This window comes from Schistocerca piceifrons, chromosome 8 (genome assembly GCF_021461385.2).
Source record: "Schistocerca piceifrons isolate TAMUIC-IGC-003096 chromosome 8, iqSchPice1.1, whole genome shotgun sequence".
Lineage (NCBI taxonomy): Eukaryota > Metazoa > Arthropoda > Insecta > Orthoptera > Acrididae > Schistocerca > Schistocerca piceifrons.
The window spans coordinates 252,180,625-252,324,556 of NC_060145.1; the positions used below are offsets into that span (position 1 = coordinate 252,180,625).

General features: G+C 40.6%; 1 protein-coding gene across 1 annotated transcript; it reads left to right on the forward strand.

Annotated features, from left to right (window-relative positions):
- The first annotated feature begins 1,716 nt into the window (after positions 1–1,716).
- LOC124712248 lies at positions 1,717–110,612 on the forward strand. Its single transcript, XM_047242543.1, has 9 exons — positions 1,717–1,797; positions 17,247–17,546; positions 44,745–44,955; positions 58,800–58,971; positions 59,440–59,842; positions 74,356–74,481; positions 81,376–81,503; positions 87,503–87,661; positions 108,343–110,612. Exons 1-9 carry the CDS (start codon positions 1,717–1,719, stop codon positions 109,265–109,267), a joined length of 2,505 nt encoding a protein of 834 aa, XP_047098499.1. The 3' UTR covers positions 109,268–110,612.
- The last annotated feature ends 33,320 nt before the right edge of the window (positions 110,613–143,932 follow it).

Genomic DNA, 143,932 nt, shown 5'->3' on the forward strand with positions numbered 1-143,932 from the left:
CTCCGAGAGTTCCGGTACCTGTACAGAAAATTGGAATATAGATCAAGATAATCATTTCCGCTCTTTTTATTGCTTATGAAAACCATATATTGCATGTTGCACGACCATACAGCGAAACCTTCAGAGGTGGTATCCCAGATTGCTGTACACACTGGTATCTCTAACACCGAGTAGCACGTCCTCTTGCACTGATGCATGCCTGTATTCGTCGTGGCATACTATCCACAAGTTCATCAAGCCACTGTTAGTCCACATTGTCCCGCTCCTCAACGGCGGTACGGCGTAGGTCCCTCAGAGTGGTTGGTGGGTCACTTAGTCTATAAAAAGCCCTTTCCAATCTATCCCAGGCATGTTCGATAGGGTTCATGTTTTTAGAACATACTGACCACTCTAGTCAAGCGACGTCGTTATGCTGAAGGAAGTCATTCACAAGATGTGCGCGAATTGTCGTCCATGAAAACGAATGTCTCGCCAATATGCTGCCGATAAAGTTGCACTGTCGGTCGGAGGATGGCATCCACGTATCGTACAGCCGCTACGGCGCCCTCCATCACCATCGGCGGCGTGCGTCGGCACCACATAATGCCACCCCAAAACAGCAGAGAACCTCCACCTTGCTCCACTCGCTGGACAGTGTGTCTCAGGCGTTCAGTCTGACCGGGTTGCCTCCAAACACGTCTCCGACGATTGCCTGGTTGAAGGCATATGCGACACTCATCGGTGAAGAGAACGTGATGGCAATATTGAGCGGTCCATTCGGCACGTTGTTGGGCCCATCTGTACCGCACGGCATGGTGTCGTGGTTGCAAAGATGGACGTCGTCATGGACGACGGGAGTGAAGTTGCGCATCATGGAGCCTATTGCGCGCAGTTTGAGTGGTAACACGACGTCCTGTGGCTGCACGAAAAGCAATTATTCAACATGGTGGCGTTGCTGTCAGGGTTCCTCCGAGCCATAATCTTTAGGGAGCGGTCATCCACTGCAGTAGTAGTACTTGAGCGGCCTGAGCGAGGCATGTAATCGACAGTTCATGTCTCTCTGTATCTCCCCCATGTCCGTACAACATCGCTTTCGTCCAGTCCGAGACGCCTGGACACTTCCCTTATTGAGAGCCCTTCCTGGCACAGAGTAACAAAGCAGACGCGATTGAACCGCGGTACTGACCGTCTAGGCATGATTGAACTACAGACAACACGAGCCGTGTACCTCCTTTCTGGTAGAATGACTGGAACTGATCGGCTGTCGGACCCCCTCCGTCTAATAGGCGCTGCTCATGAATGGTTGTTTACATCTTTGGGCGGGTTTAGAGACGTCTGCGAACAGTCAACGTCTATTTTCAGGAGTTCTGGGAATCGGGGCGATGCAAAACTTTTTTTGATGTCGCTAATACGAAAAAATGTAGGGTAGCATCTACAACGAATAGTAAAAGGTGAATCATATTACCGATTAGCATTAGCAGTATAGTGCTGTGTAAAAATTCGTGCAGAGAAGAAAAGCTCGCGCTGTCTGCTTCCTTTCTCTTGTGCATTTATTTACAGTAAAGAACGTTTCACTTTTACACGTGAAGAAATTACGCAGCTTATTTAGTCGTCAGACAAATCGTGGACAGTGTAATCAACCTATTGCTGGCAGGATTTAAGTATAAGTGCTGCATAGCCTGGAACTGAACTATGGGGTTTATTTGTGGCGAATGGAGGCACTGTTTTCCTGCGGAGATGTTGTTCTTGGTGGAGAATGCGCAGGCGCGGCGTCAGCCGTTGCGTGTTGAGAAAACAAGGGTGTCGGATGACTGGAGGGTGAGTAGGCGGGGCATGCCTCTTATAACAGCTCCGACGTCTTCCACCCGTTTCGATACAGCTGCCAGAAGGGGAGCGAAGGGCGAGAAAATGAAGCCCTTGTCTGGTCCGCTAACAGCTCCGACCTTTCTCATAGCATTCCTGCCCTCATTCTTTTTGCTGCTCGCGTGAATTCCTCGTCGAGTCTCACATCAGAACTTCCAACCTATGAAATTCCGTCGTTCTCATTTGGTACATACGGTGGCTGACATCCGAATGCCCCAGAAATCCAGAGTTCCACTATCCTGAAAAAGACAGTTTTTAGCGTTGTGACATGGCAGGGTTGAAACTGACTAGAAGGGTTGTTCTCAACCTGCGGATGTTCAAAAGTTGCCGGCCGGAGTGGCCGAGCGGTTCTAGGCGCTACAGTCTGGAACCGCGCGACCGCTACGGTCGTAGGTTCGAATCCTGCCACGGGTATGGATGTGTGTGATGTCCTTAGGTTACTTAGGTTTAAGTAGTTCTAGGTTCTGATGACCTCAGAAGTTAAGTCCCATAGTATTCAGAGCCATCTGAACCATTTTTGTTCAAAAGTTCTAAAAACAAGACTGCTTTGCTTCATGTTATTACCGGGTTTTCAGTGAGCATAGAAGATTGAAGGTACATGTTCATAGCGCACAGGTGCAGTGTCTGTATTTGACGATCTCTGTAAAGTTCGATGTAATGTTCCTTCGGACATCCATGCATGCACAGTTTATTGCAGACAAATGAAACTTTGTGACAGGCCGGGACACGAACCCGGATTTCCCGCTTTACGCGAGCTGTCCTCTTACTCGCTTCGGCTATCCGAACAACGCTTCATATATCCCACTGTGTGTTACCCATAATAGTTCACTTGCTTATTTTCCTTTCTGGTATAAAACGAAAGGCGTGGGATTGGCGAATTAGTAACTGAAAACATTTTTAATGCAGTTGAGCAGCACTCCACAAAAACAGGAATGTTGGAGATACGATCAGACAAACAAACACATAAAAGAAACCTATGAGGATGGGTGATCGCGCCCATATGCCGGAATAGTGTACCAATTAGTAAAACACTTTTAAAAAAGTGTCAATTTTAGTTGCTGGTAAGATACTACGTAGACGTAATAGGTAACAAAAAACTTCGCTGAACGTTTATAGTTTTTCATTTTGTAATCTCACCTTGGCTGCATTTAAATCGTTGACAAGAGGCGACCATAACCTCCAATCCATTTTAAGAATTAGCTGCTTTCGAGTTGCAGTTCTAAGTGGCATCTATCTCGAACAGATGACATCAACACTGCCTCTAAACGCTTTAGATGCAAGTCACCACGAATAGTGTGTCTTGTCCTTTCTTATTCTGTAACGTACTAGCATGGGGGACATGCTATGTCCGAGCAGTAGGTGTGGCGCGTATGACCATACGATGGCTTTGGAATCGGTAAACAGCCGAATTCCTGGAGGGTTGTGACGAGAAGATAAAACGCACTGAAATCCGATCTGCTGCATGAAGAATGTAGCTTTCTTGTACGTACACAACTGAGGTAGCGCACGAAGGATTGTTTCTGGGATAGTGCGAGTCAGTGCTGCAGTTTTCAAATATTGCATACGTCACCTAGTTCAGTAGTCACTGTTTGGTTTATTGATCAAAAATACTTACATTTTTCAACTCAGTGGTATTTTAGATCTGTGCACTCTGTCTTTTTTTTCGGTTAGTTCATTCCATTCCTCAAGTGTGTTATGAAAATTTTGCAAAATATGCGGCTGCGAAAACTTCGTAAATGTCAATGTTAATGAAAACCAGTACAGCTGTATTTCAAGTACACACACCATTTGCGTTCTAAATCTGCGGCTCCCAACGTTTCCTACGCCATTACCCATGAGTGCAATCAGACACTATCTACAACCCCCTCCCCTTATCACCAGCATTAGCGCCTAACTTTAAAACCAAAAGGAAGATTCTGACTTTTTGAATAAAGTAAGATAAATGATACGTAGTTTTTGTGGGTGTTTTATTAAACCAGGCACTGGTTAGTGAGTGAGCGTGTTCGTACTACTTATTTCTAACAACTTTTTCTTTCTAGAATGCTGAAGCAATTATAAGTGCATCGCGAATGTATGTGCAGCTCCTTGCCAGAAAAGAAATCCAACTATACACTATTTACGGTAGGGGCTTGTTACAAAATATGCTTCCTCTGCCACACTGCTCTCCCTTTTAACACTTGCTTCTCTGACACACTAAATCTCCATTTGAAATCAACCAAGCTAAAATGTGTGCACTATATTTACTGTTTGTAAGTCATATGATTGCTGAAATCGTCACTTCTGGAATGGTGAAAATTGAAAGATTTCGGGCTGCCAATGCTTTGTAGTGATCAGTGCCACTATTAATAATAGTGGTGGTGGTGGTGGTGGTGGTGGTGGTGGTGGTGGTAGTGATGTGGAGGCTCTACAGTAGCATACTAGCCATTACACAGGTACCGTTATATTATGCTTTCGGCTAGTTTCGTTGTCGCCGAGCGGTTCTAGGCGCTTCAGTCCGGAACCGCGCTGCTGCTACAGTCGCAAGTTCGAATCCTGCCTCGGGCATGGATGTGTGTGATGTCCTGAGGTTAGTTAGGTTTAAGTAGTTCTGAGTCTAGGGGACTGATAACATCAGATGTTAAGTCCCATAGTGCTCAGAGCCATTTGAACCATTTTTTTGTATTTTACTTTTAGCTGGATCTAGTATCTATATTCATTACTTAGGTTTCACTCTTGTGTTTAGATCATTACCTTTGTCTGACTCGATTGTTATATTCTAAAATCGATGTACCACACGCGGTAGATGGCCGAGTAGGATGGCTACACTTTTACTTCTTTCGTAACATTCCAGTGTAGCGCAGCCGTCACGTTCCCTGCATGTAATCAGTTTCAGAATGTGCTTTTTACCGTTGGTATGGCGATGTGACACATTTGAGTCATGACATCGACACATTCATGCCACTTTGTGAGAATTAGTTACGAAGAGTACTACTTTCGATGTGAGTTACATATACATAAGATGTGTAATCGCGTTATTTGAATATTTTAGTGACTTGTAGCGTAATCTTTATCTCCTTGAACTGCAGGTCACCTGAAGATGTTCATTTAGACCGAAACCAGCCCTGGTTTAAAATACAGAGGCGGTGGTTTTTATTAATTTATTTATTCAGCTGCGGAGCTCAATACGAATAAGCTTAATTCTTCACTCGCCTCCCAAGTGCTTTACAGCCACAAAATCTTTTAGCTGTGCGAATAGATGAAAGTGAGAGGGTATCAACGGTAGAAACAGTAATACTCTTTATTTAAAACTATCCGAACATCGGTTTTACGTTTGCTTTTCTATTGGTCAGCATTGAGCAAGTAGGACATCCAAAGCATTCTCACTGTCATCACCTCGAGTGAAGTCCAGGAATGATTAACTTCACAGAGGAAGGAGAAATAGAACGGGAGAAAATACTAAGACAGACAAAGTCTAGAATATGCGTAACAGATTGTAGATGATATTGAGCACGTCGAGATGGGAAGGTTAGAGTAAGATAGTAAACGACTGAAAACTAGATCGAAACCAGTCAAAAACTTATAGTATGAAAACAAAACAGAAAATGCAGTGCAATGTTCCTTTCGATAACACTGAGTCTGAGCTACCTGGAGGGAACTTAGAACATTAGTGAAAGGTACCTGAAAGCTTTTATCATAAAAGTTACACAAGATTGTATGTGCGATCATGAAAAAGATACACCCTTGTGAATTCGGATGCTTCTTCTGAAAAGAAAAACATCGAAGTGCTATGCGTAAGTTAAAATTCATCCCAACTTTCTATCTTCATTTCTGTATGGTTGAAGTCGTCTGAAATCGGATGAATCTTTCTGAATCACGCAGAATTTTGGCTACTGGTTACATCGCTTCGGGATTCCATTATTAAAGGGTCCGTGAGGATAGGCAAGCCGGCAAACTGTATTTACCGGGGCAGCGGCTGTGAGTAATTGGATAATGCATGGAATCCCATTATTTCCGCAGTCCGCTCTCGGCGAAGATGAGAGAATACGCTGAGGGCAACGGCGAACGGTAACCCACGGGATAACTGAAGTTCGCACTTGCAACATCGTGGGGTGCGCGAAATGCAACGTGGCACTCCAATCTCACTCTTCAACGGCTCGCAGGAAGATTTCTGGCAGGTGCCCGATGAAATATCGTGCTTGATAGTAGAGACGGCCAACTGCAATTCCTAAACACCATCGCGATAGATGTCGAAGCAATTGATTTTGAAACGGTTTGCGTTTGCCGCAGTACATCGAAAATTTACAAGCACCGTCAGTTGTAAATACTTCAGAACGTCCTGTACTACCTTGAAATGATCGTACGTAGTTGCTATGTAGAGACTTACTTCCAATGAATCATCTTCGAAAGACGTACATCGTGATTGGATGCAACCATCCATTTCTCAGTTGTCCAACATGAAGAAGCACTTCGAGACTTTTCTTGTCTAGTAACATTGTGCAAGGCCCACAATATTTCATCGAGAGAACGGTTGGACATCTTCAGGTGGTGATCGTTGGTGTGTTCGTCGCAGATGGGTAAAGTAGCGAACATCAGTATTCAGTAGTCGCGTTAGGAAGTTACTATGAAAGCAAAGAGAGCTTCATAACAAGGTGAGCGGGAATTCAAAGCGTAGATGCCAAACAAAAGCTGAACTTAGCGAAAATGAGCGCCAGGAGAGCGATGCGAGAAGCGTTCAGTGAATTTGGAAGTAAAATATGCCGACGACCTATCTTCAAGCCTTAAGAAATTTTGGTCTAATGTAAAGTCAGATAACGGTTGGAAATAATCTATTCGGTCGCTCGGTGACCGTACTGGCGCCGAAACGGGGGATGGCAGAGAGGAGGCCGTTGTACTGAACTCGGTCTTTCGAAACTGTTTCACCGCGGAAGATCGTAATTCGTCCCCTCTCTTCAATCATTGCACAAACGCCGGAATGACACTATTGAAATAAGTATTCTCAGAACAGAAAAGCAACTAAATCGGTTAGTAGTCCACTACTGTACGATTACACTACTGTCGACAAATCACTGGAAACAATAACAACCGTAAAATATCAAGAAGTAACGATCTAGAGCGACCTAAAGTGAAATGACCGTGTAAAACAAACTCTAGGAACAGCAAATGCTAGGCTGAGGTTTATTTTGGAAGAATCTTCCGGGAACGTAATTCTCCAAAAAAAGAAATGCCTTGCAAAAAAACTTTTTGGGCCGGTTCCTGAGTATTGTTCATCACTCTAGGATACGGATGGCGGATATCGCTGAAACAACCGGTTTTTGGTTACACCATTTTTTCTCATCTCTAGATTAAACTGACTGTTAAAACGGTTCAAAATAACTGCTTTTTTCAATAACCATTTTTGTTTTTTAATTGTTATTATTGCCGGTTATAAATGTAGGCGCCGAAGAAAGGCCGAAAAATTCTGACACTCCCTCAGACTTTTGCGGTATACGTTTCAAGATAAGTGGAATCAAGCTATCAAGTAAAATAGTCAAGTAAAATAAAATTTAGTCCGTCCACCGTTCGCTGCCCTTTTCGAAGAGTAATGCGGGACTGAATACTACAAAAAATCAGCGGTATTCTCCTAAGGATTTTAATTTTTTGAAACTCTGCTCCTAACTCATGTTGTAATCCAGGATAATATCACTATATTGGACATTACGAAAAGTTGGTGCTGAAGGGTGAAAGCTGAGATTGGAGAACTCACGTTCTCGTGTTCAGTTGTCCGTTTCCACGGGCTACAAACAGATAAAGGCACATTGTGTAGACATAGGTAGCAGAACAGCTACTTTCTGTCATTATTATAAACTATGAATGAATTTTTAAGTTTTTAATTAATATTTTTACCATAATTTCCTTTCTCTTTTATTATTTCTTAGAAATGACAAACAATTATAAGCTTTTGTGTAAAATTTGTAGCGTTCTTTTTCTTCAGTTATTTCCGGTGAAAATCTCGTTTTGTAGTCAAATTTACTTTTCAACTGAAATTTAAATACAGTTAATTTTTTGCTAAAAAACTAAGTGTTCTCTTTCAAAAAATTCAAATGAACAATTTAGATAACGTGCAAAATTCTTCACCAAGAACAATTACATAACAATAATTAAAATTTCGATAATTAATTAATCCATTGACCACTATTTATTGTTCAGTCTGTTCATAAATACTCGATTATAATGTGTTGTTCTGTAACTCGACTCCTTTCGTCGGAAACAGTATCATTCAAATGGAACCGTTGTTTCAGAGGCCACAGAACTTCGTACCAAAGATAAAAATTTTTGCGCTACAAATGAAGGAAGCCTGGCATACACCGTTTACTCTGATCCTAAAGAGCGAAAGATCACTACTGTTTCTGGACAGTAAAAATGCTGAAACTGAAGCTCTGTTTCCTGCCGAGGCGAACTTTCACGATGTTTTGTAGACACCTTTCCAGTCCTCCCAGGAAAGGAAAAGGGCCCTGGCTGTACCGGGAATCGAACACAGGTTCTCCGTATGGCAGTGAGACGCGCTGACCACCTCAGCTACGGAGGCGGACCAGTACCCGACTAATGTAGCTTGAAAAGCTTAGTTAGTTACTTTCATGTTTCACGGATCATTCTTCATGATAAATCGTAAAGATGTGCAACGAGTCATTCTACATTCATGTCACACATCAATTTGTAAGTACAGGGTACCGTTTCCATGCTACAGCCGTTTGAAAACATGTCTGCAAGGTAGGTATGCAACTGGGTAGTCACTGTGTGTGTGTGTGTGTGGGGGGGGGGGGGGTGATTACATCGCATCGGCTAATGTCACTGGACGTCTGTCCAACCCGTCTCACCCGGTTCGAGCCTCATTCAAGTGTCTGTCAGTGTCAGAGCAACATGGTTAAGCACGCGTTAGCAGAATACACAGATATGATTTTCCTGTATGGCGAAGTTCACGGTTATAGAAGAGCCGCTCGTCACCTTTATCAAGATCGTTCTCCACAACGTCAGACTCCACCGCACACCCTTTTCGCCACAATTACTCAACAGCTTCGAGAAAGAGTACCTTCACGTCAGAAGCCGTGGCTCTGGTATGCCAAAAAGATATCGCGCACACCAATTGGAAGGTGCCGTACTGCATCACGCTGAAGACAACCAGTCAACGAGTACACCAGCAATTTCTGTGGCTAATGAGTGGAATCATAAAACAAGTTCAAATGTTCAAATGTATGTGAAATCGTATGGGGCTTAACTGCTAAGGTCATCAGCCCCTAAGCTTACACACTACTTAACCTAAACTATCCTAAGGACACACACACACACACACACACACACACACACACACACACACACACACACACACGCCCGAGGGAGGACACGAACCTCCGTCGGGACCAGCCGTACACATAAAACAGGTGATGTACTGCATCACGCCTAATTAATTACTTGAAGTAGTCGCGTTTCCAACATGTTTTAAAATTGTTGTGGCACGGAAGCGGCACGTTACCAGACATGCGTTCCAATTCAAAATATCTACTCACCCCCCCCCCCCCCCCCCCCCTACAGGCCCTAGGAGTTCGTAACGGGAATTGTCGAATACCCTGTATAGCTACACGCTTAACATTTATAAGGTTTATATATACAGGGTGGTCCATTGATAGCGACAGGGCCAAATATCTAACGAAATAAGCGTCAAACGAAAAAACTAAAAAGAACGAAGCTTGTCTAACTTGATGGGAGAAACCAGATGGCACTGTGGTTGGCCAGCTAGATGGCGCTTCCATAGGTCAAACGGATATCAACTGCGTTTTTTTAAAAAAAGGAACCCCATTATTTATTATATATTCGTGTAGTACGTAAAGAAATATGAATGTTTTAGTTGGACCACTTTTTTCGCTTTGTGATAGATGGCGCTGTAATAGTCACAAACGTATAAGTACGTGGTATCACGTAACATTCCGCCAGTGCAGACGGTATTTACTTCGTGATACATTACCCTTGTTAAAAAAATGGCTCTGAGCACTATGGGACTCAACTGCTGAGGTCATTAGTCCCCTAGAACTTAGAACTAGTTAAACCTAACTAACCTAAGGACATCACAAACATCCATGCCCGAGGCAGGATTCGAATCTGCGACCGTAGCGGTCTTGCGGTTCCAGACTGCAGCGCCTTTAACCGCACGGCCACTTCGGCCAGCACCCTTGTTAAAGTGGACCGTTTACCAATTGCGGAAAAGGTCAATATCGTGTTGATGTATGATTATTGTGATCAAAATGCCCAACGGGTGTGTGCTATGTATGCTGCTCGGTATCCTGGACGACATCATCCAAGTGTCCGGACCGTTCGCCGGATAGTTAAGTTATGTAAGAATCACGAAGTGTTCAGCCACATGTGAATCGTCAACCACGACCTGCAACAAATGATGATGCCAAAGTAGGTGTTTTAGCTGCTGTCGCGGCTAATCCGCACATCAGTAGCAGACAAACTGCGCGAGAATCGGGAATCTCAAAAACGCCGCTGTTGAGAATGCTACATCAACATCGATTGCACCCGTACCATATTTCTGTGCACCAGGAATTGCATGGCGACTACTTTGAACGTCGTGTACAGTTCTGTCACTGGGCACAAGAGAAATTACGGGACGATGACAGATTTTTTGCATGCGTTCTATTTAGCGACGAAGCGTTATTCACCGACAGCGGTAACGGAAACCGGCGTAATATGCACTATTGGACAACGGAAATTCCACGATGGCTGCGACAAATAGAACATCAGCGACCTTGGCGGGTTAAGGTATGGTGCGGCATTATGGAAGGAAGGATAATTGGCTCCCATTTTATCGATGGCAGTCTAAAGGATGCAATGCATGCTGATTTCCTACGTAATGTTCTACCGATGCTACTAAAAGATGTTTCACTGCATGACAGAATGGCGATGTACTTCCAACATGATGGGTGTCCGGCACATAGCTCACGTGCGGTTGAAGCGGTATTGAATAGCATATTTCATGACAGGTGGATTGGTCGTGGAAGCACCATACCATGGCCCGCACGTTCACCGGATCTGACGTCCCCAGATTTCTTTCTGTGGGGAAAGTTGAAGGGTAATTGCTATAGTGATTCACCGAGAACGCCTGACAACATGCGTCAGCGCATTGTCAATGCATGTGCGAACATTACGGAAGGCGAACTACTCGCTGTTGAGAGGAATGTCGTTACACGTATTGCCAAATGCATTGAGGTTGACGGACATCATTTTGAGCATTTATGGCATTGTTGTGGTATTTACAGGTAGTCACGCTGTGTCCGCAGCTCGTGGTCGTGCGGTAGCGTTCTCGCTTTCCGCGCCCGGGTTCCCGGGTTCGATTCCCGGCGGGGTCAGGGATTTTCTCTGCCTCGTGATGACTGGGTGTTGTGTCATGTCCTTAGGTTAGTTAGGTTTAAGTAGTTCTAAGTTCTAGGGGACTAATGACCATAGATGTTAAGTCCCATAGTGCTCAGAGCCATTTAATCACACTGTAACAGCATGAGTTCTCAGAAATGATAAGTTCACGAAGGTACATGTATCACATTGGAACAACCGAAATAAAATGTTCAAACGTACCTACGTTCTGTATTTTAATTTAAAAACCTGTTACCAACTGTTCGTCTAAAATTGTGAGCCGTATGTATGTGACTATTACAGCGCCATCTGTCACAAAGCGAAAAAAGTGGTCCAACTAAAATATTCATATTTATTTACGTACTACACGAATATGTAACAGAAAATGGGGGTTCCTATTTGAAAAAAAAACCGCAGTTGATATCCGTTTGACCTATGGCAGCGCCATCTAGCGGGCCAACCATAGCGGCATCTGGTTTCCCCCTTCAAGCTAGACAAGCTTCGTTCTTTGTAGTTTTTTCGTTTGACGCTTATTTCGTGGGATATTTGGCCCGGTCACGATTAATGGACGACCCTGTATATATAAGTGTGTGTGTGTGTGTGTGTGTGTGTGTGTGTGTGTGTGTGTATGTGAGAGAGAGAGAGAGAGAGAGAGAGAGAGAGAGAGAGAGAGAGTTAGTAATTCCTACCCAACATCTTTTACAATAAAAGAATTTTTCCTATGGAATAGAAGGAATTGTCAGCCAGAAACTATTTCAGTTTGTTTTCAAATTACTTATCTCTGTCTTAGACTTTTATATCGCCGGGCAAGTGCTCAAAAATTTTAGTTCCGGCATTGTGCACCTCTTTTTGTGCTGAGGAAAACCTTAATGTGGAGTAATGAATGTCATTTTTCCTTCTGGTATTGTAATTATGTTCATCACTGTACCTTTTAAAATTACAGAGAATTATTTACAACAAACTTCCGTGAGGAATAAATAAACTGTGAAGCAGTAGTCGGAATGCTCGAATCCTTAAACATATGCCTACAAGATGACAGTGGGTGCGCACCACATATTATTCTTAAAGCGTGCTTTTGAGCAATGAGGACTTTCTTTCTTAAAGATGGGTTATCCCAGAACATCATTCAATATGACATTATTGGATGAAAAAATGCAAAGTACGTCAACTTACTGAGTTGTATCTCCCCAAGATCTGCAATGATTCTAACTTCAAATGTCGCTGAACGAAGTTGTTTTAGCAATTCAAAAATGTGCTTTTTCCACTTTTAATTCTCATCAAAATGGACAATTACGAATTTTGAAGTTTCTACCCTATTTTTTATTTGCAGTATATTCATTGTGGATAACGAACTGCGTCTGTGATTTAAATTGGCGATTTATCTGTAATAAATATGCAACCAGTCGCTTTTTTTACGATTTATTCAACCATCAACTTGATTTTGAGCCCGTGCAGGCTCATCGTCAGATGGAGGTGCAAGAACATTATGTTGCAGACCAAGTGTAGCTAGATGCAGTGCTGGTGAGTGCGCTGCCTTGTGGAATCCATATCAGATCTCTTCCTATAACGCGCATTATTAAGCTATGTGCACAAATATACACAGAATTTAGCTGCACTTGATTTTACACAGTGTAAATTGGAATTGAGGAAATGAATTGATAGTATCTTTTTCGAAGCAATGACTCATACATTTGCATTACACCATTTAGGCAAATCATGGAGAACCTACCTTTGGATGGTCGCTTGGCTGTTTGAACCCCATTTCCCTAACACCGACATTTGTGTCATAGCCTTTGTGCTATCTCGCTCGCTTACAGTAAAAAGCATTAGCTGCCGTAAAATAAAAAGGTAACTGATATCCTGCAAAGACGTAGAATTTTGTCACGTTTTAGACGAGACACTGGAGCAGAAGAGAGTTTTTCTTCCGTGGAAAAATAAATAAAGAAATGTTCTATCCAATTAATGCATAATGTACAGTACGATAAGTTTCCGTGATACAACGCTGATTTTCACACTGTTTAGATATGATGGCAAATTTTTGCGGTCTAGAATAGAATGCGGGACTCTCAACAAACACATGTTACTGCTTTATTATACGTCGTACAGAAGTATATCGCATATATCAACTGTCTGTAATTAAGTTCAACAAATCCAGCGCGATCCATAGTGGTTTTACTCAAGAACAAGTATGTATACGCCAGTTCACAGTTTACCCAAAAAAAAACAAAAAAAAACTGATCGATTTTTGCTCTTGAGCCAGGTAAAAGCCAAGACCGATGCTATCCCTAACTCCGATGAGCAGAAGTATTTTATCGGCGCTGCGTAATGGCATGAGAAACTTTACGATTATATTTACGGCTCGCACACGTTACTGGTACTTATTCCCAGTGTCTGCCAGACCAAGTGTACGAAACTATAAATTTATGGAGACTGCCCGAAATCTAGATGAGCAGATACATTCCCCGATAGGCTTTATGCTGATGATACACCGTCCATGCGTGTGTCGGAACGCTTGGCCGTAAACGGACCCAGCGAACAGTGATGTGTGCTACAGTTTTACTGATGCCGTAAATTTCCATTGGGCGTATCGGATGCGGAATAAGGCGTACTAAGACACAGTGAATGGAATTCCTTGATAACAGCGGCGAAACTTCCAACAAATGACCACCCTGATTAATATATGGGCAGTTAAGAGGCTACTCCATAGCGATAACACACAATGAAGCGACTGTGACGTTGGTAGCACAGTTCGCCGAGGGGTCACAAGGTCGCCGTGGATGGTTGATTTGTGACGAAGCAATTCATGAAAGAGGACAATCTTTTACGTTCTGTTCACTTTCTATCACTCCGTGCTTGATCCGTCGTTTTCTGCAGAGAGTTTGATGAACTTAGCGGTGTAGAAGTAATCTTCCCGTGTTGCTACGGTTATAAAATGTCGCAGCCCAGCGCTCGTGATAATTTCATTCAAATTGAAACACATATTTGCTCATGTACAACACTTAACGATACATTGATGTACGCGATACGCTCCATAAAAAATTAAGGCAGCTTAGAGTTTAAGATGTGGTTAACTTCAGGATCATTAGTTAGGAGTGGGTAAGGATGGAATGAGGAATTTACACTTACACTCTGCATCCCACGTTACGTGTGTGGCGGAGGGTAATTCTGATACCACAGAATTTTTCCCCCTTCCCCATACCATTCCCAAATGAAACATGGGAGGTCTGTAAATCTCGACATTAGCCCCAACAGCCATGTTTTTCTCCTTGTGGTCATTTCGTGAGACCTGTGTGTTGGAGAAAGTGACATTTTCCCGACACTTGTAAGTTAGGAATTTCAACAGCAGACTTTAGGTGGTTGTTCAGTGAGAAGTAGCGACTCTAAATTCTGGAAATCCGACAACGGCTTGGAGAGCGGTGTGTTCACTCCATGCTCGTAAATACCGCTTCCAGATGACGATAATACGGCGGCCGTTTGGCATCTCGCGGTCATGTTGGCCTGATGGTGGAGTTCAGTTCAGGTCAATCAGTGGGGGCACTGATGGTGGTACAGCGTGTTTTGTATGACGTGGTGCTCCATTCTAATACGTTTGGTATGGTTTTCCGTGTGTTATTTCATGTAGTAACATGGCAGCGATGGCTCTGTGGTTAAACGCCAGTTTGCGGATCGAAATTTTCGGGATTCGATTCTCGGACAGTCCTAGGATTTTCATCCGCGACTTACCACTTCATTCTTTGACACTGTTTGTTAATGTTAAAAATGCTCAGTCAGACTATGGTTCGGCGTCCACGTTAAACTGTAGGTCCCGCTGTAACTGGCTGTCTAAGTCACTTCTACGGTCGGAGAAATGCGTTGGGATTATGACTAGTAAAGCAATTCGATGTTCAAATCAGCCATGTGATTGATGGCATCTTTACCATTTACCAAACCGCACCTTGTATGAATGTGAAATCGTACCCGCATGGTGGAACTGCCCAGACTCCGGACACACTCCTTACGACCCGATGTTAAATTTTAATTGCTTAATGGAATCGATATCTCGAAAATGACGCTAACATTGAATCATTAGATAGAGAATTGCTATAAAGTCTACTGAATGACTGTTTTTACTCAATCGACAAATTACAACAATAATAATAAATAATGAACTGAAGAAAACCACAAGTTACTTCAAATGAAATACAAATAAAAGTAAACTGATGTTTTATTACATTAAAAGGAATGAGATGGCATAAGATTCAAAACGGTTCAAATGGCTCTGAGCACTATGGGACTTAACATCTGAGGTCATTAGTCCCCTAGAACTTAGAACTACTTAAACCTAACTAACCTAAGGACATCACAAACATCCATGCCCGAGGCAGGATTCGAACCTGCGACCGTAGCGGTCTTGCGGTTCCAGACTGCAGCGCCTTTAACCGCACGGCCACTTCGGCCGGCTATGGCATAAGACTCGGAGACATTGAGATTGCAATAAAGATATGAAGAAACTGGGAGAAGCATTACCATATCCTAGCTACACATTTAGTTACTAATATGAATGCAACACACCAAATGTTTTAGTTGCTCCAGTGGTTGATTGAATAATAAATGAAAACAATACTGTCATTGGAACCAGGATTAACAGTACTGTGGCAACGATACGTCCCATTTGCAAACATCAGTGCCCACGTACCGCCAGTTCTGATTCAAATTCTCGCCAGTCTGCTGTGGCGGTAAGTCAGCCGTGCGCTGTCGCATGTGAAGAACCAGAATCTCGCTTATCAGGAATCTGACGGCGTGAAGTCCCATCCACTCGATGTCTAAAACCAGCCACCTTTCGCCTTCCGCATACAAACCAAGTGTGTCGATCTCCGGGTGTCCCTAATACCGAGTCTGCTGTTTTCACTATTCCGGCCGCAACTGCAAGTTAGAAAAAATGTTACTGTTTTCCGTCAATGGCGTGAAAACTGCCACGTTTAATAAATTCTCATCACAGAATTTGCCCTGAAGCGGGCCAATCAGAGCACCTCTTCCTCGCCAGTTTGCTCTAGAAATTCTCGTATGACGTCAGTAGGCGATGGGAAAATCATAGCGTTGTTTACACACTTCTGAATTTCCAGGATCGTAACCAACATGACGGGAACTCCGCGAGGGTGCTTTCCCCATCGCGTAGTCCAAGATTTTCCGACTTGACATTTCCCACCATAAATTGTGAGATTTCAGGCAGCACTTGAGACTACAGCCTTCTACAGACCCGGATACCGTGAACCAAGTCTTAGCTTGATTGACAGGCAAGTTCCGTGAGCCCCGTCAGGTGGCTCTTTGAGCACGCATAGGCCGGAATAAAGCCTCTGAACGTCGTGTGGTCTGAGCTGTCGCTCTCAGAGTTGAGTGCAAACTGAGCGGTTCTGTCATTTGTAGACTGGAATTGCAAGCTTTCATCGACAACCACTTCAGTTTTATAAAATACATTCCCCCGCATTCAATAACGTCAGGAGACTTCTATCGTGATGACACTGGAGTGTCCTGCCTCGCTCCAGTTGTGACAAGAGGGAGATGAATGTAGCATATAAATGGGAGGTATTTGGGACATTGTCACTCGTCGTAGTTTTTTCAAACTTGAAACTCGTCACCTATGGTGATTGATTGTTAAAGAATTTTTCGGTCGGAACGAAACGAGGATACCAACAGTTTCATCCAGCGTCGAACGGAACTGATGATGGCCGACCGGTGTGGGCGAGTGGTTCTAGGCGCTTCAGTCTGGAACCGCGCGACCACTACGGTCGCAGGTTCGAATCCTGCCTCGGGCATGGATGTGTGTGATGTCCTTAGGTTAGTTAGGTTTAAGTAGTTCTAAGTTCTAGGGGACTTATGACCTCAGATGTTGAGTCCCGTAGTGCTCAGAGCCATTTGAACCAAGAACTGATGATGAATCCGCCTGTTCTGTTGTCGGCGTTGGCAGAGATTTTGAAAGAAGCCGCGTAGAATCTTGCTGTCCACGTCGTGAATATGGCCAGACTCGTAGTAAATATGCAGGTAAGCGTGCCTGGCTACTTTTCCAGGATTCTGCGCATGCGCGCGCGGACGGTAGGCGCGCCCTTGTCAGAGCCGCCGCCGCCGCGGCCACCACCACCACCGCGAGTACGGGCACTCGTGCCGGTATCCCCCGCTGCGGCGGCCGCCGGAAGTCACGTCCCCCCAGCCTGTGTTGCACCTCACTCCACTCCACCCCCGCCCTGGACAGAGGCCAGGCGGCGCACCACCACTTTGCATACCGCGCTCATTCGTATGCCGGGCGCAGAATACCTTCCTGCTCCTTCTGGTTCTTTCCCAGCGAACGCATATCTGTTTACAACAGCGAGGTTGGCTCTCCTACAAGGTAGCGAACAATATTAACACTCGATTGTCTGAGGTTGCAGCCAGTTAATGTCATTTATTCTTTCCAGGATGTTTCGACAATTTGCCGGCCGGTGTGGCCGAGCGGTTCTAGGCGCTTCAGTCTGGAACCGCGCGACAGCTACGGTCGCGGGCTCGAATCCTGCCTCGGGCATGGATGTGTTTGATGTCCTTAGGTTAGTTAGGGGACTGATGACCTCAGATGTTAAGTCCCATAGTGTTCAGAGTCATTTGAACCATTTTGTTTTGACAATTTCCCTAGTTGTCCTCACCAGCTATCAAGTGCAGATTTCGTTGCTCACTGTTCGGATTCTAACCAAATTTTGATCGGGACTCGCTCGTCTGGGCGCCAGCTCCGTTTCGTTGTTCAAACCATGCTTAATACACGTATTGTAACATAGCTACAGTAAGACAGATGTTCGAATGAGTATAAAAATAGCCGCTGTTTCGGGCTAAACCAACATCTTTTATCCCATGTTCCTATCTCACAATCAAATTGGAACCGAGCGCCAAGACCCCACCTGTTTGGTTTAATTGTTACTTAAATAACAACGTAAAAAGCTACCCTAGGCTGCTCGCGTAATACGGAGAGGTACGCCACATCACGTATAAGGGGAGAAATTACAATGAGAGTCCCACAGGGTTCGATCATTGGCGCAGTACTATTCTTGCATTTTGTTAAGTAGCATCCATTTTATCTGAATCAACAGGCGTTACGAGTCTTGTATGCAGGTGATACAGTGATTGATGTGAAGCCGAGCAAAGAAACGTCAACAGAGAAAATAGGAAATGTAGTTTTTGTGAAAATTAACGATTGGTTTTTCCAAATTGGCCAGACTTAGCCTCATTCAGTTTTGTACTGTCAAAAATATTCCACCCCCTATTAACGTAATATAATAAACAGGGTAGAAAATTGCAAGTTCTTTGGTGTGCATATTGATGAAAGCTTGAAACCGAAACACCTTACAGTACACCTGCTAAAACTTTTAGGTTTGGTTGGTTTTGCCATAAGAATAATTGGCAGCTTTGGAGATACTGAAGTCAAGAAGTTAACATATTTTGTACATTTTCATCCGCTGGCGTCTTACGGCATAACGTTTCGGGGTAACTCCGCACTTAGTCAAAAATTGTTTATTGCACAGAATAAAGTGATTAGAATGTGTGTGCGGTTGACACCTGTAGTTGTTGAGGGCATCTCTCTAAGCGACTAGGAATGTGAAACCTCACTGTAGTGATCATCAGCTTTTTATTTTTATGCCCAGTATTACCGGTTTCTATGAGTACACCATTATCAAGAAGAAGCAAAGCGTAACCATCTTCTCACAACAACATTTGAAGCGAACAGATTCAGTGTAGACAGAAAAACATAGCTTCTGTTACAATAAATAATATCCAAAAGACCCAGATATAATAGGAGACGCACACAAGACGATCATACTTTTCACAGCTTCGCAGTACATTTGTTCGCTTCTGAAATATACTATCAACAATCCATCTGAGTTTGTTTGTAACAGATATTCAGAAGTAGGACACTGAACGGAAAAGTGATGTGCATTACCCTTTACCGAACCTAATTTGGCACAGAAAGGGGTGAAATATTCAGCTGTATAACTCTCTGACGATCTACTGGTGGAAATAAAATCTTTGACAGATAGGAGAAATGTTTTGAAATGTACATTAAAGAAGTTTCCACACGACTCCTCCTATACCATGGAGGAATTCTTCAATAAAAGTAATTAAACATTTATACAGCAAAAAGACGACTACATAATAGAGGTACTCCTTTCGTTGTTGAGCGTTTGCCTGACCCACAAGCTGGATTTGGAACGTGATTCAGATTGCTGACAGCCAGTGGATTTTGACATGGGTCTGTTTAGAGCTTCCGTGTTGGTCTTCCTGTTGCATCACAGGCCACACGGTGAAAGACGAGCATTCGCTTCATGAGAGCGCTGTCTCCATCGTGCTTGGGGTAAAGGAGAAACTGTGTTGAGTTATTCTTGCGATTAGTTTCTGCTTCATGAAGTCAGCACCGTAAATCAATTACTACGACGGCGTGCTGAAAACTTATACCTCCACATTTTGCATGTGAAAGCGCTTAAAGATTTTTAAATAAAACAAACTTTATTAACATTCTACATCTCTGTTCTTCTTATCTACATATTTGTTTCTCAACATAGTTACCCTCGAGACGAACACATTTCTCGCAACAAGAGACCAGTTTGTTAATAACGTCATCGTTGAATGTTTGAATTATTTTGACGGAGCCATAGGATCACGTCCATATCATCACTATCAAAGTGATTCTGGAAGCAGATTAAAATCGGATGGGACCAAGTCAGATGATCGATGAAAGTGAACCAAAGCCCTCGGATTGTTGCAGATGTCGTGGCGCTCGTGTGTGATGTGGAATCGTTATGCTGAAGGAGAGGGTGCTTCACGTATGCACGAACTCTTCCAACTTCATGTTTTCAGAAACTCGATTTCAGTACACTGCTTCCAACGTTCTGACATAGTTACGTTACACACCGCCATGTTACGCGCTACAGTTCGGAGCCCTCTATCGGCTGAGGGTTGCAACTTGCATCATCGAAGCAGGAAACGTGAATGAGTAATATGCATGACATGTAACACCTCAGCCGATGTTGAGAAAAGAATAAAAAATTTGGAGGCACTACTTTTCAGAAATTCCTGGTAAAAAGCAAGGCACAGAGCAGTCGAACTTGGCTGTAGTGTCTACACCGTCTCACGTATACTTCCATATATACCCGGCAATACGCTGTACGGATCATGGCCGAGGGTAGATCATACGGATAATATCATTTTTGTTTCCTATTCAGTATCGAGCGAGGGAGAAATTAGTTTATATATACAGGGTGGTCCATTGATAGTGACCGGGCCAAATATCTCAATAAATAAGCATCAAACGAAAAAAACTACAACGAACGAAACTCTTCTAGCTTGAAGGGGGAAACTAGATGGCGCTATCGTTGGCCCTCTAGATGGCGCTGCCATAGGTTAAACGGATGTCAACTGCGTTTTTCTTAAATAGGAACCCTCATTTTTTTATTACATATTCGTGTAGTACGTAAAGAAATATGAATGTTTTAATTGGACCACTTTTTTCGCTTTGTGGTAGATGGCGCTGTAATGGTCACAGACGTATAAGTACGTGGTATCACATAACATTCCGCCAGTGCGGACGGTATTTGCTTCGTGATACATTACCCGTGTTAAAATGGACCGTTTACCAATTGCGGAAAAGGTCGATATCGTGTTAATGTATGGCTATTGTGATCAAAATGCCCAACGGGCGTGTGCTATGTATGCTGCTCGGTATCCTGGACGACATCATCCAAGTGCCCGGACCGTTCGACGGATGGTTACCTTATTTAAGGAATCAGGAAGTGTTCAGCCACATGTAAAACGTCAACCACGACCTGCAACAAATGATGGTGTTTTAGCTGCTGTCGCGACTAATCCGCAGATCAGTAGCAGACAAATTGCGCGAGAATCGGGAATCTCAAAAACGTCGGTGTTGAGAATGCTACATCAACATCAATTGCACCCGTACCATATTTGTATGCACCAGGAATTGCATGGCGACTACTTTGAACGTCGTGTACAGTTCTGCCACTGGGCACACGAGAAATTACGGGACGATGACAGATTTTTTGCACGCGTTCTATTTAGCGACGAAGCGTCAGTCACCAACAGCGGAAAACGTAAACCGGCATAATTTTCACTATTGGGCAACGGAAAATCCACGATGGCTGCGACAAGTGGAACATCAGCGACCTTGGCGGTTTAATGTATGATGCGGCACTATGGGAGGAAGGATAATTGGCCCCCATTTTACCGATGGCAATCTAAATGATGCAATGTATGCTGATTTCCTACGTAATGTTCTACCGATGTTACTACAAGATGTTTCACTGGATGACAGAATGGCAATGTACTTCCAACATGATGGATGTCCGGCACATTGCTCGCGTGCGGTTGAAGCGGTATTGAATAGCATATTTCATGACAGGTGGGTTGGTCGTCGAAGCACCATACCATGGCCCGCACGTTCACCGGATCTGACGTCCCCGAATTTCTTTCTGTGGGGAAAGTTGAAGGGTAATTGCTATAGTGATTCACCGAGAACGCCTGACAACATGCGTCAGCGCATTGTCGATGTATGTGCGAACAATACGGAAGGCGAACTACTCGCTGTTGAGAGAAATGTCGTTATACGTATTGCCAAATGCATTGAGGCTGACGGACGCCATTTTGAGCATTTATTGCTTTAATGTGGTATTTATAGGTAATCACTCTGTAACAGCATGCGTTCTCAGAAATGATAAGTTCACAAAGGTACATGTATCACATTGGAACAACCGAAACAAAATGTTCAAACGTACCTATGTTCTATATTTTAATTTAAAAAACCTAACTGTTACCAATGTTCGTCTAAAATTGTGAGCCATATGTTTGTGACTATTACAGCGCCATCTATCACAAAGCGAAAAAAGTGGTCCAATTAAAACATTCATGTTTATTTACGTACTACACGATTATGTAATAAAAATGGGGGTTCCTACTTAAAAAAACGCAGTTGATATCCGTTTGACCGGTCACGATCAGTGGACCATCATATATAATCTCTTTTCACTTTTTCATTACCCCTACACGGAATATACGTTGGTGGCAGCATAACAGGCGCACAGTCATATTCGAATACAGGGTTTCTTAGTTTACCCAACAGCGTTTTGTGGCAACCACAGTTGTATCAAAAAAGAATCATCTTATTTAACAAAATTCATAACTATTTTATCATTTGAGATATGTGCGTGAACAAAACACTGTTGGAAAGAGCAAACACTCCACTTTCACATGGTTCCCACTAAGTAGCAGCAGCAGGCGCCCACGTCAGTTCTAGTGAGAATGGTGTCGGGACAACAGAAAGCATTTTGTTTTCCACGTTTTGCGCAGTGCGGGTCAGTAATAACAGTTCAGCATGACGTTCGTACTAGATGTGGTGTGGATCCTCCTATAGCACAGAGCATTAGACGATGGCCTGAACAATTCCGAGAAACAGGTTGTTTGTGTAAAGGCAAATCGCCAGGCCATCCCCAAGTATCTGACGTAGACGTCAAATGCATCCGCCGTAGATTCATAAGGAGTCCGCAGAAATCCGTTCGCCGTGCAGCACGACAGCTCAGCATACCCCCGATGTCCGTGTGGCGTGTGTTGCGTCGCCGTTTACACACGATACCATACAAAATTCAGCTGCTGCAAGCTCTTAGAGAAGGTGACAAACAACAGCGTGTGGAGCTCTGTAATTTTGTTCTTGGCAAGATGGAGGATGACAGTTTTCTTCCACACTTAGTGTTTAGTGACGAGGCAAAATTCCATTTAAATGGAAAGGTGAATCGACATAATGTGAGAATATGGGGTATGGAACAATCACATGAAATTGTACAACATGAGAGGGACTCTCCAAAATGTAATGTGTGTTGTGCCGTTGCTCGGGGAAAGTGTGTATGGTTCATTTTTCTTTGCCGAGAACACTGTTGCAGGAAGCACGTATCTCGATATGCTTGATAAGTTTCTTTTTGCACAGTTGGAGACTGATTCAAACGACTTCATTTACCAACACGATGGGGCCACGCCACACTGGCATCTGGAAGTGTAGGAATTTTTAAATCAAAGGATTGCTGAATGATGGATCGGTCGCAGTGGACCAAATTTTTCAGCCTTACATTACTGACTTCCAAGGTCACCGTACATGACTGTACGTTATTATTTCTTGTGGGGGACACTATTTATGTGGCTCCGTTACCTCAACAATGAATGAACGGAGACATCGCATAACAGCAGCTGTGGAAGCTGTAACTCGACACATGCTCGCCGCAGTGTGGGAAAAATTTTAATACCGCATTGACATATGCCGTGCATCACAAGGGAGACCTGTTGAACACCTATGAAAATGTATGAAAAATGCTTTTTGAGTTTCGCGTTCACCACAAAAACAAAATTCATTTTATATTTTTATTAGTTTCAGAAATACAGACGTGTCAAATTGGGTGAGGGTTTTTTTTTTTTTTTTTTTTTAAATACACCCTGCATATCGTCTTCCTTCCACAGCTACCCGTTAAGTTCCACGAGCATTTGTTGCATTTTCTTATGGGCTATACTGGTCTGTCACGATCTTGGCCGCACGCTTCTGAATTCGAACAGTGTCTGTTGTCATGCCTATAAGATAAGTGCTCTGGAACTGTACTCTGTAATTGCTCGCATCAGTGTCTTGTACGTAGTTTCCTTTACACATGATTGCATTTTACCAGAAACTTGTCCGTCCCCGGTAGCTGAGTAGTCAGCACGACAGAATGTCAGTCCTAAGGGCGCGGATTCGATTGCCGGCTGGGTCGGAGGTTTTCTCTGCTCAGAGACTGGATGTTGTGTTGTCCTAATCATCATTATTTCATCCCCATCGACGCGCAAGTTGTCGAAGTGGCGTCAAATCGGAAGACTTGCACCCGGCGGTCTACCCGACGGGAGGCCCTAGTCACACGACATTTATTTACCAGAAACATTCCAAAAAATTTAAGTCTTCGATTTGACTTTCTTGATGTTGATACTTCAAAAATCAAATGGCACTGAGCACTGTGGTACTTAACTTCTGAGGTCATCAGTCCCCTAGAACTTAGAACTACTTAAACCGAACTAACCTAAGGTCATCACACACATCCATGCCCGAGGCAGGAGCGGTAGCGGTCGCACGGTTCCAGACTGAAGCGCCTACAACCGCTCGGCCACTCCGGCTGATACTTCATACCGCTTCTTAAGCTACCCCTAACTACAAGGGGTAGTCAAATGAAAAGGAGACAGATGTAAAAAAGTGCTTACACTATTATTGCAAAATTAATCGGCATAACTATTAATACGTTTAGCCTCCCACTGTAGGGCAAGACGGTCAATGCCATCACGGAAAAATGTTTGCGATGCCTGAGGAACCGTGATTGTACCCAGGCGCGCACTGCTTCGTCCGAAGCAAATTGACGTTTCTTCAGGACTACAAAAATATGGAAATCGCGCGGGGAGAGATCGAGACTTCATGGAAGATATGTAAGCGCTTCCCAGTGGAATTCTGCATCGTAATCGAAATAACCATGGTATCATGTGGGAGTTGCGCTGGGAAGTCGTTACACTTCTTCTATACCGCCCCGATCTCTCCGCATGTGATTTCTACAGTTTTGGAGCTTGACGAAGAGGTTCATACCAGGTAGAATCATTTTTCCATAGGCAGACGCAAACATTTTTCCATGAAGGCATTCACCGTCTTGTCTCACAGCGGGATAAATGTATTCACTTCTTATGGCGATTACTTTTGCAACAATTAACAGTTTACTTTTTTTTTCATCCGTCTCGTTTTCGTTTGACTACCCTTTACACTTTCACGATGTGGTTCTAAGCGGTATGGGACATAACATCTGAGGTCATCAGTTCCCTAGACTTAGAACTAACTAAACCTAACTAACCTAAGGGCATCACATACATCCATACCCGAGGCAGGTTTCTAACCTGCGACCGTAGCAGCAGCGCGGTTCCGGACTGAAGCGCCTAGAACCGCTCGGCCACAGCGGCCGGCACTTTCACGATGTGACGTACTCAAGACGTGCACCACTAATCGAATACTGTTGGATTCTTTCTTTGTGTTTTAGGCATTATCTAACATATATTCACATTTAAAGACATCCACTCTTCTCTACATCAAGTGAAAGTTTTGTCAAAATCTTTGTGCAGTTCCTTACGAGCCTCCAACAACGATCCCATCCTGTACACAACTGCTTAGTCGGCTAACAGTGTCATAGTGCTGCTGATCCTGTCTGACAAATTGTTTGTTTATAATAGTGAACAGTAATACCGAGGGAGAAAGCTGAATAAAGCCATTTTCAAATTTACATAGCGTCAGTAATACCCAGTTTCCAGTGTTCATTTGTTGTGCTTGAGAATAGATGACGCCACTGTATTCCTCATGGTGCAGGCATTCACGACGGAGTACTGACGGATATAGAGGATTCGTTAGTGCCTACCTACGAAAGTACCCGGCGTACAAAAGCAGACTAGTTTCCATGAGTTTCCGGTCGGTACGCGCCTGTCGATCTTCAGAAGGCATGAGGTGGGAAGGCGTGTAAAGCATCAGGCCGTTATTATTGATCGCCACATACTTTATTAGCATAGTTTGTTCCATTCTCCCCTACTTCATCTAATCGGAATAGCAGAACTTGGCCTGCCGTCTCTGTGAAAGACGTGTAGCCCCTTATAAACGTGCCCCTGCAGGACTTTGGCAAAGCACCCGCGCTGGTCGACGTGGACCAGACGTTATGCGATAATGCGTGTAGGCTGAATCCGCTGCAGACCTGCGCGCCTTTCGAGGTCGTAATAAGCACCCTTGGAGGCCATAGTTAGCAAGAATTGCCGACTAGTGCAAAGGACCTCCAAAGACGAGGGCTTTAATTGTAGCATTCTGCCTCTGCCGTACGGTAATTACAGAGTCTTTAGGGATAACTGTCGTGTTTGTACGTCATACAGCGGTACTTAACAAAGCGGACGCACATTCAGTTACGGAAGTAGCCAAATCGTAACGTGTAACTTGATAATACTACTGCGGTTCGTTGTAAACGGATTCTGGGGACTGTATAACTTAGTCGCTGCAATTTGCTTAGGCACATGGCGCGACGGTTGCGGACCATTTTTCTTATTGATCTTTTATTAACTCTTAACCTAAATATTTCGTCCATTGGCCTGCAGTTCGAGGTAATCTTCATTAAGATGGTCTAAACTGGACGGTGCTTTGCAGGAATCGCGAGAATCAAACCTACGAGATGTCTTTATAGCTGAATACTTAATTCGGCTCATTCCATCCTTCGACGATAGTGGAGTGCTTTCATGTTGCAAGATGAAGTCACCACTGTGCATCGGCGTAAGTGGGTACGTAAGCATCACGGAGGTGGTCTTCCCTCCAGTCACACACTGCCAGAGATCAACATAAGAGCTTACGTACTTCTGTGCGGCCACCAAGACATTGTACCATCTCTCTAACAGACACTGCTTTGCTCGAAGGCATCCTCTCCGCAGATACTAGATGACTGATAATGGGTTCCGTATTTTCGTCAGATCGAAATTAAGTCTCCAGTCACTTAACAAGCCGAACTAGGACTCAGTTGTGAAGAGTGGGATCCTCTAACGCATGCATAGGCGGGTCGCCGTCTGTAGCTCCCCAAGCTTAACTGTGGAGTACTCAATTCCATACGAGGCACATAATTATTGCTGTAATCAGGCTGTAAATAAGGTCAACGGTTTGGGGTGAAATAACATGATTTGACCGGCTAGAAAAATGAGCTCAGTGAGAAAAAGAAACCACTTACACTGCGATGGTATTACAAATAAATTAGTCTAAGGTTTGAAATAGTTATGGTCTAATTTTCCATGCAGTAGGAACCAGTACTTAGGGCCAGTTTTCCTCTATATGGCCAGTTGATATATTAATTTTTGTTACCAAAGTCAGAGCACCTGGGAATTTCAAGCTATGGCGACATGAAAGAAAAACTCTGTGTGTTCCAAACACATGAGACAACAAATATATTAGCGGGAAACACGTGTTCACATTACCCTGAAACTGTGACTGTAACTATTTTTAAACCAAAATACATGTATCAGGAGCGTTCAAATGAAAAAGTACGAAACGTCGTAACAACCAAATGAGTTGAAATTAGCATATACCTCTTTCGGATAACGTAGTGAAACATCTAGGGTCGCGAATGTAGTGTCGTTACCGTTCCCTGAAAAATTCAAAGCTTTACGCTCAACAAGCAGGGTGATGCTCACTGTCTTTTTCTACGTCCGAGGTCCGACTTTCATGGAATTCCTCGATCACGGAAAAACCATTAACAGTGGCGAGTACTGTAAGACACAGCGCAGCCTACCCAAGTCCGTCAAGAACAAACGGCCTGAGATGCTCACGGAGGGGATGGTCCTGCGTCCACATGTCTCCGAGATCACTCAAAGTGTAATGGCCAAGTTCTCTAGTGGGAGCAACGTGAGCATCCGCCCTACAGCTCGGACATGTCGCCTTGCTACTTCCATGTGTTTGTTCCGCTAAAAAAAAAATAATAAAAAATAAAAACACCGGGAAGAGAACGCGTCAGCTCGGACGATGAACTGAAGGACACGGTGCGGTGGAGGACTGGTTCCTGTCACAACACAGGAATTCTGGGTACATGGAATCCTTCGGATCGTTATACAGTGGGATAGTTGTACTCAGAAATCCGGTATTACTTACGAATAAAGACTTCAAATATACCCATTTCGTACCTTTTCTTTTGAACACCCCTCATACAACTGCGGCCTGCCTGAAGAATATTTGTTTTAAATAGTAACGGAATGCGCCTCAGGTATCAAGGATTCGCTATAATGAGGCAGTATCTTTAAGTGGTAATTATATGGCTATTGCATTAAATGGCTGCTCCAACGAGCTTAATATACTTCTTTCGTTAGAAACTGCAGAAGCTACTTATGTAACTCCAAAATGATCTGTTGAGAAAGGATGCCGTGAATGTGGTCGTAGCTTTTTATTTGTCCTACGGCTGATTGCCCGGTATAATAATAACAATAATTATAATAATAGTAATAATGTCGTGTGACTAGGGCCTCCAGTCGGGTAGACCGTTCGCCGGGTGCAAGTCTTTCGATTTGACGCCACCGGCGACTTGCCCGTCGATGGGGATGAAATGATGATGATGATTAGGACAATACAACACCCAGTCCCTGAGCGGAGAAAATCTCCGACTAAGCCGGGAATCGAACCCGGGTCCTTAGGATTGACAGTCTGTCGCGCTGACCACTCACCTACCGGGGGCGGACATTGCCCGGTAACAGCCGTCACTAAGACGACTTGCGTCTCAGATCTGCCAGTTACGTAATTCCACACAGTCAGGAACTGTGGTAAGTGACTGTATGCAATAATGTTCTGTTTCTGTTGTTCACGGAGGATGTGAGAGAATGGAAAACATCTACCGCCAGCCCTGTCGATTAACACCGAGGGGACAATGGAGCTTAAAGTTCTCAATGTCACAGATCTTAACTCTGTACAACGTTCAAGCGAGGTCTAAAATTTAACCACAAAGGGTTAAGAAAGTGTACATTGCCCATCGGTTCCCCTTGCAGGTCAAAGTCTGGGGATAAAAAGATATTGCAAAATCAAAATTTCACTCGGTTACCCTCCAGATCGAACGTGTCTACGCTGGCGTGTCATAAAGACCTCGACCACAAAGGCAGACATAATTTTTTAGTCAGTCTGTAATAGTATAACAGAACAGAATATTAGTCACGTAGTTAAAAGAACACACCTGGCATTTTGGGGCGCTGTAAATATGTGACATTGGTACCAGCCAATCATGATACACTCTACCACCGACGTGAATCATGGTATCGAAGTGATGTGTATGTACCAATCGGTTGTATGCTGTCAAAACAGTAAGATGGTCAGCGATGAGACATTACGGAATGGTAGAAAGAGGCTTTGTGTTTGGGCACAAGTTGCCCGATTTGTAACTGTATTAACGCAGTCCGTCCAACGCGTCTACAAGGAACGGTGTAGCACTCGCAGCCATGCAACACCAGTAAAAGTTGGTTTCAAACCAAACAGGAACTGCTGCTGTCAATGAATACAGGTCCATCTGACTAGTTTTCAAGCGAAAGTAGGGAAGGGGACTGCATGCAATGTACATTACTAATCGGGTAACTCGCAAAAGTCCGTGGTTCACCCTGGCACCTAAGCTACACGTCATCCATGTGACAAAGAACACAGTAACTGAACAGTAGCTGACTGGAGACGTATAGTGTGATGCAAGGCGTTGCGCGCACCGACGAGCCAGTATGGTATGTAACCTGTAGTCTGTAAAGGGTGTTGTTAGGCTCAAGCTGATTCTGTGATATTTTCTTTTTTTTTTTTGGGTGGTGGGGGGGGAGGGGAGATTCGTATCACGACACTGGCGCACTCATTCAGGTTGCAGTGAACTCGAAGCAGTATGTTGAAATTAACATTCTGTGTGGGCAAGTGTTGCCCTTTCTTCTAAATCTTCATGATGATTATGCTCTGGACACTGCTGTCTTCCAAGGTGTTCACAGAGCTGCACGATTACGCTCCTGAGTGCCATCACTCCCGCACCCAATCGCACCCGATCTTAATACCATAGAAAAATGTGTGGGGCCGTTTGGAACAGCAGCTGAAACTTAGTAGTCTGCATGCCTGGAATTCGGTAACTCTCCGAGATGCAGTGATTAATGAATGTATTCAAATGGACTTGGAGTACCTGAAGAAACTTGTGGACACACTTTCTCTCCGAACTGAGTTCATTATCATGGCTAGAGACGGTGTTATATTTCATTAGTGTGCTGCAAGAACTTGTGATCTGGCAAGGACTGGTTAGCGAGAGTATTGTATGTCCTCCCATAAGCGGTAGGCACAGCCCTTACCGCAGCTATTGTTCAAGAAAACGGAAGAATGCTTGCTACGTTTTTTTTTCCTTGTATGGGATTTAATTTGTATAAGTGCAGATATTTTTATTGGTGACTGAGAACAGTGTGGAACAGTGTACTGAACAACGTTACATCAGTATTTACTTCATTTGTAGGCTAAGAATTATAGCTATTAGGAACTGTATGTTGTTAAGTTGGTTTGTACCTCCAAGCACGTGTAGTAAGAAAAAAGCACTCCGGTTTCAGGCACCATCCGACCGCCGTCTCATCCTCAAAGAGGATGCGGATAGGAGGGGCGTGGGGTCAGCACACCGCTCTCCCGGTCTTTATGATGGTATTCTTGGCCGAAGCCGCTACTATTCGGTCGAGTAGCTCCTCAATTGGCATCACGAGGCTGAGTGCACCCCGAAAAATGGCAACAGCGCATTTCGGCCTGGATGGTCACCCATCCAAGTGCCGACCACGCCCGACAGCGCTTAAGATCGGTGATCTCACGGGAACCGGTGTATCCACTGCGGAAAGGCCGTTGCCCACGTGTAGTAAGAGCAAACCATTAATGCTTATTTTCTCCAGGGTAGCAGGTCAGGTGTTCAAACATGGATGCAAAACGGTTGCCCTATATTGACAGGCGTAGTCCGCTTAGTGGTGCAGTTACCGACAACGCAGAAAACATCAGTTAGTAAATTATGTTACGTGTTTGCGGGAAGACTCTTCGACAGAAAAAAAAAAACAGACAACACACTGATGTATGTACATATTAAGATACAACATATAAAACTATTTACGATTATACCCGTTACACCCTATATAAGTAAAAAGCAAACATGTTCATGATAACTGGTTACTGGAACGACATATCTCAAACGAAGGCGTCCAGTAGGTGGGCACTTGCCACCTCCTAGTATTTGTGTGGAGAGTCGTTATTAATCATATTTCTATCGGCGACTCTGCGGCGACGGTTTCGCCACTGTTCCGCAGTTGCGATGGGAGCGGAACTTTTCAGAAATGTCGAAATAAAGTCATCAGTATTTTGTCACTTCCATAGAGCCCTTAAGGATCTGCGGAATGCACAGCGAAATCACAGCAGTAGTTTATAGTTTTCTGTGGATGAAAAAGCCCCGTGAGGACATGCTGGATAATATTCGGTTTTACGCGGCAGAGCTAGTGCAGTACTCAAGGGAGAACACGATCATACCATACCATGCTGTACTGCGCTTGGGAGTTAAATAAATCGTTCGGAAAGACAAATGTTGTTTTCTGCGGTAGAAGAGAGGACAAAAAGTTTGAAATTTCGAGGTCGAACATATGTTCTCTGCAGGTGCCAAAAGCTTAAAACTATACGGGGTACGATACAGTCCCAAAATTCCTGGAGCTGGGAACTGTGGACTCCAGTTGCCCTGACTGCACAATAATGTTGCAAAGTGAAGAGACAATGATCGCTTTGATTCAGTCCCAGGCAGTTAAGTCGGTTCTATCGGTTAATTTGAGGATGGTTTTGGGAAATTTCAGCGTTAATCCAGTCGAATGAGATATAACAACAGATATCTTTCATCCAACCAACCAAAAAAATGTAGCTTTTAAAACACATTTGATTCATTTTTAGTTATAACAGTAAACATTTTAAGAAGAAATGCAGTAAATCCATTAACGTGGCCAGATGTGAAATTTCGTTAGCAGACAAGGTGTCGTAGATACCATCAATCTTAAATAAGTGTGTGTTCAAGTTTATTTCCATTTCCTAACTTCGTTGAAAATTAAAGTGGAATTTTTCTGTTAGTTACTTTTTTTAAAATCTAACAGGATTTTCTGAGACATCCTGAAAGTTTCTTTATACCTATATTCATAACTCATTGGTTACCCTGATGACATAATTTCAGATTGTTGATTAAAATTGGTAGAATTCATATTTATATTAGTAGTATCAGAAAACTACCTGCGTTATTTAAATATGCACGTCGTTTAGGTACCAAAGTAATCTACCTTAAAAGTACGTTGCGTTCTCAAACTCTCTGAATCAGCTGCATCAAAAACGGCAATTTTAGAAATCACCCCCTCTTGGAGAAATTTACGCGGACGCCCATGATCTCTTAATTTCTTTTGTAGTCACTATGCACATCAAGGACAGGTTTCAGAAGAAAACAGTCTTCTGTTGTACGGTTCCATCCAAACACAGCGACGAGAATCCACTTTAACTGATTTGGAGCACAATTAAACAAAATATATCAGCAAGAAACATTTACAAACATGCAGCTGATAACTGTGAAGCGATTGACTTGACGCTGCACAAGTAAAGACAATTGCAGAAGACTGCGTGAATTGATGTACGCGCGTTCTAAAAATTCGCGATGCTTTGACGTAGCAGGTACTTGAAAAAGATCATAATGTATATTGCCTAGTTAAAAATAATGGGGAAGAGGGTGACGAAGGTACCAATATTGTCCCGCACTGCTCATCAGAAGGAAGTTGGACCCCTTATGGCAACAGAATCTATCCGTAATACCTGATTAGGTTGCAGGTTAAAGGTTTAAGATTTACGGCGAACGACACATCTACGTACAGTACTCGATAATAAGCATTATGTGTAACTTAGACGTACTTAATGACCTGCAAGCATGTCATATAATCCGCTAGTACTTCTCCCATCTTAATGTTCTGAAACTGAGTGTACCTGCAATAAAATCTGTCAGCCGTGGCGTGATAACTATATGAAGGAACACTTATAATCCCAGCACTTAAGTTAGGTGGGACGAATTACACTTTATGGATGCAAGCAGTGATAGGCAGTGCCATCACCATGCGCTATATGCACCGGAAAGGTGTTGCAATAGGTGATATTCTATGTGGAGTTAATGTTGAAAACAATGCTACAGTTTCAGTCGTCTGTAAATGCTGATCCAATACTAACGGCTTTTAAGTACTGCATCTAGGTACAAGTGAAGTAAGGCTTTGACTTAAGTGACATCATCTCAGAAATTATTCGAACGTTCAGCAGAATTACTAAACTTGCGTCATTTGAAATTTCATCATCTGAATAAGAATATAAGAGCATGAACGTCCACCAAAGAATATTGCAGGGAGTTTATTGTGATTGTTTGAGTGCTGTCGTAGTAAGATCAAGAAAGAGATGATGTGATTTCTAAAAGAAAAATGTCAAAAGAAAAATCTGTGTAACGATCTTTCCAGAGGACGTTGTCCCCCCCCCCCCCCCCCCCCAACCAACCTTACATTTACTGTCAGAACTTAGGGCACATTTGCATTTTTGAATTTACCGCTGATCCACCCAAGACGGTAGTCACGCATTTCATGTTTTAATCTGTGCGACTTTCTCGTGCATGAAGTTACAATTACCCCAAAAACCTCATGCCTCCAGAATACAGTTTATTAGACGTTCTGACTTTTTTTTATTGCGAGGGAAGCGGTAATGTTAACTCCCATTCAGCAGGAACCATACACTTGCTCCCCTCAGCTCTTCCTGATATAGACTTTTCCGAGTTATCGACCCACGCTAATGGTGCTGTAGAACTAGGCCAGAGCCAACCAATTATATTTCAGTTCCAATCCCGTGCAGGAACCGATCGGCAAGGGTTGCGTGCTTGGTGCCCTCAAAAATTCTCTTCAGTCTGGTTACGATCAGAATTTCGCGGATGCCATCACAGACGTAGTCATCCAGCGAATTTTTTGAGTCTGGGGTAACCAGGCCGGGGTAAGATAATTGTAGAAAGAGTGCGTTCGTTGTTCTATACTGTATAGAAGTAAATTTCCAGGTTGACTCAGAAGTACGGCTACTTTATTTGTTCCATGTGTTTAATCTCACGATAATATAATACACAACTACATTTGATCACCGCCAATAACCGTACAGTATACGACTAATGGTGGCTACCAAAACCAGTACTAATTTACCCCTTTCTACTGAATTTGCAAACGTCGCGCGGAAAGAATAACTTTCGGCATTCATTCCTACAAATTTATGTATAAATTCTGCAAACCACTGCTGCACAGTCTGTAGCGGAGGTTACTTCATACCAAAATTATCTGTTTTCTGTCCTGTCGCAGTCGCATATTTAACAAGGAAAGAACCACTCTCTTCGCGCACCAACCTCTCTTACCTAAGTCTCGTGAGTCCTATGTAAGGCATGGGGTGGTCGCAGCAGAATTGTAGACTTCTTCGAATACCAGTTCTCTAAAATGAGCCAACAGTTCTTCGCGGTCCTTTTTACAATTTAGTATTGAGTATACCAGTCTGTGTAAGTAGCACTTCCGTGATTTCGGCATTAGCCGGCCGGTGTGGCCGTGCGGTTCTAGGCGCTTCACTTTGGAACCGCGTGACCGCTACGGTCGCAGGTTCGAATCCTGCTTCGAGCCTGGATGTGTGTGATGTCCTTAGGTTAGTTAGGTTTAAGTAGTTCTAAGTTCTAGGGGACTGATGACCACAGATGTTAAGTCCCATAGTGCTCAGAGCCATTGGAACCATTTCGGCATTTCCTGCCATGCTTAGTTGATTGGAACAGTGCTCTAGAATTGTCAGAGCACCGCCGCCTACGCAATTTCCATTGCAGTTACATTACACTTTCCCATAATCCTTTCATGAAATCTATTCTACCGTCATCTTCCATACTGCAGATTTAACGTCTTCTCTCCATTTCATTTCTACAGTTAGTATTATCCCTAAATACGAGGGCTTACTGGAAACCAATGCCTCCGAATTTTTATGTGAAAACGCTTAAAGCTGATTAAAACAAACGTTATTAACATTCTGCATCTTCGTTCTTCGTGTCTACATGTTTATTTCTCAACATAGACATCCTGGTAATGAACACATTTCTCCCAATGAGAGACCAGTTTGTTGTCGGCCGCGGTGGTCTAGCGGTTCTAGGCGCTCAGTCCGGAACCGCGCGACTGCTACGGTCGCAGGTTCGAATCCTGCCTCGGGCATGGATGTGTGTGATGTCTTTAGGTTAGTTAGGTTTAAGTAGTTCTAAGTTCTAGGGGACTGATGACCACAGATGTTAAGTCCCATAGTGCTCAGAGCCATTTGAACCAGTTTGTTGATACCGTCACTGCGGAATGTTTGACTTTTTTGACGGAGCCACAGTTTCACCGCTGCTTGCACCGCTCAAAGTAAAGTTGTCGAAGATGCCCTTTAAGTTTTGAATACAGATTAAAATCGGATGGGCGAAGTCGGGAATGCATGGAGGATGATGAATGACAGTGAACCCGAGGCTTTGGATTGCTGGAGATGCCGCATCGCTGCTGTGCGGTTTGGCATTGTCATACTGAAGGAGACGTTTCCTGCCGTTAGAAATACCATTACAGCACGCTGTGTCTCACGCACCGACATGGTATTTAAGCGAGTATTGTGGCCAATGCCATCGCAATTCATGTCCTAGTACGAGACGTGTTTTTTAAGTACCCTTTTGAAATTAAAAAAATGACGTGCTAAGATATCTCAATAATTTTATTTTTACATGAAAGCCTGTCCCTTAATCTACTTTTCTACATAATTTCCGTCAATATTGAGACACTTGTCGCAACGTTGTACCGGTTTCTGAATACCCTCCTCATAGAAGTCTGCCGCCTGACTTGTTAACCACTGCATCACCACTGTTTTGACTCCGTTATCGTCTTGAAGACGCTGACCGCCCAGGTGTTTCTTCAAGATGAAACATGGGTGGCCTACGTCACACCAGAATCAAAGCAACAGTCCATGGAATGGCGGCATTCAGATTCACCCAGAAAAGTGAAGTTTAAGCAAACAATTTCTGCCCGGAAAATCATGTGCACAGTTTTTTGGGACAGAAAAGGAGTATTGCTTGTGGAATTTCTTCCTCGTAATGAGAGAATCAATGCAGCAGCTTACTGTAAGACATTGCACACTCTGCGCCGTTCACTTCAGAACAAAAGATGTGGCAAGTTGAGCAAGGGCATCGTTTTGCTGCAAGACAGTGCCCGTCCGCATGTGGCGAATCAGACCAAAGATCTCATCACATCCTTTCGATGGGAAACTCAAGATTATCCTCCGTACAGCCCCGATCTAGTGACTACCATCTGTTCCTGCACTTGAAGAAACACCTGGGCGGTCAGCGTCTTCATGACGAAGTCAAAACAGTGGTGATGGAGTGGTTAATAAAAAAAATGTTCAGATGTGTGTGAAATCTTATGGGACTTAACTGCTAAGGTCAGCAGTCCCTAAGCTTACACACTACTTAACCTAAATTATCCTAAGGACAAACACACACACCCATGCCCGAGGGAGGACTCGAACCTCCGCCGGGACCAGCCGCAAGAGTGGTTAACATGTCAGGCGGCAGACTTCTATGAGGAGGGTATTCAAAAACTGGTACAACGTTATGACAAGTGCTTCAGTATTGACGGAAATTATGTAGAAAAGTAGATTAAGGTACAGGCTTTCATGTAAAAATAAAATTATTGAGATATCTTAGCACGTCTTTTTAATTTCAAAACGGTACTTACTTAAAAAACACGCCTCGTATCTGAAAGGTACCAAGCGGATGCAGCAGATCGTTTCCAATCGGACTTCCGAATTAGGCCAAATAGAACAGAACAGAGACGTTTCTGAATAATATAACTTAATTAATACAAAACTGTCACAAAAGGATAGAACGGTGGATGACAGCTCTGTATATAAAAGGATTTAGAAGTTAGTTTTATCTGTTGTGTTACGCGCGTTTTTGGAAGTGACTAACTTGTTGAAGTCAACAATCCTGGCAATTTCTCCCAACGAGTAATATGGCCACCTTTCCTTACCAAATGCAATGTCGGCAATAGTGATCCATGGAAGAAACTATCAAACTTAAATAAATCACAAAGAACTACAACCTATTTGAGCTAAAAATGTTCAAACTTTGACATTGTTGGAAGTTATAACTCTTCACACAACTGATGTGACAAGAACAATATAAACGACTTATCTTACATCAGACAACTCAAAAGGCGTGGTAGAGTGGTCGGCGCAGTTTTAATGACCACTGTGTCAGGATGGCTTAGTGGTCAAAGCATCTGCCAAGTGAGCTGGAGACCCAGGTTCGAATCCAGGTCCGACACAAATTTTCAACAAAAAGACTTAATTGGCGATATACTGAAGGATACTTCACAAATTACAGTTATATTTTAATTGGGACTTAATCTAACACTTAGCTGTTATATAGCAGAGCCCGAAAGTCATGTGTACAATTTAAACTGTGATGTGCACTTCCTAAAGAAAGTAAAGCAAATGCGCTGTCTTATCCGACCTTGGGGTAAGAGCACGTTTCTAATGGTGTTGCGCGTAGTTATTAAAATGAGAACATACGTGGCATTCAATTCTTCTTCTTTATTTAATTTGTGGTACACATACACATAAGATACCTTGTTTCAAAAGAGTATATAATAGTTACTGTTAACACAATATTTGATTTAATGGACAATTCTGGGGTTTGTGAACAAAACACTGCGAAAATATTCCAATCAGAGGAAATGCTGTTTAACAGATATTACAAATGAAATGTCCAGAACCTTCATGACAAGAGAAGTATTCATGTCACCACTGCTCGAAAATTAGATTTGAATCCAATATTCCTTGGTTGGGTTATTGTACTTTTCAGCACAACCTGGACAGTGGAAGTTTGTGGATTTTCCGTCGATGTATTTTAAGTTTTGCTTTGTTTTCTTTTTGTTGGCTTGATCAGAATCTGTTTTCTCTTTTGTTTCTTTGTTTCTTGTTTTCTTAATTGTGGGTTCCGTTGCTTCTTGCAGAGGTCTTTGATACTATTTCTGACTTCTTCCCTTTCTCCCCTCTTCCCCTTTGGATGCTTTAAAACAGTGGTATCAGTGGATTCATCTGCCAGCAGACTAGATTTTTCGTTGCCGATATCAGCTCGCAGTACATCTTTGAAATATGGACCCAACACTTCGTTCGATGAAATTGCAGGTTTGTGGTGTATTTAGAGTCAGAAAATATATTTTTACACAATTCTCCCAGATGTTCTATAGTCATAACCGAACACTGTTCAGCAATGAAAAATGCAAGTGATGCTTCTGCTTTACTGGAAGGTCTAATATTGTCCATTCTTTGTACTGGCAATTTTTTTTCTGTACAGATTTTATGTGAAGTCTCATTTTATGCTTTTTAGTTTCAGCGTGTTCTTTTATATCGCCTCTTCAGCATGAAATTCAGTTTGGCAGTAGGAACACATACCTTTAGTATTTTCGGAACGGGTGTCAGCTGTCCATTAAATGCAATTTTATACCCTTCTTTTTTGTATTCTTGAGTGTAGCACTTTTTCTTCACCGGTAATTCCATTACACCCCACTCACCATACAAGACGCAACACAAAGAAACGAATATGTGCAAAAATACACTAGAGCCAAGCCTTGAAGAACAATGCCACCCCAAGCTACGCGAACACTTCCGAAATGACACGAGACAGTTTACGATTCCAAGCTACCCGAACAGTTTCGAAGTGGTACGAGACAAATGCCGATTTCAAAGTGCCTTGCTGTAGCTTTTTGAAGTATCAAACCGCTGTTCTTTTTGAGTTTGGTTAGCGTTTTCCGGTTGAACTAAGAGTTACGGCGTGTGTATTCTCAAGATAAGTTGCATGTGGTAGTTGAAGAAACGTAGTTTAAAAAGTCGCAAGAGAAGTTGCTAAATAAATTTAGTCGCTAAACAACTTCAAAATGTCGCTTTTGATGTCAAAATATCGATTAATCAAGTGACAAGGTAGCTAAATTGGCAACGCTGCAACCAAACTCAACAACAAAGAGTCGGCTTTAGTTCCCTGCAGAGTAGCCCCGACTGCTAGATTATTAAAACTGAGATGTAGGCGTTGCACGGTCTTACGCGCTGCAGACTTAATCCAGTCCATGAATGCCACCACTTTCTGGTCAATGGTGGCCGAGCAACTGGCTCGTCACAATACGCCAGTCACTACTCTCGATGAACTGTGGTATCGTGTTGAAGCTGCATGGGCAGCTGTACATGTACACGCCATCCAAGCTCTATTTGACTCAATGCCTAGGCGTATCAAGGCCGTTTATTGCGGCCAGAGGTGGTTGTTCTGGGTACTGATTTCTCAGAATCTATGCACCCAAATTGCTTGAAAATGTAATCACATGTCAGTTCTAGTATAATATATTTGTCCAATGAATATCCGTTTATCACCTGCATTTCTTCTTGGTATATCAATTTTAATGGTCAGTAGTGTGGTTGCCACTATTTAAGTTCCAACCCTCGGATGCTGATCGACTCTTCCCTGAAAGTGTTACCTCGAAACTTCAATAACAAACGTCTCATTTACGCACAACGCCTATTTCGTAACGTCTGCCACTGGGCCTGATTGAACGTCTCTCTGTTAACGGTCTCGCGCCAACTAAAAGATCCCGTTACGAAACGTGCCGCTCTTCGTTGGATCTCCCTCCCTCCCTCCCTCTCTCTCTCTCTCTCCCTCCCTCTCTCTCTCTCTATCTCTCTCCCTCCCTCCCTCTCTCTCTCTCTCTCTCTCTCTCTCTCTCTCTCTCTCTCTCTCTCTCCCTCTCTCTCTTTGCCTCCCCCTCCCTCAACCTCCTCCCTCCCCCCTCCATCCCCCCGTCCGTGTCAGTCCTATCTGGTAAAGCTCTCAGACTGCAGTACTCAAAAATCGCTCGAACAAGCGCCGTGTAAGCCACGTTCTTTGTGAACGAGGTTGTTTCTATGGCTTTGTCTACCATCTGTTTTTCGTACTATTCGTTTTATGTGGTCATTCAACTTAGGGTCGGTCCGAATAGTTGCTCCCAGATATTATACGGTAGATACTGTTTCCAGCAAGTCTCCATCAGTAATTCTCTTTTTTTTCTTAAGTATGCGCAATATGTTGCATTTATTCACGCCCAGAGTCAGTTGCACAGGGACAGCAGCACTCATCAGTCCTCTGCAAGTCATTCTGAAAATAGATACTGCCTTCTGGTGTTGCCACTTTGTCATCACCTGCCAACAGTCTTAAAGAGCTTCCAATGTTTTCAGCTAGATCATTTGTTACGCTTTAAAAAGTGGCAGATCTATCTACATTGTACTTAGCTGAGAAAGTATGATTCGAAACCAAGAAAATTTGGAAAGAGGATTGTAGTTCTGCCAGAGACGGTGAAGGAGCTGAAAGAGCAGTTGAAGAAAAGGGTCAGTGTCTTGAAAAGGGTTTATTAGATGAATATCAAGAAAAATAAAACAAGGGTAATGGAATGGAACGAAATTAAATCTGTGATTAGGAAAAGAATCATTAAAAGAAGTAGACGAGTTTTGCTATTTGGGCAGCAAACTGCACGTAAGTGACGATGGTTGGAGTAGAGAGGAATGCAGACTTGTAATTGTAAGAAGACCCTTATGAAAAACAGAAATATGTTAGCTCTGAATGTAAATTTGTTAGAAAATATTTTGTGAAGGTGTCTGTCTGGAAAATAGCCTTGTTGGGAGCGATAACTAAAAGAAGGAATCGGTTGATAACAGATATCGTGAGCCCAATAAGCAGGTTCGAATGCTAATATGTTGCAGGAGTTACACAGAGAGATGAAGGGGCTTGCACAGAATAGACTTGCGTTAAGAACTGCATCAAATCAGTCTGTAGACCTGAAGGAGGAGAGGAAGAATACTGCTGCTATTAAACGCGATTCTGCGTTGCATGCACTTCATAAAGTTTGGTAGGTATATATATCCAAATCTCTTTACAGACGTCACACAATTCGCGCAGATTACGGGCCGGTGGTTTTCAGGCACGTAGCCGGGGCCCGATACAGCGCCAGATGTATTCATTCGCTATCAGATGAGGCAACTTTGGTAGCCAAGATATCAACGAGAGTTCACCATTATGCTGCTCAAACCACTGTAAGACGATTCTGACCTTGTTACGCGGACGGTTATCCTGCTAGCAGCTGCCACAGCTGTCGTGGAAACTACCAAGCATGAAGTGATGCAGGTGCTCTGCAGTAATGTTCACCTAGTCCTCAGCTTTCATTGTGTCTTCGATTATTGCCTCAGGTCCCGTAGAATTCCAGGCGAATGTTCGCCATAGCATAATGGGTCTTCGTCTGGCTGACAGCGTATCTGGACACGGTAATCGACCTGGTGAAATGTGATTCCTCCTATCAGGCATCACGTTTACAGTGATTCGAGGCCCAATCTCGATGACCTCGTGCCCAGTGCAATAGTAATTGACGAAGGCATTGGGCCAGCATGAGTACACGTAGGAATCTTCTTCTGCGGAACCTCGTGTTCAACAGTGTGCTGTGAATACTTGTGCCTGCAACTGCGCTGTACTTTGTCGTCAGATCTGTTACACACCGAAGCCAATCCTGCATTATAATGCAGACAAGCCTCCAACATCCACGGTCTGTGATACTTGGACGCCCAACACATTTCCGCCGGAAGGTGCGTTTACACCTGTGCGCCTAGTCGCCGTGCGACTGTACTTGCCCCATGCGCAAGTAGAGGCACGCGTGTAGGTTGTATGCCTCTTCCTGAACATGTACGGGGGAGCGATTCCATTAACAGCGGTGTTCACAATGGACGCCTCTACTTCCGCCTGGGGCAAGCTACAGCCACTCGGCGACTAGCCGCAAGGCGCACAGTAAAAATACACCTTAATAGTGGTTTCACTGCATTCAACCGGTTGCTGTACATGCTCACGACTGTAGCACACGAACAGCTGACCAGCTTCGCCATTTCAGAGATGCTCGTTCCCAAGCGCCGGGCCGTAGCAACCTGTCCTTTGTCAAAGTCGCTTGCATTAGTGGATTTTCCAATTTGCGGGCTTCATAGCCGCCCATTCGCATCTGCTCCGTTTATATAATCCTTCTGTCCTTTCCGCGTCAGGTGTCAGCAACGCCACCAGGCGGTCTCGAAACTTGTGGTGGGGCCGGTCGTAATGTTTGGGCTCATAATTGCATGGCATTGGTTCCCAACCACTGCCTTGCAAGAATTAAAATATGGTTCGCGAATGATTTAAAATTTTAAACTTTTTTATGTTAAACTAATAATCAATCGTAGCGTCGTTTGAGTAATCGAAACTGACAGCACAATCAAAAACAGCTTCGCTCTATAGCAGAAACACTCGTGAATCATCAAGTTGTCGGAGAAGTTCCAGAGGTGAAGGAAAAAAAAAAAAAACTGTCGAACAACACGGTTGAAGTTCGAATTGAACTAATGTCAAGTGATATCGAGTTGCAACTTGTTTCAGAAATTAAAAAACTGCCATGTTTCGGTTTGCAGTGTGATGAACAATTCTAATTATTGCCAGTTCCTCGTGTTTCTCCGCTTTTCAGATGACGGCAACATAGGCAAGGCAGAATTATTGATTTCGCGTGAAATGGAAATGACATTAAAAGGAACGGACATCATGGAAATAATAACGTTTTGGAGGGATGGTGACCCAGCGGTTAGGATCAAGCTCCAGTCTAGCGACGTTAGTAAACCTGAAGAATCCTTCGGCATTATTGACGCATTGTATCGTACTTCGCCAAACGTTAGCTTCGAAGTCTGTTCTGAATGCCTTAATAATACAGTGTAAATGGACATAAATGCGGTAAATGTTATCAAAAGCAGCGCCTTAAATACATGACTATGTTAATAAGTAAATAATAAGTAAATAAATAGAATTGTGCCCTAAAATGGACTTAGAGGAGAGGTTGAGTTGTTTGTAGGCGAGGAAAAAAAAAGTGAAAGACTTAGTAGTTTTCCGTCGACACCTCAGATGCATTTGGCTTATCTTGTGGATATTTTCACGTATTCGATTAAGTTGAACTTGCAGTTGCAAGGTTCCGCTAACGTTCAGAAGGCGTCGAAAATATGTTTATGTTTGGAGATAGATTTCATGTCTTAATGTACATACTTCAATTATGGGTAGTGACATTGAAAGCACTCGTTGATAATAAAAAGCATGACACGTTAAGGATAAACATAGAAGAAAAAATGAACAATGATCTGCAAATGTTGCCTGATGAATTCAACAGTATTTCCAGAATATAACAAAACTGGAGTTAAAGCTGATTAAAAACTGATTCCCAACCAAATTTAGCATTCATGCTGGGGAAGTCGCAGAAGAAATCCAGCAAGAGCTCAGTGAATTCGAAAAGACAGAAACTACAAGGACGCATTTGAATCTGATTCTTTGGAGCAGTTTTAGGTCTAAGAAAAAAAAAGCAGTTCCATACACTAAAATTCGAGAAATCGCCTTCCGACATCTTATGCTTTTCTCGACAACTTATTTATACCAACATGAGTTTTCTGCTTTGCTGGCAATTAAAGGCAAGTGTAGGAATCGACTGAAGGTGAGTGGCGATAAGCGTGTAGCTTTGAGCAACAATATTGACCTCTTGGGGTAGCGATATATACACACACACATATATACAGATGGCGGTAGTATTGCGTACACAAGGTACAGAAAGATAGCGCATTGGTGGAGCAGTCATTTGTATTCAGGTGCTTCATGTGAAAAGGTTTCCTATGTGATTATGATCACGCAACGAGAACTAAGACTTCGAACGCGAAATGGTAGTTGGAGCTAGATGCATGGGACATTGCATTTCGGGAATCGTTAGGGAGTTCAATATTCCAAAACCCACAGTGTCAAGAGTGTCCCGAGAATACCATATTTGAGGCATTACCTCTCACCACAGCCAACACAGTGGCCGACGGCGTTCTCTTAACGACAAAGAGCAGCTTACATACAGTTGTCAGTGCTGACAGACAAGCAACACTGCGTGAAATAACGGCAGAAACCAATGTAGGACGTACGACGAACGTATGCGTTGGGACAGTGCAGCGGAATGTGCCGTAATGGGCTATGGCAGCAGAAGACCGATGCGAGTGCCTTTGTTAACAGGACGACATCGTCTACCGTGCCCCTGCTGGGGTTGTGATCATATCGGTTGATCCCTAGACGACTGGAATACCGTGGCCTGGTCAAATGAGACCCGATTTCAGTTGGTAAGAGCTGATAGTAGGGTTCGAGTGTGGCGCAGACCCCACGAAGCCATGGACCCAAGTTGTCAATAAGGCACTGTGCAAGATGGTGTTGGCTCCATTATGGTGTCGGCTGGTTTACATGGAATCGACTTATCCTCTGGTCCAACTGAACAAATCATTGACTGTAAATGGTTATGTTCGGCTATCTGTATACCATTTGAAGCCATTCATGAACTTCATGTTCCCAAACAACGGTGGAATTTTCATGGATGGCAATGCAACATGTCACCAGGCCACGATTTTTCGCGATTGGTTTGAAGAACACTACGGTTGATTCGATCGAATGATTTGGCCACCCGTATCGCCCGAGATGGGACATAATTGAGAGGTCAGTTCGTGCACGGAATCCTGCACCAGCAACTCTTCTGCAGTTGTGGACGTCTTTAGAGGAAGTATGGTTCACTATTTCTGCAGGGGACTTCCAACGACTTGTTGAGCCCATGCCACACTGAGTTGCCCCAGTATGCCGAGCAAAAGAAGGTCCGACACAATATTCGGAGGTATCCCAAGACTTTCGACACCTCAGTGTTCATTGAAGGCTATTCTGTGTATGTAAAGAGAGATGCGCTCTTTCCCAGTGTTGTGCTCGTGTTTGGTGCCTAGCGACTGCCATCCAGGGTGTGTGCGAGACGAAGTGGTGATGTTGCAGGCGGAGCTGGTGCACCTGCGCGCGGAGCTGGTGGAGGCGGTGGCGCGGCGCGGCTCGCTGGAGGAGGAGCTGCACGCGCTGCTGCTGCGGCTGCATGCCATCCAGCTCCAGAGACTGCCCGGCGCCGCGCCGCTGGACGCCGACGCAGAGCGCATCCGCCGCCGCCTCGAGGAGGAGCTGCAGAGGTCGCCCTCCCGCCAGCAGCGCTCCAGTCAGTATCACTTGTTTCCTTTTGTAACTTGCCGACTAGTGACTTACGCAGGTAGTGTTTGACACTTCAAAACACCTGACCACATTGTTAGATAAGCTCACCAGACAAAATACGTTTCCTGTCAAAAGTGGAACACTCATTAGCGGAGGAGAAAACGAAATGAAACTGTACAGTTTGAGAGGGTATGGGTTGTTGTTTCGGTGATTACAAAGTTGAGTCAGATTTACAAAGAACTTGGCAGTCTGAGCCCACTTAACACTATGAAGGAAGAACGTAGATACATGAACCATCGGTATAAAAGGTGTAAATTGTCGTAGCTGTGTTGGGAAAGTACCAGATCTTCAAGCGCTAGTAGAAAGCCCTGATACTTAAATCGTTATAGGCACTGAAAGCTGGCTAAAGCCGGAGATAAGCTCAGCCGAAATTTTTACGAAGAACCCATCGGTGTTCCGGAAGGATAGGCTAAACACGTTTGGCGGTGGCGTGTTTGTTACTGTTAGAAGTAGTTTACCGAGTGGTTCAAATGGCTCTGAGCACTGTGGGACTTAACTTCTGAGGTCATCAGTCCCCTAGAACTTAGAACTACTTAAACCTAACGAACCTAAGGACAGCACACACATCCATGCCCGAGGCATGATTCGAACCTGCGACCGTAGCGGTCGCAGGAGTCGAACCTGCGACCGTAGAGGTCGCAGGATTCGAACCTGCGACCTTAGCGGTCGCGCGGTTCCAGACTGTAGCGCCTAGAACCGCTCGGCCACCTCGGCCGACTAGTTTATCTTGTCGCGGAATTGAAGTAGATAGTTCCTGTGAGTTAGTAGGGGCAGAGATCATTGTTGACAACCGGAATAAAATAATAATTGGATCCTCTTACCGACCTCCCAATTCAGATGATACAGTTGCTGAAAGGTTCAAAGAAAACTTGAGTTTGATTCAAACACGTACTCGACTCATACGATTATAGTTGGTGGTGGCTTTAATTAACCTCGATATGTTGGCGAAAAGACATGTTTAATTCCGGAGGTATACATAAAACATCATCCGAAATTGTGCTAAACGAATTATCTGAAAATTATTTCTAGCAGTTAGTTCATGAGCCCACGCGAATAGTAAACGGTTGTGAAGACACATTTGACCTCTTAGCAACAAATAATCCTGAGCTAATAACGGGCCTCAAAACGGATACAGGGATTAGTGAACACGGGGTTGTCGTAGCCAGACTGAATATTGTAAACCCCAGATCTTCCAAAAATAAACGAAAAATATACCTATTCGAAAAAGCAGATAAAAATTCACTTGACACCTACCTGAGAGACAATCTCCACTTCATCCAAATTAATAATGTAAGTGTAGACCAGATGTGGCTTGACTTTAAAGAAACAGTATCGGCAGCAATTGAGAGATTTATACCAAATAAATTAACAAACGACGGAGCTGATCCTCCTTGGTACAAAAAACGGGTCAGAACACTCTTGCAGATACAACGAAAGAAACATGCCAAATTCAAACATACGCAAAATCCCCAAGATTGGCGATCGTTTCAGAAGATCGAAATTTACCGCGGACTTCAATGCTAGATGCTTGTAACAGTTTCTACTACGAAACTTTATCTCGAAACCTGGCAGAAAATCCATAGAGATTCTGGTCGTATGTGAAGTATTTTAGCGGCAAGAAACAATCAGTGCCTTCTCTGCGCCATAGCAATTGAGATACTATCGAAGACAGAGCTACCAAAGCAGAGTTACTAAAAACAGCCTTCCGAAATGCCTTCACAAAAGCAGACGAAGTAAATTTTTTAGAAATCGAATCAAGAACAGCTGCGAACATCAGTAACGTAGAAGTAAATATCCTCGGGGCCGTCCGATGTGTCCGTGCGGTTCTAGGCGCTTCAGTCTGGAACCGCGTGACTGCTACGGTCTTAGGTTCGAATCCTGCCTCGGGCATGGATGTGTGTGATGTCCTTAGGTTAGTTAGGTTTTTAGTAGTTCTAAGTTCTAGGGGACTGATGACATTAGAAGTTAAGTCCCATAGTGCTCAGAGCCATTTGAACCATTTTTTGAAATATCCTCGGAGCAGTGAAGGAGCTTAAATCACTTAATAAAAGCAAGTCTTCTGGTCCAGACTGTATACCAGTTAGGTTCCTTTCAGAGTATGCTGATGCATTAGCTCTATACTTAACAGTCATAACCAGCCGTTCGCTCGACGAAATATCCGTACCCAAAGACCGGAAATTTGCACAGGTCACACCAATATTCAAGAAAGGTTAGGAGTAATCCACTTAATTAGAGGCTCATATCAGTATATTGTGTTCGTACATTATGAATTACCTTGAATAAAACGGTCTACTGACAAACAGTCAACATGGGTTTACAAAACATCGTTCCTGTGAAACACAACTAGCTCTTTATTCGCATGAAGTATTGAGTGCTATGGACAAAGGCTTTCAGATCTATTCCGCATTTCTGGATTTCCGGGAGACTTTTGACACTGTACCACACAAGCGGCTTGTAGTGAAATTGCGTGCTTACGGAATATCGTCTCAGTTATGTGACTGGATTTGTGATTTCCTGTCAGAGAGGTCACAGTTCATAGTAACTGACGGAAAGTCGTGGAGTAAAACAGAAGTGATTTCTGACGTTCCCCAAGGTACTGTTATAGGCCCTTTGCTGTTCCTTATCTCCTTATAAAGGCACCAGAAGATCAGAACAAATTGCAAAACAGATTCAGAAAAGATATCTGAATTGTGCGAAAATTGGTAGTTGACCCTAAATAACGAAATGTGTGAGGTCATCCACGTGAGTGCTAAAGGAATTCGTTAAACTTCGGTTACATGATAAATCAGTCAAATCTAAAGGCTGTAAATCCAACGAAATACCTAGAAATTACAATTAAAAACAACTAAAATTGGAAGGAACACACAGAAAATGTTGTGGGGAAGACCGCTTTTTATTGGCAGGACACCTAGAAAATGTAACAGATCTACTAAGGAGACTACCCACACTACACTTGTCCGTCCTCTTTTAGAATACTGCTGCGCGGTGTGGGATCCTTACCAGATGGGACTGACGGAGTGCATCGAAAAAGTTCAAAGAAGGGCAGCACGTTTTGTATTATCGCGAAATATGCGAGAGAGTGTCACTGAGATAGTACAGGATTTGGGCTGGAAATGGGCTGGAAATCATTAACAGAAAGGCGTTTTTCGTTGCGATGGAATCTTCTCACGAAATTCCAATCACCAGCTTTCTCTTCCGAATGCGAAAATATTTTGTTGACGCCGACCTACATTGGAAGAAACGATCACCACGATAAAAAAAGGGAAATAAGAGCTCGTAAGGAAAGATATAGGTGTTCGTTCTTTCCGCGCTCTGTACGAGATTGTAATAATAGAGAATTGTGAAGGTGGTTCGATGAACCCCTCTGCCACGCACTTAAATGTGATTTGCAGAGTATCCATGTAGATGCAGATAACGCTGTTGTATCATCTTCTGAGGCATATTATCACACAAATGTTGTAACTGGTCCTTGATATCCTAGATACTTGTCCTGGGATGCAGATGACATCGGAGCTGGTCATATACATGTTCCAGTGGGGCAGATGTGGGCACCTTTCTGGCCGCAGGATTACCTCAAAATCTTGCAAACAATTCATAGAGAAATGAACCGTCAAAATCGTTCTGTTGAAAAATGTCACCACGATATTGTCGCCTAAGAGGTAACACATCAGGGTGCAGGATGTCTGTGATGTACTGTTAGACCTTCAGAGTTCCATCAGTCACTACTAGGCGTGAGTTGAAGTCATACCCGATGACTCCCCACACCATGACGCCAGGAATAACACCTCTGTGCCTCTGTAAAACATTGGAAAAATGGGACAGCTGCCAAGGTTGCCGCCATACTCACCACCAGTTGTCATAAGGAGTGGTGCAGAATCCTGATCCATCACTGAATGCAAAGTGACGCCATTCTTCAGCAGTCCATGAATCCCATTCATAGCACAACTCCAGATGCAGCCTATTTTGCTGCGGTGTTAATGCCAGCCTACACACGTGACAGAACAGTGATTCCCTGGTCTGACTGTGTGGAATGATGCGAACAGTTACAAAGAGTTCATAGCTTATTCTCGGATGGCAAGCATAGATGTGAAAGGGTTACAATGTGCTTGGTTCACAGTAGGGTCGTCGTCCATGGTAGTGGTCACATATTGTGTGCCAGAGCCTTGACGATGAGTATGTCTGCCCTCTTATTTACACACAGTCCAAAATCGCGCCACTGTCGCATCTGAAAGCCGCACAGATATCCCACGACTTGACCAGTCAGCCAAATACAGACTCTCACTGAAGCCCCTTTCAAACTCCAGAAGGTGCTGATAATGTTGTCTCACGTGAGTACACAGCATCTCCGTGTCCTTCAGTGATCACTCAACATCTGACTCTGTTCACACCACCTTGTACAGTCTAACAGACCTGGTAAAAACACTAAACATGAATGGCAATAACGCAATTTCCTGACCATTCTACCTGTTACAGAGAATTGCATCTCTTATATGTAGTTTACATACCCATCAATAGTATGCTCATGTACAAAGTTACATTTAGAGCTAATCGTTTCTTGGTGCTTCATGTTTTTAGTCAGGTGGTGTATGAGTCACCACTTTGAAAAATCACACTGATTGCTGTTGAGAGCTGTAGATGATGCAGGCCTCGTACCAGGTACACCGCTGGTGTAAGTCATGGCAGTCCAGTAGTATGTGCCAAGCGGCTGTATGGAATCAGTGTAATAAAGTGGGATCAGCGTTGAGATTTGGTAGATTGGCGAAAAGAAGCTATCATGTTCAGGCAGGTTTCTCAGCATGATTGGTTAATTGTGGTCTTCTGGTTATTAGGCTGATTTGTTTTTTCCATTTTATGCTCGGTGTTTTGATAACTGAACCAATCGTCTGCTCTGGGTGCTAGTGGTTATGTACGTAGTGTCTGGATTCCACCAGTCAGAAGAACACATCAGGGTCGCTCATTGAAATGTTGTGTGTAAAATGGAAACAACTACTCTGCTGAACAGCTGAAATGTCATGTGGCTAGGGCCTCCCATCAGGTAGACCGGTCACCTGGTGCATGTTTTATGAGTTCATGCCACTTTGGCGACTTGCAAGTCGATGGGGATGAGATGATGATGATGATAAAGACAGCACAACACCCAGTGCCTGAGCGGAGAAAATTTCAGAACCTGGACCCCTTAGCATGGCATTCTGTCGCGCTGGCCATTCTGCTATCGAGGCGGATGACTGAAAAGCTGGCAGACCAACAGTAAAAAAAAAATAAATAAATAAATAAAATAAATGTACCAACACAGTGTGTCCACACACAAGGTGTGGTGTACCACAACATATGTGGTCACAGGAAGATCCTAACCAACATAAACCTGACCCAAGTCTCACGCCTTGCCAATGACAGTTGAGTTAAAAGTTGACAAGAATTTTTGCTGTTAGTCAGTGCAGGTTCATCTGGACGAGTTTCTGAGGGAACATTTCGACGTGAACTGCATGCAGTCGAAATTTGGTGTCGACTCTCATGCAAAAGACCACTGCTTGCAGTGGCACCTAAATCAGCACATCTTGAAAGGGCAAAACAACACAGAAACTGGACAGTAGCTGACTGGAGGCAGTGTTAACTAACATTTCTTGATTTAACCGTTTTTCAAATGCTACAAGGCATTGAGGGCACAGATGAAACAATGAAACATTTAATCTGTGTTGTATCTAGGGTGCAGTTGAGGCTAGATATGGTTGTGTCATGTTTCGGGATTGGGGGGGGGGGGGGGGTTGTATCTTGGCTTGGACCCACTGATGCTGATTACTGTGAATATGAAGCAAGCTGTTTATTTCAATATTCTTACTTCTACATCTTCATGACAAGATGAGAAAGATTGTGCTGACAGAGCTGCATGCATACATTCTTGGTTTCATGAACACTCAGGCAGCCTTTCACACTTCAACTGGCACACTCAATCACCCAATATTAGTTACAGACATTTACTGTAATATTACTGGGACCATGGATGCAATGTAGTAATCATCATCTCCACAGTTTGGTAGCAGTGGCTTCAGCTGGATGTGGCATATCTGAAGAAAAAATGCCATTATCATGACTAGAAGGTAGTGTTACGAGGTAATACTCTGATGTCTCCTAGTGTTAATAATTTTTTTGTTTGGAAAGCATATAATGCATGAGGGTGAAAAATCTATAAATTGTGAATCATTGATTTTCTCTAATTCTCGGTGCTTCCATGGCCTCACACAGTCTGTTTCATGACCTCATGCAGAATCCACATACTCCCACCTCGTGAGTCACGTTACATGTCTATTTGCTCTTACGATTAACTCAGAAATGGTTGTTGGCAGACCTAGATTAGTCTTGCTCTAGCACACGTACACTGGTGGTGTTACACTCTCGGAAGTAGATCCTACTTATGTATTAGATACGTTATTACTAAGTTTCGTTAAATGAAACTTCAAGATATTCAAATCTGTTAACAGCCATTAACGTTTTTTCTTAATCACGCTTTAGCTAAGTAGTTTTTATTTGCAAAATGGTGTACAGTCACAGCTTCCGCACTGTTGTGCTCTGATTGTCGCGCTGTTAATACGTGGTATGCAAATGGCTGAGGCTGCTTCATGTTCTGCAGTGAAACACGCGTGTGGAACATGGTTAAAAAGCGTGGAGAAATAGGTAGTTCTTAATATTTTTCATAAATTTACTAAGGTAACCGGCTTCGAAGTTTTCCGTTGTTCGCTGGTTCAAGTCTCCCCTGAGTCATTTTTTTTCTCATTCAATTTGAAATATGCAAGTCTCGTAATTGTAAAATTCATCATCATTTCTATGAAAAATGCACGTCTTCTTGTTTCTAATTACATACTGCACGTGAAATTCCTGTTTATATAAATTATTTATTATCGATATTGTATGAAAGACATTTAATAAAAGTTGCTTAAGTTACGAAAACAAGTTTAATTTTTTAAGGCAAAAATGAAAAACCAAGTACTCTTCATTGCACCACAGAAACATGTCGTAGAAACATGAAAAACTATCATTTTCACAGCATCGAGCACACCAAACGAATGCTGCATTTTTACACTTTCCACTGTACGATTACAATATGAACCAAACAGAACTGATCAGGAGCCAATTTAAGGGATTTGGCCCGAGAAGTAACAAGACCGTTTAGCTGCCAGAATACTGGAACTAACGCACACAGCTTTTTCAAAAGAAAATGCGGCGCTTGGTTGGCTTCGTGGTTTTGTTGTTATCAACGTACCAGACGACAGTTCCAGAACTGCAATGTAGTTCTCGGATTCGGATAAGGAAGGAGCTAAGAGATTAACAGACGACTGACTGTAAGAAATACCATCAGTGGCTTCAGTATTCAACAGTAAGGTGAAATTCTTCCAGTATGCTTTTGCATCACACTTGGCTTGCTGAGAAAAATTATCCTGTGTTTAAGTTAGGAATTTTCATTACTCTTGTTTTTAATTAGAATGCTATGTGAGGTGAGAACGAGAGCATTTTATGCTTTCCGTCTGGTCACCTAAGAAGCGTGCGGTAGTGCTGAAGTTTTGCCGAATATTATTTCACTATCTGTAAAACTTAAATGACATTCGAAGCTATATTGTTTCTTTGCTGGCTAGTTGGACCGCTGGCTGGCCAGTGCTGTCCTAGTTTAATGCGCCGCTAAAGCTGAGCATTATCGCTCAGTTTATGTCCATGTAACACAGCACACAGCGATCCTTATGGTCGTACGTGGCTGTAAAGAGCTTGGCTTTCACTCCACGTGAAAAGAAATCCAATGAAATTCAAGCAGACATGTAAGAGTACATGGCTTAATGTATACATCAGGTTTATTCTTATGATGAACAGAGTATAATATTCTGTAGGTATCTAATTACATTCAGAAGGATTTAGAGATGCCACCGTTGGATTAGAAAAAGTACAGCCTTAACAATAAATACACCGCCCCCAGTTGGTTCCTAGCAACTTTAATAATCTCCACAAAGTGAAATTTCACACCTAAAGTTTGGTTAGATTTCAGCACGTTCAAGAATCAGTCACAATTTTATTACGACAGTAAAATTCATATATATGAGAAGTGATGTACACTAAAAGTCACAGATGGTTAGTGTGACATACCTTTTACCAGATGTCCCTGTAAATGAAATAGCTGTACGCCTTAAGAAGAGCTCTGAACTGCATTCATGGTCCAGGTTTTTCTGCTTGATAGAGACAATGTTATTGCACGTCTAGTTGAGTATGAAAAATAAAATAAATAAACAATAAATATTGAGGAGCTATCTTGCTGAATGACCGAGCAACTGATATCAACACCTAATGTGCATTAGTTAGATTTTGGTTAAAGATACACACATTCACCCAACAGCTACACAGACATGCATTGAGGTGAGGTGACCTGAGGTTCCACACAAGCACTCGCAAGTCTGTGGAGCTTTCTTCATACAATGGGAGTAGTCTTGCTCAAGTTACAGGACACGCACAATTTGTTGCAGATGAACAAAGGGTTCATGTGATCAGAATTTAGGTTGCTGTGTCCTGATGGTGGAAATATCAAGGCTGTGATTTTATCCAATATAAACCTCACCGACATATACACTGAAAAGTCAAAGAAACTGGTACACCCACCTAATGTCGTGTAAGACCCCCATGAGCACGCAGAAGTTCCTCAACATGATGTGACATGGACTCAACTAATATATGAGTGGTGCTGGGGCGAATTTGTGCCAAGAATCCTGTTGGGCTGTCCATGAATCCATCAGAGTACAAGAGGATGGAGATCTCTTTTGAACAGCATGTTGCAAGGCATCCCAGATATGTTCAGTAATGTTAGTGTCTGGGGAGTTTAGTGGCCAGCTGAAGTGTTTAAACTCAGAAGAGTGTTCCTGGAGTCACTCTGTTGCAATTCTGGACGTGTGGGGTGTCGCATTGTCCTGCTGGATTTGCCCAGTGGATACAGGTGATCAGACAGGATGCTTACATTTGTGTCACCTGTCAGAGGCATTTCTAGATGTGTCAGGGGTCCCATATCACTCCAACATGCCATACCATTACAGAGCCCCACCAACTTGAACAGTCCCCTGCTGAAATGCAGTGTCCATGGGTTCATGAGGTTGTCTCCATACCCATACACATCCATCTGCTCGATACAATTTGAAACAAGACTCGTCCAACCACGCAACATGTTTCCAGTTGTCAACAATCCAATGTCAGTGTTGATGGGCCCAGGTAAGGTGTAAAGCTTTGTGTCATGCAGTCATCAATCATACGTGAGTGGCCTTCGGCTCTGATTATGGTTTGCACTCTGACCCTTCTTGATGGCCCGACATTGAAATCTGCAGCAATTTGTGGAAGGGTTGCACTTGTGTTGTGTGGCACTATTCTCTTGGATCATCATTGGTTCCGCTCTTGCAGGATTTTTTACTGGCTGTAGCAATGTCAGAGATTTGATGTTTTACCATATTCCTGGTATTCACGGTACACTTGTGAAATGGTCATATGGGAAAATCCCCATTTCATCGCTACCTCAGAGATGCTGTGTCGCATCACTTGTGCGCCAACTATTACACCACATTCAAACTCACTTACATCTTGATAACCTGCCATTTATTTCACAGGTATACATGTATACTGAATTAAAGATAGTTGCTGAGATAGAGAGCAAACACTCTTGTCACCATTGTGAATGTAACAGTTTGGCATCTCTTTTGACTGGGACTTACCAGAACTTCAACTGGCGATCTAACAACTGCTCCAGACAGTTGCCTTACATAGGCATTTCCAACCGCAGTGTCGTATTCTGCCTGTTTACATTTCCCTGTATTTGATTACGCATGCCTATACCACTTTCTTCGGTGCTTTGATGTAGATTACCTCCACTACCTGCTGTTAGCAAGTGATAGGTGTCATGTCAAGCAGTTTTTTATTTACCCGTACACTGCCATTGGCAGCTCACAACCTGTCAACCTTTATTCTATCATCATGGCTCTTTACTAAATGTCATTGACTAATATTGAAATGGCCAGGTATTTACTGCACTGTGGCCCATTTATCCTCCATTAAAATTCATGACGGTCAGTGCATGCCCTTTCATTAATATGTTTTAGCCCTGGAACAAAAAGTCCAATTCATGAATGATCATGTAACATGCAAGATAATCTGACAATTATAAAATACTCTCTCAATTCATATCCTGCCCTGAGCTGTCATTCTGATGGCCAGTTGAAGTTCTGGTAAGATTCCAGCACAAGAGATGACAAACTATTAAATTCACAGTGATGAAACGAGTGTTTGTTCTCTAACTCAGCAACTATCTCTAATTCAGCGTATAGGTATATCTGAGAAATAAATGTTGCCTCATAATCATCCTGCTTTGCAGCTTTTCCATGCCTTTAAGGTTGCTGATGCCATTCAGGATAAAAGCAAAACAAGCTTCCTGATACCCTACAGAAAAAATACAGTCTATGGACTGTAACCATTTTTACGCTATCCGTGTGACCTTATTATCACCTGCTAACTTGACCAAGCAGACATTCTTTCAAAGAGCCAAACAAGTGATGATCTGGTATTGCTGTGTTTGCCCTATGTTGCGGATATTTCCACATCTCAAAACTTCAGATCACATAGGACATCCATAGTTTCCACATCTGTATGAGTGTGTGGCTTGTCGTGGAGCAGCAGTACTCCCTACGATACCAGGCCCCAACTGTCTTACCAGCAAGTTATTTGCAAGAAATACTGGTCACTGTTTCGCTAATTGTTCTGGAAACACGCCAGGGTAGGGTGCCTTACAACCCAAAAACCTGAGTGGGGTTGTGCAGTGGTTAGCACACTGGACTTGCATTTGGGAGGACGACCATTCAATCCTGTCTCTGGCCATCCTGAATGAGGTTTTCCATGATTTCCCTGAATCACTTAAGGCAAATGCTGGGATGGTTCCTTTGAAAGAGCCCAGATGATTTCCTTCTCCATCCTTCTGTAATCCAAGCTTGTGCTCCGTCTCCAGTGACCTCATCTCCTCCTACAACCCAGAAGTTCATCAGTATAACTTCGTAGTGGATGCCTGCGCCTCTGATTGTTTCCCGAATGGAGATGATGCATGCTGCCACTGCTTTGATAATCTCTTTCTCTCTTGCTTGTGAATGTGCACACAGAACTCATCTCCTGTCAAAGTTCAATTGACACACACACACACACACACACACACACACACACACACACACAGCATTGTGATCCTCATTGATTCAATATATTCAATACATTCATTAGCCAATGTCCTAAACAATGACTTTATGTAGAGTGTTTTTGGAATTTAGACTTCGCAAACCGTTATTTTAATGGTTTTCTGAGCATTTTAAAAGTGTGAATACAGCAGTTGTTCTGGTAAAAGATAAAACTTATCTTTATCTTTTGTTGCATGTTGTATTGATTAAGTTAATATTATTTCTCAATTTATGATTTGTTACAAAAAAGAAATTTCAGTAAGATGAACATGTGTAAACTGTCCAAAGCTTTGAAAGGATTTCTTTGTATGTTCGTCCACTCTCTCTTTCCTTCCTGTTAGTGCCCTCAGTGAAATACCATCCATGAAGCAGTCAATATTCTACTTACTTTGTAGGGTCAAAACACATCAGTGATGGGCCATTCAGCTTCAGGAAAAGTAGTGAAGGAACTGTTTTTGTTGACAGAGAGGCTCTACCATCAGTAATGGTCAGAATCATTTGGGGAAAACCCTCCTTCATGTTCAGTGGACAACAATGAAATTTTCTTGATGTTAGTTGTCTACAGAAGCAAATTTGTAAGATACTTTGTTTTGTTTTCACAATTTCCACCAAAGCTCTCACACTTTACAAAAAGCTACTCATGAATTGGTTTAATTGTATATTGTTCGTTCAGCTGAAAGGCATAGTTATTACATTGTTTCAACTGCAGCAAATGTTCTATTATACCACATCTCAAAATTTGCAGTTCTGATTTGTTTTCATCTGAGGCACTGATATTGGTTACGGTCCGTCCATTACAAATCCAGCATTGCCGCACACTACTGCTTATGAGACAGGATGGTGAGCCAGACACCTACCATCATGAGTGTCATTTGTACACAGTTTCCTAAGCACTGAAAATGCTGGACTGGTACCCAGTCTCTGCCTTAGAAACCACTTTTCGCAAACAATTAAAATAAGGTAACCAGAAAACAAACTTCAGATGATTCACAGAGAAGTGGCCCACACAACGTAGCTCCCTTAGTTAAACTGACAACTTCCGGCAGGAAGGGCATTAGGCGGAGGAGGAGGAGGAGGAGGAGGAGAAAAAAAGATGATTCTGTTCCATTACTTGTTATCGAGAAGTAGCCGAGGAACGAGGAGGAGGAGGAGGAGGAGAAAAAAAGATGATTCTGTTCCATTACTTGTTATCGAGAAGTAGCCGAGGAACTCTTCTGCTGTTTCCAAAAAAAAGTCTGCAATCATTCATTTTTTATCCATCCTGTTAGTTCACTCGTGTTCCCCCCAGCTGCACTCTATGATCTCACGTGTCTTACCTCTGTTTCCTGTTCAGAGCAAACCAGTGGCATTGTGTTGCATCATACTTAGATTTACTGAGTAGAGGCCAAGAAACAGTTACAGAACAGTTGCAGATGTTGTTTTGTACTTCCCAGTGAGCCTGAGAAATATATTCTACTATGTTTTATTTTGGAACACATATTTGTAAACGTTTATATGCCAATGTGTGTCTTTCAAAACCATCAATACTGCCAAGGTCTGCATTTTGATATGCATATAAATCTTGAAGTAGCCTAAATTTCTTGAAGATTGTGTGGGCTAACTCTCACTCCACTAGATTTCATTTTCATTGTTGTTGTAGACATATCTTCCTCTTCAGGTTGTTCCTTGATCAGTTTGGTTTTTTTTCTGTCTGCCTGGTAATTTCAAACATGCATTTCTCCTTTGCTCCCTGAAGAACTCTCATTTCATGTCTCACTTCTGTGAGTTGCACTGATTGATAAGTTTCCTGTTCAGACACATTGCAAGCTACATTTTGAGACCTCTAATTGGTTTACCAGATTGAATCATTACAATTTTCTCAAACTGTATGAATCTTATGCATACTTCAGACAGTTTTCTCACCTTATCATGGTGATCAAATTTCAGATTGTGGAAAGGCCACCTGAAACACATTAAGCTGCTGTTCATTTTATTTGCTATTGTGCGATTGGTTTCGGTCAAAGACTAATGTCCAGCATGGATTTTTGTTAACAGCAAGAGTTACTTATATATGTTAAAAAACAGAGTATCAAAATTACAGTATTTATAAATAAAGTTTACATGTACATAGAAGTGTATATGTAACTCTTGCTGTTAACAAATATTTGTGGTGGAAAATGCTCTTTGACCAAAACTGGACACAAAATAAATGGAACAGTAGCTTAAGGTGTTAACATCATGTCATGTCTACAATTTATAAAGGCTGTGTAACATAATAAACAATAAGTTTTCCAATTTCAATTAACAATTCATCTTATAAAAAATATTGAGGACTATATAGAAATCAGGTAGTGATAGACTCATGGAGAAACATTTTTATATATAACAGTAGACATTTGAATAACTATATGTTTACCAGAGCTCTACAAATAAACATACTTAGTCAAAGGTATTTTCTTTACTTTGTCACAACAATAATAGGAAAGCTATCATACCAAAGTGTACAGTTAACCTATACAGTCAATAAAATTTTCATATTTGTGCTTACATTTATAAATCAGTAATCTTCAGTTATTTTATTTAATAGATAAGGATGGCAGTCTTCAACTGGGCTTAGCTGAAGTAGCAACATTACAGAGTGAAGCAGTACAACTGAGACGAGAGAATACTGCTCTGCGCAACACACTTCTTGCACTCCACTCCGAGCTCTATGGTGCTAAATTAGCTGCCAAGTATCTTGATAAGGAACTGGCTGGCAGGTGAGCGAGGCAAACTTCCTTTTTCTTAACATGATACTAATATCCTTTGTGTAAAGTATGTATTTTAGATTACCTCTTTTGTTATTGTTTTATTTTACCTATATGTTTACATGTTCTCCAAATAGATAAGTTTCATGATCAGTTGTGATTATGAGTGTCTACTTTGAAGCAGTAGTATTGAACCAGTAAGATTGTTGTAGACTCGGTGTTACATTTAGTGCAGTTGATAGTAATCATTCTCATAAAATAATGCATGTGCAACCAACATTGATGTATGAACAGAGGTATTGTTAACTGTTAACAGTTTATCTTCTGTGGTATCAAACATTTCAATACATTAACAAATTAATTTTCCTGTTTATTATTGTTAACAGTAATTCTATATTTTTATTGATAACAGTTACTTCATTGTATGGTATCTTGTATTTCATATGTTTCATTGTGATTTCTGTTTTTGATTATTTTCAGGATCCAGCAGCTCCAATTGTTGGGACGAGAGATGCGTGGTGAAATACGAGATAAACTGTGGAGGCAGCTTGAGGCAGAGATACTACTGCATAGGCACAAAACGGTTGTAAGGGCATGTCGAAGTCGGAATGCTGGATCAGGTTCCTCTGGTCCACCACTGAATACCTCCCAGTCGCATTCACAGCCACAGCAGCATCAGCCATCATTGCCACAACAACAAGAACAGAACCAGCATCAGCAACAACACCAGCAGCAAGAACAGCAGGAACAGCAGCAGTCCAGTGCATCAGAGAAGGCTGCTGCAGAAGTAGCCAGCACTAGCTGTGGGTCACAGGGAATTGGTGAGCCACGGACTGTTACTGTGCGGAGGGAGCCAGGTGAAGGCCTTGGGATATCCATCACGGTTAGCATTTTGATTATTTCAGTCAGTTGGTGACAATGCACTAGTTGTTGTTTGTTGTGGTTCGTATGCTGTAAAACTGTTAGCAAAAATGAACATCGATAATGGATGTTGTTTCCCTTTGCAATATGTCAATTTTAAAAGAAATAATTTGAAAGTAATCTTTCTGTAAAATGGATTTATTTTTTAAATGTTTTCCATGAATTTTGCTCGGTTCATATCTTCATGTTTCTTTAAGTACTTGGTATTACAGTACTTGATTGCAACTATGCAGTTCATGAAGACAATGTGTAATGCATGTGCAAATTCTTCTTACAGAAGTCTCTTAATTTTGGATAAGGCATTGCTTCTCAATGCTACTTTCAACTAAATGGGAAAATATTATATCAATAAATCTCATAATGTGTAAATGGATACCTCATAAATTTATTGATGGCTATGACGATCCATTGCTAGGCTAGTTAACTTATATTTGCAACTTACAAAATGTTTCCCTTGCCTTGCCTGAAAAGAATTAACCATGCTGCCATTTCCTGCTTTGCCCCATCAACATCATGCTGTCAAATTCACCAGAACTAAACATTTGGTATGATGTTTATCTATGCCTCATTTTTTTAGACATTTTTTGTGAAGTATTCAGCCATTTTCCAACTGCTCAAAACCTGTCCACCTCCAGTCTTATGGTCATGCTTGTGTGTGTGGCATCAGTCCATTCCTTGAACTATTCATTTGTTTTCTTGCATCTCATAGTTGCCAACATGCACCTCTCTGAATGGTTTTATCATTAACCCAGTCACATTGAATGATGAGCAGTAGTCACAGAGGAAAGATGTGAAAGTGAATGGCAGTGTAAAATGTGTGGTGTTGCTCTACTATTAAAAGACTATTTTGAGTTCTACCATACTAGTTGGTATGTAAAGCAGTCGTTATACTGATGCGTATTGAATCTGATTTCACAGCAACCAAAACTGTATTTAAATGTGATGCCATTGGGTTATACGTCACACTGATGGTAAATTATTTAATTTATTACATTATGAGCTTTATTTTGAGAGCTATTTGGTTCTCCAAAAGTACTACAATTTTTGATTTTTCTGTGTACCACTTTTGTTGTTCATTGAGTATTCGCCTTGAACTTTATCAAATACAGAAACTTGTCAACTAATTTTGTGACCTCACTTGTAATTTGTAATCAGGGTTGCCACAGGTTCTGGAAATCAGGGCATTTCAAGTGCCAGGGAAATCAGGGAAATTTCAGGGAAATTTGAAAAAACACTGGAAAAATCTCGTTTTTGTCTCAGTAGATGAAATAGTTCATTTACTAAGGTGTCGTGCATCATTGCTGGCTGGTTGCAGCTGAGTACATTCACCGCTTCCCTACTCCCTCATTACTACTGCTTCAATGCTCCCAGCATGTCTTGCCACAAGCATAGCTGCTCCCGACGAGAAGTAGGGAGGCATCAGGAGGGGTTTGTTTGGATCTGATTCTCGGACTATAGTGGCAATGGCTGGAGACAGTGGTCATGTGTGCATGAGTTGTGTCTGAGTGATTTTGTGAATGTGTTTGTGTTCTCGTTTTCTAACAAAAGCTATGGCTGAAAATTTAGTTGTGAGAATATGATTGTCTTTTCTATGTGCCTGTCTGTGGCTCAGCAATCATCTTAACAGTGAGTTGCTACCTATCTTCATTATTATTGATTCTCAGGGTATTTGAATAAGTTATCTGTTGCATTAATTGATCACCACGGTCTCATGTCATCAACATGCTGTCTGTGGCTCATCAATTGCTGGCCAAACAAGTGGATTTCCATGATGGGCCAGAACTGCAGGCTATTTCTGTGGGTATCTGTAATGGATCATGGCTGCCGATCTGAAGCTGTTCAGTTCCACAAATGTTTGGGCCCTACCTGTCTGATCTAGTCCCACTGATCTACCCGCAGGCCGGGTCTGTTTCTGTGTGGTATAATGCAGCGGACTTTCATGGTTTATCCATTGCAGCTGTCTCACCACAAGTGAATTGTACAGTGTGGCATTTTATAGACATTTTATTTGTTTTAGTACATTTTGGTACTTAAAAAGGAGTTTATATGTTCGAAAGTATGGACGATAAGAAGAAGAAAACCGTGTCAGTTGCTGGCAGTTTGTATGCTATGTACACATATATTTATGAAAGAAAAATCACACAATACCAGTAAACTAATTAATAACACAGTGGGTAATAACCAACAATAACAAACATAGTAGAACCATCATTTTATTGTCACCTACAGTGTTGGTTTGCAGATTTCTTCTCCATCTTATACACTTCTTTCAAGAGGCCTACTTTTTCTGAGGTTATTTCTGAAATCAGTGAAAGTATTTGGGAGCCCAAGGAAGTGCATACTTTTGTCACCAAATTTGTTTAGTTTTATTGGAATAAAATAACATCAGTGGTCTTAATGGAACACGTACACCATTTGGCTTGCTTTCTGCGCCTAAAAACAATTCATTACAAAAGACTTTGATGCTAGTACTTAAGATTTTCGCTTACATCATGAAACGCCATTTGCTTGCAGGCTTTTTTTTTTTAGGTATTTCCTTGTTTGCACTATCGTTTCTTGTACCTTACCTGCAAAGACAGATTGTCAACTTACGTCTTAACTCACCTGTGAGATTTCAAAATTTGTCCGGGAAAAATGCTAAGACTTGTCTGGAAATTAGGGAAATATCATGGAATTTCACTTGGGGAAACCTGCGGCAACCTGGATAATGAATTCTTTAAGTATGTTGTTCATACATTGTTTTGGCCTTAATATAATTGATTCCAGACCATTTCAGACTTGTTCTATTACGTTCTTCCATTCATTGTTAAAATTTATTTGCACTATAGACAAGCAGCGTGATGTCATTAGCAAATAAGAGAGAACTTGATATGTTACAATGACACACACACTATCTAATCCAAAAAGTATCTGGACACTCCTATGCAATGCAAAATTGACCACTAGATATCACAGTTGTCATGAACCCGCTATTGTGCAGGAAAAGTTATCTCCATAAGGACACCATTACGGTGTGGCTAATGGCTGTATAGTTCTTTAGTAGAGCTGGCCATGATGTCTCCTTTGTTGATGCTGCTAAGTCTGTGTAGTCCATGTGGCTTCTCGTTGTCTAGGCGATGATTCCTTTGCTGCTCTGGGTCCAAGAAAAGGTGCGGGTTTTTTAATTATCACTGGACTATCGAAATCATGACGCAGTATTCCACAGTTTCTTTGTATCAAAAACACATATTTATTGCCAAAACTATATACACAACTACACTCAACCGCGGCCAACACTCAAGTGGCCAAAAACCCGTTGTAGACCAAAGATCACGGTCATAAGCGACAAAGAACATACAATTCCAATATCGATTATTGATCACAACACCTAACTTAGTATTATATTAAGCAAAAGCTTTTTTAACACAACTTTAGTGTATAATATAACAAAATGTTGTCTATTTGTCAGTTCCATTACATAATCTAAAAAGTATCTGGACACCCCTATGCAATGCAGAATTGACCACTAGATATCACAGGGTGCAGATCCACCACTACAACAAGAGGTGGAGAGTACTTATGTGGTGTTAGTAGAGAAGCACTAACAGCAGAATGCTTCAGTCAGGAGAACTCAGTGACTTCAGACATGGACTGGATGTCACCTGAATATCAGATCCATTTCAGCCTTTCTAGAACAGCACATTTCAACTGTTAATTACCTGATTGTGAAGTGGAAAACATGGAGAACAACTACAGGTAAACCAAATCCAAGTAGACCTCATGTGCTGATGAAAAGACACCATTGATCATTGCAGAGGATAGTTGCAAAAAAAAGGTATGAGATAAGAAGAGGGTATCATTTGTGAGTTCCAAGGTGCTGCCAGCAGTCCAGTTAGTGCAGCATAAGGAGTTAAAAAGAATAGAGTTCAGCGGTTCAGCAGGTATTCATAAGCCACACATTTCTGTAGTCAGTGCTACATGGTATTTGAGATGGTTTAATGAGTGATGCCACTGGACAGTGGATGACTGGAAATTAGTGATTTTGTGTAATGAATCACTCTATACTATGTGGCAATCTGATTGGAATGGTCTGGGTTTATTGAATTCCTTGAGAATGTTACCTGCCAACGTGGGTAGTGCCAACAGAAAAGTATGGAGGAGGTTATGTTTATGGTAAGACAGTGTTCTTTGTGGTTGCAGTGTGTTCTCCTTATTGCTCTTAAGAAAAACACTAAATATGGAAGAATATAGCTCGTTTGTATCACTGTGACGTTCCCTGTCATAAAACAGTATCTGTGAGGCCATGGTTTGTTACACTTCTGAAATGGAATGGCCTGTGCAAAGTCCTGGCCTGAATGTAATGGAACACATTTAGGAAGAGTTAGAATATTGTTTTTGCTCCAGATCGAGCATATAACATCACTCCCTTCTCTATTTTGGCCTTCAAAAAGAATGTGTTGCCATTCCTTTACAGATGTTCAGACATCTCATTGAAGTTTTCCACAGTAGAGTCCAAGTTGTCATAACGGCAGAGGTTGGGACATCCCATATTAATACCCACTAATATGTGTGATCAGATAATGTATTCCTTCTTCATTTTCCCAGTTTTTAGGATCTGAAAACTTGCCCTAGGACTGCTGCTAATAGTATGGTAGTATGAAATTTCCTTTCCAGATTCCTCCTTCAATTCTGAATTCTGTCATGATGAAATCTAATAAAAGCCATTGTACTGAGATACATTATTCAGCACATCATTTGCTGAAAATGCTGTCCAGAAGAAAGCCTGAAAGAATGTGGAATGAGTTACATTATACATTATCCATTGTCCATTGTTCAGGCTGAAGAAGCCACAGCAAGCTACTTCTGTAATATATACAAACATTGATATATTTTTCTCAAAACTGAATCAAAGCTTAGACAGGGTTTCTGGACCAAAAGCAAATGTAATTATCTGTGGTGACTTAAACATTAATATGATGAAGCCTGATAAGGCTAGCAACATATATGTGAATATTCTAAGCTGTTACGGAATATCCTCCCTTGTTAATTGTCCAACTAGAATAACGAAAGAATCCTCCTCATCTATAGATCATGTAGCTACAGATATTGATAGTAAAAAATGTCATATTGTTGTCCAAAACCTGGGCCTAGCAGACCACCTCTGCCAGATCTTAAAAACTAACATTCATGTAGAAACTCCTCCTAAACTTTGTACATACAAAAGAATGTTTTCCAAATCAGCCCTGCATCAGTTTAAATCCCAGCTAGAATATGAAGATTGGAGGGAAGTCTATGCGGAAACCAATGCAAATCAGAAATTTATCAAGTTCATGTCAATTTTTAAACTCAGATTTGAAGAGATGTTTCCCAAAACTCTTTATCAAATTAAAACTACAAAGAGAAATCAGTGGGTGACTACAGGTATCAAAAAATCTTCAGAAACTCTTAGATATCTCAACTCCATAAAAAATAATCAGTCTAACCCAGAAGTTCTGCAATCCTACAAAAAGTACAGGAAAATTTACAGAAAGGTGTTGCTAGCCGCAAAAAAACTTTCAAACAACAAAATATTACTTGAAGCTGAAAACAAGAGCAAAGCAGCCTGGAACATCGTCAAACAGGAAACATCTAACTCTGCTAAAAAGGACCTCAACTCACATATTAAAAACAAAGATGTACCAGTAGGTAACCCTAAAAAATTAGCTGATTTTGTAAACTCATATTTCAGTAGTATTGCAAAAAAATTACAGCAGAAATTTCCAGATACGTATGATTTACCTACTCAGAACCAGCCAACAAACTCAATGGTGCTCTTGCCAACTACAGAAAGGGAAGTGGCACTAGTAGTACACCAACTAAAAAATAAAACTTCAGTAGGACTTGATGAAATTCCAGTCTGCGTAATTAAAGATTGTATAGACTCCATAAAGGGCCCATTAACAGACATAATTAATGAATCTTTCGAGTCTGGATACTTTCCGGAGTACCTAAAACAAGCAAAAGTTATACCTATCCTTAAAAACGGAGATGTGGAAAATGTAGAGAACTACAGGCCGATCTCTATACTGTCTATCATTTCTAAAATAATAGAAATACTAGTCAAAAAGAGACTGCTAAATTACCTGAATAAATATAATCTTCTTTCCAATGACCAATTTGGTTTTAGGCCCGGAACAGGCACACAATATGCTATAGCACAGTTCACTAAAGCAATTTTAGAAGCACTGGACAAAGGTGAAAATGTAAGTGGTATCTTTTTAGACTTGTCCAAGGCCTTTGATACAGTTGACCACAAAATCTTACTTCATAAATTAGGGCAAATAGGAATAAGAGGTGTGACAAAGAAGTGGTTCAAATCATACTTGGAAAACAGAGTTCAACGAGTTGAGATATCACAAGTTTCAAACAATTCCCTTATAAAACACCTGTCTGACCCAGAAAATGTGAATATAGGCGTCCCACAGGGAAGTGTATTAGGCCCAATATTGTTTCTTATATACATTAACGACTTCCCACAAAGTATCAGACATGGCGAAAAAATACTTTTTGCTGATGATAGCAACATAGTAATAACAGGTGAAAATCCAACACAACTGTCAGAAAGAGCAAACGAGGCTCTCAATGATGTCCACAACTGGTCATTAAAAAATAAAGTAACCCTAAATGTAAAGAAAACTAACTATATTAACTTCCAATTGAACAAAAAACACAATGCCACTAGAATAAAAGTTAATAATAATGAATTAGAATGTGTAACAAGTACCAAATTCTTAGGGATGAATGTAGACAGCCAACTGAAATGGACAAACCATGTCAACATTTTGGCAAAGAAATTATCCACAGCATGCTATGCTCTTAGAATCCTTGCACCGGTATGCAATAATACCTGTCTTAAAATAACATATTACGGATATCTACACTCAGTCCTCAGCTATGGGATCATGTTTTGGGGAACAAGTGCCAGTAACATACAAACTGTGTTCAAAGTACAAAAAAGAGCCATAAGGATAATAACAAATAGCAACAACAGGGCCCACTGTCTAGAATTATTTAGAAAGCTAGGAATTCTAACTGTTTCTTGTGAGTATATCTTTCAGAACATAATGTTCATTAAGAAAAATCTTAACATGTACAACACAAACAGCCTAATACATGACCATGAAACAAGAGCTTGTCACCACATCCATCTAGATAGAAAGAACAAGGCAAAGACACAAAAAAGTATATTTTACAATGGGATAAAACTGTACAACAAAGTACCACAAGAAATTAAAGAAATAAATGAGCCCCTCACTTTCAGACAAAAGCTTAAAACCTTTTTAGTAAGTAAAAGTTTTTATACTGTAAAAGAATATTTAACATAGATGTAGATTATTAGCAACATATGACATTATCACCAAAATATTATGTAAATCATAAATATGTGTATGACTAGTTATAAAAACTACACAAAATATGAGAAACCTGTTTAATTGTAAATGTAAATGTGTGCTCATGTTTTGTAATCTGACGACATCCATACAATATTTATTGTTCCACGGATGAATAAATAAATAAATAAAACACATTATGACTACAGCTAATCTACTCACACTTATAATTGTTGAAATTAAATATTAAGATATCTGGTATGGAAACTTACGATAGGGTCATTGGCTTATTTGTTTTTTCTAATGAGATAAATAACTTCAGCAAATTTCAGCATTTTGTCTTTGTTTTTTAATGGTATGGTACTTTACAGTTTGGAAGTTTTGTCATTTTTAACACTGTAATGGCTCAAAACAACATTTGATAAAATTTTTAAAATAAATTGCTTTTTTTATACTTAATAATCCAAATAATGTGAAGCTTGGAGTTTGTGTTCTCCTAGAGTGTAAGGACTGCAGAGAACAATATGTTGTGCATTTAAGTAAAAGCATCAACACAGGAAAAAATGTACACTGACATTTTTGTATTTTAATTTGCAAAAAACTACAGTTCACAATTACATATTGACTGTCACATAAAGGGAAAGAAATAACCTCAAAAATGTTTTTTATAGATAATCCTTAAACCATGGACTATGACTTGGGAAAAGGAAGTGAATGGTGTTTTGTTCCTTTGCTTTTACAAAAAATAATAGTTTTTCATTGCTTCTTGAACATAAAATATAACATTGAAGTTTTCAAGGGTTCCAAATGATACACTTTTGACTGAGCTGGTATTTTAAGTGGTTAAACTTATAAAAGAAACTGGCTCAGCAAGAAGTCTAAATTAATCCAGTTTTTTGAACAATACTATGTACAGTAGAAACAACAATATTTTCTGACTGGAGCACATACACTCTTCTGAAAATTGACAAGTTCTTCCAGTTGGTGATTTAGGACTTTAAATGACAGAAAGCAAATGAGGAATGGAAGCTGGGGAAATGTCCTTGGTCAATGCAATGATGGTGAAGGTCCTAAAGGATGCGTGTATTGTATGATAACATCAAAGTTTATTGTATTTAGTTAAATTATTTATCCTAAAGGACCACAGATGTACATGCCTTGATGGGATATGGACATGCTGGTTAATAACATAAGGAACAATAGGCCTTTGTTTGAAGAAAAAAGTTTAAGTTCATGACTATCCCTATCTCACTGAAATGGTCTAGGCAAAAAATTCAAAATAAAATGAATACTCAATATGTCAATCGCAAAATATTTTTAAAGAAAAAATGGTTTCCTTGCAAAATGAGGCCTGAAAAGAGGGATGAAACTGAAAATTGAAGTAACTGCTTTAGTAACAAATTTCTAGCAAACAAATGAGTACGAACATCAGATCACTGAAATTGTGTTCCTTGGTCTCCAGACACTGTCTCCATAAATTATCCAACTGGCTAACATTCTACTGCCACTTTGGGGCACCACTATCCAGCTCTTATCCTGCCCACAGTATTGTCTTCATCAAACCCTCATACAACCTAGATCTTGCCAATCTCATCTTTTCAACTTGCTACATCCCCCAACATTCCCTACCAACACTCCATTAAATACAGAGCCAAAAGAATCCCAGAACACTGTTGTTAACTTTTCCACCAAAATCTTCAGCTCCATAGAAGTTTGTCCTATCCAAAGGCCTCACCTTTAGCCGAACACACAACTATCCTTGTTGGACTTGTCAGAGACCTACTGTCCTCCTCCTGATCCCTGCAAGGGAATCACTTCTTGGCCACCAATACCTCCAACCAAAGCCAACCTAATCCCAACACTGAACCATTCCTCTCAAAATTCATACCACCACCAAACTGTGATACTTCCCCTCCCCCTTTCCCCAACCACTCCCTGGTTCCTTCCAGAAATTCCTTACCTCCACCTTGGCCTCACCATCCTTCCCCAGGTCCTCTCTTAAGAACACCAATTTTTCAGAAGAAGAAGGGAAAGCGCTGCACAGCCTCAAAACAAATCCTGACCTTATCATCTTACTTGCAGACAAAGTTTTCCACCACTGTCCTTATGAATCTCAGTGAGTACCTAGTGGAAGACCTATGTCAGTTGACTGACACCTCCATGTACAAGGGGCATTCAAATGAAACCCGGTCACTGGTGTAAAGTAACGGTAATGATTTTATTAACTTAAAAATGTAGTAATACCCAGTACACATACTCAAAAATAGTCACCAAAACTGTTGGCCTATTTATCCCATTGCAACACTAGCCAGTCGATTCCATCCTTGAAGAAGCTAGTAGGCTGCTGTTGGATCCAGGCCTGGACCCAGTCACACATTTTGTCATCTGTTGCAAATCAATGTCCGCAAATAGCTTGTTTTAGAGGGCCAAACACATGAAAGTCACTTGGTGAAAGGTCGGACTGTATGATGGATGTTCCAGCATTTCCCACTGAAACTGCTAGTGTCATCTTCACCGCTTTGGCTGTGTGGGCGGGTATTATCATGCAGGAGGATAACGCCATTGGACAACATGCCACTGCGTTTCGACTTGATGGCTCTTCTAAGGTACTGTAAAGCAACTCGATATTGCTGGGCATTGATAGTGATTTCCCATTCCAGGAACTCTACAAGCAATGGGCCCTTGTGGTCAAAAAAGGAGGGCATCATGACCTTACCAGAACTGGTGTGCATGGCCTTTGATTTCCTTGGAGGTGGTGAAGTCGCATGTTTCCACTGCTTGCTTTCCAGTTCAAAACGGTGATGCCATGTTTCATCACCTGTGACAATATGTGACAGAAAGCCATATTCCTCCTCATGATAACATTGCAGATGACTCAAAGACAGCGCCATTTGAGTATTGCACAGTTCAGTGGTCAGTTGGTGGGGAACCCACTGGGGCACAGATTTTTCAAAAGTTCAAGTGTTGATGCATTATGGTGTGGGCGATGCCCACGCTAATACCCAGTAACCAATGGATCTCATCCACAATGATTCTGCGGTTGTCCAAAACTAAAGCATTCACTTCCACAACCATGTCCAGTGTGGTGACATGATGAGTCTGTCCAGGACAAGAATCATCTTCCAGTGACTCATGCCCCTCAAGGAATTGTTTGCACCATTCCACAACACTTGAATGACTCGGACTGTACTAACCATACACAGCCTTCATCTGTCAATACAATTCACGGCCTCCAACTCCCTCCACCACCAAAAATCAAATCGGTCCTCATTGTTCCTGCTTGCTTGCTTGCATATTCAGTAGTGGACAGTAGCTTGTGTGACCACCTTCTCTTCAGCTTGAAACCACACTGGCACTATGCAACATCAAACAGTATGCACGCGTCAGTCTCTCTACCAATAGATGGCGCCACCATACCTGCAGTTATAAGTTTGCCACCTTTCTTATAAGGCAAATGTAGGTGCACTGCCCAGGTTTCATTTGAATGAACCCCATATAAACTCGCCAGAGAGATCCCATCCCAGAAGTCTAACATAAGCTCCAGTCTGTGCTTAAAACCTTAGGCCCTTCTCAGAACCTCTCCCCTGAGTCCATTTCCGTCCTTACCCCTATGACATGCCACACACCCACATTCAACATGCTCCCCAAAATCTGCAAACCCAACAATCCTGGATGCTTTATTGTAGCTGGTTATTGTGCCCCCATTGAAAGAATTTGAGCCTTCGTTGGCCAACACCTCCAACCAACTGCCTGACATATACCGTCTCACATCAAAGATGCCAACCTCTTCCTTCACCATCGCCATCCCATCTCCTGGATCCCTAATTGTCACTGTTGATCACAATTTCCTAACACCAACATCCCTCATACCTATGGTCCTGCCACTACTGAACATTACGTCTCCCATTGTCCTTTTGCCTCCAACCCATTATCTCATTCCCAATACACTTTACTAACTGTATCCTAACACAAACTACTTCTCCTGTGAAGGGAAGCTATACAAAGAAGTCCAAAGTGCAATCGTGGGCACCCGCATGGCACACTTGTATGTGCCTTCTAGAGGAAACCTTCCTAGCCTTCCAAAACCACAAACCCTTGGTGTAGTTCAGAGTTATTGATGATACCTTCATGATTTGGATGCAGGGCCAGGACACCCTATCCTCAATCCTTTACAACCTCACACCTTTTCTCCCGTTCACTTTGCTGGTCCTCCTCAATCTTGTGTGCCACCTTCCTGGACACTGACCTCCCCCTCTCTGATGGCACCGTCCACATCTCTGTCCATATTAAACCCATCTACTAGAAGTATCTGCATTTTGATAACTGCCATCCCTTTCATGCCAAAAAAATTCTCTCATACAGCCTGGGCACATGGGGATGGCATATCTGCAGTGACAGAGCTCTCTTGCCCAGTATGCTGAAGGTGTCACCCAAGGTTTCACAAATGGGCACTGTCCACCAGACGTAGTCCATAAACTCCGTGCCATTTTCCCACACATCGCCAATCCTCCCGCCACCCCCAGGAGCCAACTACAAAGGAGTGTTCCCTTCATCACCCAGGACTGAAACAAATGAACCACATTCTTCATCAGGGCTTTGATTGTGTATCATGGTGCTCTAAAATGAGGGAGGTGATACCAAAGATGCTTCCCACCAACCGTACCACTCTAAATCCCAACCTGTTGACACAGGGATCAAATTCTTGTGGAAGACGAAGTGCAAGACACGTCCAATCCACACACCCAGCACTTCCTATTCCATTCCTGTTACAGGGTTGTCCTACCCCTTAAGAGGCCAGGCCACCTGTGAAAGCAGCCACGTCATATACCAGCTCCACTGCAACCACTGCACAGCTTCTTATACTAGTATGACTACTATCTAGCTGTCCACTAGCATGAATGACTACAGCCAAACTGTGGCCAGGAGCATAGTAGACCACACTGTGGCACAATATGCACCTGAACGAAACATGATAGATTTCAATGGCTGCTCCAAGCCCAGGCCATCTGGATCCTCCCCTCCACCACCTGCTTTTCTGAACTGTGCAGATGTGAGTTATACTTGGAACACATTCCCCCACTCCTGAAATTGTTCTTTTGTCAACCTACAGTAACCTACCCTCCCTGCCCCCTCTGCCCAACAGTTTCTGCCCCCTCTGTCCTATCCTCTCCTCCCTGTTCACATCCACTCAATCTAATGGTGCATCACCATCTGCTGATGCACCTGCCTGTCTTTCCCGTTTTCTGCTCCTCATTGCATCCATTCCCACCACTCCCCTCCACCTACCTGCCTCACAGCCTCCCAACACTGCACCTGGCAGGATTGTCATGCCTTCATGTAGCTCTTGCATTTGCCACCAGACAGCTCTTCTTTCCTTCTACATGTACCCTGATAACGCTCCCCCTTCCTCGCCCAATTCCAGATTGTTACTTTCATTTAATGTGACAGTTATACACCAGTCCAGGCTGCCGGAGATGGCAGTTGTGTGTGTGTGAAGTGTGCTTGCTCACATGAATGTGTGTGTGTGTGTGTGTGTGTGTGTGTGTGTGTGTGTGTTTTCTGTTCTCAAGAAGGCTGTGACTGAAAGCTAAATGTGTAACAGTCTTTTCATTGTAGCTGTCTGCATCTCAGTGGGTCACCTTTCTGGTGGTTCCATCTGTCCGTTTCGTAATATTGTTGTGCCACATTCTTACATTTGTAAGTCTCAATCGAAATAAAATAAAACAATTAAAGAATTATCTGTTACAAGTGTTACCATAGAAATAATGGACTTAAGTGAAAATCACTCTTTTTACTATCTACAGTGAAGCTCAGCAATACCATTACACACATTGAATGGTACATATAATTAATGTGGGAATAAAAAAAAAACTGAATGTGATAGATTACTACAGTGTCTTTGCATTATATCTAATGACATGAAACATGTCTCCACGGTTCACAAAATTCAAGAAATTGTGACTGGATTCATCAAACATACACGTTAAGATGATTTTAAAAAAATTTTGATTGTTTTGCAGGCCAATTAAAATCAACTTTTACGAAAATGATTTTAATACCAGTGCTGGGTGGTCATTCTTTGCAACTAGCTACAGAAAAACTGAGTGTGGTGGCATAGGACCAACAGTTATAAGCAGTTAACACAAAAGGAAATTTTACAAAGATCCTTAGGAAATGAAATATTATCTGCAGCAGATTACTTTGTTTTGTAACGTTAACGTCACCAAAGTTAACATTTATTTAATTTCTGAAGAGGCTGTTAATCATTCACCTCTAACCTTGCACAACACTTTGCAGAACTTCAAACAACTCCTGGAACAAAAAGTATTCATTGTATTAAACCAGTTAACAGATGGAGCATTCAGTTCATTATTATTTTGCAAGTTCACCCACTGAAATCTCTATGTGCTTGTAGAAGAGTTTACCAATAAGGAGGTTATTTATGTGCTAGCGTGCTGTAGCAAGTCTAGTCTGCAGTTTTTGTTTGTGCCATGTGACACAATTTTTCTCAGGCCAAGGCTGCAAAGATGCAGATGTATACTTGGATACTGCCATTCACATTTATGTAGTACATGCTTACTTTTCTATTCTTTCTCTTCCACAGCCCTTCATCCTACAATTTACTGACTACAACAGCTTATTGCTAGAAGTGCTCTGTAATTTGAACCTTGGCTTGTAGTTAATTATTATTTCCTTAGCATTCTCTCTCTCTCTCTCTCTCTCTCTCTCTCTCTCTCTGATGAAGGCATGGAACATTTTTTTTTTTTTTTTTTTTTTTCTGTGTACCGGCCACTGTGGCCGAGCAGTTCTAGGCACTTAAGTCTGGAACCACACTGCTGCTACGGTCACAGGTTCGAATACTGCCTCACGCATGGATGTGTGTGTGATGTCCTTAGGTTAGTTAGGTTTAAGTAGTTCTAAGTCTAGGGGACTGATGACCTCAGATGTTAAGTTCCATAGTGCTTAGAGCAATTTTTCTCTGTGTCATTCATTGTATGACTGCCATATAAATACATAAATGACTCCTGCACTTGATTTGTTAAATGTGATTCTGTGGATGGCAAAATAGTTTATCAGTAACATCAACTCAAACTAATTAAAAAATTGTTTGACTGGTTTGTTGCAGGGTGGAAGGGAGCATGGAGTTCCAATTCTCATATCTGAACTAGACCCTGATGGACCTGCAGCAAGATGTGGCAACCTATATGTAGGTGATGCAGTGCTGTGTGTTAATAGTATTGATCTCAGACAGGTATGTCTACACCATATTTTTTATTGAGAAAGCGTTTTTAATAGAGAAAAATGATTTTATGTTTAAATGTGATAGTCTGGAAACTGAAACACTGTTATTGTCACTCTCTCATACTTTGCTGTATTTTCATTCCTTATAAATTCCAGCAAGAGAATTTCAAATGGAAATTTTACATATGAGTAATGGCAGATGAAAGGGTTGTTCAGTCATAATTAGTAAATACTGTTCATTGGAAATAATACAATTTTGTCATCACTACTGTCATGGTTTTCAGGTGCCTTCTATAAATCTCCATTGATGTCAGTTTCATGAGTCATGCACCTAATACTGAATTTGCTATACATACCAATTAAATTTGCTTATGTGGGTACCCCAATAATGAGAGGACATAGCATAGAATGTATTTTTAAGAGGTGTAACACTTCTGCTACCGTTCCCAAGTACTAAAAATTTTCAGAGTCTGATTTTTAATTTCATATTTCAGCAAAATAATGGTTGTATTGCAGTGTTTTAAAAGTTATGTGAGAACAAGAAGCACGATATGCCTTTTTCTTATCTTTTATATTGGGGTTGTTTTTCTTGAAGCTTTATTGCAAGGTGATGATTTGTAGTTTCCATTCTTGTCCTGGATTTTTCTTAATTTTTATATGCTTCAAGTGAAATTAGTGATGTTATGTTCAAACAAATTTCGGGCTTGCAGCCGGTCGTCGTTCAATACTTCGCACGATATTTCAACTGGGCACCTGCCAGTCATCTTCAGGTGAGCTGTCGCAGACTGGTGAAAACGTCCTCCATTCCGCAATACATAGCGTACTGTAACTATTCTGCGCATGCGTCTAGTTGAACCGCACTGCCCACTGGCAGCGCCCTCGCTGGTGGAATAGCGGAACTCAGTCGCCCTTTGCGTTGCTGTTTGCCACGGCCGTCGACGCACTCTGTCGTGTTCGATTTGAGCAAATCGTGGAGATGATGGGATTCCATGCACTGTCCAGCTGGTAGCCGCTGTCACGGTTTAACAGATTTTCCGCCAGTCGTATTCCTACGGATTCTTTAATAATGGAGTCCCAGAAAGACGTTGCTGTGGACAAAATCATTGTTTTCTCATACTCCATTGAATGTCCAGTAGAAATACAATGTTCAGCAATAGCGGACTTGCTTGGCTGCAAAAGGCGGGTGTAACATTGAAGTTCAGTGCAGCGTTCTTTCACGGTGCGTGTGGTTTGACCTATGTAAGCCATACCACATTGACACGGTATCTTGTAAATTCCAGCCTTAAGTAGTAACAGATTGTCCTTAACTGATCCCACAAGGTCCGCAATCGTCGATGGTGGGTGGAAAACCTGAAATTTTCGGAGAATTCTTACTATTTTAAACGAAGTGTTGCCAACAAAAGGAAGAAAAGCTAAAGATTGTTCCGGCATGTTCTCCTCTTTATTCACTTCTTGCTTCTTAGTTTTAACTGTTAGTGCCCTATTAATCTGCCGGATGGAATACCCATTTTCACTGAATACTGTCTTTAGATGGGCGAGTTCTTGAGGTAAGCTATCCAGATCTGAGACAGTATGAGCTCTATGAACAAGTGTTCTAAGCAAACTCATGGTTTGCGATGGGTGATGGCAACTCTATGCTTGCAGGTACAAATCAGTATGAGTGGGTTTCCGGTAAACTGAATGCCCTAGAGAACCATCATTTTTCCTTCGAACCAGGACATCCAAGAAAGGCAAACAACCATCTTTCTCTGTTTCCATGGTGAACCGGATGTTGCTACGAATGGAGTTGAGGTGATGTAGAAACTCCAGTAATTTATCTTCTCCATGAGGCCACACTATGAAAGTGTCATCCACATACCGCCAAAAAACTGTTGGCTTCAGGGCAGCTGATTCAAGCGCTCTCTCTTCAAAATCCTCCATAAAAAAGTTGGCCACCAAAGGAGACAGGGGGCTACCCATGGCGACACTGTCAGTCTGTTCAAAATATTCTTGATTAAGCATAAAATAAGTTGAGCAAAGAGCGTGCCTGAACAAAGCAGTGATATCAACAGAAAACATGTTACCAATCAGTGTCAAAGAATCTGCAAGAGGAACTTCTGTAAAAAGTGAGACCACATCAAAACTTACTAGAAGGTCTACACTGCTAAGACAAAGAGCCCCCAGTCTATTGATAAAATCAGCTGAGTTTCGTATGTGATGTGAGCACTTGCCTATGAAAGGTCTCAGTAAGGAAGCGAGATGTTTAGCTAAATCGTATGTAGGAGCTCCAATGTTGCTCACTATTGGACGCAGAGGTCAAACCACACGCACCGTGAAAGAACACTGCACTGAACATAAATGTTACACCCGCCTTTTGCAGCCAAGCAAGTCTGCTATTGCTGAACATTGTATTTCTACTGGACATTCAATGGAGTATGAGAAAACAATGATTTTGTCCACAGCAACATCTTTCTGGGACTCCATTATTAAAGAATCCGTAGAAATACGACTGGCGGAAAATCTGTTAAACCGTGACAGCGGCTACCAGCTGGACAGTGCATGGAATCCCATCATCTCCACGATTTGCTCAAATCGAACATGACAGAGTGCGTCAACAGCCGTGGCAAACAGCAACGCAGAGGGCGACTGAGTTCCGCTATTCCACCAGCGAGGGCACTGCCGGCGAGCAGTGTGGTTCAACTATCAAGTTTTCGACGCATGCGCAGAATAGTTACAGTACGCTATATATTGCAGAATGGAGGACGTTTTCACAAGTCTGCGACGGCTCCCCTGAAGATGACTGGCAGGTGCCCAGTTGAAATATCGTGCGAAGTATTGGACGACGACCGGCTGCAAGCCCGAAATTTGTTTGAACAGTCAATTCGCCAGGAAAATTTTAAAATTCGCAGTGATGTTATGGTTTTGTTGGAAATTAATTTCTTCAGTATTTTTGATATTGGCATTATTTTATTTAATGTGAGCTAAAAAATTTGGTTTTTTAACCACACAATTGAACTTTATAATTACACTTGTATGGCTTTGTTCTAGAACTGTGTGGCTTTTTGATACAGGGTCCCGCCAAAATTTGTCACAGATATTTATAGTTACCAATACATAACAGAGATTGTATATAAGACAATGAGAACTGCAGGTAGGAATATCAGTAATGTAGGAAGAGAGAGATTGCTACTTATTGTAAACATTACACATTAAGTTGCGGGCAGACACAATTAAAAGACACTTACACATAAGCTTTAGTACCCAGCATTTTTTGGAAAAAGAGAAACACACACTATTCATTCAAACTAGCAAGCAAACTCGCACACACATAACTGTCATAGGCTGTCTTATTAATCTGTGTTCAAATGTACATAAATAACAATGAAATAATTACTTAGAACATTTCATATTATGATTAGAAAAGTATTCTTTATTCTTTTGTCAACAGCTTTTTGGATGTGGTACAGAACTTGCATAAGCATTATGTATACAACTGCTACTCAAGAATGGACAGTATAATAATATAAACAAACTCTACACATGAAAATGATGAAATTAGCTGATAAATATCACTTTGCTTTGACAAATGGAGGGTCTGATACCTAACAAAATGAACTCCCATACCTCGAACTGACACCTCTAGAAACATTACTGAGGGCTATCTGAGAAGGAATCTGTGTTTGGCTGCAATAAAGTAACTTATGCGATAAGTCTTCTTTTAACACTCTTGTATAACTTTTCTATGTAATCACCATTCAGACTTAACTATTTGTCACTCCCTCAAAGTAGTTATCTAAGCTCTTTGCATAAAATTCTAAGTTCCATGAATTTTTTGTCACTTACCTATATGAACTCATTGGTGGCTACTGAATGACAACCACAAAACATTTTTCCATTCATCCTTAAACTCATCATTAATGTAAAACACCTTCATTTATCACCTTTGAGCTATATACACCACAGATTTTGTGATGAATGTTAGCAGGTTGAGATTCTTTGGCCACTAAACATGGTATTAAGAAATGGATTTCACATTTGGTGGAATTTTCAATTGCGGTGCTCATTTAGAACAACTGTTGTAGTTGAACCAGCATTCATGTGACTTTATTGCTACCACAACTCTATTGCCCCCCCCCCCCTGTCTCCTCCTCCTCCTCCTCCTCCACAGCTTCCCACCCTATGTCAAAATGGAGGTGTTGCTTTCCAGATGGTTCTCATATGTTTTTGAGAGGCTTGGTAATGGGTGCTAGACACAAACGCACATAATTGTGTATGAGGCGTATTAGCCACTGACCCTCCTGATGATTAAAGTAAATATACTGGAAATAAATGGTGCCCAATACTGTTATCTTGCAGTGGAAAAAAAATTCTGATAATGACTCATTACTATTTAAACACCGTTTTATTTATAATCTATACATGCTGACTTTTAGTTCCTGAATTCATTGTCAGTTGCTGTGATTGTTGTTTATACTATCTCAAGAATGATGGGGTCATAATGCTCCAGTATGTGATATTTCTTAGTAGATAAGTTCCATAACTGAAAGTCCATGAAAAGCCATTGACCTATTTAGGAGGGTGAGTTAGGAGGAACATGTAGAAAACACTGAAAGGGAGCATTTTTGTGGAGAATAAAACTGTTAGGTGAAAGGTTCAGTAATAATTCAGTTCCAGTTATTATTTTGTGGCCATGAACAGTAAGCCTGTTTTTAACAAATAACTGGAACCATTAGTTAAACAGAGAATGTAACTGCGTTAAGAAATTAACATCATGGCAATGTTTGCCATAAATTTGGACCTGTTTTTGGCAATGTTCTGGTGCTTTGACATTTGAATACCATCATATAAAAGTCAGCTGTCTCACCATAATCTGTGGCATTTATGGTACTGGAATTATTTCATTATAAGCCTTGCATTGCTTTATGACCTATTGATTTTTGTCCATACTATCACTTTGCCACTGTGTCAGTGAAATGATTCATGGAAAGGTGTTTGTCTGTTTCGTGTTCTCTCCCCCTTCTGGGCATATATATATGAAAGTAAATCAAAGCAGAACAAAAGTAATGAGAATTAGCAGAAATGAGAACAGTAAGAAACTTAACATCAAAATTGGTGATCATGAAGTAGTTGAAGTTAGGGAATTCTGCTACCTCCACAGCAAAACAACCCATGACAGACGGAGTAAGGAGGACATAAAAAGCAGATTAGCAGTGGCAAAATGGGCATTTCTGGCTAAGAGAAAGCTATTAGTGTCAAACGTAGGCCTTAATTTTTCTCCACAGACTTGGTGAGGAAAGGAATACACGGAAAACACTGACTGGAAGAAGGGACAGGATGATGAAAAATCTGTTAAAGCATCAGGGAATAATTTACATGGTACTAGAGGGAGCTGTAGAGGGTAAAAACTGTAGAGGTAGACAGATACTGAAATACATCCAGCAAATAATTGAGGACATTGGTTGAGAAGAAATGGTTGGCACAGGAGTGGAATTCATGGGGGCTGCACCAAACTAGTCAAAAGACTGATGACTCAAAAAAACCACTTCTTCATCCATGATGACGTGTTTTGACATGGTGGAGTTACATTGCTGATTGGACAGTCAGTACTGGCTTGTGTATACATAAGTCACCTCCAGAGAAGCAACTGCTTTTGGTTTGGGTTGATATTCTGAGCCATGTTGCTGCTAGCAGGGCAGTAAACAAGAGGTAATATCTGCCGCAGTTTATTTGAATACAATTAGATGCCAAAATCAAGTTATACCTTGTTATAGAACTTGTCACATCATACCCTAAAATTTTTCAAATAAAATCAGAAAATAACACACTAAACTATTTAATTCCAGAACAAATATAAAGTTAAACAATGTAAATTTGCCCAAGGAAAGGAGACAATATTTACCATATCTTACTCGTAGAAACCATCCCAGAATTTTCGAAGAGTGATTTGGGAAAACAGTAGAAAACCCAAATCAGACAATTGTGTCAAATGAAGCATGAATCCTTTATACAAGGAAAGATTTTTCTATCTTTGAATTCATTTTGGTGGGTTACAATTGTATCATCAGCAAATAGACCTAAAGTACTTGTACATGGACAATACAGTCTACTATTTCATTCATTCTAGTGAATTACTTTCCAGTAACACAGTGAAACGTGTCTAAAATATCACTACAGGGAAAAGAATCTTATCAGGAGAAAAGTCTAAAAATCCTGTGATTTCTCATAAGCTGTTTTGTAGATGTCCATGGAAAATAATGGTCCCAGTGTAATGCACACTATTTTGGATATATTTCAAAACGTGCTCATCACCTAAAACATTGATCATCTGTGCCATTATTCTTTTTGAACACTGCTGTTTCTCTTAAACAAGTACACATTGTCAGACATGCATCTCATGAGTTGGTAGGTGCACTTTGGTACCAGTGAAAGATCATTAGCTTGTTAAACAGAGACCTACCGTAAGGCCTGTGAATTATCAGCACAAATGGCCTGCTTTTGGTCTAAAACTTTTCTTTGTGTATGAAAGGATTTACTTCGATATTATCTCCTAAGTATTTGAATTTCAGCTCTTGTAATGGCTTCTAAATGTGTCCCTCTACAAAAGAGCCTTCACAAGTTGCCCTGATCTTTTCAGAATTCCTGCTAGTATTGATAAGTTGGTGCTCAGTCGAAAAATTGCACTCCACTGGCATTTTGGTTTTACTCATTCTTTGACTGACCTATGAATGTCTGAACAGTGACTCCATGCCTTGGATTTTCACTGTATGTGTTTCTGGAAACCCTGCTGGCTTTTTCCTGCACAAATGTAGGAAAATGATACGCTTTTCTTTATGCTGAAATGTGTTGATTTACTATAAATGTGTATATTTGGTTCATATAGTATGGTTTATGAATGAACTTGATTAATGAAAAATTTCTTTGATAGGCTTGCCACCAAGAGGCCGTGGAAATCCTATCAGCCCAAACAGGTGATATCACTCTTGAAGTACAATATGTATCAACTGAAGACAGTGATGAAGACAACTCCCTGGGAGAAGATTTATATGGATTTCGGTAAATAACTTACTTAAAATATGTGAACTCTGTTGAAGGATAACAGAAATGTTTAGTAGATTATGTACAACAGCCATAGAAAATATTTTGACTGTATTTCTAAAACTATCTACATGTTTTTAATAAATTTAGTATTTTGTCTCTCCCCTCATAACAAAATATTGTAATATAAATACAAAATTGACCATGTATTATGCAGTAAATTTTTTAGAAGCCAGTCTCATTTATTGCCTGCTCTTCTAATTGTGGATAAATTAAATTAACTGTCAAGTACACAAACTGCATACTACTGAAATCAAATTAGTAACGCAGTAGAATATGTACCCCACCAAAAAAATCATAGACTGGCCCACTGGTAAAGATAAAAATTAGACATTTCTCAATTAATGATTCAAACAGCACTATTTCACAAATTTTATGTATACTGTTTCATTACTGTAAAATATTGACACTTGTAATTTACCTTTCTTTTTGTGAGTTCATCATGCTTTCTGTTAGGCAGTACATGATCTATAGCTGCATACATTGCTGACCAGTACTTGCCTTAAGGAGGCAAAACATTTAGCACTGCAGATACACAGATTTAAAAGTAATAGTACACAAAACAATCGTAGCTTTTGGAGCTGTTAGTTCCTTCTGTGGTAAAGAAGAAGGGATAAGTTCTGGAAGATTAAACAGGAATGACAGAGCCTTACTTTTTCAACTTTCAAAAAGTTCAGTTTCCATGCCATTATTTTGTTCCAATATAAAATGTGTGCAGCATTTTAGCCAAATCAAACAACTGAGTGACAATCTACAATGACCTTGAAGTTCTGAATTTTTCACTCTGAACATCATTTCCAGATAACTGTCTATTTCAGGTAATTGTTTTTTCACTTTCATTTGAAATTAGTTTTAGACACCAGTAATGGACAATAATGTGAGTTTTCATTAGCTTAATTAACAAGTGAGCTTTGTTTCTAGTAGTACATGATTTTTCTGTTACTAAGATAACATGGAAAAAATACCAAATATTCTCCATATGAACTATGTTAACTGATTTTTCATAAATAATTGTAGGTTAACTTACACTTCTGTAGCCTAAATGTTCAGTAACAATAGAGTGTAAGACAGATCTTGAAACATCCGGAATTTCCACAGACAAAGCAGTTATGGTGAGCCTACAATTTTCTTTAACCATTCTGTCAACTTCTTCAACAAGGTTGGCTGTAGCGACAGACTTGCATCCTCGGCCCCTTCATCGTGCGAGTCATTTCGGCCATCTTTAAACTTTCGGCACCATTCATGCACAGCACCATCAGTCATGAAGTTATCACTGTACACTCAGCTCATTCTCTGATGAATTTCTGCTGCACTGTTCCCTTCTACTTGCAGAAACTGAATTACACTTCTTAATTCACACTTGGCGGGAGCAACAATAACGGCAGCCATGTTTACGTTGCTGTAGTGCAATGCAGACTGTTGCCTTGAGGTCGGCAGTGGCGGAGTGTGTAGTGCGAGAGTTGCGCAGTAGCCTACAGTGCATGTCCACTTTCGACTGCTTGCGTAGCTTCTGTACTAAACAATCGGAGGCCTTCATATTATTGTTAGTATTATTGTTATTATGTTCTCTTTGTGGGTGATTTTTCAGTTGTTGTTCCAAACAATTTGTCTTGCTGACGCAAAGTGACATCTGTAGTGTGTCCTTCCTAGATTTATAAAATAGCATTAGCTTATTCTGGTAGTTCATCACAGAAATTAAGAAATCATTTTTATATCTCTGTTATTAGCTATTTTCCAAACAAATCATTGTAGTTAAAGTACTTTCAAATCAGAAAATTTTAAACTTTTTTCCTACAACTTAAGAGCCATAAATCTACAAAATATGGCAGCACAGTATTAGCGACCCAGAGAGTTTCTCTTTCATGGCAAAAAGCACAGTTTCCTAATAAAAGGAATTACACTGGCATTGATAAATTAGTCAAACTCTATGATGAAAAGTAAGGTTTACAAATATATTGGACTTGAACTGCAGACAAGAAAAATTGAAATGAAAGAGATATTTTGTGAAGATGAGGGACCATCTCTTTTACATAGCTGTCTGGTTCCTGTGGAATAGAGGAAATCCTTATTATCATTTTTTTCTTCACAACATTTACACATCAAAAAGATTGAGTGACCTCCTTGTTGGTGCAGATAAAAAACACAAGGAAGACAGATCATTGAAGTCCACACTTTGTAAACTGCCAGGAGCAACAGGACTTATGAAGAAATGGAGCAGCGTTTTACCATTCATCTGCTTGTTTCAGCAAAAACAGATAATTCAACCTCAGTGACTGTAAAGAGTTAGTATTGCAGTTTGATGGAAATCTGCTCCCACCATACGGAGGTGTTGAAAAGATTGATAGATGCAGTAATAATATCTTCAGGAGAAGAGCTTACTGAAGAGTCGAAAATTGGGTTATAATCCACAAAATTTTGAAGCTTTTGTGGCCACTTGTTGCCAATTCCAGGGTGAAAGCCCTGCTTTAGGCACTGTATTGAGATAAATCAGCAAGCAATTCAGGTTGACTAAATAGTACCATTGTAAAGAAAAAATTGTTTGGTCATGATCTCTTGTACTTTCCTTACTGTCACCACATTTTAGTTATTTTAGAGAAGCTTTTTCTGATGCTTTGGTCCTGACATGATGCTTTCCAAAAGATTCAGAAAAAACCTTGGTAGAACACAACAGTTATATTTACTTAACTGGCAGCATTGTAGTATATGATGTTGTCTGCTTTATTGTTCTTGGATTGCTTGAACACTACTTTCCCGCACTGAAATAACAGAAAAATGGTTACAGAGAACTTTTGGAGCTAAATAACTGTTTCTGGAACAACAGGCTATTGTTCTGCATTTCATTAGTTGTAAGCCTATCCTGTTGTTTGGCAAAGGCATTCAAGATATTGAGCTATTTCAAGATCATTTTCAGTTATGGGAGGAATAACTCTTTAAGAAAAATGTATATTTTTCTTGCTCAGATTTATGTACACACTTCATCATGAGGCCCTGTTAATGAGTCAACAGAAAACTATCAGAATATTGATTGGATAATTGATAAGGTTGCTGTGATAAGATTTTACAACTATCTCTGGTACATAGTTCATGAATCTGGGACTCTGTCCTTAGGTGTGTTGTGGTAATAATAATTACGGTAAATATAGTAAAAGCTATGCAGCAAGCAGATGAAGCTGAACAAGATGGAAGGAAGAAAGTCGGCTGAACACACACAGTCTGCTTTAAAGAGATTTTTTATTTTGTACAGACTTTGAGTTCTCATCTTTTGCCACATTTGGTACAAAATCTTTCTTCAGGAGATTGTGCATCATAACTGACTCCTGCAACAAAATCCCTTTAGCTCCTGCTTGTAACAGTGGAATTGGAAAATATCAGAAAAGAGAGTCATACTCAACCAAGATTTCAGGAGTAATCTCTCAAAAGTTGAAACTGAGGCATAACTTGTTTCCCAAACGGTTGTTGGAGAACGTATAAAGTATACAGCTGCTACCATATTCTTTCTTAGGAAAAAGAAAAAAATCTTCAGTATCTGTTTGCTCACATCATGTTTTGGTTCAATAGAAGTTGTAAATAAAAATACATTTCTGTTAGAGAAATATTGCTTATTATAAAATGATACAAAATTTTCTTGAATTTTTCACATTTTCAGGATATTTTGGAACATATTATGTGGTAAACTGTGTTCAGCATGGGGTGTTTTTTTTTTTTAAACAATTGCTGCAATGCCCTAGATGTGTTCCCATCTATTCATCTAACAAGTAGAGGGCCACAGGCATGGAACTGACTTTTCAACCATTACACTATGCTGCCAGTCTCTAACCTATTTGGGGTGGGGGTGGTAGTATGGAAGACTTACGTGTCAATTATAAATATAAAGCGTTTGGAACAGTTTCAACCAGAATTGGTGCACACATGTATACCCACCTTAAAAAAACTTGCTGTCCGACACCCCTAGCAGTCTTAGGGATGAAGCGGAGAATAGGAAAGGGGTTGGGGAGGCACATGTGATTGTAACTCTGGAATACATGGAGAAATAAGTACACACATTAGTACCACTAGATAATTACTGTGAGGGTAACACAGCCCTAAAATCCGTGTTTATGTGTTTGGTGTGAACAAATAGTGACATGTAAGCTGAAACCAAAGGCTCCATTAAATTATCATTCACATACTTCCCATGTTACCATTTATATTCACTAAAAAGAAGTCCATTAGTCCCGAACACATCCTGTTTAGATAATCAAATTTTGTGTTATATTAATACTGCAGTGAAATTGCAAAAGTATTTTGTGTATAATTTATATACTGAATTTGTATGTTTTAAATGATCTAACTAAACTAAATTTGGTTTTGCAATGTATAGACAGGTTTAATTGCTATTCCTAACTAATATAAGATCAAGACAAATAAATAACTGGGCAGTGGCATGTAACCAGCTAATTTTATTTAATAATCAATCAAAATGTTGTTTTCTTGCACTTACACCACTCATAGAAATAATGTCTATGATTCATTATGCATTGATTTTATCTTACTTTATTGGTGTTAAGCCAAATTTGTGTGTATTGAAAGTGTATGAAAATTGAATCAAAATTGTCATAAATTTTGAGCATATTCTCCTCTTACACTGTTCACAATTAAAGTGCATTTTCAGATTACTGAAAATACTTGTGCAAAATAAAATGTTTGGTGTACTTGTCATTTTAGATAGATAGCGGAACATGTATCACATAAAGAAGGATCACGAATTTCAGCTGCACAACAGATGTTGACATTGACCAGATAAATTATTAAACATGCATCTGAGACAAGATTATGTAACTGAGACCAAATAATCATAAGAAAATCGGTATAACAGTTAATGAAACTTCCTGGCAGATTAAAACTGTATGTTAGACTGAGACCCAGACTTGGGAACTTTGCCTTTCATGGCAAGTGCTCTGTTGATTCAGCTACCCAAGCACAACTCACAACTCACTTAATGTCTGCCCAAGGTTTGTTGGGGTTGTTTTGGGGGAAGAGACCAAACTGCAAGGTCATCGGTCTCATCGGATTAGGGAAGGACGCGGAAGGAAGCCGGCCGTGCCCTTTCAAAGGAACCATCCTGGCATTTGCCTGGAACGATTTAGGGAAATCACGGAAAACCTAATTCAGGATGGCCGGATGGGGGATTGAACCATCTGCCCAAGGGCCCAGACAGATGTAGGTAGTAAATTTTTCACTCTTGGCTACGTTTTTGTTGGGAGTCATTAACCAGAAGTTGCAACAAAGTTGCCAGTTTAGTAGAACAAGACAATAATTTTATCAGGATACACTGTTTAGAAAAGTGAGATCCCACATCCGGATTTATTATAGGTTTACTGAGAGCTAGTTACAACACAATTTACAACAAATTGTCCATGATGATGCATCATATCTTTTATATAAATTTCCTACAAAATTCTGAATGATAGAATGCAAACATTGGAATAAGTTTTGCAGTCTTCAATACCAAGAGATGGCACATACATAAAAACAAGGAAGCGGAAGCTGTTGTCATTGAGGTTCTGTATTCAATTATCCTTATACAGGGTAAATCTACACAAAGTTTTAGATAGTAATTTGATGGCACTGGTTTTATCTGTGGAGAAAATACTTGTGAGTAATTTGCACTGATACAAGTTTCTTCCACTTACGTATTTATCAATTACATTTATTTGTTTTCGTCTTTCTACCAGTATAAGGAAACAGGGTCATTTTGTAATGTAAGTGTAACCATTATTTGTAAATGAAATAAGTTTTCCTGCACAGAATATGTTTAAATTATGTGATCTCGTGCAACAGCCCTATATAGGCAGACACATTCATTGTATTTAATTATTAAAAATTAATGGGACAAGTCAAGAAAGTTTCACACGGTATGTTTCATCATTTGATAATTGCAACAGAAATGAAATAACTTGAAAAATACCTTGTTGCAGGTACAGATTTTTTGATGATGAGGTTCTAGATGGAAGCGATCCTGTCACCCTGCATCCATTACAGAATGGTTATATCAGCTATAAAAATAATACTGATTGTGCGTTAATAACAACACCTACTGCACCAAGGACACCAGAATCACCAAATGAACAAAACAGGTGAATGCATTTACTGGCAGAAGATCAATAACTGCATTTTCATACTTACTAAAGAATAAAAGCAGACACTGAGAATGACTGTTATACAGTAAAACTTTGTTTATACGTTTTTCAATGACTACAGGAAAAAAAATGTATAATTGTGAAAAATGTATATGTGAAATAATAGCACCATACTATCAAATTAATTCGTAACATAAATGAAAAATCTAGTAAATAAAAAGTTACATTCTACATAACTTTATATAGGCTTACTAGCTACCATACTGAACAAAGATATAATGAAAAACGTAAACCTCTACACAGAAGAAAACATCATATTGTAAAAAAAAAAAAGGTCCATAATTTTTGCATGTTTTCTCTTTGATGTGGCAATAGCTTACACTGTCCCCTCAAAATGGGATAACTCTGTCATTATTTTATCAGAAACACTGTGGCGCATCACAAATTGTTTAATTATTTATAATGCATTTACTGCATTGTTAAACATCATGGAGGAATGCTGAGGCTCTTCTGTGTCATCCTCATGATCAGTTTCGTCCTCTTCCAGGTCCTGTGATGACACTGAACTATCTCAGCGATAGTTGTGGGTTCTGTAGTGATGAGGTTTTCATCAACGTTCACATAATCCTCAAATGGTGCCTGCTCTTATTTCAGTAAATATACTCAGTATGATCATTTCCACCAAGATCATGGACTTCATTTTCAAATCCGGTTTTTTGGAAACAGTTCCGAATGGTATAGTCTGAAACTGTGCCATGAAGCTGCAGTGTAGTACAGCGCCTATCAGAAGAAGCAAATTCATTAATAATTTCTCAAAGTGTTCTTTGGCTCCGGTATCACAACATGAAATAAATGGCAAGTAAAACTCTTACCTGTAAAATGTTTATTTTCATTTCTTCCTTTTTTTCAATGTTTACACACCTGATGGCATGCTGCACAATCATTTTGCAATTGTGCAACTTGAAATTATGTATTACTCCAAGGTCAAGTGGCAGGGGCTTACTCGTGCAATTCGCTGGAAAGAATTCCATGGTCACATTTCTCAAACAGGAAGTAAGAGGAGGATGTGCTGCACACCTGTCTGCAAACAATAATACTTCTGTCCTGCTGCACCCATTTTCACATCATGTCGAAGCCATTTTTCGAAAACTTTTGTCGTAATCCACAATATCTTGTTACTAGTGTATTTTGTGGGAAACATGACAGTGTCCTTAAAACAATGGGGCTTGGCAAATTTGCTAATCGTAAGTGGGGGGAGCTTCTCGCTCCCATCACTATTAGCACATAACAGCACTGTTACACGTTGTTTACATTGTTTGTCTCCGTGGCAATTCTCGGCTTTGAATGCCATTGTGGGGTCAGGCATTATATTGTAAAACAAGCCTGTCTCATCCGCGTTGAAAATGTTTTTAGGAGCATATTGGGATGTCTGTTCTTTCAAACAGGTTTCCTTCCAGTCTCTCACTGTTTCGGGATCGGCACTTTTGCTTTCGCCACATACCTTCTGACAGCTGATGCCATGTCTTACCTTAAATTTGTACAGCTAACCTGATGGAGCAGGGAAAATTTTCCACACTGAGTCGAATTGCAAATTCTTTTGCATGTTCACAAAGCATTGGACCACTAAGAGGAAAGCCTTCTGCTCTATGTTGTCTGAACCATTGCAACAAACAATCTTCCATGTCCTCATATTTCCTGCCCTGAATGCAGGTTTGCTTACTAGTAGAAATTCCGAACACACATGCACAAATGCATCTCCTTTGCCTTTGTTGCTATAGAATTTAAAGTAGATGCAGAAATTCCTAATTCCTTAGCAATGTCCACTCGCTTTCAATTACTGTTTTCCTTCACAACTCTCAAAATTTGTAGCTTTTCATCAATAGTAATGCTTTTCTTTTTTCTTCCACTCATGTTACCAGTTCTCAAAATAATTAGAAATACAGTACTATAGCCTATACAGTATGAGGTGTGATGTGTTTCGGGATTCCCGAGTGACATGCAACAATTCTTGTCCAGTTGTGCCATAGTTCAGCAGAAGTCTTGTAATTTTGGGAAAACAAATGAGTGCTATACCTACTACCAGCCTTCCCTAAGGCTGTCACCATTACCGTAATAGTAAGCTTCGTGCGTTATACTGTACTTCCCAATACTGTACAGTCTCTGTATAACGTCTGGTTTTTGTGATGACTCTATAATTGCAGTTTATACTGTTGTTGTGTATCTGTAAAACAATCTCAAGTGTGTCACATTAAAAATTAAGTGTTAGTTGGATTCGGATGCTCGCAACAAAGTGATTTTCTAGTTGGCAACCGTGGTGCTGTGTTAACAGATGGAGCTTAGGCCAGTATTATACTATCAAATTTTCTTTCACAATGATCTTTGACGTGGCGCAAAAGGGGGATTTCACTGTCATCAAATATTTCCTCAAAGTTCCTTCATAATGGCCTATAACAACTTAATACTATTCTCTGCAGTTCAATTTTACTTACGGCATCGGCAGTGTAGTGTGCTGATGTTGGCAACACCATCTTCATATAATTCAAATGTTTTGTTATGAAATGTTCATTTTATGAGTATAACTAATTTGCTGAGCAGGCAAGGGTTCATACAAGAATCCGTCAAGTGTAGAGCAAGAACAGCTTCAATTATTTACTTTGTGGTGAAATGAATCCCCAGCAATGAATGGTCATTGCCAACATCAACACACTAAGCCACCGATGCCGTAAGTAAAATTATACCTAGTCTGTAGTTGACTGCACTGCAGTTGCATTGTCATTGCATTTGCAAGAGAAACAGAAGAAAAGGAAACATACTTGGGTGAAGCTGTGGACTTCATGGCGAGATGAAAAAGATATTAAAAAAAAAATTGCTACAGAAGCTGCAAGCCAAGGATGTAAAGTTGCATGAAAATCCCCTTGGGAATGGACGAGAGTACATTTCAATATATGCTCAAGAAAGAGGCTCCTCATATTATGAAGCTGAACACACTCCTCAGAAACGCTACATCCACAAAAGACAGACTTAACATAACACTGTGATTTCTAGCTGCTCTAGTTTGCAGTACTGGTATAGCACTCTAATATTGCAGTGCACATTGACGAAAATAATACCAGAAATGTTTGAAGCTATTTATAATGCACTAGATATGTGAAGGCAAATAAATTCAATATGTACTGCAGTCATGAAGAATTTTTATTTCCATAGAAGTTGTAGATTTTCTCCTTTATATTCTCGGGGGTATATCTTGGCCGTACTTCACGGCTAATAGCATCAGCAATTTTTTTATAGTCCTCACTTTTTATTCTGTTTTTGTACTCGGGATGTCGTAAGCTACACAGTGCTTCATCTGCCTCAAATATTTCTATTAATTTCATTATATCTGTGATGCACCATGTAAATCTGGGAGTCATATTGATAAACATTGTGTGTCAGACAGCTGCAGCGATGCTAGTGCTCCAAGTGGTTGATTTCTCCATGCAATAAACATAAGGTGAACACTTCCTTTGATAAGAACTCTAATGCGAGGCGCTAGAGTTGATCAAAGAAAATTTGACCAATGCCTAACTTCGACAAAGTTCCTTATTACACTATCAAATTTTATTATAGTCTAATATTGGCCTTACCAATCCACTTCTCGGCAACCAACTCTGAAACACTGCATCATAACTTGTGCACACTGTGATAATTCGTCAGGGGGGGAGGGGGGAGGGGGGGGGGAAGAGTATAAGTGAGAAAAACATATAAGTGAAAAATGTATAAATGAAGTTTTACTTTATATGGATTTATTATTACTGTTATTGGCAGTGAACTAATGCAGGGTATTATTCTTGTCACATAAGTAAGATTGTATGATTTATGATTTTTGTTGTGGCAGGTCATGACCACAGGTATTCAGCTATACATACCAGGAGTAATGTAATAGTATCTTGAAATATTATTGGCACTGTGATTGCGTGGAACTAACTTAAAAGGTATTATAAATTTTTGTCTTTTGTAGTCCTTTTACATAGCTTGAATACAAAGACTTAGTGTGAAATTGGCAAGATTTTTTGCTTTCAGTAGGTGTAATTATATAATTCTTCGATCTACTCCATTATTCTGCTGTCAACTGAATCCTCACCTAATTGTGCCACATCACAAAAATAGTGACAGGAAATCACAATGAACAACTGTTTGTTGATTATACATTCCAGTTACACACAATATATTATAATCTTGCCAGAAATACAATATATGCAGTTTGTAAGTAACCAGTGACCAGATAAGACTGCAGTTTAGAGTTAACTTAGATAATGAAACTAAACTTCATTTGAAATGGAATTACTCAGAAAACAAGTGTGGAGGATGCTTATCCAGGTGTACATGAAGGCAGTTGTGTGTTACTTGTAGTGATACAAGGGACGAGGATTAAGGGTTATGTTTAACGGCAACACAGTAAACAGGCAAATTGTGGAATTTATTGTGACTGTTTGTTCTGGGGAACTTGTGCATGCGGTGATAGGAATGGAGGGGAACAGGTTGGATTCATGTGAAAATGTCAGAGATGAGCCTAAGGATGTGACCAGTTATTGGTGTTTGTAAGTGAAGGTGTTGACAAAGACTGTCCACTCACAAGCCACTGCAGTTCATCACAACAGTGGTGTGGGCTTTATCTGCAAGTAAGGTGTAAGCAATGATCTTTGACAAGTAATCAAAATGTCATGGGTCCTGGGTATGAACCTTGCTTAAATTTTGAATACAAATCTCCAGCAATGGCGGTCAAAGACTTCCAGCGGAAGAAGCCACCCTCATTCTGCCAAAGGCATAGTCAAAGAGGGTGGAGGAGCAGATAGAGGTTCAGGTCACTATCTTGCCCTTGCAGTGGCAAAATGTCCTAAAAGGTGGAAAAGTCAGCAGTTACCTATGGCATGAGGATGTAGAAGGTAACGGAAACCACTACATTAAATTCGCGCAGTTAATATGCACGGGATATGTGACTGGTAATTGAAAAAGTGTCATGATTATCTCTCCATTGGAACAAAAATCCAGACTCAGCCCCCCCCCCCCCCATTTGGATTTCTGGGAGGGGACTGCCTAGGGGGAGGTGACTATGAGAAAAAGGTGAAATAACCAATGAAACAGTTACGTTCTGTGAGGCAGGGCATGGAATGTCGGAAGTTTGAATTTGGTAGGTAAGCTAGGAAACCTGAAAAGGGAGATTCTAAGGCTCAGTCTAGATATAGGGGGGGGTCAGTGAGGTGAAATGGAAAGAAGGCAAGGATTTTTGGTCAGACAAGTATAGGATAATATCATCAGCAGCAGAAAATGGTATAATGGGAGTAGGATTTGTTATGAATAGGAATGTGGAGCAGAGAGTGAGTTACCATGAACAGTTCAGTGATAGAGTTGTTCTCATTAGAATCTACAACAAACCAACACTGACAGCAATAGTTCAGGTATATATGCTGACATCATTAGGAAAAGATGATGAGAGAGAGAGAGAGAGAGAGAGAGAGAGAGAGAGAGAGAGAGAGAGTGAGAGTGTATGAGGATATTGAACAGGTAATTCAGTACGTAAGGGAAGGTAAAAATCTAATATTCATGGGGGATTGGAATGCAGTTGTAAGGAAAGTAGCAGAACTAATGTGTGCAAGAGAATATGGGCTTAGTAGTAGCAATAAGAGAGGAGATAGACGAAGTGAGTTCTGCAATAAATTTTCAGGTATCACAAGGGGAGGGGGAAGGCCAGGGGACATGGGAAAATTTCAATTGGATTACATCATGGTCAGTCAGAGGTTGCGAAATCAAATATTGGATTGTAAGATGTACATAGGAGGTGGTATGGAGCATAATTTGACTTTAATTAAGAGTAGCATGAAGTGTAAGAGATTAGTCAGGAAGAATCAGTGCACAAAGATGTGGGCAACAGGAGTAGTTTGGAGTGATGAGATGTGCTTGAAGTTCTCTGAGACTATAGATACTGTACTAATGATAGTTCAGCAGGCAGTTCAGTTGAAGAGGAATGGACATCTGTAAAATGGACAATCACAGAAGTTGGAAAGAAAAACAGATAAAAAGAAATCACTATGAAAAACCATCAGTAACAGAAGGAATACTTCAGTTGATAGAGGAAGGAAAGAAGTACAAAAATGTTCAGGGCAATTGAAGAACACAGAAGTACAAGTCACTTATAAACAAAATAAATAGGGAGTGCAGGGTAGCTAAGGCAAATTGGCTGCATGAAAAAAGTGAAGGAATAAAAAAAAAAGAAGTGATTGCCAGAAGACTGACTCAGAATAAAGAAAAGTCAAAATGAATTAAAAGCAAGGGCAGAAACATTAAGAGAGTGCAGTAGAAATTGCAATGTTATATGCAGAGGAGAGAGAGGACAGGTGGAAAGAGTACATTGGAGGCCTCTGAGGGAGGGGCCTTGTCTGTTGATATGACAGAAGTAGAAATAAGAGTTGATAGGGAAGAGACAGGGCATCCAGTAATAGAATCGGAATTTAAAAGAGTTTTGGAACATTTAAGATCAAATAAAGCAGAAGAGATAGACAACATTTCAAAGGGATTTCTAAAATCATTAGGGGAATTTGCAACAAAACAACTATTCACATTTGGGTGTAGGGTTATGAGACTGCTGATATACCAGCAGACATCCATGCATGCAATTCCCAAGACTGTAAGAGCTGACAAGTGTGGGAATTATCACACAGTCAACTTAACAACTCATGCAGCTCAGTTGCTGACAAGAATAACATACAGAAAAATGGAGAAGAAAATTGAGGATCTGTTGGATGAAGATCAGTTTGGCTTTAAGAAAGATAAAAGCAACAGAGAGGCATTTCTGATGTTGGGACTGATAATGGAAGCAAGACTGAAGAGTAACCAAACACGTTTAGAGGATTAGTCGACCTGTAAAAAATGTTCACTAATGTAAAATGATGTACGAGATGTTTGAAATTCTGGGAGAAATAGGGATAAACAATAGGGAGAGATGGGTAATCTGTACTAAAGACAATTAATTGTTTAATGTTGTTACCAAAAATCTCAAAAAGTTCTTGACTGATTTACTTCAACCTTGTCTTTTTTCCCCTTTCATTTCAGTGACCCCCACTATATCTAGACTAAACCATAGCATTTCCCTTTCCAAATTTTCTAGCTTCCCTGTAATAAACAATTGAATGGACATAAGCTACAGATTTTTCAAATATATGTAATACATATATGCCATATAGCAGGGAAACTTTGTTAGCAAAAATCTTGAAAAGTTCTTGAGTGATTAACTCTGAATATTTACGTGATGCTCTGATAAACGTTCAGACAGACATAAGCTTCATATTTTAAAATACATGTAGTATATAAACATATGTATAATATGAAAAGGAGAAAATTGTTAACAAAAATCTCAGAAAGTCCTTGATCACTTCACTTCAAATTTTTACATGATACTCTATAAATATTCATATGAACATAGACCACATATCTTTTTAATAAAAAATATACAGGTTTTATGTTAAAACTGGCTGTGAGAAAGAAAACGCTGTGCTGTGAACCGAAAAAGTAACTGTGTTATCAGGGCATTAGACAAATCATTTTTTTCTGTAAATATTCTTTGTGTGTGTGTGTGTGTGTGTGTGTGTGTGTGTGTGTAAAATTTTAAACAAAAATTGTATATACAACAATATACGGTTTGTTTTCTTCCTCACAATCGGTTTTAAAAGAAAACAAGAAAATTGCATTTATGCCTTATGTATAGACTACTACTACAGAATCCGAATCATCTGAAACTTTGTAATCTTAGCTGTTCACATTAAAACTGTGCAAAATACCGTCATAGAAGCTACCATCCTCATAGATCCAGCTGCTGGAGAGGTCTCTCTCATAAGCTGTATATCAATGATCCCAGCTGATTTACCCACTCATTTTAAGTAACTAAAATTCCCAATCAAAGTATTGTTTGGTTTTAATAACAATACTCAAGGCTGAAAGTTAGAGAGAGGGTTGAAGAGGAGATGAACAGAGAAGAGGAGGGAGGAAAAGGACATAGAAAGGGAGAAGGGGGAGATGGATAAAGAAACAAGGGAAAGGGGGGATGGTGAGAGCTGTGCAGGAGGAGGCAGATAGAGGGAGGGTAGAGGCGGAGATTAGAAAATGTGTCCAATTCCAGTACTTACTGAGCAGTTGTGAAGCAATGCCAGGTTCGCCAGTATACAATATGTGCAGGAACCAGGAGTGAACAACAAGACTGGAAGACCAAGAATGAAATGCTTTAGTTAACAATCTATTCAATCTGTACATCCATCAAAGAAGTGAGGATGGAAATAAAAGAAAAGTTCAAGAGTGGCATTAATATTCAAGGTGAATGGATATCAATAGTAAGATCTGCTGATGACATGGTTAACCTCGGTGAATGCGAAGAAGAATTACAGGAGCTGTTGAATGAAATGAAGAATCTAATGAGTGCCGAATATGGACGGAGAATAAATTGAAGAAAGACAAAAGTAATTAGAAGTAGCAGAAATGAGAAGAGTGAGAAACTTACCAGTGTTGGTGATCACGAAGTGGTGAAGTTAAGGAATGCTACCTAAGCAGAAGATTAGACCATGATGGTCAGAGCAAGATAGACATAAAAACAGACTAGCACTGCCAAAAAGGGCATTCCTGGCCAAGAGAAATGTACGTGTATCAAACATAGGCCTTAATTTAGGAAGACATTTTTCAGAATGTATGTTTGGAGCACAGCTTTGTATGTATGTTGTAATCTTACCCTCCCACACAGCACCATTAAAGTTCTCATTTTTTGCATAAATTGTTGAAAACTATGAGAGGAGTAAGATTACAAAAGAACAACTTTTTACTTACCTTGATTATCTGAAAATTTCGATTCCTTACGTTTGTGATGACATAATAACTATTGAAGAGTTGCCTGTTGCCACCACCACTTACATTTTGCAGTACTCACACTTTCCAAAGAGTTTACAAAGCAAATGATTTTACAAACTTTCTCCCAAATTATGTCATTATTTCATAAATTAATCCAGAAACAAATTTAATAATTAGTGTTTGATTGTGCAATTAATAGTATGAATTTTAAATATGCAACAAATTTGTAATTTCAAATATTTTTAAAAGAGAGGTAATTTTAACTGTTAGTACTTATCAATGTTATACATTAATTTCTTTTTATACCTTTTAGCCTGAAATATAATACATTGTATACAAAATCATATGAATTCTTTTAATGAAACAGCTGAGATAATTTTAACCCATACAAGATTCTAGAGTATACATGGTATCGGTTGTTTCTCTCAAAAAAAAAAAAAAGTGTGGGAGCACGCAGACGAATAGTTGCATGTGCACAGTACAGGGGCAGCGGCAAAGACTCTTTGCTTTTTGTTTGTTTTTGTCTTAGATGTTCTGTGTTAATGTCTGGGTCATTGCTTCACAATAAAGTTGAACATTAAGAATACGAACGAGTCTATGATTAATAGAAAGGAGCTACAAAGTGGTGACCCTAAAGTCAAAAGAACACGTACAGCAAGAGGCAGAGGAGAAGGACAATAAAGGTACACTGCAACATACGCCAAATAGCAGAAGCTCTACAGCACGATCAGTACACCAGCAAGGTATGCTGCATGGTCAGGTTCGGGAATTATGGAACAACGTCCAACACCATGGAATGGATTCAGCGGAATGGGACAGTGATATTACCAGGAGAAAATCCACAGCCGGAACACATATACAAGAGGAAGATTTGCTGGGACAACGCATGAAAGTACGCCCGCCGCCATTCCTGGCTGATAAACCAGAACTTTGGTTCTCCATGTTAGAACTGGCATTCGTGCATAATCGGGTAACTGACGACCGGGAAAAGTTCATGATAGCGGCAAACAGTCTGGATGCCAGGGCAGCGCTATTGGTTGAAGACATAATTAGATGACCGCCGGAAATGCAACAATATACAGCATTGAAGGGCGTTTTAATAAGCCGGCTTACTAAACTGCTAGATCAAAGAATCTGCCAGGTGTTGCAAGGTGAATGTAGAGGTGACAGAGTTCCCTCCGAATATTGGAGGCATTTGCGTGGAATCGTGACAGAAAATGAATTTTCGAACATCACACTTCATTCCGTTTGGGCAGCACAGCTTCCACCTGCAGTAAGAGCAGCTGTGGCAACGAATGACGGATACAATATACAAGCATTACTCCAACAGGGTTCATGCGACGGTTGAACCAACAAATTCTCTCAGTATAGCAAAGGTGGAGGTGACGACAGAAGAATACGAAGTGGTGGCGATTAATAAGCAGCGGTGCACTGTTACTGGTACACAACTTCAAAAACTCAAGGAAGAGCTAGACAGGCTGCAGAAGCAGATGGAGGCATTGAGAGCTACCGGTTCGGAGGTCCTGCCGACACACAACGACTGCTGGGCAGGAGCAGTTGTGTTGGTATCATCGACGATTCAGGGAGCGAGCCTCAAAGTGCATTCTACCGTGCAGTCACGCTCACCACGTAAATAACATGGAGACTGTAAGTACAGATGTTTGTTTGTTAACGGTATCTTGGCGACTTTATGTTCGGGATGTGACGGCTTTGTGTTGTTATTCGATAGACACAGGGTCTGATGTCAGCATGTGGCCAAAGGGGAAATGTACTTCCCTCAGTGACAGCACATCGTTTTGCTTCAAGGCTGCAAATAAACAGCCCATAATGACATATGGCAGTTGTGTCAAGGAAGTGAATTTAGGACCTAGTATTATTTGTCATTGGACTTTTGTCATTGCAGATGTGGCAGAGTGCATATTAGGAGCAGATTTTCTATATGCATTCAGTATTGTGGTGGACATTCGGTTATCGCAGCTTAGAAGGGGCAAAGAGGTGGTGCATGTTCGTGAAGGAATAATCACAGAGAAGGTACACAGTTTGGTTGGAGTGAGAAGTATGCCGACTTAGAGAACCGTCAGCGCAGCCGATAGCCATGGTGGCCCATCATACAGTTCACCACATAAACAGCGTGCTCGGGCCTCTGGTCTCCCTCAGACCGAGAAGGTTGGCCCCAGACAGTTTTGCAGACACAAAAGCTGAGTTCGAAGAGATGTTGGAAATGGGAGTGATACGAAGATCTGATAGTGCATGGGCCTCGCTTTCACATTTAGTGTGGAAGAAAGATGGAAGTTGGAGACCTTGTGGTGATTATAGGTTGTTGAATGCCCGTACGATACCTGATCGGTATCTGTTTCCCAACATTCGCGACTTTACAAATAAATTGGCCGGAGCTGAATGTTTCAGTGTAGTCAACTGTAAAAAAGAATACCACCAAATACTGGTGGCTGACAGTGACATATCGAAGACAGCAGTCACTACCCCCTTTTGGTCTTCTCGAGTTTTTACACATGCCATTTGGTTTAAGAAACACTGCACAGATATGCAGCATGAGGTGCTGCGACAGCTAGATTTCACTTTCGCCTATTTAGACCATATACTGGTGTTCTCAGCAACAGCAGCCCTCCGCGAAGAGCACCTCTGGACAGTTTTCGAGAGGCTATGTACTTATGGTGTAGTGGTGAATGACACCAAATGCAGTTTGCATAAAGATCAGGCGACTTACCTGGGTCTCACAGTCTCAGCAGCTGGCATCCGTCCTTTGGAGGAGAAGGTCGAGGTTATACAGCAGATGCCTCACCCGTTAGATTTGCAACAGTTGTGGAGGTTCCTAGGTGTTTTAAATTTTTACTGCAGACATCTGCCAGGAGCTGCGGCTTTTCAAGCGCCACTCACAGAGGCTTTGGCGGGCATGAACACTGGGAAAAATCAGAAGCTACAGCAGACATCAAGCATGCAGCGGGTGTTCGAGCGGATCAAGGAAAGTCTAAAGCAAGCAGTTTTACTAGTTCACCCAGAGAAAGATGCGAAGCTAGCTAGTCTTCTCTAAGAAACTCACAGCAGAATTGGCGTGCGTATGATAGAGAGCTGCTGGCTGCTTACGAAGCCATAAGGTATTTCCAGCCTTACGTGGAAGCCAGACCATTTACATTGTTTACAGGTCACAAACCGCTCACTTTCGCATTCTGCAAGCATACAGATACTTTGTCACCTAAACAATTCAGGCAACTGGAATATATAAGCCTGTTCACTACTGATTTACGACATATTAACGTGGCAGAGAATATGGTGGCAGGTTACTTCTTACGAGTTGCGGCAATAAAGTATTCAGTGAACTATGCTACAGTGGCGAGAGAGCAGAAAGATGGTGCACAACTGCAAGTTTTTCGGCAGAGCACTCCCACTGGGTTGAAGTTAAGAAAACTGTGTCCGGAAGGTGAGACAATACAGTTATGGTGCGATACCTCACAGGGATGGCCTAGACCTTTTGTGCTGGAGAGTTTGCACCGGAAAGTATTCAGAGGGTTACATGGTTTGGCTCATCCGGGACCTTGAGCAAGTGTAAATTTAATGACAGAGCATTTCGTGTGGCCAGGAATTAAGAGAGACTGTTGGAAGTGGGCGCAGATGTGCCTGGATTGTCAGCGATGTGAAGTGGGATGCCATGTGAAGAAGCCAGTGGGTAAAGTTGACGGGCCAACTGCTAGTTTCGAACATGTGCATCTGGATATTGTTGGAAAGTTGCCAATGTCTGAAGGCTATCGGTACCTATTGACGGCAATTGACAGATTTACGAGATGGCCAGAAGCAATCCCCACTTCAGACATATCAGCAGAGACAGTCAGTCAGGCGTTCTTGACGACGTGGATAGCACGGTTCAGATGTCCGGTACATGTCACGATGGATCAAGGACATCAGTTGGAATCCTCCTTGTTCCTGGAGCTGCAAACATGAGTGGGTTCCGCTGTCACTGTACCACAAGTTATCATTTATAAAGCAACGGCATGGTAGAGCGGTGGCACCGAACAATTAAGGCCGCGTTAATGTGCCATGGTGAGAATTGGTCAGCAGCATTGCCACTAGTGTTACTAGGATTATGCACTGTTTTCAAACCTACAGCGGAATTAGTATACGGGGAAACCTTGCGCCTACCTGGAGAGTTTTTTCAGAAGAGTACAGGTGAGATGGACTTGTTAATGAGAGTAAGGGCTCAACTGGCTGAGCTTAGGCCACAACCAGGGACACGGCATGGTGTTAGGCCGTCGTTCGTACATCGAGAATTGAGCAAATGCTCGCATGTAATATTGCAAACCGACACAGTCAGAACTCCATTGCAGCCACCATATAAAGTACTACACTGTACGGACCAGGCCATGACTATCCTAGTTCATGATAAGAGTGTTACTGTGTCAATAGACCGGGTGAAGCCGGCTCACTTACTGCTAGAAGATGTAAGACAAGAAGAAAAGGCGGGCCTTCAGCAAGACTAGGGGTCCCTACAGAGTGCAGCGGATGGTAGGACGGGGAGCCGGATGAAGCCGCGAGAGGATACGACGACGGAGGAAGTACAGCCGGAAATTCGCACAAGAGCTGGGCGAAGGGTCCGGTACAAGTTTCCGCACATTCCTGGAGCTCCGCTCTTCAGGGAGGGGGCTGTGTGGGAGCACGCAGATGAATAGTTGGCGTGTGCACAGTACAGGGGCAGTGGCAAAGACTCTAGTGTGCACATAATCATTTACTCTTTGCTTTGTGTTTGTTTTTGTCTTAGATGTTCTATGTTAATGTCTGGCTCAATGCTTCACAATAAAGTTTAACATTAAGAATACAAACGAGTCTATCATTAATAGAATGGAGCTACGTAGTGGCTACAAAGATAATGTTAGAGGAGGATGTATCATTACAATGTGAAACACGGACTGTGGAAAACCAGAGCAGAACAGAATAGAAGCATTTGAGATGTGGTGCTACAGAAGAATGTTGAAACTTAGGTGACCTGAGGATGTAAGGAATGAGGGGGTTCTCCACAGAATCGGTGAGGAACTCAACCGAAGGATAACAGTGACAAAGAGGGACAGGATGATAGGGCATGTGTTAAAACATCGTGGCATAACTTGCGTGATACAAGGGAGCCTGTAGAGGGTAAAAACTGTAAAGGAAACAGATAATGGAATATATCCAGTAAATAATTGAGGATGTAGACTAAAAGTGATACTCTGAGATTAAAAAGTTGGCGCATGAGAGGAATTCATGGTAGACTACTCTAAGCTGTCAGTAGACTGATGACTTAAAGACAGTCAGGTTGGAAACAGTTTTGGGCCTATGAATGGCTGCACTTTCACTGTCTACAAATTGTTGCCATCTGATGTTGCATAGGGAATGAAGACAACAAAAGGAATTTCTGGAAGGGTACAAAAGTATGGTACTATGGAAATGCAGGAAGGTCATAGACATTGGGTGTGTTTCAGATACCAGGGTGGGTGGGAAAGAAGCAATTCAGCTGCACAGAGTGAATGAAGGAGAATACATTTTTTATTTCACGATGTCTAAATTGAATATATAGTCTTCTTTTTAAGTCAATAACAGCCTGGTTTGTATTTCTGAGAAATTGCTAAGAGATTTTTGGTTTGACTTCTAGAAGAAAAACAGAAAACCATGAGTTCTAAGTGAATTACTGCCAACAATGGAAAAACAAAAAATATACTATTCACTTATTAGTTTATTTATCTTCATACTTAATGTATCAAATGCATAAAACTGCTGTTCACAGCAATATTAGTGGAGGCCATCAGCGTATTAATGAAGAGTTCAAACATGACACCAAGCAGTAGTAAGACATTAGACTCACATTGAGGAGGATTGTGCTTCAGATCCTAGTCTGGCCATCCACATTTAGGTTTTTTCTAAAATGCTTAAAGCAGATGCCAAGATTACTCCTTTGAAAGGACACAGCCAATTGCCTTCCCTGTGCTCTGTCTCTAAAGGTCTCATTATCAATGTGATTTTAAAAACCAGTTCCTTCCTTCCTTTTCAAACATGATCTAAGGAATCACCTTCAGAGGACGTCATGTTTCCAAGTAGAGAAGGAATTAGCATATTAGAGATAAAGTTAGTGAACTGCTTATAGATGTTGACTCTGAAATTATTGGTATATTGGAGCACCACTTAAATAATTTGACAATTCAGAGGCTTCTTTTACCAGGATAAAGATTAGCTGGCTGTTTTTCAAAGAGTTATTTACAGAGAGGGGGAGTGGCCATGTATGTAAAAAATGGTATTCCATATGAGCCCATAGGCAAATCATGGCACTATGTTTAACAGATATTTGAATGTTGTGCAGGGGTAGTTAAATTTAGTGAAACTAAACTTCTAATTTTTGTTGTTTATAAGTCTCCTAACTCTGACTTCAGAGCATTTCTGCTCAAGCTAAAGAGGGTTCTTGATTCAGTTTATAGGAAGTACCAGAAATTAGTAATGTATGGTGGCTTCAATATTAATTTTGTATATGATTGTGCAAAAAAAGTATGTTGGTAGATCTAAATTAATATGGTCTGATGCAGATTGTGTTTTTTCCAACTATGGTGCAAAGGAACAGTAGCACGGCCATAGACAATATTTTTATTCATTCTTCATTATTAGATGGGCATTCTGTTAGTAAAAGGCTGAATGGCCTTTCAGACCATGATGCACAAATTTTAACACTAAAAGGCTTTTGCACTCAACCAAATGTCACATATAATTACTATGTAGGAAAGTTAATCGGCCTTAGAAGTCGTTTAACAACTGAAAATGCTATATTGTCTCTTCTCTATGAGGTACTAAAAACAAAAAGTTTGAATGCTAGGCATATTTTTTGATTTATCTAAGGCATTTGATAGTGTTGATCACAAAATATTTCTCCAGAAGTTGGTCCATTACGGAATATGGGGAGGAGCTCACAATTGGTTCACCTCTTACTTTAACAGCAGACAGCAAAAGGTCATTATTCACAGTGTTGAGAATGGTCTGTGATGTGGGGTCTGAGTGTGGTATGGTCAAATGGAGAGTTCCCCAGGGATCGGTGTTGGGGCCACTCCCGTTACTTATTTATATAAATGATTTGCTCTCCAGTGTTACGGGTGACTCTAAAATGTTTCTATTTGCTGATGACACTAAGCTAGGTGGTAAAGGAAGTTGTGTGCAACATTGGCTTAGTTTCAAATAATGCAGTTCATGACATAAGTTCATCGCTTGTAGAAAATAAACTGAAGTTAAATCACAGTAAGACTCAGTTTTACTAACACACAATTCAATAAAACCAACATTTTAGTTTCACAGAATGGGCATATGATGAGTGAAACTGAACAGTTCAAATTTCTAGGTGTTCAGATAGATAGTAAACTGTCATGGAGAGACCACATTCAGGATCATGTTCAAACACTTAATGCTGTCATTTTTACTATTCGAACGGTATCTGAAGTGAGTGATCGTTCGACATGAAAATTAGTCTGCTTTGCTTTTTTTTCATTTGCTTATGTTGTATGGTATTATATTTTGGGGTAACTCTTCCCATTCTAAAAGGATATTTTTGGCTCAGAAACGGGTGGTTCGGGCAATAAGTGGTGTAAGTTTGGGACCTCTGTCAACCCCTATTCACTAGTCTGGGTATTTTGACATTGGCCTCTCAATATATATATATTCCTTACTGTTGTTTCTTGTTAACAATATCAGCTCATTCCCAAAAATAAGTAGCTTTCACTCAGTTAATACTTGGCAGAAATCCAACCTGCATTGGATCGGACTTCCTTAACTCTTGTGCGGAAAGGTGTGCAGTATACTGCTGCATCCATTTTCAATTAACTGCCACAAGAATTCAAAAATTTTAGCAGTAATCCACGTGCTTTCGAATCGAAACTGAAGAGTTTCCTCATGGGTCACTCATTCTATTCTGTTGAGGAGTTCCTTGAAAATTAAATCTGATTATTATGTTATATCGTTGATTGCGTTTACTTAAACATAGGTCAGACTTTTTTTGGGTTTATAAACCTTTTATATTTAGTTGTTATTACTTTTATGTTGTGATTTCATATACCGAGACGTTCCATGACTTGGTCCTATGGAACTTGACGTGAAAATAAAAAACAGCAACCTACAAGATGATTGCATAACGTGTCTAAAAATTATTTAAAAATTACATGTAATATACTTTTTATGGTTAATGAACCTTAAGTGCAGGTACTTCAGTACAAGTTATTGACAAACACCAAATGAAACGCAACTTGGAAGGATTTCTTGTTATTCAGGTAGACAAAAGCTTAAACTGAAGCAGTATTTTAACAATTTAATCAAAAAATTCATGTCATCATGCTTAAAACCATTACTCACATTATTGATCTGAAGACAAAATTAATAGCTCACTGTGTACACTTTCTCTCTTTGCTGTTTGCAGGAATTATCCTTTAGAGTTATGCAACGCTACAGAAAAATCGTATAGATAGCTCTTTAATAATGCCAAAAAACTGTAATGTTTTATAATAGGAAACAAAAGTAATTACCTTGTAAACTGTTTTTTCCCTGTCTAGGATTCAGAATGGGGGATTAATTTTATTGGGTGCAAAAGACTCTGACAGTTGGCTATAGACTTAATGCAGTAAATTAGGAACCTATATACATGTAAAAGTAAGTTAAAAACATCTCATACTAGCCATCTGAGTATTTTTATTTGAGGATTAAACATCCATGTTTAAAAGATTCTGTAGTAAATAGGCCCCACTTTTTACAGCATTTTGATAACTGTAACACTTCAATAAGTGTCACATCAGTCAAATGTCCCACAAATTCTTTACACTCTGGGATTCCCAGGTAGTAGTAACACCACCAGATTTTCAGTGTGCAAGTTTGCTGTTATTCATTGATGATTGTGCAGTTATATGATTGTTAAGGAAGCAATAGTGAATTAACAGCAGCTATGGAAATACTTAAGAAACAGTTGCCTGTTAAAAATGCATCTTTGTGGGTAATTGTATAAATGTCCATTTGTAGGCTCTTTTCAAGCAGGAGTCCAATATAGTATGTTACCATTAAACTTGCAAGGAAATAGTCCAACCTAACATGAAATTTTTCACTGAAAGAAATGCACTGGCAAAATTTTAGCTTCTAAGACACAATACAAGCATTTTAAAAAAAAATTAATGTTGCCCAGTTTTGCCACACAAAGAACTGCTTATAACAGAATTTTGTGCAGCCCTTGCTGCCTAGTGCATGGGTCAATGAATAAGCAGACACAGCCATGACTAGACAACATGCCCTGTTGCGTAAGTCAAAAATGTACATATGCGAATATTAAGCACTTAAAACATACCTAAAATGTCTCACATTGTTAACTTTTTGTAATTAGTTGCAGTTCATTTTGCCAGCTAAACTGCTGCAGATATGATTATTACACTAGTGATCAGCAGAAGAGACAAAACTGACGTACTGTGTTACTTAGACTTTAATTTGTTGACATGAAAAATTTATAACAATTCCTGTAGTACAATTCTTATAGTGATCTTCGAATAATGTATATTTTACTGAATATGAAAAAGTTCCTTATTTATTCCCTGAGATAGTCTCAAAAATACAAAGCATCTATTGGATGACTAAACCAGACATTTTCTCTACGCAAAGCACATTTGATAAAAGAAAAATTAATGCATTCAGGCACTTCAAGGTAATTACAAGTTTTATTTAGACAGAATTGGGATGGAGAAAGAAACAGTTTTGGCTGTTCTTATGCGTATTGTGCTGCCTACCAGGTATATTTGGTAAAATTCATAAAATGTCATCAAGTCGGCACCGTTCGTTGGGCCTCCAAGGCCAGTTTGAATGGAATTTAGTTTTAGATTGATGATACAGGCTAACAGTGCAGAAATGTTGGAAGTTTAACAGCACTGTTCTGTTGATAATTTGAAATGACAAAGACCTTTTGGAAATTATGTTGTCCAAAAATTTTCTGAAGAATTGTTAACGCTGCCAAAAAATTTCATTATGGAGGGCTGAATCTGAATAATTACATTAACAGTTTTGTCTTTATCGTCATAAAGAATCCAACAAAAGCAAGACTATTTTCTGCAACTGGTAACTAGATGCTTTAGATGTAAAATGGAAAATTATTCCTCTAATTTTTTCAAAGTTTGCTAAGTAGATTACAAGATTTTTGCAACTAAGCAGTCTTTTTTTGAATTGTTGGCCCTAAGATGCCTTGATGTTCTTGAAGACAGATATAAACCTGCAGAGACAGTAATCTTCTGATACATACATTGACTGCACAAGTGATACTGTCTTTTTTTGTGCAAGAACTGCGTGCAAATTGGAGGAAAAAAATGACTGGCTGGCTTTATACACAGCATATTAAGGAATAACAAAAAGCTATGAATTTGTCTGTAGTATTGCCTATTAATGACATCCCCTGTACATCTTCGCAGTTCATAATTTTGCAACTTCCTTTTCTGTTTAATTTTCTGAATCTGCTTAACCATGTCAAAGAAGCCTGGACATCAGTAATTTCCATCTCACCTGCAAGTTAGAGTGCCTGGTCTTATAGAATTGTTTTAGGAATGGTGCATTGACTCTCATAATCAGTTCTAAAACTTTCACACTTTTGAAAGTTTCATTTTGTCACATCTATCATACTGTCTGTACATCTTTCTTCTGTTTATACAATTTACATTCAGGTTTTATGAAGTGGAACCAACTTTTCAAACAGCTTAACTTTAAGCATTTTCTCCCTCCTTTGTTTAATGGAAAAATTTACAGCCATTTCTTGGTCACCAAAAGCTATTGCTGTCCATGTTTTCTTTGTGTTAGAAAGCTACTGTATTGTTGCTCTGGACTTTTATTAGAACACAATCACTGTTCGAACCATGATTCATGGAACTGTCAGAGTTATTTCCTCTTTCTCCTAATGTTTTCACAATTTCTAAAGAAACGTCTACTTCATTTTAATGACTATCCAAGAAATTCTTATTTTATCTTTGTAATGTTGGAAACATTAATTGGATACCACATTACTGTGAAACTCTGGAACCTGCATAACAACAGATGCTATTAGCAACCATATATGAAGAAAACAAAAAGAATTAATTCAGTTTCACATCCATTGTTACAACTGATAATTATTATGAATATTAAATGAGTTGCAAATCTGGGTGAATAGTAACTGTGAATGACTGTGTCAGTCAAAATATCAGTGGAAATTGAAACTCACTTTACAAATTACGATCACATTGTGCTGTCAATCAAGTGTATGTGCCCGCTGTCTGGTGGATGTGCACTATTGGCTATAGCTACGGCAGGTGTATACTTCTCCAGCCACCAGGTGAGGTGTGAATTTGACAATATTCAACATAAAAAGCAAATAAAATAAAAAAGAACAAAAACTTAGTATGCCTTAGCAGTGAGAATTTTGACAGTGCATTCCTTTCAGTGTATTTTTCCCATGTGAAAAATTTCAGTGTAGGTTTCAAAATGTCAGATTGGACCATTCCCTTATTAGTGAATAATTAATATAGCTTCCATGAGTAGTTTGACAGCTGCTTCTCCCTGTCTAATATATAGCTTCACTTATGTGACATCCTTAAATGTTTCACCTCATGATGATTCCTTTGGAACACAATGAATAAACCTAAAAAACCTGTCAACAGTGAACTACGAACAAAATTTGTTAAAAGTGCTGTCATTCATTGTAGCTGCAGAAGTAGCTTTTGTGATAATAAACAGTTTATGTATCATTTTTACTTAAATAACTGAAACTTCAGTTGTGCCAGCTTGATAAGGGGAATTAATTATGTTTCCAGGAATTACTCAGACTGCAGCATCCCGGGAAGTCCATTGATGAATGAAAAGGAACAGCTTGAGCCACATTCTGCTGGAGACCCTGAAGCTGGCTTTGCAGAACAGCTTTCATCTTCTTTTGCTGTTAGCTGTTCCACAAATTCTCCTAGCCACTCAGATACAAATTTCTCTGCTGTGAACATGGATCCTTCTCCATATTCACCAATGCAAGTTTCAACAGATGGCAGGTCATCTGTGAGTGAAGATTCATTGGTCAGGAGTCCTATTAAAGACCACACGGGCCAAAATTACTACAAAGATAGTGACACAAGCATCTCTGTTCCATCAACTCCGAACAACAATAATAACAGACAGTCTGTCACTAATGAAGATGACAAGTACAATTTGATGAACATTGGTGTCACCACATTACAACATATATTTGGAAACACATTCCCTAATCCCTCTGCATCACCAGACACAAAAAACCACATTTCATCTGATGCAGTAGACGGTGTTTCACTAGGAAGTGTTATTCTTGATTCAAATAAGAACAGTTTAGAGAATACTGCTACCACTGGTGCCAAACATGATGATGTCCAGAGACATTCTGCAAAAATTAAGAAGACCTCTAGTATAGATTCAACAAGTGATCAATCTCCAGGTGAAACATCAAGTTTGATATCTGAAAAGTGCCGAAGCAAATCTAGGGAAAGTCAAAAGACTCGAGGGCACAAAAAGCGTTCAGCGGGGACTTCTGTTGTGGAAACCCATGGACAAAGAACTGGTAGGAGTAGTACAGGGGTAACAAAGTTTGCAGATACTGGTCACAGAAGTGGGAGGGCCCAACGCCTTGCACAAGACATCTCTCCTCCTTCAGTTAGTGGATCTTCTCGCTCTGTGGGTACTGACAGCTTTGGTGACCCTGATTTTGGTACTCCAGTCTGACACAACTCACAGAAATGTGAATTTTGACTGAGCATAGCATATGCTACACCCCGTCCATGGTGTCCATCCACTGCCACGTCTACCCTGCTGAACCTATGGAGGGTGCGGTGAATCTAGTTTCAGAACTTCCGTTCTGTAGAATAACATATGCTGTGTGCTAGCAACTATTTGAAAATGCATTCCTCCCTCCATTTCAAGCAGCTGAACCTTATTTTCCATAACATTTTTGAAAAACTTAGTAGTATATATTACCACAGTATGTTAGGATTATAATACTTATTTTCATTCCATTTGTCTCACTTGAAGGCAATTTTTGAAGTACAACTGCTTTAGAAGCTTCTCTGATTAAATATATTTTGGATACAGTCATAGCAAGATTGAGAATTGTAACTCTGTGGGATGTACAATACTGTGTTTGGACACTTAATATCTACACATTTTATACTTTTACTCTTGTGTTACATATGTCATTAGCCTTTAAATGATCCTTGAGGAACTAGAAACTAAGCAGACCTTTTGAATAAAGTGTTAATGTTGTTTCATCAACTGCAGTTGTTTTAAGGTTGCAGTTATTCGTTTTATATCTTCTGTGGTTTCTACTGAATGGAGCAATTTTAGCAATACCTTTGTTCTTCATTGTGAAGTAAAAGTAAGTAAATGCAAGTTGTGTAACTCTCAGTTTCTATTTCTCACATGATACAAATTTTTGAGAGAACATTTTCTTGGCCAAACTTTCTTGGAAAGCATTATTGCATTTGCATTCAATGCATTTGGCAAAAGCAGTGTATCAGTTAAATAACAGGTTAAGTCATTGAAAAATAAATCAGGTTACCTGATTGAGAAATAGTGTTTGAGATTTGCATATAGCACATTATATAAAACTATGCAATATGTCTCATGTAATTCTTCTCTTAAATATAAACATCTATCTTTCTCTCTTGTAGGTAAAATGATGTAAGGCGTGATTATATAGCACTAAATTTTGTAAATAGGATATATTTGTTAATTTTTATTTAAGACAGGTTATTGTGTATCTCCTGTAGCTCATTTGTATTGAATAGTGTTCTTACTTTATTTTCATATGGACACTGAAAGAGTGATTACTTGGTGCTCTGTTACTGGTCAGTACTGTTGCCCTTACAGAAACGTCTGTACAACAATTGCAAAGTGGTAAAGTTCATTCTGTTTTTAGCAGCTCTTTGTGTGCCTGCACCATAGCTTTAGCTTGTCAGGTAAATGATGAAGTCTGATTGGATGCCCAACATATGTAAAGGTTACATTAATTTATCTAAAAACAAAGATGATGTGACTTACCAAAAGAAAGCACTGGCAGATTGATAGACACACAAACATACACACAAAATTCAAGCTTTCGCAACCAACGGTTGCTTCATCAGGAAGGAGGGAAGGAGAGGGAAAGACGAAAGGATGTGGGTTTTAAGGGAGAGGGTAAGGAGTCATTCCAATCCCGGGAGCGGAAAGACTTACCTTAGGGGGAAAAAAGGACAGGTATACACTCACACTCACAGACACACACACACACACACACACACACACACACACACACACACACACACATATATATATATATATATATATCTCCATCCTCACATACACAGACACAAGCAGACATTTGTAAAGGCAAAGAGTTTGGGCAGAGATCTCTGCCCAAGGTAAGTCTTTCCGCTCCCGGGATTGGAATGACTCCTTACCCTCTCCCTTTAAACCCACATCCTTTCGTTTTCCCTCTCCTTCCCTCTTTCCTGATGAAGCAAGCGTTGGTTGCGAAAGCTTGAATTTTGTGTGTATGTTTGTGTGTCTATCAATCTGCCAGCGCTTTCTTTTGGTAAGTCACATCATCTTTGTTTTTAGGTATATTTTTCCCATGCAGAATGTTTCCCTCTATTATATTCATATGGTTACATTAATTTGTTAGATACATAAAATTTTAATAAACAATAAATTCCCTAGTGAACAGAAATGGGAACTGGGAATGAAGTCTTACTTAATGACAAATTGTCACTTAGATGACAACTAAAACTGTGTGTTTAGTTGTTTCAGTTGATTTTTAAAGCCAGTAATAAGATTTTTCAACTTAAGTGTGGGGGTTTTCAAAACTTACTAAGGAGAATTACAACAGGAAGACACAGGTAGTCCTGAGTGAAAGGTTATTTGTCAGACATAGCTATCAGGTTCAATGTGTGTTGCAGGAAAAGACATGGCACAATAACATGCCAAGTGAATGGAGAAATATATTGTAGCTCTTTGGGGTATATATTGTTTGGGATATACAGCTGAAAAGGTATTAACTGTAATCTCAAACTCTTGGTGTAAAGCCCAGAAAAAAATTGATGAAAAGAGCCTAAAAAGGTCGTAGAAGAGATTTGTAGTAACAGTGCAAGAGACTGCAAATAGAAATTTTGATGTGCAAGCAAAGATTACCAACAAAGGCCTAAACAAGGAAATGCATTAGTTTTTCACATTGTCAGAATGCACATAGATTATTGAAATTTAATGAACAAATTGCCATGTCATAAGAAAATTACATTATTTAATGTCACTATGCTATTAAGTACACTACAAATTAGCACCTGTTGTTGATTTTCCTATGTGAAATGTGACTGAGAAACTACACACACAGCGCTAGAAGATGTGAGTGGCCTCTCATAAATAACTCTTCTGAACAATGTCCTTTTTATTACTAATTTTGTATTTGGATTGTCTAAGTAGCAATAATGTTGATTAAATACTGTAAGTGGAAGCATTATGACAGCTCAGTCTTATTGATTAATGCTCCAGTTTATTTTCTTTCCACAGCAGTGTGGCACATTATAACAGTAACAGCTTGGATCTGTCCCAGTCATCAGATACAAAACACTCTCTCTCTCTCTCTCTCTCTCTCTCTCTCTCTCTCTCTCTCTCATGAATAAATAATGTCCTTGCCATAATACGACAGTACATTTTCACTTGCAACATTTCTGACATCTGTTGTTAAGAAAGCTATCTGTTTTTGCCGTGATATCATCAGTCTGTAATCAGCAAGATGAAATGAAATAATTGTCATTGCAAGCAGACTATACCATTGGCTTGCTTGCAAACAAGCAGAAGGTAGTCCGATGCAGTTAACATAACTTACTGCAAATTGAAGCTTATATTTAAGTCCGCAATTACTTGTACTGCTGTAACTGACTAAACACACACACACACACACACACACACACACACACACACACACACTCTCTCTCTCTCTCTCTCTCTCTCTCTGTTTATTGATACTTGCCAACTGCTTCATTTTTTATTAGAAAATACCTCACAGAAAATGTACAGCACATGATGTGACTACTGCAATTACTCTTCTGCTCTTGGCAGTTTAAATGCACAATTCATGTTATCCTTTGAGAACTAATTTCATTCTAAGTCAGCATTAAAAAACTCAAATAATTACAATTCTACTTAGAAATTCAAAATCTGACAGTCAGTTCCCTCACAAGCTTCACACATACTACTGTACTCTTGTACTGAGCAAGAAGTTGGCCCAAAACCTAAGACTCAAATTTAAATAAAAAAAATCTGATATTGCTTGAAGGAAATGCACTGTATGAAATCCTGGCAGCTACAGTAAATTTCAATTTTTGCATTACATTGCCACTTTCTCAATATACTTTTAATATGTAAATTACAATAAATTGTTATTAAATTTTGCTTTCGTTTAGGGAAAGCAGATGTTTATCTTAAAGAGACAATGATTTTATTTGATATTTTTGACAACATTATTGTAACAAAAATCCTGACCTGATCCTTGTTTTATGCTATTGTTGATAAACAGAAACTGAATTAACAAAACACAGGTTTGATTCAGTTTTTAAAATCCTGTTGCTGACCTGCAACATAAATATTTGTATATATTATTTACTTGTATTATAAATTTATAACTGCATGTATTAAGTTTTGTTTGTTATTTATCAGAACTTTATTTATGTATATGCATAGTTGCAAGTGCACACGAATCAGAATTGTGCGAACAGAACTATGTTTTATAGTCATTTTAGCCTTGACTGTACATCACAGTTAAGTTCTCAATCCATTGAGTAGTCTTTCATTTTTGCTCTCTCTCTCTCTCTCTCCTGAAATAAATAATTTATTATTCACCTGAAACACTGCCGTGAAATAAGTTATAATATGCAGTCACATGTACTCGAAAGTTCGTTCCATTACTGAGCTGACAATGATTTGTTAAAACATATTGGTACCTCCATCATAGCTTTGAAAATCATGAGACTAAACATAGTTCTGACAGTTTCATTTCCAACCAGTATCTGCTACATAAAATTACCTGAAACATTCTTCACGTATTTCACACATTGTGTGCTTTTCTTCCAGTTGCCCATATTTCTCATCTGTCTAAATTCTGACATGGTTCTAAAATCATGAAATGTGTATGCTTTATGCCACACTGTTATGAGTAATAAGACAGTTTATTTCTTTTAGTGGCTGGTATATATTCACCTTTCTAGTCTTTGTTTAAAGACACTATAACTTTATATTTTTTCCTGTTTCTTGGGGTATTGTTGCTGGATTTAGTATTAAATGTTCAAAAGAATAGACTTTTACATCTTCCCAGTGGGTCCACTATTGAAATCATGGTTGCTAGATATTTGAAATTTATTTAGAAAAAATTCCACAATTGCACAGTGTGTCTTGTTCTGGTTTCAGACTACCATGTCTGTTATGGCATTTGCATATCTTATGGATTGAGTTATACCTCCTTAAACCCCCTAGTTAGTAGTCCATTGCAACCCATTAATGCAAAGAAAAAAATCTGTGGATTACGTTTGTCCATCAACTACAGATTTTTTTAATGAGAGAGAAGACAAATGTATATTGTGATGATAACTTTTATTCATTTGTAAACACAAATATGTTGTCCATTAGTGGACTTTTTTCTTAAAAATGGATGCAGTTTCTTTTTTCACTGTCTTCTAAGTAAAATGCAGTTGATTTAGTTGTAACTGCTTGTGGTGCTAAACTGCTGCTTTGTAAAGTGAGGAATGAAAGCTTCCTGAGAATAAAGAATTACATGTTGTAATGTGGAACAGCAAAAGTTTTATTAAGAAAGAATCAAATATATAATACTCTTTAGGAAATTTACTGAAATATTAAAATTTGTTACAACTGCATGCAATAATTAGAAGCAAAGCTTCAAAAGTAAATTAAATTAAATATTATGTTAGTATTTTTTATTTATCTCCTCAAATACCAGAGACATTATTCTTTCTTATTGATTGTAACAATGTACAATTTACTTTCAATTGATGTAAAATCACATCCATTTACTGAGGCAGCTTCATGCCAACTCTCACATAATGTCAATTTTTATTCTCTGATAGCTGAAAGCACAGGGTGTTTCACATACAGCCAAAGTGATATGGCCGCATACACATTTTGTTAGGCATTATATTGGTTTTAGCTAAACTAGGTGAAATAGGAGCAATCTTGGAAAGAATTCAGAGAATATTGTTGCAATATTCAGCATTTTTAAATCATCAGAGTATTAGCAGTATCTGCTAACGGAACTGCACACATACTAAAACTGTACAAAGTAATGCTTAGGGACTTGAAAAATTCACAATATATGATAGACACTAATTCTGTCTCAAAATACAAAAACACAGCATTATTATGAAATATCATTTATTAGGTAATAGTATCCAGATAAACTTTTTTGTCTGAGATAGTTTAAAATAGCTTTATTTTTTATGTATAAATACTGAAAATTTACTCAGTTTTTGGTTACTGGTATTGAGAATCATCTAGTGAAGCACAGTTTCTAAGGATAATGTGTGTAAGAACATGTTTCCAAAATAAAAAGTGCACACATGCAATTTCGTACTAGTGCACTCAATGCTCTGGTGTCATGCCAGTTGTGGGCCGTTGAATGGTCTGTAGAAAATACATGCCACATAATGCAACATAGGAATCAACCATGGGAGCTAGCATATCAGTACAAAGGAACCTTTAAAATTAGGTAAGTGGATAGATAATAAAGATGTACTCACCAAGCGGTGACAGAACATACACATAAAAGATTACAATTAAACAAGCTTTCGGAGCCAGTGGCTCTTTCAGGCAGAAGGGTTGAAGGGGAAGTAAGGGGGGTGATGGAAAAGGACTAGAGAGGTCTAGGAAAACGGTTAGATTTGACAAAGTCATCCAGAACTTCAGGTCTGGGGAGACTTACCGGTTGGGATAAGAAGAAAAAGACTGATTGTTGGAGACTGCATTGGATGAGACCTGAAAACCTGTGAGCTCAAAGGTGGAAGACAGGGTAATATGCAAGGCAGAGATTACTGCTTAATATGTTAAACGTTCCCTCCCATACAGCCTTGGCATTCAAGGTGAATGTGTTTGTTTAGATGCAGACGCCTTACACCAATACACCACCATTCTCACCTCAGCCTTCACTGGACGTAATTACCCCACCAGCCTCACTCAAAAGCAGATTTCCCAGGCCATCACATCCAAACTTTCGAGCACTCCAGTGGTTACTCAGTATTCTGGTCTGAAATGTATTAATCAGCTACTTCAACAAGGCCACAACTCCTTAAAATCATGCCCTGAAATGAGATCCATTCTGTCTGAGATTCTTCCCACCACACCTAGAATAACATTTTGTGCCCCCCCCCCCCCCCCCCCCCAAAAAAAAAAAAAAAAAAAAAACAACCTCCAACTCTTCAATATTCTTGTCAGACCCTATGCTCCTTCTGCACCCATCTCCTACCCTATGGCTCCTACTCCTGTGACCACCCCACTGCAAGACTTGCCTTACGCACCCTGCCACTGTGACGGAACTGTCTCTTAGTCCACTGTCACTAAAGCAAGCTACAAATTGATATCCACCTACCTCAGATCAACGTCTGCTCAGTGTCCCTTCACTCTGCAACGTAGATATTTACAAGGTGATGAAAAATCATCATTGATGAAAACAGCATCTCTCTCTCTCTCTCTCTCTCTCTCTCTCTCTCTCTCTCTCTCTCTCCTCCCCCCTCCACCACTCCTAAGCATTAATCCTGACTGGCAGGGTCTGCTGGTTAATCGGATGTAGCATGTTAATTTGAAGGGGTGGCAGACGCCCTTCCTGTCTCCACTCCGTACCCCTCCGGGGAGGAATGAGTGTACCCCAACTGTCTGCATCTAGTATAACCCATGGAATAGTGTGAATGTGGTCAGATGCCAGCGAGCTGTGTGAGGTGGAATGTGGGGACCAGTCCAGTATTCACCTTGCAGGATGTGGAAAACCACCTAAAAACTACATCCAGGCTGGCCAGCACACCGGCCCTCGTCGTTAATCCGCCGGGCGAATCCAACGTGGGGCGCGCGCCTACCTGAGTCCAGGAAGCAGTGTGTTAGCGCCCTCGGCTACCCTGAGGGGGCAATGAAATCAGCACCTAATATCTGCAATTACTGAGGCTGTGTAAATCTCATAATAATTGTTCCTGTAAATATTCATAATAAATTTTCAGATAGAAAAATGGAGTCCTGATCCTCTTTGAAAGTTCGTAAATCTGGTAAAAGTAGGTTTTATTTTCTTTGCTGAAACATATGTCATCATACCACATTTAATATGCAAAACTGCTTTTATAAGTTCCCAGAATTCTCCTAAGTCCATTCCAAAAATAATCACTTGAATATACAGTCGCTTTCTACACATAATGTTGATTTCTTACATAAGTCAGTCAGTGGATTTCTTTCACAAAGATTGCTCGCTGAATATATTCTGTAGTAAAACACAGAACATCGCCACGTGGAAATTTCTGAATACAAGAAGTCACACGTGTATCTCCCGAACAAAATATCCCACGACTCTCAAACTTTTACAAAATGTTCATAGCAACAAAATCTACCATTTCAAATCCATCTGATTGCGAAAGACTGAGCATTTCGTCATCTTACACATTTTATGGACGGTCACATTTAACATGACCTTTGCATTTGAAAAGCTAGTCCATGACTCCTCCCCTCCGTTTACTGATACAACCTAAGTATCTTGCAGTGTGCGGGAACCATACTGACTTCCGATTGGCTGTTCAAAAAGGCCAGGCAATCCGATCATACCTTCTAGATCTTACTCGCGTCAAAAATTTTCTGAGCCAATCACTACATCAGACTCATTGGCATCACTTCGACAAGCAAACTATTACTATAATGTTTATTAATTGAAACTAAATGAAAATTAATCTTGAGATAACTTTAGAAAACTGATTATATCATTACAGACTTTCTGGCTGGCTGCTTTATTACATAAGCAAACACTCACAGACGTAAATCATCTGCCATTTAGGGGGATTTACAATTTTCATGACACCCTGGTGGCGTAACACTTGCTGGTAACGTAAGGTGTATTAACACATAAATTTGAAATGTTACCTGTGTCTCCCATACGCACTCACATTCACTCTCACCACCCTAAGACAAAATATAAAAGTTAATATTTAAACTTATTTTCATTACAAAAGAGAGATTATCGAAAGTTTAGAATTGAAAATCTTTTTAAAAAATAAATTGGCACACAGAGTGTTATTACTGTTTTTAAATAACAAAAGAAATATAAACTGTTATGGTTCCTATCTGAATTTCCTTTCTTTCGTTTTGGTCAAGTACTTTTTTAATGGGTTTTTCATATCTCCGAAATTATTATAGGTAGCAGTATTAAATTTTGACACGCTATTTGTCTGAATAACAAAAGGACCTGTACCACTTTTGGAATAAAACAGATAATATTTAACATAGTTATCTAGTTTCTTAGGTGAGGTGAATAATTGGACTCTATACGTGGCACACAAAAGCATTCCCACGCTCAGCCAGAAAGGCAGGTGGCTGATGACACAATCGGCAGGCCACAAGTCGGCCGCCTCTGGATGCTACTATACTGCAGGCTTCCAATACAGTTTGTCACAATGCAACAAAACTTATTGAAAAAACAGCGGTGGCAGATTAACCCGCGATGCTACACCACCGCCACCTACTCCAGCCCAATAACTGGCAAAACTTAGTGTCTTGTAGGGATGCATTTTCAAACCTCAGTGCAAGATTCTTCTCACACTCCAATCAGATAATCATAAGGCTAATATATGCTTTCTTGTCGAACATTATACTGACTTTTGAAATTTAGCTAGCAGACAAACTTAATTCTTTAACAATGAAAACAATCAATTTTTGTCAAAATAATGTAATTAGATGGATAAAAAGAATCTACTCACCAAGCACTGGCAGAACACACGCATAAAAGATTACAATTAGGCAAGCTTTTGGCGCCAGTGGGGCACTTTAGCATGACAGTTTTAAGTGGCTGGTGTTTTGAACTGCGGTTGCACTTGAGCCTTAACCACCTTGTTTTAAGATACTGGCGGCATCAGTAAGCAATTGCACAATAGCTGTTAATGAATGCTTTGCAGTGTGCATTGTTTTCTTCTCTTATTTTGAAATGAGTGGAGAAACTAATCCTAGTCCATCAAGGAACACGATTACAACTACCAAATACCAGGAGGGATCTGTGATCCCTATAACCATATCAAGTTCCGCTTTTCCAGAAAAACAGAACACAGTTGTATAATGGCTGCCCTGTGAAAGGACTTGTTTCCTCACAATGCTCCTCTTCCTTCTGGGCATAACAATTCTACTTTGTTTATGCTTGTGGTCAACAGCTGTTTTATACTCTCCGCACTCTGGCAAACAAAACCTGGTAATGTATTTTGACCCTGACAAAAGTGTTCCTCAAACATGCAAATAGAGTTATTTTTGGAGGACCATGTTGGTTCTATCTGTAGCACTATCAAATATTGGTTGCGTGGATATGAATTCCCATGAAAAGTCTAAATCAGTACTCTACATATTTTGTAATTATTGAACTGAGTGGGAAAAGAAAAATGATGATGGGAAAGCACTTAAATCAGAGGCATGAAAATCATGCTGCTTCTGAGAGAAACAATCACTTACTGAAAACTTAAATAGAGCCAAAACAAAGAAGCAAAGAACTTTTTGGAAAAAAATTGTTGAAGTTTTTGTGAAAAGCAAACATTCCAGTCAAAAACATTCCACTTCACCCATTTTTCTCCAGTCAATTTCAAAGCAATAAGGCTTCATCTGCAGGCATGTAGTATGACAAACTTTTCAACAGGTATATCTGATCATTGACAAAAAAACAGATGCAAATTTTGCCAAAAATAGATGCTAAATTTTCAGATTCTACCTATGGTTGTGCAATCACAGACTGATTCAGACGCTGTTGCCTTTTATCAGTACTGCAACTGGCTATTGCAGTTTGTGCAAGACAGGAGGTTAAGCATGGACTGCTTTTTGTTTTCTGATGAAGCATGGCTGCAGGAAAAGCAGACGCCATTATGAACCTCATTGGTAACATTATAAGAAAATGTAACTTGCCTTACAGAACTCCAGTTTGACTGATTATTGAATACTGTCAGTTGGTGTGAGATCCTCAGCAGATAGAACTAATAGAAGAGAGAGAGAAGAGCCAAAGAATATTGACATGATGCATCATGAGTTTATTTAGGAAACATGCGAGCATCATGGAGATGCACATTGAGCCCCAGTGGCAGAAGTTACAGGGTGCAGCAGAAAGAACACCCTGACTTGAGAGGCAGTATGCAATGACAGAATAGAGTGATGCAGATGTGTCCTTGACTAACTACATATGTGTTGTTTTCAATGTATGCGATGGCTTGGTCAGATGAACATTGCAGTTTATTCAAAAAGGCAGAGTGCCAATAGCTACAAAACTTGGCTTCTGTATTTGCTTCGCACTTGGTCAACGAGACTCTGTTCCCAATAAGAAAAACGTTTATTCTTGGATTTTGAATTTTCTAGTGATCCATTCTGAATTCAAATGTAAACCCCAAGGTTCAAAACAGACTGCTACAGGTTCCAAAAATGTTGCTGCTGAGAGAGATTCAGTTCAATAATCTCCTCAATGTTCCACAAGAAAGTACATATTAGCCTTATGATTATCTGATTGAAGTGTGAGAAGAATTTTGCACTGAGGTTTGAAAATGCATCCCTACAAGACTGTTTTGGTTCAAGAACTGAGTGGAAGAGATTATAAAGACCATACAAGATTGTGTGGAGACATGCTTCAGAATGTTCACCAAGAAGGTGTTATGATTTTTTTTTTCAGATGAGATACATTTTTGCCTTGTCTGTCAGCTGCAGTAAACAAACAAAATTGCAGGTACTAGCCTGAAAACAACCCCCAGGATCTCCATCAACAACCTCTCCATAGTTCCAAAGTAACAGTGTGGTGTGCTGTTTTTAATTTTTGTGTGATTGGTCCATATTTTTGTGAAGCAAATGAAGAGTGTGTTACTGTAAACAGCAGTCTGTACTGTACCATGCTCTGTGACTTCCTACAGTGAAAACTAGGTGAACAGTTTCATGACCTTGAGAACGTATGGCTACAATAAGATCGTGCTACAGCCCATACAACACCTCCATCACTGGCACTAGTGAGAGATATGTTTCCTGGACACATCATTTCTTTGTGTGGTGATACTGGGTGGCCACCACATTCACCAGACTTGACACCTTGTAATTTTTTTCTGTGGGGCTATCTAAAATCCAATGTGTACCAATATTGCTCTCAAACTATAGAAACCCTCAAGGATATAATAACTCAAGAAGTTGAAGCAACCATACCCAACGTGACTCCCAGAGTAATGAACAGCTTCAGAAAATGGCTCGACCAATGCATCAAGAATAGAGGCAGGCACTTGAGTGACATATTGTTTAAAACTTATTAATATTGGGTATTCTTAAACAAATTATGTGTGTTCTTAGATAATAAAAATCTCCTATCTTACTTAGTTTCATTTTTTTTTAGATTCACTAATAAGGGAGTTCTTTCTGCTGCACCCTTTACAAGATAACTGCTGTGCATCACAGAGAGATTTACTGCTGAAATTCAAGGAGTATGTTTCAAGAGTTTGGTAACACATTACTTCCACATACAGCTCATGAGATAGCCAATTTCACTGACTGGGAAGTGTTATGGCTTGTATCATGGCATGCAAAGGAGATTAGAACATTCCATCTGTTCTTCAGCTTTGGCACCCTCTCAATTCCACCTATTGGCTGAATCATTTTGATCCCAGAAAAGTGGTAATGGTAGGCATAGAAGGATATTTTGTATATCCTGCACAAGAGAAGGTTTCTGCAGCAAGGGTACCAAAATTACTAACATGCAATAGTGAAATCCACAGGTATTTTTGTGGAAATTGGCCATTTTTTATACGAAGTGTGTCTGGAAAGTAAGTGGAATGATTTTTTTTTTCCTGCCAAATTGGAGGGTTGCAACATTGTGACTAGTGTGGCCAACATAGCCCTTGACAGTTCCCTGCTGGCGGTTGCCCAGAGCAGATTGTTCATGGTATATACCTGCGTTCGAGTGACGCACTGGGAGATCCAAATGCCACGATTCACTGAACAGCAACATGCCATTACATTTCCTGTTGTGTTAGGAAGTCAGGCTCCACAACAGTCACAATGCTAAATGAGCCAAAAAAGCAAGAATGTTGAAATTCCAATTGAAGGTAATGCTCATTGCCTTTTTCAATTCTAGAGGCATTGTCCGCTCAGAGTTTGTGCCACACAGGGATAAATTGTCAACAGCCAGTTTTACAAGAAGACCTTGAAAGACTCTGAAACAGGGTGCTTCACACCGGGAAGCAGATCAGTGGAAAATGGCGACTCCATCACAGCAATGCATTGTCACATACCTCCTTGATCGTTAGTGTATTCCCGGCCAGGCATGGTGTGGCAACACTGCCCCAGCCACCATACAGTCCCAGTCTGGCACCAGAAGACTTTTTTTGTTTCCTTGAATAAAGGGAAGCTTAAATGGTCATTGGTTTGGGATGGTAGATCCTTTGAAAGTCCAGGTGATTAGGTGTGTGAAGGAGATTCCTATCAGAGATGGCAGAATCGCTAATAAAAGTATATTGACACCCAAGAATGGTAAACATTTGTATTTTTATTTTCAATAACTTGTTCTCCTGGGTTATTCAACTTATTTTTGGGATAAACCCTGCATTTTGGATCCGTAAGTTTCCAAGAGTCCAAACAATATACAAGTTCTTGTCAGAGTACACAACAGAAAAACATTTTTAAGCCAGAATATTAATAACCACTGATTTTAGAATTACTACTGTATAATGAACAGATGCTTAGCTGTTGAATAATTGTAAACATATTGTTAAAAACAACCCCTGATTGGCACATGAGGATGTGCTTTAGGATAAGTATACAGGCCACAGAGCAGCAGTGAAAATAGTGACGAAAGCAACAGTTGTCACTGGATTGGTTTTTCAACTGCCTTATACTTTTGATTCTGCCACAAGTGATTTTTCTCACTTCTCTAGTTAGAAACTTCAGGTTGGTAGAAACACTGTTTCTTTAAATAAAGAAGTGATTAGCCGCATAATAGAATCTGTTGTAGGAAAAAATTGAGCATAATTTTCCAAATGTGAATGACTGGAAATTTTCTGGATGAATTGCATAATTATTAGTATTACATATTTTGATAACTGAACTATTATTCTTTTTAAATGTTTGTCATGTTTTAATAGACTAATCAGACTAATTCTGTATTCATGAGTGTTTTGGAAAATCCATATATTTGATAACTAGCCATTGAGAGTGGAGGTACCCTGTTTCATGTTTGTTAGAGCTATGGTTGATATGCCAATTGATGTATAACATATGAGAAGGGAAAAAACTATAAAATATAAATAATATGGAATAGTTGGACAGAATGTATCTTCAGGAGCCAAAATTTCAATTCTGCTGATATATACATTTAAATGTACAAAAAAACTTTACTTTCTGTAACTATTAATTCCTTCCTGTGGGAGGAAAGAGGGATTGGATGGGGAAGATTAGAAAACTGTGGAAAATCACTCAGATCTCATGTTGTGCGTAAGAGAGGAGACAAAGATGGAGGAGGAGGAGGTGTAAGAGAGAACCAAATAGTACAATAGCTTACCGAGTGAGAAGTAAAATTGGATTACGAGGAAGAGAAACGAGAAGTGAAATGAATAGGCAATTTGAAGTGAGAGGAGAAAATACAAATTAGAAGGCAACAAAGAAATTAACTGATGTAAATAAATAAATAAATAAAATTAAATAAACATACAATAAAATAAATAATAATACAGGAAAAAAATGAGAAAGGTGATAGTGTGTTAACAGAGGTTAAGTTTAGGAGAATGGTCGGATGCAAGGGTATGTTGGAGAGAATGCTTCCACATCCAGAGTTCAGGGAAGCTAGTGCTGGGTTGGAGGATGCAATTGGCCTGTGTGGTGCAGTGCGCACACACACACATCCCCTAAATCATGCTGTAGAGCATGATCACCAACTGGTTACACAATATCTGCTAAGTGAGTACTTCTTCGGTGTCCGTTATTGGTGGTCATAAAGTGAATATGTTAGTTGGTAAACATCATTGGTTGCATGTGGTGTTCTGTCTTTGATGATACAGGAATTACCAGTCAGCAAGTTGGATGCTTGGGACAGGTTTTACAGTGATAACAACTGGAGAGGTAGTGTCTAGCCACAATAACTTGACAATTTTGCTAGTGCTCCCAGAAGTGGAGAAAATCGGCACTACGTGAAAGATATTTATTTGTTTGTGAGTGCTGCCAACATCAAGCTTCCCCTAGATGCAAAGTATTAAGAAAGGCTTGTCCCCTCCAGCAAGTAATTCCTGTAAGCACTTGCTGAGGTGTCTACAATAGAACAAAATGTTCTCAAGTTACTTCTTTATGATACTGAAGTAATGAACTTGCTAGAAGTACTTGTTACAGAAGTGTATTTATTCTTAGACACTCAAGCAGTTGCCACTGTTGTTGCTTTATTACTAATAATGAATAAAAATCAAAACAAAACTAAAAAATAGAAAAAAATGTTGGACGAGTACATATTGAAGTTACTAAGTAACTCAATTCAGTTAATTAGTCAGAGGTTTTTACTTAGATTAAAAACTTTGATGATTTCGTATGCGAATTTTGAACATTTCTTGTCTGTTGTATAATCAAATATTGGATAATAAGAAACAAAAATGAGGCTTGGTGTCTCACCAAAAGACTGCCTTTTAACTACTCTTTAATTTTTTTCAAGCAGTATTAACTACTTTTATCACAAGCATAATACATTTATGTTTCAGGTAAACATTTAAAAAAATCAGCTAAAATTTAAAGATGTCTGTAATGACATTCTACTTTACTTTTTGAAATTGATTTGTAAATTCATTTCTCACTTTCTTGACTGGTAGTCAATTACATGTGTTTAAGGATTCCAATGGTACATTTGTTTCAGACCATCTGCCTTTGTGCCATTCTCCTTTTAAATGCTGATAATTTCAAACCAGTGCTGAACGCACACAGCATTTATCAGTTTGAGAAAAACTTCCACAAAATGATAAATTCAGCAAGAACTTGCTGCAAGATGCAAAAATCTTGACTGACTTTTCATGCTGCAGCAAAACATGTGCTTATTTGAAACTTCCTGATGAATTAAAACAGTGTGCCGCACCGGGACTTTAATCTGGGAACCACATCCAGCAATCAGTCGTAATTTGTCAGGAAGTTTCATACAACAAACTGTTTCCATTAACTTGTGAACTTTCATGAAGTTACAAAAGTAAGTAACATCAACGAGAAGGGGGGTTCAAGATTTTGTTGTTCCTAATATTCCAATCAATTATGTGATTGTGTGGGTAATGTGCCATACCACAGCAGAAAGTTCGAAAGAATGCCTAATAAATATGATTTCAGGAAAAATTTGGAAATTTGTGGTAAGATCTTATGGTACCAAACATCTGAGGTCATTGGTCCCTAAGCTTACACACTACTTAATCTAACTATCACTAACGACAACACACACACCCACACCCGAGGGAGGACTCGAACCTCCAATGGGGGGAGCCATGCGAACCGTGACAGGACGCCTCAGATCGCGTGGCTATGGTTTCAGGATTACGATGTTAGAGTGGTTACAAGACAGGCAAATAAACTGCAATGACTTGGTGAGGAAGGCTGAATAGTTGTCTAAAAGAAAGGACAACAAACCAGCCATGAAAATGTATAGCGTGGATAAAACTGCTGAGAGCAGAGGCCACAAATCAATCCGTTTACCACCCTGCAACTGCTGTCAAGATTCCATAGAACTGGCCTGGTACAAAGTAAAGCACATTTTCAGGATAACAAGTCACTGCTGACATGTTGAAGAAAGTACTGCAAATGTTGTTATGCTGCTTTCCTTTCAGTTACTGCCACAGAACTGGCAAAGCTACTGCAGGAAAGTGCAGCAGCTGGTGCAAGAGTATTGGACACAAGATGAAATAACGGAAGTGGTCATAGATGAAGTTATCATCAATACCACACCCTCAGGTGGTGGTGCGCGGGGTGGTGGTCATGATCTTGAATCAAACATAAATGACAGTGATCTTCAGTGAACATAATTTTGACAATTCTTTCAGGCATAGTTAATTACACCTTGTAAACATTACTGCTGTGCTGCATTTACAGATTCCAAAAACCAGTTTTTGACTTTGATGAGCACAAAATGAAAGTAATGGTGCCAGCACTGCTGCAAGCAGCTGAGCATGCCTTCCCCTCACCACTTGTCTCCCATCGACTCTCATAATGTGGGGCCACGGCCATTGCCAAGAGCCACTGTGCCAATTGTCAACTGATCATTGACAAACTGCAGGAACTTTGGGGCACTGATAATAAATATTTGGCGGGCAATTTCCAATAGTAGTAATGTATTTTTTTGAAGTGTGTGACACACAGCTGAATTAAGTCTTTTCTTATTGTCAGTTTTGTATTGTTCCATCATCTCGTTATGAAAAGCTTAGTTATCAATCATGCGTCACATCATTTATCAATACATCTGTCTCTCTTGCCACATTGTCGGTACGGCTGGCTGCCAAGTAGGTGATCCGGGTTCGATTACCAGCCAGTTCAGAGATTTTATCCACTCGGGGACTGGTTGCTGTGTTATCGTCATCATTATCATCATCATCATCATCAGCATCATCATTTCATCAACATCGCACAAGTCACCGAAGTTGTGTCGAATAAAGACCTGCACTAGGCAGCCGAACAACCCCAGATGGGGTCTCTCAGACAATAATGCTATATGATCATTTTATTTATCAATATGGAAATCCATATAATACATGTCCCAACTAAACAGTTGCACATATACAGAAAACCAACTGGTGTCTTAGCATCATCTTTCGTGCTAAGACACCATTTGTTGACAATTGTAATAGTTTATATAGAACACACATTATTTGGATTTCCATATTGATAAATGATATGACATGTGATTAATAACTGAGCTTTTCATACTGAGATGATTGTACAATACCAAAACCAGCAGTAATAAAAGACTATAAATACAATTGTGTCTCATGCATTTAGAAAAGTAGGGATAAATAGTCTGGGACTATAATATAGTTTGAAAAATATGTTGCAGAGATTGGGAGGGTGATGAAAAGCGACAGTGCATGATGTGGGGAGGATATCGGGGGATAGTTCTCATTTCAAGTCTTCAATGAAAATGTACCTCAAAATATTTTTATTGTTAGTAAGAAATACCATCAGAAAGTGAATGTACTGAGAAGTGAGTGTGAGAAAATTAAAATTGTTAAAGAGAACAGTGCAAGATGTTTGGTTATCTACTTTACATTCTTACCACCCACTTTGATGAATTAACAATTACTTCACTTGCATTCCACCAGAATGTAATAGTATAAAACAGGGAGTGGAAGTATGCAAAATAAGCCAGCCCTCAAGTCAGCACAATGACCGATACTTCTAAAGGCAGGACACCCTGAACAGAGCATCTTCATTAGTTTTGTGTCGACTCCAGTTTACCTTGTCGCAGCTGTAAGTCATGGAAATTTAAACCTGGTGTTTCATTTAGTTTTGTGACCTTTAATGTCTACTTCAAATATTAGCAAATAATTCTTTGTATTCGTTCAAATTTGTGTAATATGAGTCTTAGTACAGTTGATAATATTTGTTGAGTGTATATGGTTGAGTTTTGCCTTTTGATGAGTATATTTGTGTCATCAGCAAACAATGTGGTTCTTGAACAGGTTGCTAAAATCACTGGAAGGTCATTTATGTAGATAAGGAACAGAACCACATCCATTACTATACCTGGTTGGATTCCTTATTGTGTGTGTCTCCATTCCAAGTTTAGTTTTATTGCTGTGGTACAATTATCCTATGTGACCCTCTTAGTTCTTTTATGAAGTTAAATATCGATCCATGCAAAATAGATGTGCTATCATTTTAGTTTACAACATAAAATTTTACGCACCACACATTCAAAGATTTGCAAGGTCACAGAATATTCTAAATGGGATACCTTTTGTTATTCATCTTTGCGAGAACACTCTTTATAGATCACATACAATTTATCGACTCCCATGGTCCATGGATAGCGTCTTTGACTAGTAATCAAAATGTCCTTGGTCCCAGGTTCAAAACAGCCACCGCTTAAATTTCGATTAGTAATCAGCCCTGGCAGCTGAAGACATCTGACATAAGAAGTCACCCTTCTTCCATCAATGGCATTGTCAAAGAGGGCAGAGGAACGGACAGAGGTAGGCCCTCTCTTTTCTGTGGGGTGGGAATCAGCAATGATCAATTGCATGGGGATGCAGAAGGCAATGGAAACCACTGCATTAAACACACATAATGTGTATCCACAGGACATATGGCCTGTAGTTGAACAAGTGTCAAGATTCCAGAATAGTCTCCCATTTGGATCTCTGGGAGGAGACTGCCAAAGGGGGTTGACCATGAAAGGAAGATTGAATAATAAATGAAAGGATAATGTTCTACGAGTTGAGGCATGGAATGTCAGATGCTTGAACATGGTAGGGAAGCTAGAAAATCTGAAAAGGGAAATGCTAAGGCTCAATCTAGATATAGTAGGGGCCAGTGAAGTGAAATGGAAAGAAGACAATGATTTCTGATCAGATGAGTATAGGGTAATATCAACAGCAGCAGAAAGTGGTATAACGGAAGTAGGATTCGTTATGAATAGCAAGGTACGGCAGAGAGTGTGTTACTGTGAACAGTTCAGTGATAGGGTTGTTTTTACCAGAGCCGACAGCAAACCGACGCTGACAATGATAGTTCAGGTATACATGCCGATGTCGTAAGCTGAAGATGGATAGAGATAGAGATAGAGATAGAGATAGAGAGAGAGAGAGAGAGGGGGGGGGGAGGGGAGTATATGAGGATGCTGAAAGGGTAATACAGTATGTAAAGGGAGATGAAAATCTACTAGCCATGGGGGACTGGAATGCAGCTGTAGGGGAAGGAGTAGAAAAAAAGATTACAGGAGAATATGGGATTAATAGTGGATACTCTGTTCATGAATCACAAGAGGAGGTGGTATACTGGGTGATATGGGAAGATTTCTGTTAGATTAGATCATGGTCGGACAGAGATTCCAAAATCAGATTGTAAGGCATACCCAGAAGCAGATACAGACTCAGATTACAATGTAGCAGTGATGAAGAGTAGGCTGAAGTTTAAGAAATCAGTCAGAAAGAATCAACATGCAAAGAAGTGGGCTATGGAAGTACTAAGGAATGACAAGATATGCTTGAAGTTCTCTAAGGCTACAGATACAGCAATAAGGAATAGCTCAGTAGACACTACAGTTGAAGATGAATGGACATCTCTAAAAAAAGGCAATCACAGAAATTGGAAAGAAAAACATAGGTACAAAGAAGGTAATTGTGAAGAAACCATGGGTAACAGGAGAAATACTTCAGTTGATCGATGAAAGAAGGAAGTATAAAAGTGTTCACAGAAATTCAGGAATATCGAAAAACAAGGTTACTGAGATACAAAATGAAAAGGAAGTGCAGGGAAGCTAAGACAAAATGGCTGCATGAAAAATGTGAAGAAATCAAAAAAAGAAATGATTGTTGGAAGGACTTACTCAGCATATAGGAAAGTCAAAATAACCTTTGCTGAAACTAAAAGCAAGGCTGGTAACTTCAAATATATGGAAAGAGTACACTGAAGGCCTCTACGAGGGGGAAGATTTGCCTCATGTGATAGAAGAAGGAGGAGTCAATTTAGAAGAGATAGCGGATCCAGTATTAGAACCAGAATTTAAGAGAGATTTAGAGGACTCAACAGTCAAACATGGTAGAAGGGACAAATAACACACATTCAAGCACACCTCTCACACACACACACACACACACACACACACACACACACACACACACACACGACCACTATCACAGGCCAGACTACAACAGTAATGTGTCGAACAGGAGGAACAATCCAGAATGAGGATGGGAGGGGGGGAGGGAAGTGAAGGGGGGGGGGGGGGGGAGTGAAGAATCAGAGTCAGCACTGCCTGATGGAGCATGCAGGGACTAAATGTGGCAGGACAGGGCTTCCAGGTGCGGCACTTGCAGGCTGTGGGAGAGGAAGAGAGGAGAAAACAGGGAGCAGAAAGGACACGAGGAGGAAAGGAAAGATGGGCGGGTGCACAGGCAGAGAGCAGTGCACAATGATGATGAGGGCACGTGAATGGTGAGGAGATGACAGGACAGAGGGGGTTGAAACAGCTATGTGGAGGCTGTGGGGACAGTAGGTTACTGCAGGTTGAAGCCAGGATGATTTCAGGAGTGGTGGTGTAAGGACAACTGACATCTGCACAGTCCAGAAAAGCTGGTGGTGGAGGGGACGATCCAAATGGTCTAGATTGTAAAACATCCACTGAAATGAATTGTGTTATATTCAGCTGCACGTTGTGCCACAGGATGGTCCACTTTGCTCTTGCCAACAGTTTGATGGTAGCCCTTATCCTGGTTGACAAATGGATGGTCATTACACCAATAGAAGAAGCTGAGCAATTATTGCAGCACACCTGGAATATGACAAGGCTGCTTTCACACGTTGTCCAGCCTATGATAAGCCCACAACAGGATGGGAATAGGAAGTGCTGGTTGGTGGACTAGACAGGTCTCGCGCCTTTGTCTTCCATAGAGATATGATCCCTGTGGCGATGGGCTGGGATTGGGTGTGGCATAGGGATGGACTAGGATGATGTGGAGGTTGAGTTGGTGACAGAACATCACTTTATGAGGGTGAGAAGCATCTGAGGTACGATGCCGCTAATGTCAGGGCATGATGATAGATAATCAAAGCCCTGAACAAAGATGTGGTTCATTTGTTCCATTCCAGGGTGGTATTGGGTGATAGAGAGAGCACTTCTTTGTAGCTGGTTCTTGGGGATGGTGGGACGATTGGGAGTATGTGGAGATATGACATGGGAAATCCGTTTGCATGCTGGGTCTGGAGGATCGTGCATCTCTGTGAGACCTTCAGCAAATCAGGGCACGGAGCTCCCATCACTGCATATACGTTGTCGTTGGGTGGCCAAGCTTTATGAGAGGGATTGTTTGGTGTGGAAGTGATGACAGCAGTCAAAAAACAGGTAATGTTGGTGAGTTTAATGTGGACACAGGTGTGGATGGAGCCATCAGAGAGGAGATGGCCAATGTCCAGGAAGTGGCACACTGTGCTGAGTGAATTGGATTGGAGAGAAGGAATCAGGATAGGGTGTCCTGGCCCCGAGTCCAGATCATGAAGATATCATTGATAAACCTGAACCAGACCAGGGCGTTGGGAGGCTAGGAAGGTTTCCTCTGGATGGACCATAAACAGATTGGCATAGGAGTGTGTTATGTGGGTACCCGTGGCTGTCCCATGGATTTGTTTATGTACCTTCCCTTCAAAGTAGTAGTTGTGTGTTGGTGGAAAGGTTAAAAAAAGTGTTCTGGAATTGTTTTGGTTTTGGATTTAGTGGAGTGTCAGATGTGAGTTTTTGGGAAGAAGTAAGTTGAAAAGGTCAGCTAGGCAGGGTCTAGGCTTATTCTACGCCTTCAGAGGCCAGGCCACCTGTGAAAGCAGCCATGTCATATTCCAGCTTTGCTGCAATCATTACTCAGCTTTATATATTGGCATGACAACCAACCAGTTGACCATCAGGATGAATGAGCACTGCCAAATTGTGGTCAGGAGCAATGTAGACCACCCTGTGATACAATATGCAGCTGTACGTAAAATGCTTGATTTCAATGGCTGTTTCACAACTTGGGCCATCTGAATCCTCCTTCCCACCACCAGCTATTCTGAACTGTGCAGATGGGAGTTACCCATACAACACATTCTCTGCTCCCAAAATCAGGGTGTTGTGATTACTGCTCAGCCAGGGCCACATTCTGATTTTATATTGCATAATTTTCATTTTCTCTTTGATGCAGTGTATCAAGAAAGTATTGGAACTTTATTTTTAATTGGGTAGTAAGAGTGGAGAGGTGGGGCTGACATTTTTTACTGACATTAGTTTCATTTTAATTCCTATTGACTGCTATAAAAATGAGGGGCAAGCCGTTACACTGATGTAGTATTATGTTTATACGATACCCAGTGGTGGCCGAGACAATAGTGTGTCTTTTATTCTGACCTTACTCATAAATATCTTACAATCTAGGCTATTATACTGAAACTGTAGACCTAAGGGTTTATGTCCTTACTGATGTGATGTAGGCACAGAGATTCACATCCTGAAGAGGTGGTACAAAGCTATTTCCAAAATACCTTGGTATAGGGAATGGACAGACTTGCATGCAAAGGTCCATAGTGCAATGAGAAGTTATCACCAACCTGTTCACACTTTGTAATACTGATATGACAATAATAAATGCCTATAAGTAACTTAATCAAATATTTACTAAACACACTTTTGCCAGATGACCTCTCAATCACAGACGTGTATCTATCAGTACTGGTAGGTTTCTGGTACACTCTGTGGCAAAGTGAGCCAATAGAATTCTCTACATTTATACTTCAAGGAAGGGTAGGATGTCATTATTTGAACACAGGAGAAATGTATTTACTGTCATGAATGCAGGGTACAGAATCCTTGGAACACACAGTTAATAACCCACTGATTTCTGTGGATGTCTTAATGTGCATCAATCTGCTACTCCTAAACAGTTGTAGGTGTTTTAGTTCATGCTACCTACTCAGCCACTGAATGCTGGGGGATTTTGTTCAGTTGGAATATTTGTTGCAGTCTTGGGCTGCACCTCTTCATTATGCTTTTCCACACAGGCAAAGTAAATCCCTGTTTCTTTACGAAAATCATATATTAGCATAAATAGTAATTTTTGACATAAAAAAGATGACAGTGAGAGAGACTTCTCACTAGTGAGAATGCTCATGACTTTTTTACAGAAGCTCGAAGTAACAATCCTCAGTCACATATATTGGCCAGTATAAATCGTCTATCTTACGATATTTTCTAGTACAGTACCTGATGATAAATCTAGTAAATAAACCAAATCAATTTTATTTGTACTCGTGGGCAAATACAAAAGGAAACAATTTTTCATCGCCAAAGCAAAGAAACTTGAGATTTGACAAACTTTATTGCTTCACTGCTATTTTGGCCTTTCTTGATTAGGGTGAAAAGTTAGTGATTTTTGCTTCAGAGATGTATGTCTTTGACATAAAAGCTGGACAGTGCAGAGAACAATAGCAAGTTCAAGTTGTTCACTTAAGATGGCAATAAACTTAACTGAACCTCAGACTCCTTATCCTAAACCTTTGCGTGAGGTGGCAATGCTTGGATGCTGAAGTACTGGAGGAAGTGTTTTCTTCCACTTGAGCATTTATGGTTTTGTATCTATTGGTGGGCTAGTGGAAAACAATGCACAATGTAAAAGAAAAGTTTGAGCCCATCTACTTCCTAATTTTTTAAATAGCGTTTCCTACATACACTCATAGTATTAGTCTGATAGAGGCACAATAACTTATTTCACTTTCTGACCAGTCAGTAATAATGAAAGCTTCCAAAAATGTTTCCTTGAAACAGTTTGTAACTGTATGTCCAGCTTGAGACATTATCTGCTTGAGAGTGTGCATTTTATGCAGTGATCACTAGCCACTGGATGCCGTCTGCAGGTGAAACACACTACCACACACTTACGATCTACAGCACATATTGCAGAACTGTTGTGACTCACCGATCTTTCAAAGTGCCGCTGCGAAGTTACGCGCGTCCTCTATATGCGGCGCTGTCTGCCAGCCATGCAGCAGCAGTGCCACCTAAGCGGCCAGCCAGCCAGCGGCCGCTAGACTTGGACTCAGTTATGATTTGACTGTTAAAGTGTACACATGTCTTACTCTGTTTACTTGATATGTGACTTTCATGTATTGCATCTTCCTTGAAATATATTTGTTCAACTTGAAGTTATAACAATTGGTGACGAGGATGGGATTTTTCTTTTCCATCGTTGACCCACATGTTTCCATGGCTACTTTAGAGCAACTATTGCAAGGTCTCATAGAACAGCAAACGCTTCTCACAAATGCGATTCACGATTTCGTCGTGGCATCAAATGTGGGGTGTCTCTTGTCGTCGTCTCTACCTCCTTTTCCTCCTTACGACGAGACGGTGGAAGACTGGTCTGATTACGAAAAACGTCTTCGACAGCACTTCTTGGCATTTCATGTCGCGGACAAACAAACATGTAAGTCTCTGTTCCTTTCATGGATTTCACCTCAAATGTATTGGTTGTTGTCGCAATTGGCTCCTTTGAAAGATCCTGCATCTTTGTCCTTTGCTGAAATGTGCTCACTTCTGACCATCTATTTTCAAAAGCAAATGCGTGTGGTAGCCTCTCGTGTTGCCTTTTATCGTTGTCAAAAACAACCGAATCAATCCTATCGCGCTTGGGCTGCTGAACTTCACGGCCCCAGTAGAAAGTGTCAATTTGTTACTGAAGTTCACAAAGAATCCTACGCCGATTCCATGGTACGGGATGCTATTATCCGATTGGCACCCAACAAAGAAGTTAGGCAATGTGCCCTTCAGTTGGCAAATCCGACTCTAGATGAAGTCCTATCCATCACTCAGTCTTTCGAAATTTCTCATGCCGCTGGAGCGCAAATAGAGGCATGGGGCAACGTCGGGGAAATACAACCTCTGTGCGATGTTAACGAAGCGTGTGGCTTGTTCCCGCCAGCCGACGTGGCCACAGTACGCTCCCAAGAGCAGCCTCAGCCTAACCGTAAACAAACCTCTAAGAAACTGCAGCAAAACCCACGGCAACTTCTTTCATGTTCGCAGTGTTTTACGAAACATTCACGAGAAGATTGTCCACAACGTTGGGCCGTGTGTCACAAATGAAGAAAAAAGGGGGGGTGGTGTCATGTGTCATCCGTTTGCAAATCCGAGCGCATACATGATGTTCATGAACATGAAGCTGATTCTGATTCTGTGTTGTCTGTCAATTGTACTTCTTCCCTTTCAGGAAAGTTATTCCTCACTGTCCAAATACTTGGTAGAGATGTTCGCATGCAGGTGGATACTGGTTCTGCTGCCACTATCATCAATTCTCAGACATATCTTCAGTTGGGTTCTCCAATCCTGCCACCTGTCACTAAGCTATTACGGACTTACAATAAACAGAAGATTTCTCTCTTGGGACAATTTGATGCTGGGGTATCTTACAAATCTGTCGTTTGCACTGTTCCCATATTTGTGGTCGACCATAGTAACGCGGAGAATCTTTTTGGTTTCGATGCCTTTCGCGTTTTTGGGTTCTCCATAGATGACTCTGTCAATATCATTTCTGATGCTATTCCTTACGCTCAATTGGATTCCTTGTCAACGACAGTTTCGTCCCTTTTTTCTCCTGGATTAGGCCGTGCAAACTACTTTGAGGCTCATATCACTCTCAAACCCACTGCTCGGCGGCCTAAGTTTTTCCGGGCTTGGCCCATTCCTGTGGCCCTTTGTGATCAGGTCAAATGGGAGCTGGATCGTCTCACTGCTTCAGGGTCTTGCATCCTGTCACTTCCAGTGAGTGGTCCTCTCCTGTCGTCGTTGTTGCCAAGCCAAATGGTGATATTCGTCGTCTCTGTGGCGATTTCAAAGCTACTGTAAATGCTCAGTGCCTTATCGACACTTACCCTATGCCTCAACCTGAAGAATTGTTCACTAAACTTCCTGGAGGCCAGTACAGTGATTCTTGGAACAATTATTGCTCACTGTCCCTGGGTGTATAAATTACCAGGACGACATTGTTGTCACTGGCTCCACCACTGACGAACATCTTCAAAATCTCCGCACACTTTTTCATGTCTTACAGACTGCCGGTCTTAAGTGTAATCTTCAGAAATCAAAATTTTTTGAGGCATCTATCATGTACTTGGGGTTTCAACTCTCTCGGGATGGTAGTTGTCCGCTTCAGCAAACTGTCGCTGCGATCGATGCCCTTCCTCGCCCTACATCTGTTAAGGAACTGCAGGCCTTCTTTGGGAAAATAGCATACTATCACAAGTTTTTACCGTCTGCTGCTTTGGTGGCTCAGCCGTTGCATCGCCTGTTGCATAAAAACGTGCCTTTTCACTGGTCCGTGTCATGCGATGCGGCTTTCCAGAAATTGAAGACTATGCTGAAACAGGCCCCGTGCCTGGCAACTTATTGACCTGGCCAACATCTAGTTCTTGCCACGGACGCCTTTCAATACGGGGTTGGAGCAGTCATTGCACACCGTTTTTCTGACGGTTCTGAACAACCCATTGCTTATGCCTCCAAAACGCTCACGGATGCCCAACAAAAGTATTCTCAAATTGAAAAAGAAGCTTTGGACATTATTTATGCTCTTCATAAGTTTGGTGTTTTTCTCTGTGGATCCAAATTTCATCTTGTTATGGATCACAAACCACTTGTTTCCTTGTTTCATCCATCCACGTCACTTCCTGACAAGGCTGCACACCGCCTCCAGCGTTGGGCTCTTTACTTGCCTCGTTTTAATTATGAGATTCATTTCCGGCCGACGGCTCAACAAGTGAATGCTGATGCACTGTCTCGCCTTCCCATGGGTCCTGATCTGGCATTCAATAGGGATGAACTTTTGTGTTTCCACCTGGATGTTGCCGAGCAGCGGGTTATGGGCGGGTTCCCCATCACCAGGTACCGGCTGGCGGCTGCTACGGGTTCTGACCCTACCCTCTCCCGGGTTTTACACTGTATTCAGAAGGGTTGGCCAGTCGTCCGTCCACTAAGACTTCTGATCCGTTGCAGAACTACTACGCTTTGCGTTACTGCCTCACGGCTGGGGATAGTGTTATCCTCCTTTCCACTGACAACGCTTCGCCGCGCGTTGTAGTACCTGCGTCTTTGTGTGCTTCGGTCTTGCGCCTCCTTCACTAAGGGCACTGGAGTGTCTCTCGCACAAAATCTCTGGTGTGCCGTCATGTGTACTGGCCCGGCATCAACTCTGAAATCGCACACATGGGCGCTGCCTGCGGCCCTTGTGCGTCAATAAGTAAGGTGGAGGCACCTTACTTATTGCAAGTTGTCCAAAAGCACTGATTCTAGTATTGGATCTGCTTGTCTTCCTTATTAACTCCCATTTCTTCTTTCATCAAGTCATCTGATTTTGGAATCTCTGTCTGACCATGATGTAATCCAACTGGATTCTTCCCCTACCTCCAAGCAGAATTTAACATTCCTTAGAAATTTATAAAACATTTGATGGAAGTGGCAGCCAGGTGACTACTCAATTTGGTTTGTGGAATTTTGAAGTCTGACTTTCAGAAAAGTATCATCCATATAATTCTGAGGATAGCAAGAACAGATATGGGCAACAACTACTGCACTATCAGCTTAAGAGCCCATACATCAAAGTTGGTGAAAAGACTAACATACAGAAAAACGGAAAAGAAAACTGGGGATCTGTTTGATGATGAACAGTTCGGCTATAAGAAGGGGCTGTTGTGACGTTGTACTTGACAATCGAAGCAGACTTTAGAAAAATGAAGACACGTTCATAAGATGTGCACACTTAGAAAATGCGTTCAGCAACATAACATGTGCAAGATGTTCAAAATTGTCAGTAAAATAAACGTAAGCTATAGTGAAAGGTGAGCAGTATATGAAATGTACAAGAAAGCGGGAAAAATATAAATGAAAAACCAACAAGGAAATGCTTGGATTAGAAAGAGTATGATATCAATGATAAGATTCACTTTTGCTATCTTCTGTGGAAGTGAGGAAGAATTACAGGATTCGTTGAAGGGAATGAATAATGTAATAAACACGAATTATAGATTGGGAGCAAATGAAGAAAGAGAAAGTAATGAGTAGCAGAAATCAGATTAATGATAAACTCAACATCAAAACTGGTGCCCAAAAAGTAGACAAAGCGAAGGAATTCTGCTACTTTGGAAGCAAAATGATGCATGGTGGACAAAGCAAGTGCAGCATAAAAAGCAAACTAGCACAGATAAAACAGGCCACTCCTGGCCAAAAGAAATCTGCTAGTGTCCAAAATTGACCTTAATTTGAGGATGAACTTTCTGAAAATGAACATTAGGAGCACATAATTGTATGGAAGTAAGTCACAGACTGTGGGAAAACTGGAAACGAAGAGAACTGAAGCATTTGTAATGTGGAGCTACAGAAGGCTGTCGAAAATAAGGTAGGTAGGTTGGTTGGTTGGTTTTGGGGAAGGAGACCAGACAGCGTGGTCATCGGTCTCATCGGATTAGGGAAGGATGGGGAAGGAAGTCGGCCATGCCCTTTCAGAGGAACCATCCCAGCATTTGCCTGGAGCGATTTAGGGAAATCACAAAATAAGGTAGGCTGATAAGACAAGAAATGAGGAGGTTCTCTCCAGAATTGCTGGGGAGAGGGACATGGAGTCGGCCATGCCCTTTCAGAGGAACCATCCCAGCATTTGCCTGGAGTGATTTAGGGAAATCACAAAATAAGGTAGGCTGATAAGATAAGAAATGAGGAGGTTCTCTCCAGAATTGCTGGGGAGAGGGACATGGAGAAAACATTGGTGAGTAGTAGTGGTGGTGGTGGTAGGAGGAGGAGGAGGAGGAGGAGGAGGAGGAAGAGGGACAGAATGATTTGGGACAGGCTGTTTCATAACAGTCAGAAGACTGATAAAAGGAAACTGAGTTTCCATGCACAATATCTTCCATTGCCAATGCAGTAACAACAGTGATGTGGCCATTGCTCACTGAGCATACGACCCAAGGAACATTTACATGTGTAATTTATTATCACAGTTAAAATTTATGTAAAGAAACCACCATTGCGCGGGTTTGTATCTTTTTGTTTGGCATTTTGATGCAAAGGTTGCTTTGAGTACATTTCTCATTAGTTATTTTCTTTAACATTCTAATGTCGTTTAAGTGTTAGAAAATGGTGCATCAAGTGGCAAAGGCGTAATGTCTGTGAAATGCTGTTTTGTTTGGGTTTAGTGGGCAAAGCCCGCTTGAAACACTTATGGGGTGAGTGCCATCATAGAAAACACGTCCGATTTCAAAAAGTCATTATGACATAAATGGTTCTTCACATTCAGCGAGACCTATTGGTTCTGACGAGTAATGTTTAAACATTTTAATCGATGATGGCCCACACATAATTGACAAGTGTGATAAATTGTGACTATTAAAACTTCATTTGAAATTTGCACTCAATGGGCATTGATGTAGTGCTCGAAGTTCTAGTTCAAAGCAACACAACTCAATGGTATTATGTAAACTGAAGGTGGAAGGGGGCGGTGGGAGAAAGGAAAGGGAGGGAACTGATGATATTGCCAGCATCGGGACTTTAATGCGGAATCACCGGCAATGAATGAAAATATGTGCCAGACCAGGACTCAAACCCAGCATCTCCTACCCAACAGGCAGTTGCGTATCCACTGTGCCATCACGAGACAGTGTTTATCGCAAATGCATTGACTGTCTTGGCACACTACCCAACTAACCCCCATTACCACCTATCTGCAGTCTCTGTTCATGTCCTCCATGCTTGCTAATTTCTAGATTCCTGCCAAAGGTCAAATGATATTGTGCATCCACACTGAACATCATGCCCATTGAGGAGAATCAATTATTAAGACTGCATGGTGTCTATTCTTCTGGACATGTGCACAAACTGACCTCTTGATTATGCCCTGTTTTCAAGGGGGGTTCATATTGGTGCTAACCTGTTTGGTAACATGAAGTCCAAATGTGGCTGAAAATGGTCTCCAAGTAGCCAAACATAACCATTTCCAGTCGATGATCGCTTCAGTTCGACCAGAGGATCCAGTACATTTCATGTCGACACCACTCACACCACTATGGAGCCATCACCACCTTGCACAGCGCCTTGTTGATAACTTAGATACATGGCTTCGTGTAGTCTGCACCACATTCCAACAGCAAGATCAGGACACATCTGACCAGGTCATGGTTTTCCAGTCATCTGGGGTGCAAACAATACGTTCACAAGCCCAGGAGAGGCACTGCTGACGATCTGCTGTTAGCAAAGGCACTCCCTTCAGTCATCTGCTGACATAGCCCATTAACACCAAATTTCGCTACGCTGCTTAATGGATACATTTGTCATACGTCCCACATTTATTTCTGTGGTTATTTCACACAAAGTTGCTTGTCTGCCAGCACTGATAATTCTATGCAAACACTGCTGCTCTCGGTTTTTAAGTGAAGGCCATTGGCCACTGTGTTGTGTGTTGTGAGAGGTAATGCCTGAAATTTGGTATTCTCAGCACACTTGACATAGTGGATCCATGTATTGAGTTTCCTAACATTTACTGAAATGGAATGTTCTCTGCTCCTAGCTTCAACTACGATTCCACCTTAAAAGTCTGTTGATTCCCATTGTGCGACCATAATCACGTCGGACACCTTTTCACAAGAAACACCTGGGTGCAAATGACAGCACTGTCAATGCACTGGCCATTTATACTTTGTGTACGTTATACTACCACCATCTATATATGTGCATATGGCTATCCCATGACCTTCGTCACCTCAGTGTGTAAGAGAGAAACTGCAAGCAAATGAATTCTTTTTTTGCGCACTGGACATAATTAGAGCGGCATATCATTAGTCCAGTATATATTTCATATCCTTATAGAATATAAATTGCATTTTATAAGAAATAAAAATTAGGTGATCACTCAAAATTTGAGCTTTTATATAAGCAAAGCATTTACTTTTGATGGAAGTACAGTTTGAATATACACACATAGAAAAAAAAAAATACGATTACTGTTATTTTTTACTCAATAGAATGCTCATCTTGATCAAAGAAAAGATAAATGCATAAGTTGTTTATGAATAACAGGAACATGTTTTATATAACTTTTACAAAGTATTAAAGCAACAGTCGATACACTTTATTTTACCTTTTTGTGAAGGAAATTGTATTTCCTAGAGCTATATGATAAATCTGTATCATTTTCTATATTTTTACAACATCCCACTGTTACAAGTCACAAATCAACAAGTTTTTAGTAAAACCTGCATTAAATGTTGAGAGCTTCAGATTTGCTATAAATACTGTTTACTTTTAAGTAACTCTCAAAGGATAATTATGGAGAAGAAAAATGTTCCATATGTTACAAGGCCCTTTATATATGCTCACTCAGTTTCTAGAAGGTTCACCGCTTCCTGTTTTTACGGGAACCTAGGAAGGCACTGGTCGCATATGCATTATGAGGTAATGCTCTCGATAGATATGCAACAAACTTAACATACAGGTGACATGGGTACAACCGTAACTGACCAAAAGTGGTGGTGATGATAAATGTTCATAATAGAGGGTGTCTCACCTAACTATGCCATCTCAAATATCTCTGGAACAACAACAGATATTCAAAAACGGTTTTCACCAGCATGAACGTACGGCAGGGGCTTGGGAAACCAAATACTAGGCGAAATTTTAAAATGTACACAAATACTATTTATAACACAAACATGTGTATTTTTAAATGGACACCCCCTATTATTTCATATGCAATCAATAGCATGAAAAATCACAAAAATAATGGCATTGGTTACATTGCAATATGTCAATTACATCCCGAGAAATTGTGAAGCAAAGTTGACACTTGAAACAATTGGAGGGCACAGCTTGCGCATGTCCTGAGACTCTAGTGTGCACCTCATGCTGCCTGTGTCAGGGGCTCACACAATGGGAAGGTATGCACAAACCACAAAAATAAACCAGTAACACATTCAATGCAAAGTTACATCTTTCAAGGTGGAAATGTATGTTTACTCTAGTGAAATGACAACTAGAGCTACAATTAGTGATAACATACTTGAATTCGCTTTGCTAAACACACTGACTAGTGCCCTGTCGTCCACAGAAGTATTGTTGTGCATTACATCCAGCATAGAAAATACATCCACATCTTGACCAATGAAATTGTGTCACAGCAACATATGTTCGAAGTGACCTCCGTTTGCATCAATACACACACATTTGCAGATGGGTAACAAGATTGTGTTGCACAGATTGTACAGTTTCCAAAGATATTGCCGCACATGCCACGGTAATACAATGTTGCATATCCTCTACTGTTGTTGGGGTTTCTTGATACACTCTGTCCCTCACTGCGCCCCATAGAAAGAAGTCTAATGGCGTCAAGTCGGGGGACCGTGCTGGCCATCGCACAGGATCTCCCTGCCCCATCCACCCTATTTGGAAATGTCTCATCGAGAACATCTCTGGCAATTTTTGCATTGTGTGCGGGACATCCATAATGTTGGAACCACATTGATAGATGAATTTGCAATCCTAGATCCTTCATGAGGAGGGCTAGTGTGTGTTGAAGAAATGATGCATATCGCTGTCCATTCAATGTTCCATGGTAAAAATAGAGACCTACAATACAGTTAGCAATGATATTGCAGCAAACATTGACACTTTACTGTCACTGATGAACAACTTGGCAAATCCGGTGGGGATTTTGCACGGACCAGCAGTGCATGTTCCGCAGATTCACATTACCGTGATTTGTAAATGAAGCCTCGTCCATAAACAATGTATTGCTCACGAATACTGGATTACCTTGCAACTGCTGAAGTGCAAAATGACAGAATGCAACGTGGTATTCAAAGTCATTCCCACACAGTTCTTGGCACAGTGAGATATGGAACAGATGAAAATGATGCCGAAGCAAGATTCTGCACACACTACTGTGGCTTATTCTTACACCTCGTGCAATTTCTTGTACACCCACCTGAGGATTGTGCGCTACAGCACCCAGAACAGCAGTTTCTCTTCCATTGCCAGTTGCTGGTGTTGTACGTCGACGTTTTGTGGGAGCCCAGTTTCCTGTTTCCGTGAGTGTCTTCCAGATGTTGCCAATGGTTCGACTTGATGGACACCGCCAATCTGGGTAGCATTCAGCATACAGTGTCACAGCTGCGGTTGTTATTTCTGTGACATTTGCCGTAAATTACTGATGTGGCAATGTATGTGAATTACATTACAGTATGAGAGCAGTTCAGCAGACCAGATTAGGAGGCACTTGTACACTGAAGGTAGAGCATGCCATGGTGATATTGGTAAGTTTACGGCAGGATACAGGTGCCACTGCAGGCAACCCCTGCTCTGAGTGCAGTACTATATGTGATGCATTACGTCAGAAACTGTGACACCATTGCTATCCTTTACAAGCCACACATTTCAGAACTTATGAGGTTTAGAAATGTGAAACCAAGTGTGTTACCACTAATTGTACCTCTAGTTGTCATTTCGCAACAGTAAACATTACGCGCAGGACATCCATCATTTTGATACCACATTATTTGAAACATTATAAGAGGTGGACTGGCTCAAGTAAGGTACAGCTCAAGAAAGAGTTAAACTATCCCCCTTTAGCAGTGCCATCAATGAAATATGGGTCAATGATGTGTTGTCATACAATACCACACCATACATTAACACTCCACTGCTGTAGTACGTCAACTAAATCACGATTACTGGCAGCGTGAGGTGCATGCTTGAGTCTCAGGACGTGCGCTTCATTTATTTCAAGCATCAACTTCGCTTTGCAATTTTTCTGGACATGACTGATGTATTGCGGTCCAACCAAGGCCATTATTTTTGTGATTTTTCATGCTATTGATTGCATACGAAATAATAGGGGGTGTCCATTTAAAAATACAAAAGTCTGTGTTGAAAATAGTATTTGTTTAAATTTTAAAATTTTGCATAGTACACTACTGGCCATTAAAATTGCTACACCACCAAGATGACGTGCTACAGATGCAAAATTTAACCGACAGGAAGAAGAAGCTGTGATACGCAAATGATTAGCTTTTCAGAGCATTCACACAAGGTTGGTGCCAGTGGCGACCCCTACAATGTGCTGACATGAGCAAAGTTTCCAACTGATTTCTCATACACAAACAGCAGTTGACCGGCGTTGCCTGGTGAAATGTTGTTGTGATGCCTCGTGTAAGGAGGAGAAATGCGTACCATCATGTTTCCGACTCTGATAAAGATCGGATTGTAGCCTATCGCGATTGTGGTTTATCGTATCGGGACATTGCTGCTCGCATTGGTCGAGATCCAATGACTGTTAGCAGATTATGAAATCGGTGGGTTCAGGAGGGTAATACGGAACGCCATGCTGGATCCCAACGGCCTCGTATCACTAGCAGTCGAGACGACAGGCATCTTATCCACATGGCTGTAATGGATCG

Bases quoted from the DNA above. Each gene is read 5' to 3' on its own strand.
- LOC124712248 (XM_047242543.1), top strand. From the start codon at position 1,717: ATGTTGTTCTTGGTGGAGAATGCGCAGGCGCGGCGTCAGCCGTTGCGT. The intron at 58,972-59,439 runs GTGAGCGAGGCA...GATTATTTTCAG, and splicing joins GATAAGGAACTGGCTGGCAG to GATCCAGCAGCTCCAATTGT. The intron at 74,482-81,375 runs GTATGTCTACAC...TTTCTTTGATAG, and splicing joins ATAGTATTGATCTCAGACAG to GCTTGCCACCAAGAGGCCGT.